Source organism: Leuresthes tenuis, unplaced genomic scaffold (genome assembly GCF_036924035.1).
Source record: "Leuresthes tenuis unplaced genomic scaffold, fLeuTen1.0.hap1 SCAF_7, whole genome shotgun sequence".
In the NCBI taxonomy this organism is placed as follows: domain Eukaryota; kingdom Metazoa; phylum Chordata; class Actinopteri; order Atheriniformes; family Atherinopsidae; genus Leuresthes; species Leuresthes tenuis.
Genome location: NW_027325361.1, coordinates 33,289,302 through 33,433,480, shown reverse-complemented (window position 1 = coordinate 33,433,480; position 144,179 = coordinate 33,289,302). Strand labels below are relative to the sequence as shown.

Sequence of the window (144,179 nt, the reverse complement as noted above, 5' to 3'; positions counted from 1 at the left end):
GTGTGGGACCGAGTCCATGTTGTACATGTTACATTGAGCTGGTGTGAGAGAGACTGACACAGCGCATTTATGTTCTGTCCAAAAAATGTGTGTCAGTGTTAGTTTGTCAAACCTCTCGCTTAACCAGCTTTCCTCGTAAGATTCGTCAGATTCTGGTGACAGATGGGAGGTACACTGCAGGTCCTCTTTGGCCATCAAGTCTGTTGAAATTGTGTTTTTTGCTGAAACAAACTCAGGAAAGGTTGTTAGTGGTTGCAGTTGCCATTGATATGCATATGTCATGTTTGGGGAGTGGTGGACAAAGGTGTGCGAAGCATTTGGTGTCAGGTCAGATAGCCTGACGACTCTGACACCTTCTGGGGTTGAGATTAGACAAAGACCTAATTTGCACATCAAGTCCCTGCCCATCAGGTTAATAGGACAGACTTCAGAGAGCAAGAATGCGTGTTGGAAACTTGAATGTGACTCATCTACACATTTAAGTGGGACGGTTATGTTCTCTCTAATTGTTTGACCTGATGAACCAATAGAATACACATTATTTCCACTTAGCTTTGGCTTTTTTGTGAATTCTGAAGTTTTTATCACTGAATGTGTGGCTCCTGAATCAACTAAGAATACAATGTTTTGTTCTGCGATGTTCAGTGTGTGTTCTGGAAATTTCTTAAAATGATCAGAGGTGTAATGAACATATGTTAGGACAATTGCATGTGTGCTGTGAGAGCTCTCAATAGATTGTGAATCAGTGTGGTCACCATGTGTCTGTGAGTGTGGTGTGATACCTTCCTCTCCATCCACATGTTGGTTGGGCTTCTCAGCAGGAATCCATCCCCTTCTGGCAACCCCCAACCACCTTCAGTCCGACTTGTTTGCTAGTGCCGATGAGGTGTTTTTGTGACAGTCACGTTTCCAGTGTCCACGTCCCCCACAGAGGTAACAGACATCCCTTGGAGTTTTCCATTGGCTGTTCTTGTTGCGGCCACGTCCTCTTTCTTTATCTTCATCGTTTTTCTGTTCGTATTCTCGAACTGTGTTATACATGGTTATTGCTGCCATGTGCATTTCTTTCTGTGTTTTTTCTTCTTTTTCCCTTTTACTTGAGAGTATTTGGTCATGAGCATGTATGGCATGTCTGCGAAGCTCAGACATGCGTGCATCATTCCAACCAATACAGGATTTTTTCACAGCTGAGGCAATGTTAGGTTTTAGTCCACTTAAAAAACAATTGCAGAGATGAATTTCCCACACATCTGGAGCATTGCTTAACTCACCAGGTGGTTGAAGGCCACTGTGGGTGTTGAATACCTCTGTCAGGCGGGTGAGATATTCATCAGGGTTTTCACCATCCTTTTGTTTGCAGGCGGTGATTTTCTCCATGTTAACTTTTACAGGGAAGGCTTGAATGAATGCACTGCAGAGATGGTGGACAGCGTCTCTATACTGGGCATTAGACTCATCTTCCCAGGTGATGTGTTTGCAGCGGATGTCAGCATTTGATGGGAATTTTCCAGCTATCTTTTGCCAGTCTGTGGGTTTCATCTTGGTGATCAGGAGTCTCTTTAGTTCATTCATGGTGGGTTTAAATTCTTGGCAGAATGTGAGGAATTGTTCAGCAAACATTTTACCTGATGTTGTGGGGTTGGGTAAATGCTGAGCAGCCGCTGTGATGTCATCCGAGGTCCAGGGACGAAAAACTAAAGTTGCTCCTTGCGGTCCGGATACTTCAACCATGGGCATGTTGACCGTTGTATCTTTATTGGGATGGCGTAGTCTATGTGCGATTGGAGAAGAGGGACTGTTTGCTGAGTCTTGTTGTGGAACAGACACTTCAGGATGAGCTGCATGTAGTTGTGGCATGATGGACTTTTCGCCATTTCTTCCACTGGCATATGGTGGTGGAGCTGAAGAATGAAGAGGTGGGCCGCCATCCAGGTCTGGATCCAGCTTCAGAGCCGCCAACTGTGGATACAAAGAAGAAATCTGCGGGTCTGGTGCCCTTTGTGTGGTTAAAGGTTCCTTCTCATTAGTTTCAATTGTTTTGCGTGAAAAAGGGAGTTGTTTTTGCATCAGTTTCTTATTTCGTCTTTCTGCTTCAGCTTTCCACATGTCTAGACATTCTTTTTGCCCTTCCATGATTTCTAATTTCTTAGTTGAAATTTTGTTTTTTCTTCTCAGTTCTTGTTCTCTTTTCTTAAGTTTTTCTTCTAGTTTTGCTATATTTTTTAAACAAAGGGACCCCCCTATTGGGAATCCGAGCTCATTCGTCCATACATTTAAATAATTTAAACTTTTATCCCCAAATTTCTTTTTCATGATTTCTACGATGGGCCCCTCCGGAGGCGTAACCACCTCAACGGAAAATCTACTCCCCATGCCGAATGGGGATGGGGAGGCCGTACGACAAATCCAGTCCAGACGTCTCTGTGCTGGGTGCTTTTTTCAAATGCCAAGTCACAAATGCTAACTGTTTCGTATTTTGGCCACAAACAGCAAAAAACCCCTTCCTTTTGTGTTTTCTTTTCTTCTTTTTCTTTGTCCAAAGGATACAAGCAACAAACGGAATTATTACGTGTTCGTTTTAAAAGAGAAAGAATAGAAATAAAGAGAAAATAAAAAGAAGCCCCGTTACTTGTTTATCCAAGCACCGTAACATTACTTCGTCTTATTTAAACTGCTACAAGTAACAAAAAGCATGGCCACTTCGTCTCAACGCTACAAGTGGCAAAAAGCTGGCCAACTGTGGAGACCATGAAAAAACTCAAATGTGCCTAATTAAAACCCAAATTTGAAAGACAATGTATTAAGTCAATATTTCAAAACTCACCAGACGAGCTTCGCTGAACTCTGTTCTTGGAACCCCGGTGGCAGCGACTCAGGACGTGTTACCGGTTAGCCCTCCCGTCTCACAAATTAATTGAGGTTTGGAGGCTGGAAATGATCTATTTCTCCAGGTTGGCCTGTCGCTTTCCGTGCCTCGTCCTGAACGGCTGCTCACGGGGTCCTGTCAACAACGCCAAACTGTTATGGAAGTTTTCAATCGCTTCCTTCCTAATACCTCTGATGAGCAATGAAATAGAGAAACTTACTTTTTCTGCCGGCCGGCTAAGTTTTTATTCTTCGTTGCAAGGAAAAAGATCAGTCCACACCATTCAGCGGCAATGGTATGAAAAGATACAGACAAAAGAAATACAGAGTATTTATACCTGAAGATGGGGGGCTTTGTTCTTGAAGATGTGTAATCACATCTCCGGGGGGGGGGGGGCAGGATGCAGTCTTGGTGATAATTAAGAAACAGGAGGTTAAAACAATTATCTTGTCTGAGTGTTAATTGAGAGGTAAATAGTTTAAAACAATTATCGTGTCTGGGTGATACAAATGGTTAATGTGGATTGGAGAGTCTGTCAGTCCTGAGACATAAATTTTACCATCACAGTGACCATAGTAGAGTTTGTGATGGTATGATAGTATGTGTGCGTGACAATAGGAGTGTCTGTGAGAGAGTATGATAGTATGTGTGCGTGACTATAGTAGTGTTTGTGAGAGAGTATGATAGTATGTGTGCGCGACAATAGTAGTGTTTGTGAGAGAGTATGATAGCATGTGTGCGTGACTATAGTAGTGTTTGTGAGAGAGTATGATTGTAGTTTGTGAGAGAGTATGATAGTAAGTGTGCGTGACTATTGTAGTGTCTGTGAGAGAGTATGATAGTAGTGTGTGAGAGAGTATGATAGTATGTGTGCTTGACTATAGTAGTGTTTGTGAGAGAGTATGATTGTAATTGTGCGTGACTATAGTAGTGTTTGTGAGAGAGTTTGATAGTATGTGTGCGTGACCATAGTAGTGTTTGTGAGAGAATATGATAGTATGTGTGAGAGAGTATGATAGTATGTGTGAGAGAGTATGATAGTAAGTGTGAGAGAGTATGATAGTAAGTGTAAGAGAGTATGATAGTAAATGTGAGTGACTATAGTATTGTCTGTGAGAGAGTATGATAGTATGTGTGAGAGAGTATGACAGTATGTGTGAGAGAGTATGATAGTATATTTGAGAGAGTATGATAGTATGTGTGAGAGAGTATGATAGTATGTGTGAGAGAGTATGATAGTATGTGTGCGTTACTATAGTTGTGTCTGTGAGAGAGTATGATAGTAATGTGTGAGAGAGTATGATAGTATGTGTGCGTGACTATAGTAGTGTTTGTGAGAGAGTATGATAGTAAATGTGCGTGACCATAGTAGTGTTTTTGAGAGAGTATGATAATAAGCGTGCGTGACCATAGTAGTTTCTGTGAGAGAATATGATAGTATGTGTGAGAGAGTATGATAGTAAGTGTGAGAGAGTATGATAGTATGTGTGAGAGAGTATGATAGTATGTGTGCGTGACTATAGTAGTGTCTGTGAGAGAGTATGATAGTATGTTTGAGAGAGTATGGTAGTAAGTGTGAGAGAGTATGATAGTAAGTGTGAGAGAGTATGATAGTATGTGTGAGATAGTACGACAGTATGTGTGAGAGAGTATGATAGTAAGTGTGAGAGAGTATGATAGTAAGTGTGAGAGAGTCTGATAGTATGTGTGCGTGACTATAGTAGTGTCTGTGAGAGAGTATGATAGTAATGTGTGAGAGAGTATGATAGTATGTGTGCGTGACTATAGTAGTGTTTGTGAGAGAGTATGATAGTAAATGTGCGTGACCATAGTAGTGTTTTTGAGAGAGTATGATAATAAGCGTGCGTGACCATAGTAGTTTTTGTGAGAGAATATGATAGTATGTGTGAGAGAGTATGATAGTATGTGTGAGAGAGTATTATAATAAGCGTGTGTGACCATAGTAGTGTTTGTGAGAGAATATGATAGTATGTGTGAGAGAATATGATAGTAAGTGTGCGTGACTATAGTAGTGTCTGTGAGAGAGTACGATAGTGTGTGTGAGAGAGTAGGACAGTAATTATCTGTGACTATAGTGGTGTTTGTGAGAGAGTATGATAGTAAGTGTGCGTGACCATAGTAGTGTTTGTGAGAGAATATGATAGTATGTGTGAGAGAGTATGAGAGTATGTGTGAGAGGGTATTATAGTATGTGTGCGTGACTATAGTAGTGTCTGTAAGAGAGTATGATAGTATGTGTGAGAGAGTATGATAGTAAGTGTGAGAGAGTATGATAGTAAATGTGAGTGACTATAGTAGTGTCTGTGAGAGAGTATGATAGTATGTGTGAGAGAGTATGACAGTATGTGTTAGAGAGTGTGATAGTATATGTGAGAGAGTATGATAGTATGTGTGCGTGACTATAGTAGTGTTTGTGAGAGAGTATTATTGTAAATGTGCGTGACTATAGTAGTAATTGTGAGAGAGTATGATAGTATGTGTGCGTGACCATAGTAGTGTTTGTGAGATATATGATAGTATGTGTGAGAGAGTATGATAGTAAGTGTGAGAGAGTATGATAGTAAGTGTGAGAGAGTATGATAGTAAGTGTGAGAGAGTATGATAGTAAATGTGCGTGACTATAGTAGTGTTTGTGAGAGAGTATGATAGTATGTGTGAGAGAGTATGATAGTAAGTGTGAGAGAGTATGATAGTAAGTGTTTAGAGAGTATGATATTAAATGTGCGTGACTATAGTATTGTCTGTGAGAGAGTATGATAGTATGTGTGAGAGAGTATGATAGTATGTGTGAGAGAGTATGATAGTAAATGTGCGTGACTTTATTATTGTCTGTGAGAGAGTATGATAGTATGTGTGAGAGAGTATGATAGTATGTGTGAGAGAGTATGATAGTAAATGTGCGTGACTATAGTATTGTCTGTGAGAGAGTATGATAGTATGTGTGAGAGAGTTTGATAGTATGTGTGAGAGAGTATGATAGTAAGTGTGCGTGACTATAGTAGTGTCTGTGAGAGGGTATGATAGTAAATGTGCGTGACTATAGTAGTGTCTCTGAGAGAGTATGATAGTAAATGTGCGTGACTATAGTAGTGTCTGTGAGAGAGTATGATAGTATGTGTGCATGAACATAGTAGTGTTTGTGAGAGAGTATGATAGTAAATGTGCGTGATTATAGTAGTGTCTCTGAAAGAGTATGATAGTAAATGTGCGTGACTATAGTTTTGTCTGTGAGAGAGTATGATAGTATGTGTGCGTGACCATAGGAACTACTTTAGTAATGATTGTAAGTGTGAGAGAGTTTGATTGTAAGTGTGCGTGACTATAGTAGGCAAGGCAAGTTTATTTGTAGAGCACAATTCGTACAGAAGGCAATTCAAAGTGCTTTACAGCTACATAAAATCCCAGTAAGGCAAACAAAATCATTCCAAAGACATAAAAAATAGTCATTAATTGAATTAAAAGCGAAGAGTGCAGATAAAATACTTCCAGTTGTCATATGCACAGCTAAATAGAACTGTTTTCAGCCTGGATTTAAACATTCCAGATTTTAGAAGCATAAAGCTGAAACGCAGCCTCATCTTGTTTAGTCATGACTCTGGGCACCAGCAGGAGACCCCTCCCTGAGGTTCACAGAGTCCCAGTTGGTTCATATGGCTCTAACGTGTCAGAGATGTACTTTGGCGCTAGACCATGAAGAGACATGTACACGAGCAGAACTGTTTTAAAGTCTATTCTCTGACCGACAGGAAGCCAGTGCAGAGACCTGAGCACTGGACTAATATGGTCATCCTGGTTCCTGGTTCTAGTCAGGACTCGAGCAGCAGTGTCCTGGATTTACTGCAGCTGTCTTAGAGTCCGTTTTGAGCTTAGTGAGCAGGCCGTTACAGTTGTCTAACCTGCTGGAGACAAATGCATGGATTAGTCTTTCTAAGTCTGGTTTAGACACTATTCCTTTGATTCCAGCAATGTTTTTTAGATGGTAAAAATCTGCTGATGTTATTGATTTAGTAGTATTTGTGAGAGAGTATGATAGTATCAAATCAAATCAAATTTAATTTATATGGCACCTTTCATACTTTAAAAGCAACACAAAGTGCCTCACAGAGGCAATGATAGAACATACCAACTCACCCACCCACCCCCGTAAATACTCAGAGAGACACAGAGACAAACAGACACACACACACACGCACACACACACAAACACACAAGCTCAGACCCACTGCACCTATCAGACATGGCCGGGCACCCAGACCTAAGGCAAGGAAAAAGCCACCTTGAGGGGCCAACCACACTGAGAGGGCTCCTCCTCAATAAAATCAAATAAAAGCCTGATTAAAAAGGTGAGTCTTGAGCCTCTTTTTAAAAACATCAACTGTCTCTGTGGCGCTGAGGTTCTCCGGCAGGCTGTTCCACAATCGGGGGCCATAATAACTAAAAGCCGCCTCCCCGTGTGTTTTCAATCGAACCCGTGGTATGGTTAAAAGGCCAGTGCCGGAAGACCTCAGGGTCCGTGATGGTTAATATGATAAAAGTAAGTCAGATAAATAAGAAGGCCCAAGACCATTAAGACCTCTAAAAACTAATAAAAGAACCTTGAAATTGATCCTGAATCGTACAGGGAGCCAATGGAGCGATTTTAAAACTGGTGTAATGTGCTCCCACCCTCTGGTCCTTGTTAGGTCCTTGTTGTAAGATTAAAAATACTCTTTTTTGGAAGACCAGAGAGCAGGGCATTACAGTAAACTAAACGACAAGAGATAAAAGCATGCATCAGTACCTTTGTGCTGGCCTGAGAGAGAAACGGGCGGACTCTGGCTGTATTCTTAAGATGGTAAAAACCTATCTTTGTTATGTTTTTGATATGTGGAATAAAACTAAGCTCAGAGTAAAAAATCACGCCCAGATTTTTTTACAGTTTTTGATGGTTTAAGATTTTGTAATTTTGTTAAAAGTTTCTCTCTTTGGCCTTCAGGACCAATGACTAAAACCTCAGTTTTGTCCTGGTTGAGCTGTAGGAAATTCATCCATGACTTGATGTCTAAAATGCAGTTAAAATTGGCATCAAGTGGCCCTGTGTCATCAGGAGACGTGGCAATGTACAGTTGCGTATCGTCAGCATAACTATGAAAGCTGATGCCGTGCCTCCTGATGACATCCCTGAGGGGAAGCATGTACAGATTAAAAAGAATTGGACCTAAAAATGACCCCTGGGGAACCCCACACTTCATCTCATAGGTTGGAGTGTGTATGTGTGCATGACTATGGTAGTGTTTGTAAGAGTATGATGTAACACGTGAGAGCAAATATGAATTATTTCCTAAACGGCCTCTCATATTCTTCTGGTCTGATCCTGTCGCTGCTGGATGCACTTCTTCAGACTGAACATCAAGTCAGCAGTCTGATTGAAGCTAGCTCGGAAGGAGAGATTAGGAGCACTTCACTTCCATGAAGGGGTCTTTACCACCCCCTTTTCCCTGAACTATTCTAATTTTAGGACAATTCAAGAGGGAATTCAGACACATTTCCTATAGTGGTTGAAGGCTTTAGATCGTTGAGAGTTTGGCAGGCCAACTTGGTGGAATGAGTTCTTCAAATCAGCTTTTCACTTAGCTGTGGTGGTGCGCTTAGCTTCACTGTCCATGCTTTTGGGCCCTCATTGTGCACATGTGGATGAAGATCATGTGATTGTTCCACCATCATCTTGGTATGATGGGCACACATCCAGAATTTCAGATGGGCACCTGGTCATTCCCCTGGCTTTGAGTCATGTTGTGGCTCTGCTGCTGATGCAGTTAATTTAATCTGTGGATGAATGATAGCACAAAAGAGAACCAAGCAACACAACAATGCAAGTCATCTTCACAACATGCTACTTTCAGGAATTGACTTTTAACAGGTCTAATCCCAGTGTTCATGGGTTGACCAATCAAGATTTCATGTGGACCCAAAAGCAAAAAAACTGGCCAGTCGATATGAACAATGTTTTAGGACAATACAAGAAAATACTCCCCAACCTGCTGCCAACAAGTGGTTACACACACTAGTGTTTGTTATGTGGCTGATATGTTTCATACACATGCGATGATAATGATGATGACTATTATCATTATTATCAGTAGTAGTGGTCAATAACACTGACTCAAGTGACTCAAGTGAACCGGATCACTTTAGTGAGTGATTCTAGTGAGTCTATAAAATGAACCGAGTTTACAATGACTAGTTCTTAGACATCTTCACTGAGGTCTAAGGCACAGAATAGATTTGAGAATTGGAATTCAATTCATTGTAATCATAATCCAATGAAATCCAATTAATTAATTTCAAAATAATCTAATTGTTTCATATAGAGCCAATTCAAAAAATAATATCCTAGCTAAGGAAACCAACAGATTGCACTGAAACTTGTCTTCAGTCCAGTCTCCCGTCCTGAGCGTGCCTGTGGCGACTGTGGAAAGGAACGACTCCCTTTTAACAGGAAGAATCTTAAATTCTATTCTGAATTTAACAGGGAGCCAATGAAGAGAAGCTAAAACTGAAGAAACATGATCTCTCCTGTTAGTTCTCATCAGAACTCTGGCCCATTATGGCACATTAATGAATTAAAGTATCTCCAAAATGCTTCTTGTATACTGGAACGGTATAAGAGGCAACATGGTTTTGAGGGAACTGCATTGGGGTCCACTTTATTTGCTTCCTCATGACAATGCATTTGTATTTCTCTTGAAAATGCTGTTTTATATTTTATCATTCTTTGAAGTAGAATCTTAGATTAAGGCCCTTTTTACATTTACATAGTGTCGCTTTAACATTATAAAAAAGAAAATCCTTGTTAACCCCCCCACTGTTCCTCTTTGGTAATTCTCACTTGCCAAACAGAGCGTCTCAGCTCTGCATCACAGTGTGCTTACACACATCGAGCCAGCAATGCGGAATCCGCTGAATGATGGCTGCACCATTAGCGGGAACGGCAAGTTCCATGACGCCGCCGTGCCCACACAGTCGCATTTGTGACTACCACTTTAACAGGTCAGAGGTGTATCATTGGCATTTCAAGGTTGACCCCCCCCCCCATGCTGACTCTGTATTTTCACATGTGACACCAATGTGCAACAAAGATGCACTACTTCCAGCTTGAAAGGCATGTGTAAAAAGACCTTAAAGGGGAAGTTATCAGTTTTTTTATCAGGGGAAGTTTTTTAAACCTGGACCTTATTTCTGGCATAAAATACGTTCATCTACTCACCGATAACAGTTTGTGAAAGTTGGCATACCTCGGACACTATTTAGATCACTTGAGATCCGCGTATATCCATATAACAGGAGTGAAAGGGGCATAGACAATACAGACTCTAAATAAGGCATTATCTGTCTTTATTTCACCAGTACTTTAAGACGAATGCATGAACGATTGCGTACTATTGCACTGTTAGCTCAGAGCTGCTGTGTTGTTGTTATTTGGGGCTATCGGGGGCTTTCTACACACGTGTCTAGTGGGATGACGTCATTGATGCACGCCGCTGCAACACAGCTAACAGTGCAATAGTGATTCATACATTCGTATTAAAGTATTGCTCAAACTTCATTTCTTGTTAAAAGGATTTCCAATGAAAACCTAGACTGACAGATTATCATGTCAGTTCTCCATCTGGCCCTCAGAAATAAACAGTAACAGTACAGGCATCGTGATGAAAGACTTTCATCTGTTTTGGGATTCAATCTGAGCCCTTATCAGGGGCCATGTCCTCTTCATTTAACTACATCAAAGATTCTTTTTGAATTTTTTCGGGGGTTTTATTTTATTTTCATGGTTTCCATCCTTGCATTAATCTTGGCATTAATATAAATGATTACTCTGATATTTCTCAGTCTATTCAATATACTTGAAAGTATAATTTATTTCTCTATGTTAGAAAAAAGCAAGGCCAAATGGAGAGGTTGTGTAACACACACAGTGACCTGCAGTGAACAGTGATATTCCAGTTCTATTTAAAACTCCTGCCGCAGTGAGAGACAGATAGCTCTTCATTAGTGTGAATATGAAATATTCAACAGGAGCCAGGCAGGGAGTCAGAAGGAGGTCGGCGGAGGGTGAAGAGAGGTGCTGAAACTGCTGAAGTATCATTAGTTGTTTCCATTCGGCTGTCAAACAATGTTGTAAAAGCTCAGTCATGGGTGCAAAGGTTCAAGTGAAATCTAAAAGGTCTATAAGTTACTGATAGCCTTAGTTTAGAGTTATTGCCTCACAAATATCAAACCCTATGTGACTAATGTCTGCAGATATTCATAAGATATGAAGAAGCTGCTTGAATTCTCTTTAGTCCATCCTTCTGGGTACAATACACGGGGGAGTTGAATGCCTTTTCTTGTATAGATAAGAACAGAAGCCCTTTACTACTATCACACGTCAGAATCTGTCCCAGGTTTCTAAAGGTACAACACAGAGGCATGACCTTTTCACCACCAGTGCCAAGTTTGTTTTTTTGTTGAAGCTCTTTAAACATTTAGAAATGTATTTCTAAAGCAAGGAAGTACACACACACACACACACACACACACACACACACACATATATATATATATATATAAAACAGTGGTGGGCCATCAGGGTCTGCAAGGCCTTCTCCGCTGGCCTAAAAAATATCTGAACTAGAAAAAAAGCTGTTCCTGCGAAACAGCTATGAGAATGCTTTTTAAGTTGAATGGATTAGTTGAACATGCTCAAAAAGCTGAATCTAGTGAAAATTTATCAGAAATCAAGTGAGTAATAGTTAAAATGGCTTCAGTGTAATATACAGCAGGGAGTGGAAGAGTGATGTCATCAGTGATAGGAATGTTTGTCAACAGCTGCAGCTTAACGAGCTCTCTCCCTGTATAACCTGCAGAAATTGCTTTTTTGGATACTATGACCTCCTGTGAGAAAACCGGAAGAGCGAGGAAAATAATTTGAAGACCGTAAGAAGCAAAAGGCTTGGAGGAACGCGACAATGTAGTTTTTATTTCAATGGAGTGAAAAAAATTTAAACGGCAGCGAGTTGAACACAGTTGAACCTGTCTCTGGTGTCAGACCAAATTTTAGTGAGAGAAATTGAAAGGTTTCTCTAGTTTCAAGGCTCATAGCTGAAATTCTGTAAATGTGAGCTCTTTAGTAGTTACATTAGCTGAAAGAGGACAAGTGTACCTACATTTTATGGTATAATCTGTTTGTCTGAGTTGAACAGTATGAAAGTTAGAGGAATTTGTTTGAATATCAGAAAAGGATAAAATGATCAGTCTGCCACTCTAATCTTCTCATTCATAAAAATCAAGAAGGAGCAAAAATGTTCATGTTTTTTAAACTGTCATATTTCATATGCTGATCTAGTTAGGTTGGAAAGAAGAGGAAGTTTTTGAAGAGTTGAAAGAAATTTCCATTCATTTGAATGACGGGAAAATTTGAATAAAAGTTAAATAGTTTAAAAAGTATAAAAGTTATAAACACCAAAATGTATAGCCGGAATCTCCTGAACGAGTTGAACGTTTTGATACCAAATTTGTTGAAATCGGTGAAAGATTGTAGAACTAGTTAAGTGTACAAAAACGTACGGAATAATAATAATAATAATAAAGAGAAACAGGAAAACAATAGTGAGAATGCCTTAAAGCATTCTCACAGACTGATGTTAATTATATTTTGTCCATGAATACTTATTAAATCATTCTAAATAGTCTGTCTGCTTCCTTTCATATATTTTCCCTTGATTGCGCTGATTCCAGATGTGTATTTTCATATTAAAGCATTTAACCAATCACATTTCAGCCATCATTTGTTGCCAAGGTCAAAGAAATCTGCCTGTAGGCCTTCACAATCCCTGTACTATAAAATAAATGTTGATGAAACTGTTGCTTCAGCCAAACAGATTTTGAGTGACACCAATGCCTATTCATACCCTTTGACTGGATAGTCAGAGAGTGAACCAGCCAGAGCTAGCAAACTGTATCTTTAGCGAGCTGCACAAGCAAAAATATAGTTATGTTGATTTTATAGCTGTTTTGTCAACACACAGTGGCTGAAAGAGGAGAAGAAATGGATTTAAAACTTTAAAACTTATGAAACTTATGCCATAAATACGACAGGGCAGGCTGGACTTTCACCATTAGCTTCAATGGCGATAGAAAAGGACTTGATGGAACTGAAACGCATGGATAATCTGTACGACAGAGTAACTAGGAAAGAAAGGAGGATGGAGTTTGTGTATAAATAATCAGGAATTTTGGTGAGTAAAATGTTGCTATTTTAATAAATAATATGAATTTGTTATTGATGCTTTTTATGTGTGTGGCAGCTGTAGCTGCAGCAGAAGAAGACTTGTGCACCCCGGGTTTGTTTTATCAATAAATACATTTATTCTGGCTACACGAGTTATCCATCTGCAATGTAACAGCTCTTTATATTGCATTTCTGCATAAACAGATGTTTTTTACAGCCATAAAATAGTTATTGAGGGTGGATTGATTCAGACGGAGCACTACTGAAGGCCTAGGTGTGAAATGCACTGCCCGCCAATGATATATAAGAATAATTATGTTGTAAGCAGTCAGTGAGTTTCTGCTTTACTGATATGTTTTCTTCTTTTTGAAGTGGTGTAAATCAAAAATGCCACTGTGACGTCAAACTGCTTTACAGCTTTAATGAAACACTTCCAATCCAAAGTTCTCTGTTTTTTTTAACCTTGTGCAGAAACAGTCCATGAGACATCGGAGTGGCTGAACCTCATGTAACCCACTTAGTGTTGGTGTCTTTTCATTTCTACCTATATTATATAGGATATACAGTTATAATAGATACTTGTAGTAAAAATTTGGAACTGATAACCTCAGATGACCTTGATTAAAAACTGTGCAGCTTGATGATGTTTATGTTGTCTCATGAAGACAAGAAATGTTTGAGACTCACTGAGGATTGACAAAGAAGCATTCATTTTGGGACTATATATGTAATGCTAGTGTTTTTTCCCAAATGTCTAAAACACGCTAAATTAAAAGCATAAAGAGCCTAAACTAATGGTTTAAAAAAAATGACTGTATTAAAGACAAAATTATTACAGTGTCTGTTGTCTTTTGGAAAAAATGTTGCTGATGTGACTCTCTTTTTCTGTTTTTTACTATTCTAGCATGTTTGGTAAATGATGAAATACATTTGTTATGATACACTAAGCTCCTATTAGCCTAGGAGCTGAAAGATTAAATCTCCATTATATGTGCTTTGTTAGCTTAGAATTTCAAAAGCCTTCAAAAGCAGGAATGGGAAAAATCTGTCTGACTGAATTCATTATTAGATGTTGCTAATTAACATTTCCTGATGTGTTTAACTGTCTGACAAAAGTGAAAGAAAATCACGAGTCCGGGAATTGGGCTACACACTCACAGAAAGGGTGGTCCCAAAAAAAACTCACTAACTGTCATGAACCGTTGACACATTTTGTTTTGATTCATGTCTTGTCTCATCATTTCCTGTTTTATTTTGAAGACACTAACGTCCCTCTCGTTTCAGGTACCTTGCCCTTCCTCCCGTGTCAAGCGTCTGATTGTCTTCCCTGATTCCAAAGTGTTTCCACCTGTTCCTGATGGCTCCTCGTGTGCTCAAATAGTCTGCGTCTCCCTTGTCTTGTGCCAGTGTGTTGTAACTTGCCACGTTCCTCACGCTAGTGCCGTGAACCACAGCAGTTCCTAGCCTGAATCCATGAGCCTGTAGTAGAGCGATCCTTCTACATACTTTTGTTTGTAACCTTTTTTCATAGCTTTAGTTCATTCGAGTAAGTTTCCATAGCCTGGTTTTGTTCCTCCTTTTTTTGGAGTGATTTTTATTTGTAACTGCTTTCATAGAAACCTCCGTTAGAGGAGCGTTGCGTCGTGTAATTGTTTTAGTTTCATAGTTTCTCCGCAAGTGGAGTGATTTTGTTTGATTTTCAGAGTTCTTATTGTGCCTCCGTTAAAGGAGTGCTTGGAGTAATTAAGTTTTATTACGCCTCCCTTCGTGGAGCGATTTATGTTCTCGAGTATTTTTGCCCCGTTGCTGGGAGAGCGCCCTTTGTTTTATTCTGCCTCATCAGGAGAGCGTGAACGTTTACTTGTAATCTTTTATAGCCCCTTCTGTTTTCCTCCTGGAGTGGAGAGAGCTTTTGCTTTGGTACGTTTCCTAGCTGCACCCTCCTCATCGATAGTTAGTGAGGAGAGTGCTCCAGGATTTTCACAGCCCCTTGATTTCGCTCTGTTCTGGGGAATCTCCAGTGGTTATGTCATAATAAACCACCTTGTTCTGAAAATTCCCTGCATCTGTGTCCTGTGTTTAACTGGGTCGTGACATTTACAAAAAGTTGCATGTTACCTCTTGTGGTTATTTGCTGTTCCCAGGTTCCTATTACTGGTTGCAAACTTAGAATATTTAGAGGTTTGTATCTTATATATTTACAGTATGTATCATTATGTATATATTTGCAACAATGTGTAAATGCTCATAGTTTGAGAGGCAGAAGTTCAACAGTTAAAAAAAATATACAATATATATAATATACAATCGGTGCTCTTTATAGTACAGACATGCATAACTGTTTACAGAAATATGTAGTCCAACTAGAATGGTTCATTTCTTTCTTCGTAGGCCTATCACATTTCATCATAGTCATTAAAGTGGTCCAATAGTATCGACCCTGTCTGAAATTAAATTATTCAAGGGTCTTTGGATAAGAGACACTTGGATGAATTCTAAACATGATTAAACAGTTAAAAAAAATATACAATATATATAATATACAATCGGTGCTCTTTATAGTACAGACATACATAACTGTTTACAGAAACATGTAGTCCAACTAGAATGGTTCATTTCTTTCTTCGTAGGCCTATCACATTTCATCATAGTCATTAAAGTGGTCCAATAGTGTCGACCCTGTCTGAAATTAAATTATTCAAGGGTCTTTGGATAAGAGACACTTGGATGAATTCTAAACATGATTAAACAATAAAAAAATAATACCCAAAAATTTTCCTTGAGAGTACGTAAAAGCCTTTGTGACACTTATGAACCTGAACTAAAAACTCTCACCTACAACTTCACTAAATGCTATGGTACAGAGATTGAGCACAATGTCACAATGGTTTGAATAATTATAACACGATAGAACTTTTTTACAGAACAACAGAATGCTTACAAAATGCTTGGTAATGTTTGAAAAAAAGTGTTGGTTAATTAGAGTAGTCCTAATGCACGGACCTTCAAGGTGGAAACGGTTAACAGAAGACAATTTGCTCCCATCAGACAGCCATCATACAAAACACTATTATTTCTCTCCTGCTTTGCAGTGCTGCTGTCCTCTGAGGTGAAGTCAGAGAAATAATAGGATACCTTCGATCAAACTAATTTTGACAGGTGACCTCTGACCTCTTAATGATCAATCAAATTAATATGACAGGTGACCTTTGTTTGACATCCGTTTGCTGACATCTGGGGATATGACTTTTGACCTCTTATCGATCGATCAAGCTTAACGCTCTACCCGATAGGATCCACCGTGGCCGTAACAACGGAGGAAGCTAAATCTAACGAAATGGAGGACTCTCAGCTTCCACCAGGCCAGGGGTCCCCTGCAGACACTCAGGATGGGGGAGGAGAGGGCGAGGACGAATTTGATGGATGGGTCCCCTCAGGTTTTATCAAAGTTGTGAAAACTGCAGTGATACACCTCTTGAATGAGACCATCAAAAAATGTATGATTGAATCATGCTACGGGTGTAGTGTCGATCACCCTAGTTTACGCCAACATCAGTGCAAGGATGTCCTCGAGGACGACTTTTTTCATGACCATTACTACACTCTGATGCGGAGACTTTATAATCAACGATTCATTGCTTCCATTCAACATCTTCTAACTGCGCGTAACATTTATGAAGATGATGCCATAGTCAGGGCTGTGGCAGAAGCTTACTTGTACGAACTAACTCTGGTGAAACAAATCAACACTTCTATACACGATATGTACGAGCAGTTGATTGGAGAAGATGTAAAGAAATTGCAGCAGCTTCAAACCATGACAAAGTTCTGGGAGGGTTAAAAGGAGGGTGTAGCATTCCTTCTTTCCATCAGCCGGATGTGTTTAGACTAATATTGTAATCATGTGATGTTGTTATAACATTTAACTTTTCTTAAATCCTATATTACTAGCATTCCTGCTTTTTGTGATCATTTGTATGTGTGTGTGTGTGTATTATCACACAGAGAAAAAATAAAAGGTTGAAATATACTTGCGTTTTGTGTTTTCTGTCATTACAAGCCAGAGTTTGTATAAGGTGAGATGGCTGAAACAAGGTTAATGAAAAAGGTTTTCTACGATCCTATCCACCCTGGTAGTTTTGGGGGAGTAGAGAGGTTGCGTAAAGCTGTACAGGACGAAACGGGTAAGAAAGTCGCGTGCGAAAAAGTGCAAGACTTCTTATCAGAGCAAGATGCATATACTCTACATAAACCTGCAAGAATACATTTTCCGAGAAACAGAGTTTTTGTCACCAGCCCCTTAAAACAATTCCAAGCAGATCTCTGCGACATGCAGGCCTTGGCTGAGTACAATGACGGGTATAATTATCTATTAACCGTCATTGACATGTTTTCAAAAAAGGCTTACGTTCGCACTATGAAGAGAAAAACCGCTGCAGAGGTGGTAAAGGCTTTTGAATCCGTTTTTAGAGAAAGCGAGACCCCTAAAAAACTTCAAACTGATGCGGGGAAAGAATTTTTTAACAAAAAATTTAAGGCATTATTAGAGAACCACAGAGTTGTGCATTTTGCTACTCCGAGCGAGGTAAAGGCATCTGTGATTGAGAGGTTTAACCGCACGTTAAAAACCAGGATGTGGAGATATTTTACTGCTAATAACACACGTCGATACCTCGACGTCCTGCAGGATCTCGTGGAAAGTTACAACCACAGTTACCACACGAGCATCAAAATGAAGCCTCTAGAGGTGACTCTAGAAAACACCTTTAAAGTTTTTCAGAACCTGTACGGCTCTGCACACGATCGACGCTGCAAGGACTCAAGGATAAAGTTTAAAAAAGGAGATCTTGTAAGAATATCTAAACTGCGAGGCGTGTTTGACAAGAAATATGAACAAAGTTTTACAGATGAAGTGTTTACAGTGACTGAGCAGCTTGCACGATCTCCCCCTGTGTACAAACTCAAAGATTTTGATGGAGAAGCTATTGAAGGTTCCTTTTACGTGGAGGAGCTTCAAAAAGTTAAACTGAATAAAGACAAGATGTATCAAGTGGAGAAGATATTAAAACGACGCAGCATCAGGAGTGTAAAACAGGTTTTTGTCCGTTGGAAAAACTGGCCTGAGAAATTCAACAGCTGGGTCAGAGCCAGTGACCTTCACAAGGTATAAAGGGGGCCATCGCTACTCCTAGCCCGCTACATTACACCATGAACCGAACGGTAGAGGATGAGGGGTTTTATATCACCCTACCCTCCAACGCTAGTCTCAGCGTCTTTAAGAATAATACCAGTTCCAGTTTCCGTGTGGATTTAGCCCAGCATATCGATTTGGAAGGTTCGTGGCAGGTTGCCTTGACGGAGATTTCTTATCCGTACACATGGCATAATGCCCCCAGGGACCAGGCTTTTTTTGAATGGAGGAAAGCGGGGCTAGAAAAGTTCTACCGCCAGAATATAGAATGTGGACATTTCAAGGATTTGAATCAGCTCAAAGCCGAGATTGAGGGTCACCTTAGAAAAATAGGTTCTGATATTTATGTAGTCGTGAACACGGTGGAAAATAGACTCACATATCAGGCAGGTGCCCAGTACCACCTGCGTTTTTATCCACCACTGAGCTACATGCTAGGTGTGGAGCCTGGCAAATGGATCGTATTTGATAAAAGGAGTGCCCCTTACCCGATGTATTTAAAAGCAGGTTTCTACCAGCTTTACTGTTACAGCGATGTGGTTGCTCCTCAGATAATCGGGGATGCTTATGCCCCGCTCTTGCGAACAGTTAGAGTGAGGGTTAGTTTGGTGATATAATTACGCATACTTTTAACCCGGTCAACTATCTACCTATAGCAAAGAGGCATATTGAAAACATCCTCATAGAGATTAAAACGGATCAAAACACGCCGGTAAATTTTACTTATGGGAAAACCGTTGTGAGACTACACTTCCGACCCGTGATATCACAACGCGTAATGAAATGATGGTCATTCACTCTGATATCACAGAGAGAGTAAGAGGGAATTGTGATTCTATCTCTCCCGATAAGCTCTGATCAGAAGTAAATATATATATATATATATATATAAAATGGGTCGATCACAGACTCATTAGTCACTATCAAGCAAACGTTCAGTCAGAGGTCACAACAAAACAAAGCAACATGGTTCAGATAAAACATGAGGGATGATCCTCACCGCTTCGTAAACTATTACCAGAACCAGGTCGGAGGTACCCTGTCTGGTTTTTATGGAGCACCTGTAATGTACGGTCGCGGAATAGGCTCTATATTTTCAAAATTATTTCGCTTCGTAGACCCCCTTGTTAAAAAAGGTTTTGCTATAGCTAAGCCTCATCTGAAAACAGCAGCTACAAACATTGCCTCAGATGTCATAGGCAAAATCCTGAGAAGGATCTCTGGTCCTGCAGAGACGAGAGGACAAGAAGGATCGGGTATTATGGTTCTGTCACGAAGACCAAGAAAGCGGCCGCCGGGTGAACGTGTGAGGAGGTCACAAATAGTGAGGCCGCTCAAAAGAAAGAAGTCAGTTGGAAGGATCAAGCCTAAAGGGAGGAAGTCTGCACGGAGCAGGGATATATTTCACTGAATCATAAATAGAGAGAGAAAGAGAGTAAAACATGGCTCTTTTGCATCACAAATCCCCTGAGTGCACCCTGGCAGAACTGGACTTATTTTCAGTCCCTATGACCCAGCTTTCTATCGAGGATAAGATCTACACGGAAATTATGCCTCTATCCGCTATTACTGAGACTGGTCCGATTGAGTTTTTTATACCGGGAGATGGTGAAAAGTATCTGGATCTCAACGATACCTTGTTACATCTACGCGTGAAGATCACCAATGCAGATGGCACAAACTTGGCGAACGACGCACCTGTGGGTCTCATCAATTATCCTCTCAATACACTATTCAGTCAATGTGATGTTACTCTGGGTGATAGATTAATTTCACAGTCTAGTGCCACCCACCCATATAGAGCTATGATCGAGACTGCTAAACTTTTCTGAAGACACGTTAAAGAGTCAGTTCAGCGCTGGTCTTTATTGTAAAGACACAGCCGGCGCCATAGACTCTATAGTAACCAATAATGGGCCAAACAGAGGGCTAAACCAGAGGGCTCTCTGTACAGCTAATTCCAGAGAAGTACACCTAATGGGCCCCCTCCATGGGGATATTTTTTTCTGCGAAAGGCTCCTGCTGAACTCTGTGGATATGAGAGTTAAACTAACCAGAGCCAGCGAGGCTTTCTATCTCATGGGAACCAGAGACTCGACTTACCGATTAATGATATTAGGAGCCTCTCTTTTTATCAAAAAAGTTTCCGTCTCCCCCGCTGTTCGTTTAGGCCACACGTCGGCCTTAATGAGAGGAAACGCTCTCTACCCACTGTCACGAGTGAATGTAAAAACATACTCCATCCCTGAAAATTCGAAGGATATGTAATCAGGAGAATCTCTTTTTGGGAGCGATGCCTAAATATATTGTTTTAGGTATGGTGCACCACGAGGCATTCACGGGAAGAAGGGACTTGTCACCCTTCAACTTTAAACATATGGATATAGAGTATCTAGCTCTTTGTCAGGATGGTAAACAAGTTCCCGCCAAGGCGTTCCAGCCTCAGTTCAACCAAGGCATTTCAGTCCGGGAATTTTACAATTTGTTTACAGCGACAGGTCGTCATTTAAAAGATCTCCCTCTGAGTATCACACGTGAAGAATTTAACAACGGTTACTCGCTGTTTATCTTTAATCTCAATCCTGGTGAGGATAGGGACGCCTTGTCACCTGTTTCTAATGGGAATTTAAGACTGGAGGCGAGGTTTAGAGTTCCGTTACCTCACACCACAACCCTCATTGTCTACGCATGTTACGATTCCATTTTGGAGATCAACTCGAGAAGACAGGTGCTATTATTAAAAGAGTAAGCATGAATAACCACCAACTGGAAAGCCTGTTGCACCATCTACTGGGAGACCTATTTTGTGGCGTGTGGGCTAGTGACCAACTCCCCTTGCTCACACAAACGTTTACAAAGCCGGCTTACTTTATTGTGAACACACATCCTTCTCACATGCCTGGGGAGCACTGGCTAGCTCTGACTCTGGAGGAGAACGGTCAAGCCACCTTTTTCGACTCTTACGGGCTACCGCCAGATTTTTCTCACTACCCCTCAGACATTGTGTCATTTCTGAAAGACCGATCCCTGAAGATAACGTACCATAATCGCCAACTTCAGAACACCTTGTCCACCGTGTGCGGTCAGCAGTGCGTTTATTACCTCTGCCACCGGGCGTGCAGAATGTCTCTGCAACAAGTATTATCCTCCTACAGTGATGATGTTCTTAAAAATGATGTGATGGTATCTAACTTTGTGAAAAAATATCAGAGATGCATCAGAAAGCACAGTGCTAGCTCATTTCATCACGGTGCCTGTTCTTTACAGATGTTCAAAGAGTGCTACAAATTGTGAATGCATGAAAGTGATGACTCTGTAGACTCTGAAAATTGGAATCAATAAAAATTTTTATTGAGAACAAATGACGGTATCATTTTATTAATTTCTTACAGAAATTTATGGTGAAAAGGTAACCCAGGGCGGAGGTTTTACCTTTTTATGCAGACTATGTTTATCTGCACCCTCGTCTCGCTCACCATGTCCAGATCTTAAAAAATGTGGGGAGAGGGTTATCTTCTTCTTCGGTTTTACAGATGGTATTTTCTCCATTCCGCTCGGCTCTGTTTTGAGACGACGATATTGTTCACGGGCTTGCGGATTATTCACAGAGGATAAAGGTATGTTCAGTTCATTCAGGATATTGAGAAAACTTGTCTAGCCTGCTGGTTGCATGGTTTGGGCTTTTCTTTTAAAAGGGAGCAGAAGGTTTTTAAGTAAATCAACCAAATGTGATCCTCTTACAACCTGCCCCTGATAAACAAATTCTCCTCTGGTGGTCCGGCCATTTCTCTCAGATAATTTCCTCAAGATGTATTCACCATTTCTGCGATCGCGCTTTGGAAGGATTTTTAATACCTCACTCGCCATTGCATCCAATTCTAGCTGATCGGGCTCGTGAACATGATCCGTCTCACGGGAATCTGATTCAGGTATTGGATCATTAAGACTGTTTTGCTGAAGAGTCACAGTCATCCGCGGCTCCTCCATCTGACCTTGCTTGATTAGGGTGAGGTATCTTTGCAGCAGGACGTCATATTTCTTAATTTTTTCACAAAAGGTCATTCCTGACTCTTCGAGTATCGCTCTCATTTTATTATCCAAATCATCCTCCACGTCTGTCTGATAGAAGTCTCTGACTGACTCAAGTGTTTGAACTGATGAGGTGAGATGAGAAACATCTTTTGTGCCGTCCTGAGCGACATCTTATCTTCTAACGATTCCGGCCACTAGATCCCCAATTACGGGTGCAAGAGCCATTAGGATAGGGAGAATAAACCCACCTCCTTGACTTTTGAGAGCCAGCTGCTTACGTTTTAAACCGGTTCTCTTATCAGTCTGATAACTTTCTTTTGCTTTTTCAAACTCCGATACTGGGGAGGGGATAGCTTAAAGTTATACTTTAAAATATTCAGAGCAATCTCACACAAAGCCTTAAGAAAGTCGGGTGAACAATGGCCGAGAATGTCCTTACGTTTCTGAGGTGTGGTGTGGTACAGAGCTCTGAGTAACGGAGCATTCCTTTATATACGGGCTGACATGATAAATTACTATGCTTTCGGAACATAGACAACTGGCCACTGACTAGGAAGTAAACCCGTTCTCAGTCTGTATTGTTCTGGGCATGAATGGGTCAGGTCGACGATTAAATACCCGTACGGCTCTCTGGTGGCGTCCTCAAAGCTCTCCAGGAAGATAGCTTTCTCTGAGGGGAAGATTTGACGGGCTAGTATATTCACCTGCAATCTGTCTCTGGAATTCTTAAACAGCACCGGGTAGTTACTGTTCAGGCTGATGGTGCGACTGTATTTCCCTTGATGAAATACATTTTGAGTCAACATCATGACACTCATATTTCTGTGATGTCTGTACTGTGTGAAAATTTTTACCACTTCAGGATGGTCTGAAGCCTGAAAAATGACATCGTCCAGAATAACCAAGTGCTTACGATCAGGAGGGAACAGATTTTCATCTTCAAAAGAATGAGGCAATCCTTCCACAAATTTGATGTTTTTATTCACCTGCTGCAGTTCAGCGTACAATGGTTGGAAAGAGGTATAAATCCAAACAAAACCATCACATGGTTACACTTTTTTAAAACACTTTTAACAAAAAATGATTTCCCACATCCGCTGGGCCCCACAATCAGAAATGAAAAAGGAGTCTTTAGTCTGGGGTCAAAATCAATCTCCTTCATATCAGAAAATTGCGACATTTCCCCCCCCCCCCCCTCTTAACCACCTTAATACCTTAATAACCGAAAGGTAGAGTTGTACCGTCAGGAAAAAGGCGTCTCTTGTCATACACCACCCGGAACTTTTTCGGGAATGTCACATTTTTTAACAGAAACCCCTTTTTATCTCTTCTGATGGTATGCTGAGGGGTCTCGATCACCGTTTCTCTGGAGCCACCCAAGTATCCCTCCACTAACTCTTTGACGTTGTCAAAGTTGACCTTCTCGCTGCATTCATGCGTCTGAGTGATGCCTTTAACGCGCATCGATACTTTTTTCTGATTTCTGGTCTGGTAAGCGTAACTCTTGGGTCCTGCTGCAACAAATTCCTGAATTGTGTCACCCCCCAGCTCATCGGTCAAATCCCCCAGATAGTTTCCCAGTTTCAGAGGAGTCTCACCTTTTTTCACCACATAGATCAGACTGTCTGTGTCTATGTAGAGAATTTTGTCCTGCATTACTTCCAGACAGCTGTACAGCTTTAAACGTGCATATGTGGTGGTAAATGCTGCAATGAATACATTGTTTACCTTGTTGGGAGGAGCGATGCACCGTTTGTTGTAAGTCCACTGCAACATGCACATGTCAGGGTTTAGAAAGTGGAAGTAGGCTATCTTGTATTTACCAGAGAACATGAAATTAAAAAATTAATTCGGGTCTGTGACGATGGTGGTCTGATGGAGGTCGTTCCTCTGTGCAAATTTCCCCCAGAAACTGTTCAGACACAGTTTAGCCACCTGTCTTTTAGCAGGGTTCACCTCTATTTTATTGGTATCCAGCTGAATACCTTGATGGAGTTTGTAATCTCTGACATACCTCAGCTTACTCTCCTCATCAAGTGCGTCTGCGGGATATCCTGAAGCCTCTTGTTTACCCTTAAGAAATGTGTGTATGTAGTCTACAAAGATTGAGCTACTGGTCCTGTGCCACACCTCAGTGATTTTAGCAAGACGATAACCAAGCTTTAACGCCTTGCTAAACTCCACACTCACCCACACACCTGTTAGTGCTCTCTCCTCATCGCAGTTTTCCGTGAGATGACTTGTAAGGTAAAACTGGGGAAAACAGCCCACGCGGAGGATAAACAACAGCTCTTATGAAACCAAAGTAGTTGTCAGGGTCAGGGTCTTTGCAAATAATTCTGGGATGGCCGAGAGGGTAAGGAAAGCTGCAATTTACATAGGGGTAAAGAGATGTAAAGTCAGCGTAGTGCACAGTTTCATCTACCCCCGCACTGTACCTCAACCTGAGTGCGCAGGTCCGACCACCGTACAGTGCTTGTCTGGGAGAGAGAGGTTCAGGGGCGTTAAAGCTCTTGAGAAATTCAATCACCTCCGGATGGGACTTTTTCATCTCAGTCCACTCGTGCTCCCACATAATATGCAGACGAAGACCATAAACTGACTGAAGCACTCTCTCTCTCTCATGGGTCTCTGCATAGAACTTTTCAAACGGCTCCTTCCTCAGCGGACATGTGTCCTGAGGCAGATAGCAGATGGGGCAGCCGTGAAAGAAACAGCCGTAAAACTCAAAAGCTACCCTCACACCGTCAATTTCCGCATACCCATCTACGTGATAAGGACCGATTCCCTTTTCCCCTGTGTTTAACGTGTGGCTAATCTCAATCCCTCTGCTAAACGCTAACCACTCCAGCCACTGGATGGATGCGTTTGAGAAGGTCTTACTCTGCTGACTGTAATCAACGGGTGAAGGTATGGCCAGGGTTTTAGGCTGCAGAAAGTTGGCGGTAAAAACCTTCATACAGGCCGACGCGATCGTTATGCATTTCAGGGGGTCCACGCGCGTCTCGTTAAAGAATTGCTCGCGGAATTTGACACACCCCTTGAAGAGTATGTCTACATAATTTTTGCAGTAAAGCATGCTCTGTTCACGAAAGTTAAAGGTGCCTTTACAAACTCCATCGTACCATCTGTAGAACTCTCCCTGCTCACTGGGGCAAATTCTGTTCTGAAGAGAATCTGTGGGGAAAGAAACCTTTGGTATGATCACTGAAACCTAATGCTTTCGGCATCATACTCAGTTTCATAGCCAGGAATGACAGACTATCGATGAATCTCAAACCATAATCACAGTCTGTAAAACAGAGAATTTTACTCCCCTGTTTGATGAGAGAGGGCTTCATACCTAGTTGCACCATGACATTAAGGATTAGATAGCTATCATAACCTCGTCCGTTGTGAGCAATAAACGTGTATCCACGGTAGCGTGGTCTCCTGAAATGGAGGAGGAATTTCCTGACACAATCCAATCCGTAGGCAGACCACTCGACACCTTTCAGCGTTTCAGCTGCTAGGCTGAATGTAGCACTGGTGTCCACTGAGAGTTGCTGTAGAACCGGGGGTCAGTTTCTCACCACAGATTGTACATTTTAAACCTTCACACACGTGGGGGTTTTTTACCTTAGTAATCGCAACGCGATAAAATCTCTTACACGTCGGACACCTTTTAATCAGATCACAATCATTCACTTGCATTCTGGCTCGGGGTCTCTCACGATGTTCTTTGTGTCTGTTGAAGCACGACGAGTTACGACAGCTTCTGTTGCAATCGCCACAAAATACAGGACTGAACTCTTGATTTGTACATGATGAGTCGCAACACACAGGACAGTAACCAGGACAGTAGTGTGAGTGTGGCTGATTGTAACTGGTGTAACAGTGCACGCAAATGTACCTCGACCCTAAAAATCCTTTGAGGTTTTTTATTCCATAGTAATGGTTTTGGAGTAATAACAGAAAGAGAGGGCTTGATCGATCTCTGAAATCAGTCTCAAATTTACACAGAGCTAGATCACCCTTGGTTCTATGAATCACCACAATTTTTCTGTTTAGGATTTTTTCGAATTTTCCAACATCACTGAAAGATACAGGCGTCTGATCAGTCAGCCCTGCCTGACGCTGCCACTCTCTCGCCTGGGCCGTAGCCTGACTATCGGTAAATTTAGAGCCGGAGACGTGCGCGAGACTGATGGCGAAACAGAGCTGATTGTCACAGTTATCTGTAATGTACAAGTGACGTTTTTTCTTATGGATTAATTCGCATTCTAAGGTTTTTGAAGCCTTCCGTTTGGCGCCCCCTGTAGGGTTTCTTACTACCTGGAGGACTAACTCCATGTTAGTATCAGAGGCAATCTCTGCGTTCGATTGAGTTAACTCGTCTAAAAAGTCCAGAAAGGCTTTCAGGATTACATCAGACTCATCTGTGACAGAAACGGTAATGTGTTGAGAAATACTCTCACCTACTAATTCTAGCTGGACGACATCATTACATCTGGCGTGTGATCGCGCTGTTTCTGCCACTTCAATAAGATTGCTCATAACAGCTGAAGTGAACTCAGCGATGTTGGGCATTCTATCAGGGCACGGACGCGGTATTGTGACGGGACGTCTTATTTCAAGACAATTGAAACGTTCACGCTCAATCGGTGGAGGTGTATCTCTCTGATTCTGTTCAGGGACGGCTATGTTCTCCTGATTCAACCCCCTACCATGCTGCCGAGTTTGTTCTGCTGCAGCTGGAGAAGGTAAAGAAATAAGATTTGGTGAGACAGTATCTGATGCTGAAGTTTGAGAAGCACTATTCGCTAAGGCTGTATCTAGTGATGTGACACAAGGAGCTGGATTTGGTGAGACAATATTCGGTGACTCATTTTGCAAACTCAGGGCGGGTGGTGGAGGCCCGTTTAAATTCAGGATTGATGATTCTAATTCAGGGACGGCTACGTTCTCCTGATTCAACCCCCTACCATGCTGCCGAGTTTGTTCTGCTGCAGCTGGAAAAGGTAAAGAAATAAGATTTGGTGAGACAGTATCTGATGCTGAAGTCTGAGAAGCACTATTCGCTAAGGCTGTATCTAGTGATGTGACACAAGGAGCTGGATTTGGTGAGACAATATTCGGTGACTCATTTTGCAAACTCAGGGCAGGTGGCGGAGGCCCGTTTAAATTCAGGATTGATGATTCTAATTCGTGTAACACATCAATTTCATCATTTTCATCTTCTTCAATATTCATAGGAGATGACTGATAATCGACATTAAGGAGCGCATACTCCAGTGGTGTAAAGTAATTCCACACATGAACCGGTATGGGAATGTTTTACAAATTTCCCACAGCCTCGGATATTACAGCCGGCACAGCTCTGCCTGCTTGATTATCCATCTTTACACAGAATTGAGAATGGCTAAGAGGGGTTGAGATATCTACTTATATATATATACACACATTTACTTTACTTCGAAATCACCTTCAAGTCACGGTTAATTTTCTGCATAAGAATCTCGCTACTTCTCATGAATGCCCGAGCTCTTGATTTTTCACGTCAGATGGTAGCGTTTCTTTTCCTCCACAGACGAGGGTCGGGCCGAATTTAGGACTTATCAGTTCTATCGACAGATCGGCCTCTGTGGATGAAGGAGAAATAACCATAAAAGTATTTTAAATATACCTGGTTCAGTGATTGGGAATGTTTTAAAAATAAATAAATAATAATTTAAATTTTTTTAAATAATAATAATAATTTAAATTATTAATTAATTAATAATAATGTTAATAATAATATTAATAATAATAATGATAAATTAGAAAAGAGAAAAAAAATGAAGAGGAAGAAGCTGTACCTTTCATTAACCCTCGGACAAGCGACAGTCTGTTGCGCACTCTATTGCACCGTCGATTCTTTACCACGGACCTCACAGGAACTATAACATCAGATTCTGTCAAATTGAAACACAGTTTAATAGCATAAAAATAGATAAATAAATAAAAAACCTTGCTTAAGTATACACTATGTGAAATTTGCATAGATGTTACCATGTAATGCTCCCGTTGAATGCAGCACGGATAAGTGGACAGAGCAGTAATAATATATCAACTGGTTTGTTTTACAGGCATTTCACATGAGTTCTACTGAAAAAGGCTGCGCTCTTTTAACCCCTCCCACCCTCACTCTCTCCCTATGCGTCACATCCGTGTTGATGACGTATGACGCTTACGCGCTCACGTGAGAAAACAAAAACAAAGAGTGATGAGTTTTTTTGTTTTTTTTTAAACTTACCCCGCAGATCAGGCTGTTTAGCGAGGGGTCCTTCCTCCCCGCGAACAATGCCCGGCGCCTCTAATAGCTGCGCCGATATGCAGCCTAGTAAACCGACAGCCTGTGCCCCCTCGCCCTCAACCGTATCGGTATTGAGGCCGCTCATAGGCGACTCGGGCCGCGGTATTATTCGAGGGGAGAAATGTATGCTCGGTGGTGTGTGAAACACCGATGTTTCCTGCTGCCCGTCCTCTGTAGTAACACTCGGACACTCCGTTGAAAACTGATTGTGCTGAACAGGGAGCAGTCTTCGTCGTAGCCGGGATTTATTCATGGAAAGTCCGTTCCCCCCGCTCGGTGCGATGAAAGTCAAATCTCCCTCAAACACGGCTGGGTTATTCTTCCCTTGCTCCACACTGTTTAATAAATCTGTAAACAGTTATATCTGATGTTATTTCATTGAAACATTTCACTTGTTAAAGGTTATTAAAGTTAAAGAAACATTACCATAATCGGCTTGCGTCAATATGAAGTCATCCAAATCCTCCGCGTCCAACTCTGGAAATTAGCACTCTGTCATGGTGTGGTAATATAATTATACACGTATTCATATGTTTATCATCAGATCTTTTTTACTCACCGTTGAAGGGTGGCAACACCCATTCCGAAATACCGCCATTCCGACATCCCGCTATTCCGACATCCCGCCATTCCGACATCCCACCATTCCGACATGCAAACGTCCCACCATTCCGACATCCCACCATTCCGACATCCCGCTATTCCGACATTCAAACGTCCCACCATTCCGACAAGGCTTTCAGTTTAAGGAAATGTGCGTTACTCAACAGGCGAGTCCCTTCTTTCTGTTCATGCAATTTATATGTTTAACACATGTTTACAGATAAGCGTTATTAAAGGCACAAAGTCTCGGCAACTGGAGGAGGAGAAGCAGACTGCGGTGGTTTTCAATCACACACTCCAATGCCACTTGTTTCAACTTCCGAAAATTTTATCCAGGAAAAAAAGGCTTACAAATATGGACCGAAACGGCTCCATAACACGCACAAGAATCCAAAAGAAACGAAAGTTAACTAAAAGAAAGCAAATACGCAGCATGAAGTGGTCAAAATTGGTTTTACGCATGCCTATGTGCGTCTGGCACATGCGTCTTCAGGCTCTCCCACGTTGGTTTGTGGATGAAAGCTATATGTTCAGCTGTAATGTCATGTAAAAACAATCTCTACATGACATTTACTCCCAGGTGTGACCAGTTAGGTCCTTAAGATATCAACAGGCTGTATAAAGCGTTGCGCAACGGCTGTGTGTTTGTGCCAAATGCGCAAAGCCCATCCGCGCTTCCCATAAGTACTCATAAATCACGTGAATTACACGAATAAACGTTTTTACTGCATTTTATTGTGTTTTATACGTTCTATGCTGTCATTTCTCTCCTCTCCTATTGGCAAGGCAAGGCAGAGTGCTCGCAACTGTGTCCTGTGCAGTAGCCGTGATCTGTAATTGCAATTATTACTTTTGCATATGATGACAGCGTGCAAAAGACGCATGGGCTCTGTGGAGAGCTCCTCTCCAGCTGGCTGCTGTGACAGCTCACTGACACTGTATTTCTGCTTAATCAGTTTCAGTCTCGCCAGAGTTACATTAATATCTGTATTTTTATATTTGACATTTCAGGGGATTTTGATAATAGATTATTAAAGTTTGCACCGGCATATCAGCCTTCATTAGTGTAAAATGTTTTGGGTAAAACATAGGCTATTAAAAGGAACTGTCGGAATGGCGGTATGTTAAAAAAAAAAAAACATACCGCCATTCCGACCATAGGAGGAAAAAAGTGTCGGAATGGCGGGACGTTTAATAAAAAATTAGGTGTCGCCATTCCGACAATTGGAGGCCAATGTCGGAATGGCGAGATGTCGGAATGGCAGCATGTAACCACCGTTGAATACTCCTAAGAGTGCCAAAGAACCGCCGGTTGGCTGTGTATGGATGTCAGCTCTTGTTTTCCGTCCTAAAAAAAAGTTGTTTGTTGTTTTGTTTTTTTTTTACTATTACAAGTACTGACCTAAGAGATCTAAAGTTTTAAGGAGACTTTTGCGTACCAGAGTCCATGATTCCTGTCCTGCCTCGGTTGAGCCCCCGACGTAAATGCCTGAACCATTTTATATAGTCTTACATCCCCCTCCATAGAAATAAGGGAGTGTTTTAAAAATTTCTTGAAGTGCTAATTTCAACCCATTTGCTCTTCACACCAGGTCTACATCCATCCTACGGTTAGTAACAGATGTATTGATTCTGTTTACATCCATCTACTGGATGGTGCTTTGTGAATCACGAGCTATTTGTTTGTGGATTAGTGTGAATTTGCGGAAAGATTGTCTCAAAAATATGAACGTGTGATTGGTGATCCACAAATACTGAGTCACGATTCACAAACAGAATTTTCAGTTTTACAAATGGCTTTTTGTTTTACAATTAGAAAATGATAAATTTACAAATACACATGTATTTATAAAAACCAACACACAAGTTAAAAAATAGGAAATTGGTATTTATGGATAGCAAAACATGTGTGCAACTCAAGGTATATTTGTAGATCACCCTCTGTGCATTTGCAGTTATTTTTTAGACAAATTTAAGCCCATATCGGAAGCCTCACAGATTCGTTCGTACAAGGTGTGTTTAAGTACTGGTGGAAAGCTGGGTCATCTGAATTTTCTTCAGAGTCGAGCGTTATTTCCCTGGATACTTAGTTCCCTCTAAACTTGTAACGAATTGTGAAAAATTGTGGATCTGTGTTAAAAAGAATATCTCAGCACCCCATGGTTATAATACATTTAATTTGTAATATTCTCAAATTCCTTATATGGACAGATATGCATTTATGAGCCTTACAAATGTAACTGTTGGTTAACTCTCGGTGGGCGGTCCTCTCACTAAGGTTAGAGCTTTAAAAAACTCACTACAACACACTGAAGGTATCGGAACTGCACGGAAAGAACTGTGTGTCTGCTAGTGCTATTTATCTGATAGATTCCAGTTTGTTCTTGTAAATGAAGAATCTTCCTCACACGTTGGAGTAAGTCATGGAGTTCCTCAGGGTTCTGTGCTTGGACCGATTCTTTTTACTTTATACATGCTTCCATTAGGTAACATTATCAGACAGCATGGCATAAATTTCCATTGTTATGCTGATGATACTCAGCTGTACTTATCTATGAAACCAGATGACACCTACAGGTTGGTCAGACTACAAGCCTGTCTTAAAGACATAAAGACCTGGATGACTCAGAACTGTCTGCTTTTAAATTCAGACAAAACTGAAGTTGTTCTCTTTGGACCTGAGCGCTTCAGGGAGAAATTGACTAGTTATATAGTTACTCTAGATGGTATTTCCTTGGCTTCTAGTTCTACAGTGAGGAACCTTGGAGTTATTTTTGACCAGAATTTATCATTTGACGCACATATAAAACTGGTTTCTAGGACTGCCTTCTTTCACCTTCGTAATATTGCTAAAATCAGGAACATCCTGTCTCAGGGTGATGCAGAGAAACTAGTCCATGCATTTGTTACTTCAAGATTGGACTACTGTAATTCCTTATTATTGGGCTGTCCCACATATTCTCTGAAAAGCCTCCAGCTGATCCAAAATGCTGCAGCCAGAGTTCTGATGAGAACTAACAGGAGAGATCATGTTTCTCCAGTTTTAGCTTCTCTTCATTGGCTCCCTGTTAAATTCAGAATAGAATTTAAGATTCTTCTCCTCACATATAAAGCTCTTAATGACCGAGCTCCATCCTATCTTAAAGATCTCATTGTAAGATATTTTCCTAACAGAGCACTTCGCTCCCAAACTGCAGGTTTACTTGTTGTTCCCAGAGTTTCTAAAAGAAGAATGGGAGGTAGAGCCTTCAGTTATCAGGCCCCTCTCTTGTGGAATAAGCTGCCAGTAAATGTCCGGGAAGCAGACACCCTTTCCACTTTTAAGATTAGGCTTAAAACTTTCCTTTTTGATAAAGCTTATAGTTAGGGATGGCTCAGGTAATCCTGAAACATCCCATAGTTAAGCTGCTATAGGCTTAGACTGCTGGGGGACCTCATCTGTCACACCTTTCCTCACTTTGCTCTCTTTTTCCCCCTGTTTAATTTCACAATTGATTTTATGTACATGTGACATTATTGTGATTATTAACCTATGTTTCCCTGTTCCAACAGATATCCTTTGAATGGCGTTATGGTGTTTTTCCCCCCTCTTTTCCCTCTTTTCTGTCTTCTCAACCCCCAGCTGGTCGAGGCGGATGGCCACCCTTCCTGAGTCTGGTTCTGCCAGAGGTTTCTTCCTGTTAAAAGGGAGTCGTTCCTTTCCACAGTCGCCACAGGCACGCTCAGGACGGGAGATTGGACTGAAGAAACGTTTCGGTGCACTCTGTTGGTTTCCTTAGCTAGGATATTATTTTTTGAATTGGCTCTATATGAATTAATTGGATTATGATTACAATGAATTGAATTCCAATTGGCTTGAATTGGACTATATTACTTAAGTGCCTTGAGATGACAATTGTTGTAATCTGGCGCTATATAAATAAAATTGAATTGAATTGAATAGTGTAAGTTTTTTCTAAGCTTCTTGCCAAATCCAATATCTGTTGTTGTTGAGAAAGTGATCAAAACCCATCCGTAGGTGAAACCTGTTGCCTAGTAACCATCGCAAAGCAATCAGAGTATTCAGGAGCTGTGAACGGGCGGTCACTCTCCTCTCTGAAAACACTTGTTGGTTAACTCTCGGTGGGCAGTCTCAGCCTAGTGCAATTAGCTAACACATGAACGGCTGTGCACAACATAAAGTAAGGGGTGACGCCTGGAGCGTTGTGAAGACATTCTTGGGTAAAGACTAGCGTTTCTACCTGCGCGTGTCCACCGAACAAGGCCACTGAACAAGGCAAACCTGTCCTACTTGCCTCATCCATGTCGCTCTGGCCTCACCACCTGCTTTAAAATGTGCCTCAATCTCATTCCTGTTGTCTCCGGCTCGCACAGAAGGTTTCACACAACCAAACGCCACCGCAACCTCCGCTCTCTAGAGCTCACTTCACTCTGTGACACACCCTTGCCTGTGGAGTTGTGGAATTGCCAATCAGTGGTAAACAAAGCAGATTTCATTATGGCTTATGTCAACCACCTGTCTCTTCACATCCTGGCTCTCACTGAAACCTGGATTAAGCCTGAAAACACAGCTACCCAGGCTGCACTTTCAACCAACCACTCATTCTCCCATACCTCTCGTACATCTGGGAGAGGTGGTCATTTCCAACAAACGGAAATACACCCAACTGCTACCTTATGCTAAATACAATACCTTTGAATACCTCGCCATCTTGGTAACTGCACCGGTCAAAACCTATATGATTGTCGTATATCGCCCACCAGGACAACTCGTGACTTTCTAAATGAACTAGACACCTTGCTCTCTTCTATCCCGGAGCATGACTGTCCCATAATTGTCCTTGGTGACATGAACATCCACGTAACTCTTCTGATTTTCTGACACTAATGCACTCGTTTGAGCTACAACTGCTCAGCAGGCCTCCGACCCATAAAGCTGGCAAAGTGCTAGATCTCGTTTTCTCAAGAAACTGTGCCACAGAGGCCCTATCTGTTACACCTCTGCATTTCTCTGACCACTATTTCATTCCCGCTACCTGCTACCAATCTAACAGCAGACACCTTTGCCTCATTTTTTACTGACAAAGTGGCAGCTATAAGCAAACAGTTTACCAAACCTGGTACCACAAAATCTGCATGCAGAAGTCCTACTGCATCATTTTCCTCATTTACCCCTCTCACTCAGAGCAGTGTGTCTAAACTTCTCACATGTAGCCGTCCTACTACATGCCCGCTGGACCCCGTTCCTACTAATCTTCTCCAATCCATTACTCCTACTGTAACTGCAGCAGTCACGCATGTGATTAATGCTTCACTGACATCAGGCACATTTCCTACCACATTCAAGCAAGCTCAGGTTACACCGCTGCTCAAGAAAACTTCCCTCCCTCCAACTCATGTGGAGAATTATCGGCCGGTCTCTCTCCTCCCGTTTCCGTCTAAAATCATTGAAAGGGCGTCTTTAAGCAGGTCACCGATTACCTCTCACATAACAACCTCCTTGACCCAAACCAATCTGGGTTTAAAAGTGGACACTCCACCGAAACGGCTCTGTTAGCTGTGACAGAAGCCTTAAAAGAAGCCAGAGCGACAGCTAAGTCCTCTGTACTTATCCTGCTCGACTTATCAGCTGCATTTGACACTGTCAACCACAGTATCCTTTTGTCCATACTCTCTAGCATGGGCATCACAGGGAGAGCACACTCCTGGTTTGAATCATACCTCACTGGTCGGTCATTCAAAGTATCCTGGCTTGGTCACACTTCTGCAGCGCACCACCTTGCCACAGGGGTCCCCCAAGGCTCAGTACTGGGACCTCTTCTCTTTGCCATATACACCAACTCACTGGGACAGATCATCCGATCACTTCTTCTCATACCAATGTTATGCTGACAATACCCAGCTCTATCTGTCATTCCCACCTGATGACCACACGGTCTCAGCACGAATCTCAGACTGTCTCTCTGACATATCAACATGGATAAAAGCGCATCACCTCCAACTTAACCTCCCAAAAACTGAACTGCTTGTCTTCCCAGCCAAACCAACCATTCAACACAGCATCTGCATCCAAACCGAATCCCTATCTCTTGCTCCATCAAAGGTTGCTAGAAACTTGGGTGTCATGATTGATGACCAGCTAACCTTCAAAGATCACGTTACCTCGGTTGCTCGTTCGTGCTGCTTTGCATTACTAAACATAAGAAAGATCAGACCATACCTAACCCAACATGCCACCCAGCTCCTGGTGCAGGCCATGGTCATCTCCCGCCTTGACTACTGCAATGCTCTCCTAACTGGTCTCCCAGCCTGTACTATGAAACCTCCACAGAACGCGGCGGCGCGTCTGGTCTTTGATCAGCCTAAAAGAGCACACGTCACCCTTCTGTTCATTGAACTCCACTGGCTACGCTTAGCCGTCCGCATCAAATTCAAGTCACTGATGTTAGCCTACAAAGTGCTTAATGGAATGGCTCCCATCTACGTGAATGCTCTTGCAAAGGCTTATGTCACAACTCGGTCCCTCCGTTCATCCCAGGATTGTCGTCTAGCAATGCCTACACCACGCCTAAGACAATCCAAACTCTATTCATGTGTTGTCCCACGATGGTGGAATGACCTACCAAGCGCTACCAGAACAGGGGCGTCCCTGTCTATCTTCAAGAAGCTCTTGAAAACCCAGCTCTTCAGAGAGCATCTCCTATCCTTGCACTTACCTTGTACTTACCTACCCCCTCTATCTTTGCACTTTATCTTTCTGCACTTCTTTCTATGCCTGCACCCTATCTCTACTATGTCTCCTCTGACAGAGTCAGACTAGTGGGTTCCTTCTATGTAGTTTATTGTTAGCTTTTTATATAGCTTGTTATATCTTCATTTGTAAGTCGCTTTGGATAAAAGCGTCTGCTAAATACATAAACATAAACATAAACTGGATGTTTTAAAGCAACGACTGCAAGGTCGCAGACTTGTTCCTTGGCTGGGAAAAATTGAGTCAAATCGGGAGGCAAGAAGACGGTAATGGCGGGCCATCACAGTGGTCTACCCTCTGAAGTAAGTACAAGTTAAATCTGCTCGCTTTGCTATCCGATTATAATGAGACGGCCGGTATTTCAGATAATTTCAGATAATGTTTTATGTGTCTAGTTCTGGTTGTTTGATGCGCCGCCCTCCACACATTTCTCTGTTAGCCCTATGTGAGCTAAGCTACTGAAGCAGTTGGTGGCTAAATCCTTGTGCATAGTGTCACACGTCAGTACAGTTTAAGACGACATTTCCTTGATCCAAGAAAGTTATCTCTGAATTTATCACCAGGCGAAGCTCCCCCTCTTTCTGTGTGGAGTCTGCATGTTCTCCCCGTGTATGCGTGGGTTCTCTCCAGGTACTCTGGCTTCCTCCCATCGTCCAAACATGTTAGGTTAATCTCTCTAAAATTGTCCTTTGGAGTGAGTGTGAGCGTGTGTGTGGCTGTTTGTCTCGTTTGTGTGGCCCTGTGATGGACTGGCGACCTGTCCAGGGTGTACCCCGCCTCTCATCTGATGACCGCTGGGACAGGCTCCAGCCCCCCCGCGGGTTGACGGATTAAGCGGTTCTAGAAAATGGATGGTGTATTCATTTTGATTAAACTGCATTATAATACCTGGATGGATTTTCTGTATCTAACTAGACTTGAACTTGAACTTTTTTACTTTCTGCCCTTTTTAAAAAAAAGTGTGATATATTTAAATAAACTGATTTTAATTTAACTGAATTGGAGACAAATTGCCCCAAAAAAAGAAAAAAAAGAAAAAAACAGAATGAGTAGCTAATTGATATAGACATGCCCACTTCATTCAATGGGAGATATCAAGTTTTTCTGAAAGGTGTGTCAACCTTATTTTGTTTGGCTGAGTGCTTCAGCCAAGCAGACACAACTCCTCATTTGAGCTCGAGCACACAGCCTCTGGTCTCCTAGGCAACAGACCAGGTTTCCCAGGGTAACAAATCACTGATGCCCATTGGTGGGAGGATGAGGAGCTCCCTGCAGCATTCCCATGGCAACCAGCTCTGTCGTTTCTGAGAAATAATGGCATGTTTTTTTAATAGCTCTGTAACACCAGGCTCACCCCATACCAACTCCTTACTCTGCATAGATTTTACGATTAGAAAGCACTCACTGCTTTTCTGTTACTTAAAAACAAGCAGTTCAGTTCTTTTCTCAGATGACAAAAGCAATAAACCTGCTCTCTCTAGTGACACTCAGCTCATCACCCAACTGACAAAAAGGACAGTGCTGTGAAGTGAAATGAGAACCCTCTGAGAGATAAATGTCTCTGGTGTTTTGACATAGGTGTAGACTGCCTGCAGAGATCATAAGAAGCAACAAAAGCCATCAGGTCTTTTGAATATTAGATTTTCTGGATTGCATCAGAACACCAGTGAGCCAGAAAGTAGCTTTACACTGGTAATATTATCTATTATCACAGTGGTGTGGTGGTCAGCACTGTCGCCTCACAGCAGAGGGTTCCAGGTTCAACTCCCAGCTGGTTCTTTCTGTGTGGAGTCTGCATGTTCTCCCCGTTTATGCGTGGGTTCTCTCCGGGTGCATGGTTGTGTCGTTTGTCTCTGTGTGGCCCTGTGATGGACTGGCGACCTGTCCAGGGTGACCCCGCCTCTCTTCCGATGACCACTGGGATTGACTCCAACCCCCCCGTGACCCGACCAACGGATTAAGCGGGTATAGAAAATGTCTGGATTTTCTACAACAGTCCCTTCTCTAAGCCAGTGTACAGCAAATTCTTACTTATTGCTGTATATTTTTCTGTTTGTCACTCATATATCTTATCAGCAATGATAGTACAGCTGGTACTTTTCATAGATGTAAACTTACAGAATCCCACCTCCATTATTTTAAAACTGAAACATATCTTTATATCTACATATCGATAGGATGGCATAGTGTTCAGATGCTTGCAAAGGAATGTATGTTGTTTTTTATGTTTGCACTGAAAACTGAAGGGCTCTTACCTGTAGACAAGAACATATGCAGGAAGAGAAAATTAAATAAGAGGTTGTGATGCTTTAACTTTTTTGAAAATAGCCTATTGTATGAGGCTTTTTTTTAGAATCAAGTTGACAAGCTCACATCTGCAAAGTGTGCTTAAAACCGCTGTGCACTGCAGATGCTCAGTTTTGACACTCTAATGGTACCATATACTGTTCTCCACCCACCCACAGGAAGACACAAGAACATGGTGTGTAGCTGAGATTTGAAGCTGAACAAACCCCTCAAAGAGAGGGGTGTATTGTTGCGTACGTGTATTCATCCTGAGCCATCCCTGAACAGTTTGGTGCATGCAGTCATACATTCTCAGGATTAAGACAGATCAGTTTAATGTGGAATAAGAATTCACAAGCACACGGTCCAGCAGTGTCCATGTCACAGGTCACACAGCGTTTTTGTTGACATTGAAACTTTTTCACCTCTGCCCACAACCCAGTCACCAGAGATGAATGTCATTTGAATTTTCTTCAAATGTCTCTGGCAAAACAATGCACAAGCCTTATGAACGGGTAAACAAACAGATTTAAGGTGGCTGGTGGGATGGAGTATGATGCAACATCTTCTATGTGGCCTGAGTTCGACTCCAGTGAGAAGACTGTCATGTTTAGTCTTGGATGCAGGGGCTCCAATCTTTTAGTGTAGTGCAAAAGTCTTACTTTATATTTTGAGTCCAAGGAGCCAGACTTTCTTGTATTCTTTGTTGTGTCTACCTAAAACAGACAGCTTAGAAAAGAACTCATTTTAAATAGTATCTTTAGACACTTTGCTTTAGCAGCCTTTTTTTTTAAGATCAGTCATTCATTTGATGCCTGCAGTTGGTTCAGAATACTTCCTCTCGAGGATGAATTTAAAATGTTTGTTTACTTTTAAATGCCTTTATGGATAGGCTCCGACTTGCTTACTTACTTGTCCTCTGTAATGCATATACCCCTGCTAGAGAGAGCTCTGTGGTCAGCCAACCAACTGCTCTGTGCTGAGAACCAGGCTAAAAACAAAAGGTGATTGAGCTTTTGCAGCAACTGCCCTTAAATAATGGCACAGCTTACCTCTCTATAATAGATCAGTGTTGAATATTCAATGCCAAAGACACATCTCTTTTTCTCAGTCTTTCACTCAAGTTAAGGATTTCCATCATCTCAGCATATTTAAAAATGATGTATTTTTATTCTGAGGCACTCTGGTCACCCTCGGTTGTTTTTAAATGTGCTTTATAAATAAAGGTGACTCGGCTTGACCTAACATAGTTTCCATGCCTTGAGCTGCATATAGGAAAAATGCCAAAGATAACACTCTATGACAGAAATATCTACTTCATTAGCTGTAAGCAAATCATACTACTAAGCTAGGATTAAGAAAGAATCATGTTTTGGTGTACTGCAACTTCAGCCTTTCAAAACCCTGCCAGTGGCTCACAAAGTATAACTGTGAAACAAAGTGGGAGAGACACCAGGGTCCTTTAGCTGAGCTTTAGCTTTTCCCTGGAAAGAAAAAAGTTATTTTCAGTTGCAAAAATGTTAGCTAACAACTGCTTGTTAGCCAGTGTACATTGGTTAGCTGTGCTTTAGCTCTGCCCTTCACATTTAATGTGCATGTCTTTAAATCAAAAGAGCTGGATTGAAATATTAAATATAAAAGCTATGTTCAACTACAGAGCTTAAAGTCTTAAGTGTGATGGTGAGTTTGACATGTTTGTCAGTGCTGTGTTACTTGAATTAGAATTGTGGCTCCAATATGTTACATTTCTTTCACTGTAAGAACATTTGAATGACACTTGTCAAAATGTATTATTGCGTTAGTCCAAGAAAAAACAGACTTTTACAATGTATGTTACATACACCAAAATTGTACAAAATGGAAATTCTCCAAGCTGAACTAACACACTCAGATCTTGCAGTCAGGTGTCAAATTTCTCCTGCATGTGTACTCTCAACTAGGTTTAGGAGCTCTGCGCATGTTCCACAGTTTCTGTCCAGTAAACGGAAGAAGAAGCCGAAAACAACAACAGTAACCAATAGGGATAGCATGCATTTTTTTGTTGTGCGAGTGTATTTTAATACAACTGAAGCTGTTCTCATTCACATATTTTTGATTGATTTATTAGACAGTTAAACACCTCAGAAATTGGTAGTGAAAAGCAGCCCAATGAGACTTTGAGTCAACTCACCTCAGTGGCCTGTGCAATGAATTCAGCTATACCTAATTGTACAATGATCTACGGAGAAAGTTAGAAGCAGACAGACGTATTTTAACATTTTCTCACACAGTCCACAATGACACGGCATAAATTGATTCCCTTTCTATGCATGTACGCTGGGACAAATGAGAGTGGTCCAGACATGTCAAGCTGTATAGTGCATCTAAACTTACTAATGTAGGCTACCAGTGACACTGTATTTTGTCCACTTTTGTATCATAAATGCATATAATATTCTAAATACTTGATAATATATTGAGCCAAACAAATTATTAAGAAAAACAGAACAGAACACAGAAAGGTACACATACACACCCTGGGTACTCAGGCTCTATTTAAGCATCCTGTTCTGACTCAGTGGTTGCTATGCCAACAGGCAAGAATTTGAGCTACAGTACTATGGTTTGATTTCTGATGCAACATTTACCATAAGCACATCACCACACTAACACATACACGCAGTCAGAGAGCAGTTGCTCTTAGTTTTTCTCCAACAGTTTGGCAGATTTAGTAAGTAGGTCACCTCTTTGTAGAAGGAGAATGGGAGGAGAGACGGTGCATCCCACTGTGATCGTTGCTGTTTATTGGTCAGAACACATACATACACACGCAGCCAGGGCTCTCAAGTCTCACACATTTTTGGTCTTTTGTCACAAATTGTATTTCTCATGCTGAAAAAAAAAAAAAATGTATCTGGCGCAGCGCTATCGCTATGGAAACGGCAGGAAACAAGCATGTCTCCCATGAGTCTGAGCAGAGCAGTTATTAATAACAACAACACTAATAGTAATGTTATCAATTAAAGACCCCCATTCCTGCGACCCGGGGTCTCGCTCTTGCCTGCATTCAAAACTTGACATTCAGACTTTCTTCATCTCTCTTCTGTCCCTCTTGACCTGCTGTTCATTTGCTAGTGGCCTCATCAGGGATTCTGGGAGGCCAGAGGTCTTGTCCTCTGTCCTCCACTGTCTTGTCTCTCTATCTTCATTCACTTCATTGCTCCCACCGCTCTATCTAGCATGACCTATATTCCCTTCTGATGCCTCAGTACCTCCCACCCTGTCATTTTGTCCCAGCTTCACACACGGTAAAAGAAAACCACACACATGCTAACCCAGCAAACACACAGTCCCATGGCAGGAGTGGGGTGAGGTGGAGTCACTAAGTCCATTTAGATCTGTTAAGGGTGGAGTTCTAAAATAGAATGCCAAGCTGAGTCCTGAGGGAACTCTACTCCAAAACACTGCATGGATGAAGGATGTGTGGATATAGCGCCTCCTATGGTTAAACAGCATTTAATGCATCCCACTCCTGTTTAGATGTATAACTCCACAGTGACCCCTGCTGAGCCTTGTTTCAGACTACAACCATGTTTCCCTGTCAACAGCATTTTAATTTTTAGCTCCACTTCCACAAAGTGGGGAATATCAGGGCAGTTCTCACCTAAATTACATTGTTGCAGGATATTTCTCCCATTAGAGTGGGAAGTCTGCTGTAAGTGGATGAAAACAAAATGTGTGTTCTGTGTGACCTTGTAATACAAAATGAGACAATGTTGTAGCTTATATGACTTATATGGTTTAATTGGAGTTTGAGAAATCTGAGAAAACGATCCCTGATGATGTTATCAGTCTCAGGCAATATTTATTTCATTATTTTTTTTCCTGTTTACAGAGGCAATTGAGGAAAATTTGCTTAAATTTTTTTCCAAAATTCCTCTGTGGTCTGAGGTCCTTCTACATCCTTTTAAAACCATTTTCTATTTTGTCATTGGTTGTCAAACAACTATTTGCAGCTTTTTTTTTTTTTGCAGTTGTTTTTTATCTTGAGGCTGCACGGTGGTGTGGTGGTCAGCACCGTCACCTCACAGCAGAGGGTTCCTGGTTCAACTCCCAGCTGGTTCTTTCTGTGTGGAGTTTGCATGTTCTCCCCGTGTATGCGTGGGTTCTCTCCGGGTACTCCGGCTTCCTCCCACCGTCCAAAAACATGCATGTTAGTGAGTTTGAGTGTGTGTGGTTGTTTGTCTCTGTGTGGCCCTGTGATGGACTGGTGACCTGTCCAGGGTGACCCCGCCTCTCACCCGATGACCGCTGGGACAGGCTCCAGCCCCCCCATGACCCGACTGACGGATTAGAAAATGGATGGATGGTTTTTGATCATTTGCCTTGATTTTTGTGTGTTCATTTTGTGCCTCTTTGTAGTTGTTTCCCAGAGGGCACCGTGGCTGCTTTGGCCCCAGGACCTGTCTCCAGTTGATCCATTCTGTAACCCAGCGACCACTTCTTCTGCAGTCTGTGTTAATGTTTAAGTTTTTGGATGTAAAGTATTGGGTTTTTGTATCGGAGTATCATTGTTAACTGAGAGTTACTGGAAGCGTAGACCCTGCTTAAATGCTGTTATGTAAAGCTAGGGAGATAAGGCTTTCTGTGATAAAGAACTTATTTTAATATTCAGAGTTGATTTCCTTCTAATGTGCCTGAACATAAAAGGGTTATTGCCAACCTCTGTCTTCACAGAATGGAATTGGTGTGTAGTCATGGTTGCTCAAATCTCGCCAGCAGGAAAGTAAGCAAAGTCTCCACTTCCTCCAATTCTCTCTCTGTTTGCTTATTGGATTCCACTCCATCCTGTCGACCTGCGTTTGTATGTGTAATGTTGGCCGTCCTCTCTGGGAGTCAGTCATTCAGTCAGTCACAGTTAGACAATGAGACATAAATAAAGCAACAACTGCATGTTGTGCTAGAGGAGCTTCAAAAAAGCCGGCATCCCTTGCACCTCAGGGTGAGACTTCAGATCTGTTACTCCATTCAATCCAAACCAAACTCTTATTATTCTTTTCATCTTTATACTGCAAATTACTTTATAGCGTTTTTCATGATAGCATAAATAGAGGGGCATGGGCTATAACTTATGTGTGCTGTAATGCTTCTTTTTATCTTCTCATTGTATTAGAGAGGTTAATCTGTGTGGTTGATTGGGATATATTTAAGTTAGTAATATGTGAATCTGAAAAATTGTATTATGACTTCACGTGATATATTCATTTTTATTACTATTTGTATTTATCACAAGTATATTGCAATATCCAAATTTGGATCTGATAGATCAAGTATCTCTTTTTTCCTAATTGCCCTTGTTTAGAAGAGGGATTTCAAATTCAACTTATTTTTCAGTAATGATGATTAATATGAATGGAACATGAATAAAGGTCTCCTTTTAGAGTCTACATTTTTTCTTAATGTCCTATAATTGTGTCAGTTTCATGGAAAAGGTAGAGAAATGATACCCATTTTATGTTGCTTTGCTGTCATTTAAAAAAATCTAGAGAAAAATACTGAGCCTTTAATTCAATACTATGTATCTGTCTACAATGGTAAAGATTTATATTTCAGTACAAATCTTAGTTATTTGTACTTTTTTCATGCAAATTTATAGTTTTTTTTGCAAAAGCATTTGGAGGAAACCACAGTTATAAAACTCCTTTAAGCGTTATATTTATCTGAAAACTACATTTACCAAACGCAGAATATAGAATTAATCAGATTGCATACATGACAATATTTTGGAGGAATTTCTCCTCTTTGTAATACGTCGCCACTACTCAGAAAAAATTGTTGCTGGCATCACGTTCTCCGTTTTTTCTCTATGTGCAATGAAGTTGGTTAGCAAATTCACTGATGATCACTTCTTACTGGTGTCTGTAATAGAAAAGGTTCAAATGCATTAACACATTATGGATTGAAGTTATTGTTAGATTTTAGAAAACCTCCTAACTTTTCAAGAATGGTTTGAAATGAAAAGCAGGTTTCACCCAGTAGTTACCTTACAATTCGTTACATTCTGTATGAATTGTTTCTAGTCGAGTTTGAAGAAAAAGAACATCATGTTTGAATTTTTAGTTATTATATTCTAGTTATTTAGTTCTCTTTCCCGCTCTCTCATCCCTTTTCTCACTCTCTCTTGTTCCCCTTCAGCGTGGGGCAGTGTGGTAACTATGACTGCAGATTTTTCTGTAGTGTGGAAGGCATGCCGAGGGCTGCCAGTGTTGCTCCATGCCTGAGAGAGTATCGTATGCTGGCTCATCTCTTAACTATGGTATGTAATCAAAATAGAAAATTAACATCAGAAGAATGAGTTTGACTTCTCTTACATTTGAGGGTAATGAGAAAATCCAAATCCATCATGTTGTCGGCGTTCTGGTGTAAAACTTCTCTGTCTCCGTGTTATTACGGAATAAAGCTGCAGTTTGCTTCAGTATCTTTCCAGTTTGATAATATCAGTACATGGAAAAAAACAACTCGATGATGATATTATAATACTCACAAGGGTCATTGATTAGTTGTCCTTGACTCCAAAATGTCCCAGTTGAGAGAGTTTAGGACTACTGACTGTGAGCCAGGATCAGTGCTGGCATCCAGGTTGTTCCCACAGTTAGTTGGACTCTTGTTTTCTGCTTGAAATAATTCTATTTGTCAGTCACTTGTATGAAAACAAATTCTGACGTCTGATAACTGGCCATAATTACATTTCAAAGCACTGATTTTGTGCAGTTCTACTGTACTATTCAGCTATGTCTTAGCTAACTGCTGAAAGTTGCAAACATAACGTGTAAAAACGTTAACCAGCTGAATGTTTTGACATCTTTGCATCTGTGGGAATCCATGTTTAAAGCTGCTTAAATCAGATGATAAAATTAACTTGAAGTAAATTGCTATGTTATACAACCAATTATCATTATTTAGACATCAAATACTACTGTTTTGTTAAAGCCCAAGATTAATTGGGTTATGTTTAAGGTGTCAGTTTGCATCTGCTCCTGCCACAGCGACTGCGGTCATTGCTGCTAGCAAGTTAATGAGGAACAAAGGTCCTCACTGATCGGCTGGTATTTATCGAGTCAACTCAACCAGGGTGTTTGACACTAAATAAAAACTAATTATTGTGTTAGTCAGAATAAAAACACTTTCAAAGGAAGTTTGATTGACCACAAATCATTTGAAATTGAAGGTCTCGAAACTAAACTAACTCACCCAGTTACCATTGTTGGGTGTAAATTACTCCTGCTTGTTTATGTTTCTTGTTAAATCTAGAACTTGCATGGAGGTATCTTTGTTGGTCTCAGTCAACAACAGAAGAGGTAATTCAGCACAGACGGAAAGCTAACAGCAATGCTGACTGGCTGAAATTTAGCTTGAGCCATGATGGGACAACAACAACTGATTTTCCCTATAACGTGAGCTGACGCACCACACCGTTAACTGCTCAGGTTAGTCTGAGGCTAACACCAGAAAATGTAGTACAGTAAATACAGTCATTGTCTAACAGCCAGTGTAGCTACATAGCTGCGCTAGCGATATTGTCAACAAATCCCCCACAAACCAAATCATTACTTTTCTTCAGAAAAACAGCAACCATGATGTCAGTTTGTTGGCTTGTCGTTCCAGGAGTTGTCACCATCTTGGAAAAGCTATTCTCTTGTTGATTCTGTTTTGACCCTTTTCTTTAGCCATATATTTTAGTTGAGGCTCTGATACAGCCTTCTTTTTCTTGCCTCCTGGAGCAGTGCTTGATGTGGAATGTTTGAGTTGCTGTACTTTCTCTGCCATTAAGGTGTTGTCTACAGGCTGCTCTAACCCTCTGTCCCCACAGGTGGATGTGTAACTGCGCCCAGCATGCAGGGGGGAGGTAACAGGAAGAAGAGCTGTGAGAGAAGCTGGCAGGCTGTCCAGTTGTTGCATTTGGTCAGAATGCAATCATTGACTGGCCTTTGTGCCAGAAAACATTTTTTAGGGGTGGCCAGGCTGAGACCATCAGTGGCATTGGGGTGTCACGGAAATTGGTGTCTCATTATTGCTTTGCCTGCAGAGCACATAACTGTGGGATTACATACGGTTTTACACAGGCATAACTGCCATGTTGAAATCACCCAGAACACAAAAATGAGACTATGAGCAGTTTCTACTGTTTACCCTCAACTGCTGATATAAGTCAATTGAAGTCTTAACATGATAACATGACTTTAAGACTAGAGAGGTCTTATGTTGTTGGTGGTACACCATGTAGGTAGGAAAAGAAGGATGTGTTTATGTTTATATTCTTAATAACTTGTAAAGTCATTATTTAATAGTGTTAGAAAATCCCAGAAAACTGACTTTTTCTTTCTCCTTTTTACAATCTGAAAATGCTTCTAAAATTTTGGATTTAATTAGTCTAGAGCTACTATAAACTACTGCTCCACTGATAATCTAATTATGTGTGTAAGAATGACTTCTGAGCACTCTGGATTATTATATTAATATTATATTAATATTACCTCTCTGTGAGGAGCCACCGAGTCTGGTTGTTATTGTTAACACCAACTGTCTCCACTTCTCTTCCATTAGTACTCACTGACATACTATATTATAGAATCAATACATGTGATACAATAAAATCCTAATTTTCCCAATAATGTGTATAAGCACACTTTCACAAACAACGTACAAGAAAGGAGCATCAATCCCAGCCTGAAAAGGCATACGTGAAAAAGCCTTGAGAATAAAAACGATCTTACACAAACAGTGGCATGTGCAATCAAATCTGGTGATCCCATTGAAGCTAAGCCCAGCTGGAGCCGAGTAAAACCTGTCTGTTGCAGAGTCATTCAACGTGGGTCTAAATGCTGATTAAACAATCAAGAGCCAGATGTTTGCAGGTGTTTGCAGTTTTTTTTTCTAGTGTGAAAAGGGCAAAATACTTCACAGCCTCACTTGGTTGGTAAGCATGTCCTTTACGAAATGTAGAATACAATGTGTTTGGGTACTGTAGTAATTGCAGGACCATCGCGTCTGGTTATGAAGAAGGAGAATGCCTGACAGACCTCATGAAATTAAATGTATGAATTAGTCAAATAAATACACACAGCACAATTATCAGACTTTTCGAACTGACATATTTTCATAAAAACTTTATGAAAAAAATATTGCACAACATGCGTCTTTAATAGGAAAAAGTAAAGGTTTAAAAACTGGGGCCAAGCCTATCCCGGCTGTCATTGGACGAGAGGCAGGATACACCCTCAAAGGGTCACACAGAGACAAAGAACCATGCACGCTCACACTCACTCCTAGGATCAAAGTCAGCAGTTAACCTAACATGCATGTTTTTGGATGGAACAGAGAGAACTCACACATACAGGGCGAGAACATGCAATCTCCACACAGAAAGGCCCCAGTGTGACAGTGCTAACCCCCTGGAATTAAACATGGCCAAATTATTTACATTTAACTTATTTTAAAGATGTATACTATGAAATTAAGTCCTTTAAAGGACTAATGTCAGTGAAAAGCTAAGCCTCTGAAAGGAGCTATGTGTGGGTGGCAAGAGGTGAAAGCAGAGCCAACTTTTAATTTACAATTCAGTTTACGGTTAGCTCGTTTCAATTCAAGTTGCGCTACAGCACTTTCATTTTAGACAAAGCCCAGCAGCCGCATCAGACTCTTACTGTGTGGTCAGAAGGAAACAACTGCACACTACACACACAGAACAAATGCCATCTAAATAACCTTCCAGAAACAGAAACATGACATCACTGCTGAGACACACCCTAACTGCTTGCTACGTCTGTCAGTTATGTTGAGTTTTTAACAAAAACACAAATGTCATCAAAGTCCCTAAAGCATTAATCATGATATTTTAGGGGTAAGAGCATACCTTTATGTTAGGTAAAGGATAGGCAAACAGGGTAAACTAAGTGTTTGTGTGTGGTTGTAAAGGCACGCTTTGTAAAGGCTGTATGTCTGTGAGCCCAGCCTTGTCACAGAGAGCAACTATGCCAACACCATGCCACCTGATGGTCCTGCCTTCCAAGCATGCAGTGTGGTTAACGTGTTAGAAAGATCTGAGTGGCTCTGCTCAAGATGAAGCTGCACGAGTATGTGAGTGAATGCGTGTGTTAGGGTGGTATGTGGCTGTGCAGGCGTCTAAGGATGCATTAGGGGGCAGCGTGCTGAATATGGAGGTATGTGAGAGCATGTGTATGCGGCAGACTGTTTGACAACATCACAGAACAATCATCTTGTGGTTTTAACAAACATGCTGAATATAACCTTGTCAACAGCTACAAGAAAAGTTAGAAATAGCTGTGCATGCAGTAAAATATCAGGACATGCAGAAACCATTGAGTTCCCTTGAAATAGAAGAGGTTCTTTATAATATCTATTCTATTTTTGTGCAGCCAGTAGTTACAGAAAGCTTTAATACTCATGTTGAAGTCGCAGATGAAATGTCATGTACCAATGATTATAGATCCACAGGGATACATCTGTCTTGCACAGCTTGTATTACTTTGTGTCCGATATCTAAGTTAGCTTACAATAATTTGCTAAATACTAAAAACACAATATCATTATTGAAATGTGTTTCTTCCCACCTGCTAAATAAATCAATAATTTGATCATTTATATTGTACATAAATAAATAACTTTTTGGCACAAGTAAAAAAAAAAAAGTTGAAGAGCATTTAAAGGCAGTGTATGTGTGTGGTCATAAATGAAATGTTATATACTTTTGTGATATGGAATGGCCTTTGCAATCTAGTTTCGCTTGTAACATCACATGTCAAACAACACTGCATTTCACTTGTATTCTGTATTAACTTGTACTGATGTTCAACACAGAGCGTGTGCCCTCTGGGATTGGTGGATGGGAGGACCGTCCACCTTCCAAAAATGACCCAAGGACCAATAATGACCTATAATCTGAGCCGTGCCGACCATGTCTCTGTCTAATAGGTGCAGTGGATCTGAGCTTGTGTTTGTGTGTGCGTGCATGCGTGTGTGTGTCTGTATGTCTCTGTGTCTCTCTGGGTATTTATGGGGGGGTATTTGTTTTGTCATTGTTGCCTCATTTAGCCTCTGTGACACATTTTGTGTTGTTTTTTAAGTATGAAAGGTGCCATATAAATAAAATTTGATTTGATTTGATCAAGTTGGAAGAATATGCAATCTCAAGTAATCATGAGAATAAGTACATATCAAGCCTGAAACCTGTGATGGTGGCGTAGTAGTAAAACATTTCATAGCCCTAATCATTATGTTCTTAAACCCGATCAAGTCATTTAGATTTTTAACTGACTAGAACTGGCTTTAACTAAATCTGGGAGTGACCAAAGCTGTACCTGGGTGTCAAACTCGTGTCCATTGGTAAGAGCTGGTTAAAAGCTCTGTGCCTGATTAAACCATCAACCTTACCCGTGTCCTCCTTTGGAGAACTTAATGGCTTGTTAAAGGAAACATGGGAGATTGTGGAAATGCTCATATAAATTGTATTTCCTTCCTGTCACCTGTAGGGTGGGGGTTGCTAGTCTAAAGATCACCCATATGGCTTGAAATTAGTGGTATGAATATATTATTATATCAATTAAATATATCTAGATTTATATAGTATATCAAATATGAATATAGTATTTTTCATTCATTCTTTAATCTAATTAATTTAATCAAACAAATGCTCACTTTGGTGATTTTGTAGGACTTGTTGGGATGCGTATAAATGCCATCAGACTTTATGACTGGTTCCTAACTTGTATGCCATAACTACTAAGTTTTCTATATGTTAAACCACACAGCAGTTGTCCTATTAATCCAGTGGAGAGAAGTCAGTTTAAAAAATGCTGGTTCTGTAGCCGACTTCTGTTTCGGGTGAAATATGTCTTCTTACTTCTTTTTAGCATCTGCCTTTTGGAGCTGAGAAAGCTACAGAATGTATTTGCTCAATTTATATAATTCTCCTCTTCACCTTCAACTACAGCCCAACCCTCCACAACCCAGCCGCCTCCCACATCACCATTAACAGACACAGATGAGGCTGACGTAAACTCAGTTAAACTCAGACACCTGATACTTCAGACAGACCAGCAGTCAATGCAGAGCGACAAGGCTCCGTTCACCCCGTCACGAAGAAATTGGGAGATGATGGATCATTATTGAATGATCTCACTTTTCTGTTAGGAAGAATCCACGGGCAGATTATCTTGTGAACTTATTGAAACTGTCAACACAAGTTTCTTCTGTGTTTACCAGGCAAACGGAGAACTGCAGAGCTTTTGTCTTTAACGGCAATCACTTTCACTAAGTGCATTAAAGGGCAGCGATGATTTTGGTAAAGCTAAGTATGGGTGGGGGTGTTTTTAAGCGCACGCTGCCATGTCAGGGGACAACTGGTTCAACAGTCTAACAGTTGATCTTTGTCCGACACCACTATCAGAATTAAGGTGAGTTTTGTTCCATCATCACTGCTCTCATTTGGCTTACAAAATGCAAGAGATATCTATAAAATCTACCTTTGTTTTCTATCCATATATGATTACATAGAGCCATAGTTGATTATTCTGTTTAGTTTCTATAAAGTGAAAGTAAAAGCAATTATAGAATTCACTTTTAAAGTTGTCTAACTTAAGACACATATACTGCTATCTAATAGTTCATTGTGTCCTTGGTTGTTGAATGTACTGACCTCACACTTGCATACAGACCAGCGCACATCCCAGAGAGCTGGAATCAGTGGCCCATTCTAAACATCAAGGTATGTCAGCAGTTAAAGAATATCGATCATAAGCAATGCAAAATCACTTATCTGGTCCTGAGTACAGCTGTCATTCTAAATTAAAACTTAGGCCAACAACTTAGCTTTTAAAAATTTATTAGGAATTATTTGCAATTTTCTATGGAGCATATCTATAAAGAAATATCCTGATTCTTTGATCCAAGCTATGGCCCCAAATGTTTGAATGGGGCCTCAGAAGAATACATTTTATAAATCCACAACAATTGCAGCCTGAAACATGTAGTAGTTGTTCAAGTGAATGCGATATTTAGCAATTTTATACCATGAAGCAAAGAATGTGTTGCCACACCTTATTGTATGCATGGTGGCTGCTTGATGCATCTTGTCAATCATCAGCTGCATCTGACTTGTTGGATAGCAAACTGCTGGGCATTACTTTTGCAAATCTGCAAAAATGATTTGATGATGGTTTTTGATGATTTTTACTGTGTGTTTTGGGATTGAACCAACAGAACGGCCCTAACTGCTTATCAGAGGTGGAACATGTTTCTGCAGCCATCTAGCATGTGCTGATGTCTAGCCATACAAAAATACAGCACTGCAAATTGTCTCACCAACTGTCTAAGTGACATGAATTCAGAAGAACACATAGTAGAGCGAGAATGGGGAATGGGTAAACAGAATTTATCCACACCACACAGTTTATAAAAAAGCTTTATAAAATTAATGAAGACCAGATTTCAAGAAGCTTAACATGTAGCTTAACATGTATTAGGGTCAGACATTACAATGTTGACTGTGAGGTGTTTCACATCATTTGTTTTGCATCAGTGTTCAAATGGGAACAAAATGGGGCCCATCAAAAATCAGCCTGGGAACTAGAACTACTGGTTGAGGAGAAGGTTTACATTTCAATTATAAAGTGTGAGTGCTTGCTACTTATGTTAACATTTCCCACCATCGACTGTCTTATCAGCAGTGTAGATTTCAGTCAGCTTGAATTATTGCTAAGCTGCAGCTAAGAGCTCTGCTGTGTCAAAAGGCTGCTCTGGAACAGTGTTCACATGAATCAGCCAACCAGCTTCTACATACAGGATATGTAAATATTGACTCAGGCACCCATCAGGTGGTCATGCATGGCCCTGTTACTTTTATGGATCAAACTTGTGGTTCTGTGTGTATGTATATGCAATGAAGCATGCTTTCAGTCAATATTTAGTGCTGTCATACTGACCGTGTCAGTAGCCTAGTAATCAAGATGTTTTGATCTATTTATTTCCATTTTTTTGTATGTACAACACCCCACTGACTTACTCTCCAGACTTATTTGGACAGTTGCAAGCTCTTTCTCTTCATCCTCTGTGATTTCAAACATTCAGTCTGAAATCAAATATACCACTACAAAATGGTAAAAATATTGCATTAGTCAAACAAAACAACATATCTGATATTTGATGGGAAATTCTTTGCACCCCAAGGCCTCTTAAAGTATTGGACCAACAGCAGATGTTTGGTATCCTCCATAGTGAAGCTCTGCCTGCTTGCAGTGCAGCCACATCCAAATCTTGCCTTTATGACCTCTTTGCCTTTGGTCTGAACGTAAGAGGGTAGAATGCAGCTCAGTTGAATTTGGATCAGCTGACTGACTGCTATTCATGATATTTCACCTCTTCACCCTACAAAACATTTGGCTGCGGTGGCCATATATTTAGGAACATTGTCCTGCTGACTGCCATGTCATACAGTGAGTGTTGATGCATTAGGCTGAATGTGAACATGCAGAACTCTTCTGCATACCACTGCCTCAGTGAGCAGTAAATTCATTATAAAAAGGCCAGAGTAACTCTTCCACTAACAGCTACATATGCCAAAACCACAGCAGAACTTCTTTATGTTTGACAAATGAGTTAAGGGGCCTTGGGTCATGATATAGCTTCATTTTTGTATTCTCAAATCACAAATCTTCAGTCCAGAACTCAATTAGCTAAAAAGAAAAAAAAGAATTGATGCATTCCTTTGTGGCTTACCAGAACTCTTCTGAGGCTTTTGTGATGTTTATCTTGGTCATTGACAGGAGACCACTCTGGATGTTTGCTCTTTTCTATTCTTTATGATCTTTTATTTGGCTAATTACTTAACTACTGCCCACACTGCCAGGAAAGCCAGTTTAAATCACAATGAAAGCTCTCGATGAACTCTGTACAACATGTGTTAAAAGAATTAAGTTTTAACCACAGTTCTTAAAACTAAACACATTCATAATAAAGCTGAGACTTGGCACTTGGATATCCATTGTGTGGCAAAAACAAGATGGACATAGTTCAAGTGAAAAAGTGAAGAGCAGTGTTTTCTACTAAGTTATTCAGAACTCTCTACAAAAGAAGAACATGTCACGTTAGAAGTTTTAGGGTACAGCTTGTCGAGAGATGCAACACTTTGAAACATTGTGTCAAATGTAAATAAAAACAGAATGCAATTATCTTTTATCAGCCAAGAACTCATTTACAATAGAACATGAAAAAATATTAAGTGTGATAAGTGAGACATTTGACATTTTCATGGAATAAAAAAAAAAACAGGTATGTCCATTTAAAAATTAACTAAGACAAAGTGGGAAATTCTTTTGTGTTCAGATAAATCTAAATTTGAAATAGTTTTTTAAAACTGCATCCACAGGACTAAAGAGGAGCGGGACCATCTGTCAGCACTCGCTTCAAAAGCCTGCCACTAGGATGGCACAGGGTTCCATTAACTAACATTTTTGATGACGTGATGAAATATCTCCGTTTGTTATGTTTCCTGTGTTCTATTTGGTATCTGAATAAAATGGCTAAATAAACTTGGTGTGTAAATAATACGTTTATGAGATTTGCAAATTAGTGCATTATGTTTATGCATCCCAACTTCTTGGAATTTGGGTTGTAAAACCAGACAATCTGTCAATACTGGAGGACACTCAGAAATAATATGATATTCAAGGTTAATGTAAAAAACTATTTCACAGGAATGAAATAAGACAAATTCTAGCCTGAACACAATACTTGGCACCCTTCACAAATATTCAGTTGCAGAACCTTTGTTAACAATAAACAGAAACATTTTCAAGACTAAATATTGAGGCAGACACTGTTGCTTCAATAATTTTTCATCATCATTCAGTCTTCTCCTGTCCTCGGTCCTGTCATTTGAAGTCTCAGGTTTTTTCCCTTCTCTGAGAGTCCCTTCGACCAAAATGCAGCACAGCACAAAGACCGTTGTCTTTCCATTTTCACAGTTCTGAGTGTGGAATGGTTTACTTGGCATTTAAGCAGCTTTTTTCTGTTTCAATCGACTTGGCTACCTAACAAACACACACGCATTATACACTGGGCCAGGAGAAGCAACACTTCCTAACTTCTTTATTAAGATCTGCAGCAGATCTCCATTTTTCAGTCGATGCGTAAAAGTCCAAAACGCCACGAAACCATCCAGAAACGTATCTGTTTTTATTTTTCTTTATTCTAAAATCTCTAATATTTGTAAACTAAAATCTGTAAAGTGTTTAAAGTGCCTTGATATGACATTTGGTACAACATAAATAAAACAAAATTGAATTCAATTGAACTCAGGATGGCATAAGTTATTTTAAAGATTATGTCAGTAAAATGTAGTCATTCTCTAAAAGAAGTTGAGTTTGAAAGCTAGAATATTTGAAAATTGAGGAAAAGAACTCAGCCTGGTTAACACTGGAAACTTCTTTCACCATGTCTAAGAAAATATTTGTTTTAACTATTTGTTTTAACTAGCTATATGAAATTGGTTACTTACAGCTTAGCATACTTGTGTTCAATGATTAATTCAATTACATATTCATGTAAAAGTAACACTTATGTTCACAATTATGTATTCAGGGGGGTAATCAACTGTTTTAACCAGGATGAGGAGGACATGCCCCCAACCTGAATACTTTTTGTTTTTTAATGACCATACAACAGTATAACTTCACAAGACAACACTGTAGTTAGCATTACGTTACTTTTTTCCTGGTTGCAGTTCGTTTCATTGATCTTCACGACATCAGCTTTAATGAGACAGTGGGGTTTCCATTTGTGCTGCTGCTCTTTAACTGTAAAGGAATCACAGCAGTGAGCTATGGACAGCATGTCATGCCACTTCATGAATGTGTCAAGTTTTTTCCATTAGTTCAAAAGATAACCATCTTTAGACCATCCAAGATATATGTCTTTGTAGGCATGTCGCTACAGTAGTCAACACACTCATCATTCATTAATCACACCAACACATACTTTGAGAGAAGACTCATGCACACACACACACACACACACACGGTGTCAGCACCACACTTATTTTAGGTTGCAAGTTTTTCCACATTAAAAAGACGTTGTGGACAGCATGGAAGGCTGGCACACTCAACATGATTCCCCAGAGGCAGAGTTAGCTAAAAATCAAGCTAGCGCACAAAAGGCTATCCTTGGATAAATTCACACCTCTTGATTTATGTCTAATGTCACCTGCGCATTTTACAGAATGAGAAAAATTTAAAACAGAGCTGCATGTAATTATAGGTTTTTCATAAAGCAACCATTATCAACTTTATTGTCAGGCAGTACGGTTGAAGAAAGTCGGAACAGGTTTTAATGCTTTGACATAAGCACAGAGGCAACACATTATAAAATCCAATTGAATCCAGTTCAATTCAGTTTTATTTATGTAGCGTCAAATTACAACAATTGTCATCTCAAGACACCTAAATAATATAGTCCATTTCAGGCCAATTGGAGTTCAATTCATTGTAATCATAATCCAATGTAATCCAATTAATTAAATTCAAAATAATCCAATTCATTCATATAGAGCCAATTCAAAAATAATATCCTAGCTAAGGAAACCAACAGATTGCACCGAAACTTGTCTTCAGTCCAATCACCCGTTCTGAGCGTGCCTGTGGCGACTGTGGAAAGGAACGACTCCCTTTTAACAGGAAGAAACCCAGGGTTGAAAGTAAGCCAGTACGGTCCTTTACCGCTTATCACTAAAAGATTCAGTGGCGGTACGCAGTACCAGGAAGATGGGAGAGCAGCCGTCTGCTAATAAACCCCTCATTCAGAAACAGTCACAGTTCCACGAGCAACATGTAGTCTTGAAAACTACTTTGTCTGTTTAAAAAATCCTTTTAAGTCATTCCGAACTGTAAAGACTTTGGCCTTGTCTTCCTCGAGGCTCTTGCCCTGCTTCTCTCCCCCTCCCCTCGGTCTCCTCTGCACCTAGCCTTTGAAACATGTACCACATGTTTAATGTCTTTACGTTTGTTGCACAACGTCCCAATTAAAATCAGTAGGAGAGTAAGCAGTTGTGTTTCCTGTTATTTTGTTCAATTTTAACGATACAGAACAGCTCAGAAAAGAAACTGCTTACTGGGAGCTAACACCAAAAGCGTCCTGGACGGTCGCAGCGGCCAGCTACCATTAATTTTCAATGTAGGCTGGCGTTGATGAGCGGCCGGAGTGGCCAGCGTTGTGAGCGGCGCGTTGTGAGCTGGTTCCACAAGAGAGGGGCCTGATGACTGAAGGCTCTGCCTCCCATTCTACTTTTAGAAACTCTGGGAACAACAAGTAAACCTGTAGTTTGGGAGCGAAGTGCTCCGTTAGGAAAATATCTTACAATGAGATCTTTAAGATATGATGGAGCTTGGTCATTAAGAGCGTTATATGTGAGGAGAAGAATCTTAAATTCTATTCTGAATTTAACAGGGAGCCAATGAAGAGAAGCTAAAACTGGAGAAACATGATCTCTCCTGTTAGTTCTCATCAGAACTCTGGCTGCAGCATTTTGGATCAGCTGGAGGCTTTTCAGAGAACATGTGGGACAGCCCAATAATAAAGAATTACAGTAGTCCAATCTTGAAGTAACAAATGCATGAACTAGTTTCTCTGCATCACCCTGAGACAGGATGTTCCTGATTTTAGCAATATTACGAAGGTGAAAGAAGGCAGTCCTAGGAATCAGTTTTATATGTGCGTCAAATGATAAATTCTGGTCAGAAATAACTCCAAGGTTCCTCACTGTACAACTAGAAGCCAAGGAAATACCATCTAGAGTATCTATATAACTAGACAATTTCTCCCTGAAGCGCTCAGGTCCAAAGAGAACAACTTCAGTTTTGTCTGAATTTAAAAGCAGACAGTTCTGAGTCATCCAGGTTTTTATGTCTTTAAGACAGGCTTGTAGTCTGACCAACCTGTAGGTTTCATCTGATTTCATAGATAAGTACAGCTGAGTATCATCAGCATAACAATGGAAATTTATGCCATGCTGTCTAATAATGTTACCCAATGGAAGCATGTATAAAGTGAAAAGAATCGATCCAAGCACAGAACCCTGAGTAACTCCATGACTTACTCTGGTGTGTGAGGAAGATTCTTCATTTACAAGAACAAACTGGAACATATCAGATAAATATGACTTAAACCAGCCTAATGCAGTTCCTTTAATCCCAATAACATGTTCAAGTCTCTGTAACAGAATGCTGTGATCGATCATATCAAATGCAGCACTGAGATCCAACAGGACAAGCACAGACAAAAGTCTGCTATCAGAGGCTAAGAGGAGATCATTGGTAACTTTTACCAGTGCTGTTCCTGTGCTATGATGCACTCTGAATCCTGACTGAAACTCTTCAAACAGATTATTTTGTAGTGGGTTGTGCAGGCGCCCCATGTATAGAGGCTACAGCTGCAGTTGGCTCAGGTTCGAGTACCGCATTGGACGGCATTTGCTGCATGTCATTCCCCCTGTTTCCTGTTTCTCTTCTACTGTCCTGTCCATTAAAGGCATACATTTTTTAAAAAAGGTTTAATTACAGCAACTCTGAAAGTCTGAGGTACATATCCTGTCAACAAAGACCGATTGATCAAATCTAATATGGGAAGTATTGATTAAGGGGAAAACCTCCTTGAACAGTCTGGTTGGGATTGGGTCCAACATACAAGTTGATGGTTTAGAAGAGACTATTGCTGTTGTTAGCTCAGAGAGATCAACTGAGCAGAAGCCGTCTAAATACAAATCAGGTTCTAAAGATACTTCTAAAGCTACTCTACTTGATGATACATCAGTGACAATAGTGGGAAGGATTACATTAATCTTCTCTCTGATAGAAACAATTTTATTGATAAAGAATCTTGTGAAATCATCACTGCATCACTGTTTTTACTGTTGCATGAACAAAGGCATCTGTTCATTTTTGTGTTCATTTTCTTGTACAATGAGAACATCCTTTCTGTGTGAGTCTGCCACTCAGAATTCACAGGAGAAATGCTAACTATAGAACCAGCATTCATGTAACATAATCTTGCATTTTGGAAGTGTTTTTTTTTATATATATATAAAGATATTATGTATTTCAAATACTATACCAGCAAGACTCAGAGGATGTTCTTGTGAGTTCTGATATCTCTCCAAGTCCAAAGTTCTGTAGACTATAAGATGTTAAGGACCCGCAGCCTGTAATGTAGCAGTAACATCAAAACTGCAGAGAGAACTGTCAAGTCAGGAGCAGTTGTAGGCTGCTGTATACACACTTGTGTGTGTGATATAATTTATACTAAACTCTATACCATCCCTCAAGCAAGACTGATTTTTGTTGCCTCCTCATGAACCTTTAATACAATTCAACCTAACATACAAGTAAAACTTTGCCATAGAACACATACACTGAGTCGCTGTAAATGGCTGAGCATTTGCAGGATTGTGTACTCTGAACTTTATCTTGTCATTTGTAAGTTACTCTTTTAGTAAATATAAAATCATTATCAAATTAGCTGAGTGTAGACAGTTGGTTCCAGTAATTGAGACATTTTAAATGGCCTTTTCAGACTGAAATGCAACCAAAACTAAAGAACTGCTTTTCTCACCCATTAATATAGCCAGTTTTCTAACAAACATTTTTTCAACACTGTCAAAGATTTGGTTAGAATACAGACATAATTCTGAAAAAAATAATCAGCTGTATCCGTACTGCCACCATAAACTTAACTCATTTGTCAAATAGACATGAAAAAGAGAAGCTCTAAAATTAATATATAAAAAGCTAAAGCACAGTTTGATATTAAGTATTTAAAAGTTGTAAATTCCCTCACACATTCCTCTCTGACGCTTTTTATTTAAAGCATTCAATCATTTAGTAAATACTGGAGTTAATTAAATCAGGTGAAAGGGACTCTTGATCAGTGAAGTTGTCTTTTTATCAAATTTACCATCTAAAAACGTTGCAGCTTTAAAGCTGCACGCCACAGCACAACACAGAATACACAACTGTGCAACCTTTCAGGGTGAAGACAGAACTCCTGCTGATGACTGATGAAAGAGACTTGTTAAGCTTAGGTTGTAAAAAAGAGTGAGGTATGGTGGGTCAGCTCAGTGTTGACATATGAACTTGCAGAATATCCTAAACATCAGCCGGGGCTGTGTTTTCCCCTCTTGATGTTACCTGCAGTCAGTTCATCAGCTGATATATTTGGTGCCAGTGTTAAGAGACGAGGTCTGAAATATATAAAACCCAGTCAGGAATTCAGCTGCTAAGAGTGAGTTTAGTTATTTATGGTAGAATCAGTATTTTATTTATTTATTTATTTTCGCCCTTGTCCTGTTCAGCATTATGGCAGCAGAATTGTAGTCTGAATACCTTTGATGCCAAACAGATTTGCTTTGCCAAGGGAAGTTTTATAAATGTAAAGCTCCCCTTGATGCCCATTTATTTATTTCTGTTGACAATATATGACATGTAATAGAACTGAACCGGATCGGGGGACAAGGAAAGAAGAAGAGGAAAGAAGAGGAAACAGAATAAAAATAGAAACAAAAACCAGACAACCAGCTGCTACACCTGTAAAAAACAAAACAGACAACAATCCATGGCCTCTGAGGGGAATACAGCCTTAGCGCCACCAGGAGCACCTGAAAGCAGACAAGCAGAGAAAAAACAAACACACAAACAAACAAAAACAAGCACAAGAAGCGGCAATCGCATACAACACAGCTGTGGATATAGATGACCTGAGACGACATGATAATACATCAACTGCTTAGCGAGCATGCTACTGGGCTAATAAATGTGTGTGTGTGTGAGAGAACATGCAACACCCATGGCACAGGATCTACATGATAACCGTGCTTAGTTATGAGTGTATAAGTGTACAGAGCCACAATCCACAGCCCCCCCCCCAGCAATCAGAAGCAGGCAGAGAGGGCCACAAGACCCAGGCCACCAGCAGCCCCCACGGAGCACAGAACCCAGGAAGCCCACCACAGGGACAACCACGCATCCACCCAGAAGACTGCAGAGGAAGCCCCCGGACAGAGCCCCCATAAGCATAGGGCAGAGGCCCTCCGAGAGCCAGGGGCAACAGCCCACCGACCCCGCCAGGCTCCAGCCGCCCAGACACGGGCCGTGCACTGGACCCGGGCCCCAGGAGCCCGTGCGCCCCCAAACCCCCCGGCAGAGGCCCCACCCAATACCCAGGAGGGCCAAGCGCCCCAGACAGCACAGGCAGGCAGGCCAGGCGACAGCAAGTCCCAGATCCAGGCCCAATCATTACCACACACACTTTCACGTCCCATACATCCACACGTCCTCCCTCCCTCGACTTCGCTGGGGTGTAGTGCAGCGGGCACACCAGTGGGCCAGCAGCCCCCCAGCCACCACAGACCCCGAACCAGCAGAACAATTAATTAATCCTCTTGGCCCCTCCCGCCCCGAGCAGCAACCAGGAAGCAGGGGTGTGGGATGAAGACCCCTCCCCTCACCCTTCTGGCTCTTCAATATTTTCTAATAGTGAGCGATTAAAATTGAGGGGCAGCCAAACTTGTAGAACTGGGAGCGCGGCCCCCTGGGCAGCCTACATACCCAAAGAGCCCCGCCCACCAGATGCCACTCAGTGTAACCACCCCCCAAGACCTAATGTGTGTGTGTGAGTGTGTTTGATAAGTAGTAATGTCTAAGGTGTAATTAAAACAGGGGCGGGGAACTGCAGAGTGCAACCAAAGGGGACCACCTACGTGGCCCCATCCACTACACCCCACCGAACACACACGCCCCCAAAACCCTTCATGTGTGAGTGTGTGCTGTGTACAGGAGCCAGAAGGGAGAGGGGTATGGGGATATACACCGGGGGAGCTACTCTCCCCCAGAGAGGGCAGCCAGGGACTGGCTGCAATAGGCATCCCCGCTAACTGGGAGCCAACCCAGGGCAGGAGGGCCTGATGTCCACCAGGCTCAGGGCCTGCAGCGACCATATTCCGGGAGCTACTGTACCCCCAGAAGGTACTCATCCCGCCCCACCCCACCCCGGAGGACCTCTACAAATAAAACAAACAAACAAACAAAAACAAACAAACAAACCACCCGATCACACCAGTCGCAGCAGCCCGGGCCTGAGACCCACCATCGCTTTCCAGTTCATGAGAATAGTTTTCTTTGCGATACATAACACTGTGAGAACCATGTGTGCTGAGTTAATTTCCATGTTGATGTTGTCTAAGTCACCCAGTATGCACAGTGTGGGGCATGCAGGGATGCTACACTTTAGCCATGTTGATAGGTCCTCACAGACTTCAAGCCAGAACTTCTGGACAGGCGCACAGAACCACAAAGCGTGTGCATAATCATCAGGTGTGTTATCTGTGCAATGTGAGCAGATGTTTGAGTGTGTTAGACCCATCCTGAACATCCTTTGTCCTGTATAGTGTGTTCTATGAAGGATTTTGTATTGTATGAGCTGTAAATTAGGATTTCGAGTCATTCTGAAGGTGTTCAAACATATTTGTGGCCAGAAGCTATGACTAGAACTGATGGATAAATCTGCCTCCCATTTTGAGGATGGAAGAGACATTGTGTCATCTATTTTAGACAATAATTTATATATTTTTGATAGTAGTTTTGGGGTGCAGATGCGTAGAAATTCTGCTACCCTAGTCGGGAGTTGTGAGTCTGGTTGGTGGAGGATATATTTCTTTGTTATTATAGACTTAAGTTGTTGATATTCTAGGAATTTATTGCTGCCTATCTCATGTTGTGATATGAGCTCATCAAATGAAATAAAATTTCCATTTTGGATTATATGTTCCAGATGTTTGATTCCTTTGATCTTCCACAGAGTAAAGTTTAGCATTTTTTTGTTTTGCAGTATGTCAGGATTGTTCCAGATGGGTGTAAGCTTACATGGGACAATTGAAGACTTTGTTATTTTAAGAAATTCCCACCAGGCTGTCAGAGAGGTGCTGATGTTAATGCTTTTGAAACATTTGTGATTTTTTTACGTTTTGACTAATAAGTGGCAGGTCAGAGATTTCCAGATGATCACACAATGCTTGTTCTATATTTATCCATGGTTCATCTATTGGGCTAGGTTTAAACCATTTTGATATATACTGTAACCTATTGGCTAAGGAATAGTGCTGAAAATTAGGTAAATCTAATCCACCACAGTCCTTGGTCTTCTGTAGGGTTTTTAAACTAAAACGTGGTGGTTTGTTTTTCCACAGAAATTTGGAGATGCATGAATCTAGTGACTTAAACCAAGTAGCAGATGGTTTTATGGGGATCATTGAGAACAAATAATTAACTTTTGGTAGTATCATCATTTTAATGGTTGTAACTCTCCCCATAAGTGATATAGGTAAGGACTTCCAACGAGAGAAATCGTCCTCTACGGTCTTTAATAATTGCACATAATTTAGCTTTGTTAGATCTGAGAGCCTGGAGGAAATGTTTATGCCTAAATATCTAATATTTCCTGACTGTAAAGTGATCGCAGGTATATTCTGGACTCTGCAGTTAATGGGCAGAACTGTGGTCTTAGACCAATTGATAGAGTAGTCAGAAAGTGCTGAGAATTTATTTATGAGTGTGATCGTGTGAGTGAGAGACGTTTGAGAGTTCTGAAGGAAAAGTAAAACATCATCAGCATAAAGACTTATTTTATGCTCAATATTTTGGGGTTGGATGCCTTTAATATTTCTATCTTGTCTGATAGCAGCTGCTAAAGGTTCGATGAAAATAGCAAAAAGTGAGGGAGAAGGTGGGCAACCCTGTCTTGTACCTCTCTGCAGACTGAAGCTTGGAGAGGTTTGATCATTTGTCCTGACACACGCATTTGGGGAGCTATATAATATCCTTATCCATTTGATGAAGTGTGACCCAAACCCAAATTTGTTTAATGCTGCGAATAAAAATGTCCAGTTCACTCGATCAAATGCTTTTTCTGCATCTAGAGAGACTATTGTGGTTTCCAGGTTGTTGATGGTAGAATAGTCTATGAGATTAATTAGCCTGCGAGTGTTAGTGGATGAGTGTCTGCCCTTTATAAAACCTGTCTGGTCAGGATGTATTAAAAGTGGAGTTATTTTTTCCATTCTTTTGGCAAGGGCTTTACAAATTATTTTGAGGTCTGCATTTATTAGAGATATTGGGCGGTAGCTGGATGGAAGTATGGGGTCTTTTCCTGGTTTCTGTAGCAAGATAATGTTAGCAGAGTTCATGTGTGGGGATAATCTGCCATTCTGCTTAACTTGTAATACCATTTTGTGAAATGCAGATGCCAAAACAGTTCAAAATTCTTTGTAGAACTCTGCTGGAAAACCATCTAGTCCCGGGGCTTTGTTACTAGGCATATGTTGAAGGGCTTCATGGAGTTCTCCTATTGAAAGAGGTGAATCCAGAGCCATTGCCTGTTCGGTTTGTCATTTTGGAAGTTTTGATATTACTAAGAAACTGATCTATGTTACTGTCTGATGGATCATTTTGTGATGAATATAAGGTTTTATAAAAGTCCCTAAAAGCATAGTTGATTACATCGGGGTCATGGGTGACATTTCCTTTTGAGTCTTTAACAGAAGTGATTGTTGTTTTCTCTTTGTTTCTCTTTAGTTGGTTAGCTAGGAACCTTCCAGATTTATTGCTGTGCTCAAAGTTCTCCAAGCAAAGTCTTTGTATCAGAAACTGTGTTTGTTTATCAATCATTTTGTTTAATTCAAGTTTAGCTTTTCTTAGTTCATTCAGTGTGTGTTCTTCTTTGGAGGTACTGTAGACAATTTCTAATGATTTAATCCTGAGTTCTAAATCTGATATCCTTGAACTTTCCCTCTTTTTCTTATTTGATGAAAAAGAGATTATTTTACCTCTCATAACTGCTTTTCCGGCTTCCCAGAGAGTACAAGCTGACATTCCTGGCAGGTCATTATTTTCTAAATATACAGACCATTCCCTTTTGAAATAATTAATAAAATCAGGGTCTTTTAGTAATGATGTATTAAATCTCCAATTCCGAGCTGGTGGTGTAACTCTGTTATTCTTCAGTGTGATAGAAACTGGAGCGTGATCACTGATAGTGATGGGGTGGATTTTGGTGTCTGAAATATCCTTCATCAAGGAACTGCTAACTAAGAAATAATCTATTCTTGAATATGAGTGGTGTACCGGTGAGAAGAACGTGTATTCTCTAAGAGTGGGGTGGTGGGAGCGCAGAGCATCACAAAGACCAAAATCTTTCATATACTGTTTAACAATATTCGTGGACTGCCAGTTCCGCTGACTTCCTGAAGTACTGAGTCTGTCTACTCCTGAGTCTAATACCATGTTAAAGTCCCCTCCTATGAGTGTGTTATCTGAGTGATCAGAGAGTGAAGTGAAAAAGGAGTGAAAAAATGAGGGGTCGTCCACATTTGGACCATATATATTTGCAATGCATAAATTCATATTTTGAATAGATAGATTTGAATAGTTAACTGTTAGAAATCTAACTTCTGGATCTATAACTGTGTTGTTTACGGTGAAATTGACTCTTCTATTTATCAGAATGGCTACACCTCTATGTCTGGAGTTGTAACAGGCTGAGTACACATGAGGAAACTGTGCTGTGGTGAGAACATCAGCTACAGTCTTTGATAAATGAATCTCCTGTAATAAAACAATGTCCGCCTGTAAATCCTTCAATTTATTGGAGATTTTTAATCTCTTCTCCCTGGACCCAGCTCCATGCACATTCCATGAGATAAACCTCAGCGTGGACATGCTCAGACTAACGCAGTGAGTGCTGGATGCTTGCTAAAAGCATCCTGTGCGTGTGTGTGCATATATGCTTCCATGAACATGCCATTGTTGGTGTTTCAGTTGTCAATATGAGCTTGCTACAATATGTACTTGCGCTGTCGATGCTGTGTGGAACTTGATTATGTGCTCTGCTCAAAACTATGTGTGCCGTGCTTGTTAACATTACTTATTAAGGTGGAAACGCAGCGGGTTGGGGAAGAAAGACAGAATAAAAAAACAGTGCAAAAGAGTGGAAGTGTGAGATAGAAAAAACAAAAACAAAAACAAAAAAACATACCAAAATAAACAAATATGAACTGCATATATCCTATGATGGTGAGACTGGCAGTGAGCTATATATTTTGCCTTGATAGATAACTATGAATTGGAGAGATTATTTAATCTTACTTATGTCATCTACAGTGAAATTATTCATACAAGTTAACGAATACAGATCACCTGGAGTTTAGAAGAGCCAAGGAGTGGTTTCCTGGTCGCGGTACAGCTGCCCGTTGATGAATAACTTATCCACCGCGATGACAGCTCGGGAGCCTCCTTCCATGAACTTTCTCCGGATGGGGAACAGAACTCTGAGTCTTTCCAGGATTTCTTTGGGAAATTGGTCGTTGACGCTGAAGTCCGTTCCTCTCAGCTCCCTGCCGCGGCCCCTCACCCGGACCTTCTGTTGGTAATGCTCGAACTTGGCCACAATCGGTCTCGGTCGGCGGGCATCAGGTCTCTTCCCTCCCAGGCGGTGGACTCGGTGAAAAGTAATGTTTTTCACTACATCTACTGGAAGTTTCAGTTGATTTTGGATGAAATTTTTCACTGTGAGTTCAGGATCCTCGTCTGCCTGCTCCGGGATTCCAGAAAACACCAGATTGTCCCTCATACTACGAGCCTGGAGATCAATAATTGATTCTTTTATCCTCTTGTTCTCATCAGAAATCCGGCTAATTTCTTCAGTGAGTGATTTCACCGATCCTCTGAGGGTTGCGTTTTCTGCAGCCAGCGTCTGCACCTGTTGCTGGCTGAACTCCAACGACTCCCGTAATGCCTGGAACTCTCTGTGTAGAATTTCTAACAGAGACATACGGGCGTCGAAGCTGGATAATTTGTTATCGATCAATGTTAAAATGTCCGTCGAATCATTACCAGCTGGAGACGTCGCTCCGGGTGACTCTTCCTTACGACTTCTTTTGGAGGTTGAAGCCTTGCTGCTAGCAGATGGGGCTTGGTTAGTTTTCCCCATGACGATCCTGTCAAAACACTCGTCGATGAAATCCGTGAGGCTCTCCAGGCTTTCTTCACTGTACTCCAGTGTTTTGTTTTTGTTTCACCCGATAATATATTTATTTAAACAGTAGTTATTGGCATAATTATAATCTTACTATATTGTTTGCTCTATTTGAGGCGCGCCTTGTTTGAATCTGCCGATAGTCTCACACAATCTCGCGACACTACAGCATCACACTACCCACTACAGCATCACACTACCCATACAGCATCACACTACCCACACTCAGTATTTTACAATATCAAAATGTTGTGGATATTGGAGCCTGCTATAAAATACCACATGGATTGTCAATATAATATTGTTACTGAGTGGAGAAGTAATCAACTTGACTCACGCGGCAGCATTATTTAGAGAAATTGATAAGCAGTGGGGGATGAATACAGTATGTTTCTATTCTATTTTATTCTATATCATTTTCAGTTACTTATTTTGACTCTGGAACTTATTGCAGGAAAAAGTAAGAAATACTTGAACTCAGATTGTCCTGATTTGAAAAGAACATTCACATGAACATTTGACCAATATTCTATCCAAGTCCTCAGCTTCTGTCATTGAATACTTCTGCTTTGGGGTTGCTTTCAGAGTAATTTCATTTTAAACTCTTATCATAGTCAAACATTTTTGAATATCTTGCAATCTTTGCAGTCATGTTTAGGAGAATAAATTCACACCAAATACTTATTCACACCCATGTTATTCGTGATTTTGGAATTCAATTCAATTCAATTTTATTGATAAAGTACCAAATTACAACAGATGTCATCTCAAGGCACTTCATAGGTGTTTTTTTTATATATCTTTTGTAGGTGGGGCTGTCTGCAACTGCACACTACCTCTGAGGCAATGTTTCTGTTGGCTGGAAGTAAAGCCACGGGTGGAAGAAGTGACCGCATGTAAGATTTAATCTTGTTTAGCTTGTGTTTGGATTTATGTCATTATCATGCCATTGGTGGGATAAAATGTTATTTGATTCTCATGATTTTTGTAGCTGTTGATAATTTAGGCTCCTGTTTTTTGTGGAGAATCTAAGATGCAGCTTCCATGTTGACCTTTTTCAGATCCATTTATCAGAGAATCCGAGACTATGAGGTCCTGGACCGAAGGAAGACAGTGACAGCTCTGAGAGCGGGAGAAAATAGAGCCATACTACTGGGTGTCAGCATGGTCATCCTGTCTGTAATGATGTATTTTATCCTGGGCATCACCAAACTACGCTCGTACTCTGACAAGTAATAACCACTCACACGCACTTGCACCATTTTAATGTAAAATGCAAAACTATATGTCTATAACAAAAAACTATCATAACATCAAGTGGAAATTGCTATCTTTCTCCACAGTGTGTGGACTCTTGAGGATACCTGCACGATTGTGAATGCCACCATAATCTGGGATGTAAACTGTTCGTACAGCTGTGGAGCAGAGTGTTGGAAGAAATCCCGTTACCCATGTCTCCAGGTCTATGCCAGCCTCAACTCATCAGGAAAGGTGGTGCGACTGCTGCACAATGAGGACACGCAGGAGAGCATCTATGAAGTACTTAACAACAGATGCTGCTGATGTTACTTCCTTTACTTTATTTTAACTTTGGTTTGATTGGAGAGATAAATATCTCTTTTTCTCGGGCTTAGCCTAAAGAAGCCAGGAAGCCCCCTCCACGTGGGCCCCCCACTTGCAGGGAGGAAATTTGAGGTCGGGTGCAAAGGGAGCGGGGCGGCAGGCGAGGCCGTCACTGCCAATCCGCGTTTTTTTTCAAATTGGCTCTAGGGACATGGAATGTCACCTCGCTGGTGGTGAAAGAGCCTGAGCTGAGGTGTGTTAGGTGGAGCGGTAGATATAGTTGGGCTTACCTCCACAGACAGCATTGGGTCTGGAACCAAACTCCTGGAAAAAGGCCGGACTCTCTCATACTCTGGAGTTTCCCAAGGAGAGAGGCGTCAGGCGAGTGTGGGGATACTTATAAGCCCCCGGCTGCCCGGCTGAGAGCCTGCGTGTTAGAGTTCTCCCCGGTGAGTGAAAGGGTCGCCTTACTGCGGCTGCAAGTCGCAGGAAAGAAGGTTCTGACTGTTGTTTGTGTCTATGCACCAATCAGCAGCACAGATAACCCGGCCTTCTTGGAGTCTCTGGGTGGCGTCCTGGAGTAGGTGTCACTTGGGGATTCCATTGTTCTTCTGGCAGACTTCAATACCCATGTTGGCTTCCTTGATCTGAATCCAAGTGGTGTTTTGTTTTTGGATCATAAGTGTATTTGTGTATTTGGTACCAGGCCACCTTAGGTCAAAGATTGATGATCAACTCTGTAGTCATGTCAGACTCGGGTGAAGATAGGGGCAGAGCTGTCAACAGATCACCATCTGGTGGTGAGTTGGATCCATTGGGAGGGGGGAGGACTGCTGGACAGACCCGGTAAGTCCAAACGAGTAGTGAGGGTGAACTGGGAACGTCTGGTGGAGGCCCCTGTCCACAAAGTCTTTAACTCGCACCTTTGGAAGAATTTCTCTTACATACAGAGGGAGGTTGGGCACATGGAATCTGAATGGATCATGTTCTGGACCTCCATTTCAGATGCTGTCTCCAAGAGTTGTGGCCAGAAGGTTGTCGGTGCCTGTCATGGTGGTAACCGGAGGACCGGTTGTCCCATTGGTCATTCAAAGCAGCTGACAGTTACCAAGCGGCTAAATAGGCTGCGGCATTGGTGGTTGCTGAGGCCAAAACTTGGGTGTGGGAGGAATTTGGGGAGACTATGAAGAAGGACTTTCAGTTGGCTTCAAGGGACTTCTGTCAAACCATTCATCAACTCAGAAAGGAAAAGTAAAAACCTTCCCAGGTTATGCATGACCTGGGTGGAGAACTGCTGACCAGAACTGAGGATATTGTTGAACGGTGAAAGGAGCACTTTGAGGATTTCCTCAATCTGACTGACATGAGTCTGAGAACTTGAGAGAAGACTCGTCCATCACCTTGGCGGAAGTCGTCGAGGTCATCAAAATGTTTCCTGGCAGCAAAGTGCTGGGGGTGGACAAGACTCGCCCTGAGATGCTTAAGGCTCTTGACATGGCCCCACCATGTCAAGGGTCTTGTCTTGGCTGACACGCCTTTTCAATGTCACATGCAGGTCTGGGTCAACATTGGAGTGGCAGACCAGGGTAGTGGTTCCCTTTTTTAAGAAGAGAATGTGTTGTGGGATCGCACTACTCAGTGGTGGTGGTGGTGGAACAGTGGACCAGATCTTTACCCTTACAGAGTTACTGAGAGGATGATGTAGAGGATGATCTACATGTGTTTTGTAGACTTGGATAAGGCTTACAAGGCACCCCCCCCCCAAGGGATTCTGTGGGGGGTACTGGGGGAGTATGGGGGGTACCGGAGGCACTTTTATGAGCTATCCAGTCCCTGTATAACCAAAGCAAGAGCTGTATCCGCATTCTTGCCACTAAGTTGAACTTTTTACAGTGCATGCTTTTTATTAATGTTAACTTATTACATTTTGATTATGTTTTTGGTTTTCTTCTTAATATTTCCTCAAATATTTACATGTTCATTTATGAATGTGTTCCTTTATATTATATAGTCAATGGCTATATAATTTCACTTTGAGAAAAAGTATTTAATTTCATTCATTATAGCACTCTCATCATTCTATAATATCAGGACTTTATAAAGTCATGTGCAGGTGTTGAGGAACTTTCATAACCACAAATGTAAAAATCCATTTAATCCAAGCAAGGCTGGACACGTAAAACTCAATAATGTCCATACTGTGCTCATTACAACACACACAAGGTCTCTATAAACTGAATATTCTTGGGGGAAAAAAACAAAACAAAAAAACTTTCACTTTTTCTCTTTTCTGTCCTCCTCTTTAGTGTTTCTACATCCCAAAGTGTCGAAAGGACTATGCTGCTACACACGCCATGGTTCAGAACGTTTCTGAGCGTCTCAGGTCTCAGCACACTGTTCAGTGTTTTATCGACCCTACAGATAGAACGCACAGTGCCATCCTAACCCAGGTTTATGGTCAAGTTGCTGTCTTCCACTCCCTGTTGTGGCCGACCTGCACTTTGATTGGCGGAACAATTATCATTGCCATGGTGAAGCTTACCCAGTACCTGTCCATCATGTGTGATAGACTAAGCCGTATCAGAAAGTGAAGGGTAGCAAGGCCATGTGTGTCTAATGGATCACCTGTTGCATTACATGGACAACTGAAAAGGTTTTGTGGGGCCAAGAAGCAGACAAAGAGGCCTGGCATCTGAGATGTGGTCTTTGAGACTCAAGGACATACTGAAAACATGAAAGCAACTACAAAAAGAAGCAACACTTTTGACACAGACAAATATTTTTGACTGAATTTGTTATCCATTCAATTACCAAAGGTTCCGCTGGTGGCTTAAGCTTACTAACAATCCTTAAAGTGATTAGCTTCGTAAGATTTGAACAATTACATACTTAGGTGAAGTATTTATTCCTGCTTTTCCAGGGATTTACGAAGCTGCTTGTTTTTTTAAAGAAACTAATTACACCATTATTTGCCATTCTTCAGGGAATTAGAAGCAGGGCTGTCAAATTTTAGCTTATTTTTTGGGGGTGGGGTGGGCATCATTACTTTGCATTTCCATTCTGCTTTGTGTACACTGTTTACATTTGTTTGTTTCTCTCCTTCTTTCTGTGTTCAGTGTGATGTTTATTGATATTGCCAAATTACCAGTAATGCTCATTCACATTGTTTAGTTTCTTTTGTAAGATCCTGAAAAAAGTCTGAACTTATTACTGAAAAAACCTCTTTTAGCAATATATGTATCATCTTGCATTCACTATCAGAGCATTTCAAAACTGCTGCTCTGTTCTGATAAAATCTAGATTTTTTTTCAGAGCAGATTGGACAAAAATCACCATCCAAATAACTTTGAATCCTCAAAACACCAACCAAAGTCTCAGAGAGGTGAGGTCAAACAGTCTGTAAGTGCAAAATAGACTATTTGGTGGAAGCAGTGCCAACCAATCCTGAACACTTATGGTGTGGGGCTGTATAGCTAATTTGCTGAAATGAGAAACTAGCAGGCTGAGGACAAGTCGGTAATGGCTACATAGAAAACACAGGAAAAGCAAGGTTGACAGAGAAATCATAGAGAAGCAAGCGAGAAGCTTACTTGCAATGTAGCGACAAATCTAGCAAATTTTTTGGGGTGTTATTAGACTTTTGGAGACACTGATGTGAAAGCATGCGTCATGTATGTTCTTACTTTTCTCAATGCGGAGTAGGTGCTGCCGTGGTCCCTCCCCCATCCCAAGGTACTCACGGGCAGCCCAGTCCTCGTGCAGCAGTATCTACCAGCTGCAGTCATCCTCACCCCTTCCTGTCCAGACTACAAATTAATCAAGCATGTGTGAAGCCGCAGCTGGCTGATCCCACCTTGACTATAAATGTAAAAGAAAATTTAAATGCACATGGCAAATTATGAAAATTAGGTGATGACATCATTTTGCAACTTTTAGGACTACCAGTAGCTACTTTCCTTATTGAGGAGTTGAACAAGCACAGCAAAAGCTAGGTCAAGCGAGAAGCCGCTGCACTTTAGGGGCTGTCCAGAAGCTTGCTTGCTCCGGCCGAGACCTGCTTTGCTGGTTCCCGGGCTAAAGTAGCACTCCCAGAGCTCCCACAAGTGTGCTTATGCCAGCTTACAGCCCATCAGAGTGCTGTGGCTTCTCACTTGGTAGTGTTTCTCCTGCAGCTGATTCCAGGCAGGAACTTCCTCTGGGAGTGCGTGGATAGCTACCAGCCCTGAGTTAGTCCATTTCCTGGAGCCTGCAGCACCTCAGTTTCTGAAAGCATAGAAAGTGAATACATTACCATAACGATAAGTTAAAGATAAAGATAGACTTTATTGATCCTACAATGGAGGGAATGGCTGCTTGGTTGAAAGATTTAAGGCGGAATTTATTTTCTGTATTTCTAACTGGTTGTATTGAACATACAAAAATAACACAATGGCTATATAAATGTATGGCTGAATTACCTGAGCATTAGAAATCATCACTGCTTAGCAGAGACAGGAAAAGCCAGTGTTGGCTGCAGCTGGAGATGTGGGCAGGGCCAGATTAACAAATTTATAGATCTCCCGTCACTGAATGAGGAAGAAGAGGTAGAGTCATATCCCAAAAAGGCATGAGAAAGGTATGAGTTTTTCCTGGCAAAATCTACAACATGTACAACACAAATGAGTTTTTAGAGTATTGATAACTACCAGGGTGAAAATTAAAGGTGACTTCAGCTGAAGTAGTAAGTACCACCCAGCAGAAAAACAATTGTGTCAATGCTACCCGAAAGTCAATTAATTAATAAAATAAAAGGAATAAAACTGTATTTTACCAGTTTTAGCAGACACATAATTTTTAGCAGACACCTCAGCTTAAAAATGTGTTCATTTACATGTCGTGGTGGATGGACCCTATAATAGTCTGCATATGTGGGATTGTTATGTGCTTTGATTTAAAAAAAAAAAAATTCTAACAAATGCAGTCAAATCCTATGCTTATTCTAGTATTCAGTAATTGTTATGATAAAGACAACAAAGATCATAAGTTGCTGTTTGAGTTCTATAAAGGCTTTTGTCAGCTTTTTTGTTTTTGTCTCTGTATGTCATTGTCCTTCGCAACTATGAAAAGTCACATACTGTACATGTGACTGATGTTGGTGCCTTTCATTGTGATTTTAAATCATATCTATGTTGATCAGATCTGCATTTCTAAATGTGCTTCCAGATTATATTATGCTATTGGTGGAAAATATGCACATTGTGTCTGTCTATTTGTTTCATTCAAATTTATATTTATATTCATTCAAAGTTAAATTGTTTGCCTCTGCTGATTCAGGGTGCCACGTTAAAGTAATGAAGGAGTAGAAGGTCACAAAGATTATTTCTTCCTCTCAAATAGTTGACCGTATCTTAATGTTGCCTCCTTCTGTATCTTGTTTTGGATTCTGTTCTGTCTGAAACCAAGGAAACCATTTCCTTTCCGGGAGCCCTGGGCAGTTTCTGGTTTGCTCCTGCTTTCACACCTGCTTCCTATTGGTCCTCATCAGGAAGTCCTTATAGGAGCTGCAAGAGGAACCAGTCTTCGCCAGACTGTCTCACTTCCCAAGTGGTAATTCGGTAAACTCGTACCTGTTTCCTTGTACTTATATCATCATCCTTGGTTTGATTCCGTTTGTCTGCCTGCTCCTCTTCCTGCCTGCTCACCCCACCACAGACTGAGGACCTTACACCACCCTCCGACCTGGAACCCCTCTGGATTACACGTAAGCACAAAACTACCACCGGATTAATCGCCCTAACCATCTCCCTCCTCCCACAGAGTTCCATGCCCTTCTGAATCTTCCACTTGCACTCCTGTCAATAAAATCTAATCTCACCTTTACCCCTTGTGTACAGTGTCTGTGTTCTTGACAGCTAGTCCTCTAGCCGTGACATCTTTATCATTTCTTTAGCTTTTCATCCCCTCACAGCTTGAATGGGCAGGTTATTAGGGTCATTCATAGCTTTGGCCTGGGATTGGTAAGCAATACCTTTCGCATTATATCTTCAGTGTCAATTGACTCAGAGTAGACAGGATGTATGTCTATTAAGTTTAACCCTTGATGTGCTAACCACCACACCACCGTGCAGCCCTGCAGCTGAACTTGAACGGGGTATTTGTAGCAAGTAATGTTGGAAGCAAAATAATGATAATTATAACTAATGATTTTTTGGAGAGCAAAGGCTAAAGAAAGGGTTTTTCATATTGGTATATCTGTGTTTTTTAATTAAATGTTTACTTGTGCTGATTCCCTTATTTAAACTTATTACAATTGTACTGATAATTATTTAGCTTTGAAACTAATATTTATGCCATATTTGTCAAAATAAACGCACATTAATACAAAAGAAAAGAAAAAGGTAAAGCATTATTCAGTAGGCAAACACACAGCCCAGAGTGTAACTCAGTGTCAGATGTACTGCTGCCTGCAACCAAACCTATCTTGGTAGACAACAGCTGCATTCATAGGGCTTCAGGATTCCAAAAACAGCTACATTAAACCTGTCCTTCATTATTAAATAGATCACTCTTGATAATGCTTAAGTTAATCTATGAACTTCCACTGACCTCAGAACTATCTCTGTGCTGATAGGATATTGTGACAAAATGTTACTGGAATTATTAGCACAAATTGAAGGTTTTTCAACAAACAGACGCCTATTCACACCCACCCATATTGCACAGTGCAAAAAATCATTTATCTGGTTCTTTCCATTTACTTTATATGTAAAGTGATTGACTGTATATGTACAGTTTATTTGGTAAGTATTTTATTACTGAGACTTCAACATGTTATTGTTATTGCATTAAAAGAAGTGCATTAGGCTGGTTTAAGTCATAATTATCTGATAGATTCCAGTTTGTTCTTCGAAATGAAGAATCTTCCTCACACACGTCATGGAGTTCCTCAGGGTTCTGTACTTGGACCGATTCTTTTTACTTTATACATGCTTCCATTAGGTAACATTATTAGACAGCATGGCATAAATTTACATTGCTATGTTGATGATACTCAGCTGTACTTATCTATGAAACCAGATGAAACCAATAGGTTGGTCAGACTACAAGCCTGTCTTAAAGACATAAAGACCTGGATGACTCAGAACTGTCTGCTTCTAAATTCAGACAAAACTGAAGTTGTTCTCTTTGGACCTGAGTGCTTCAGGGAGAAATTGTCTAGTTATATAGTTACTCTAGATGGTATTTCCTTGGCTTCTAGTTCTACAGTGAGGAACCTTGGAGTTATTTTTGACCAGAATTTATAATTTGATACACATGTAAAATTGATTTCTAGGACTGCCTTCTTTCACCTTCGTAATATTGCCAAAATCAGGAACATCCTGTCTCAGGGTGATGCAGAGAAACTAGTTCATGCATTTGTTACTTCAGGATTGGACTACTGTAATTCCTTATTATTGGGGTGTCCCACATATTCTCTGAAAAGCCTCCAGCTGATCCAAAATGCTGCAGCCAGAGTTCTGATGCAAACTAACAGGAGAGATCATGTTTCTCCAGTTTTAGCTTCTCTTCATTGGCTCCCTGTTAGATTCAGAATAGAATTTAAGATTCTTCTCCTCACATATAAAGCTCTTAATGACCGAGCTCCATCATATCTTAAAGATCTCATTGTAAGATATTTTCTTAACAGAGCACTTCGCTCCCAAACTGCAGGTTTACTTGTTGTTCCCAGAGTTTCTAAAAGTAGAATGGGAGGTAGAACCTTCAGTTATCAGGTCCCTCTCTTGTGGAATAAGCTGCCAGTAAATGTCCGGGAAGCAGACACCCTTTCCACTTTTAAGATTAGGCTTAAAACTTTCCTTTTTGATAAAGTTTATAGTTAGGGATGGCTCAGGTAATCCTGAAACATCCCATAGTTAAGCTGCTATAGGCTTAGACTGCTGGGGGACCTCATCTGTCACACCTTTCCTCACTTTGCACTCTTTTCCCCCTGTTTAATATCTCAAATGATATTATGTACATGTGACATTATTGTGGTTATTAACTTGTGTTTCCCTGTTCCAACAGGTATCCTTTGAATGGCGTTATGGTGTTTTTCCCCCCTCTTTTCCCTCTTTTCTGTCTTCTCAAACCCGAGCTGGTCGAGGCGGATGGCCATCCTTCCTGAGTCTGGTTCTGCCAGAGGTTTCTTCCTGTTAAAAGGGAGTCGTTCCTTTCCACATTCTAATCATATAGTGTGACTGCTTGAGAAATGTTGACTTCATCAACAGACATGAGAGATTCATAAACAACAAGAAAGATCTGATAAAAACAATACATTTTCTATACATCTTATTTATGCTGATTTTTAATACAAAAGACTGAGGGGAACACAGTTGCAAAGGGGACAAAAGATGTTCATAAAAGTAAGATGTGACAAGATCAAATGACAACTTGTCAAATGATGATGTAGAAAGCCCAAAGAATAATTCAACTTTCACAGAATAAAATAGCACAAACAACTTCAAGGGTTTATCTTCACTTAAGACTGACACTGATAACATCAAAACAATGAAATAGCATGAAGAAATTATGTGGTGAACATAGGAGAAATTTAAACTAAAAACACCTTCTTTTCACTCCATGAAAGCTTCGAACCCTAAAATCATATTTTACATTCTTTGAGACCATTTGAGTTTTTTTATTATTTCAACAGCACAGTGTTGTGGCGTCCTCCGTTGCTGGCACATGACTGGATAGTTAGCACCAGCAGGAGTTTATCACAATAAATCCTGTAGTGGATGGAAACTGAATGTAATTCACAAATTTCATTTTATGGTTTTGCAAATCTGGATATTATGCTACATTCAGATGAAAATCCAGCAACTGGAATCATGTAGCTCATACTCAGAACACCTAACAATGAACTGATCAGAACAGAAGACTTATTATTAACCACCATTCAACATTTGTAGCTTCTCGTGTCAAATCTTAGTGTCCTTTTCTAATTTTGTTTCATGTCAGAAAATAGTGAGGACCAATGATCTCAGATTTTTGGCTTTTTCTACACAGGAAAAGGCTACTTCATGCACCTCAATACAGCCACTGCTGAACCTGGTGAATGTGCCTCCCTGGAGAGCCGACCTGGAACTCAGTGTCTGCAGTTCTTCCCCCATAACACCGGGGCAGCTGATGATGTGCTCAGTACATGGGTTAAAGAGTATGATATGGCCAACCCCAGTGGTAAACTGAAGCTCTTCAAGGGCATTTCAGGAGACCAATGAAAGGCTTTGCACTATATATGAGTGATTATACAGAATCCCCATTCCTCCCCTTGGCCCTATCTAACTTCAAGTGATGAGGAACTCACTACTCCTTCATCCTCAAGTAAAAAGGTGCATATCATCCCAAACAAAAGGGGTAGGGCCAGAGGAGGAATTAGCATTGGGATGATGTGTAGGATTTGCAAGCTTGTGACATTGTTGATGCCTGGTGGTAACATTAGTTGATTTGTACGACATCGTTAAAGTCTTAATTATACCAATACCATCAGAACTGAATCATAGTCAAACCCAATTTTCACCAACTTTTGATGCTGTAAAGAGTTAGTGTTTAACATCTATTCACTGGTCTCTGTGGCACCATCACAGGAGGTGGACTGGGCTCCTGGGAGCTGCATAATGTCAACCTGAACATGACTCAGAAGGCCCGTGTGGTTTTTGAGGGGGTGAGGGGAACAAGTCCATCAAAGGCAGGTTTCTCTGTGGGTGAAATGAACCTGTCAGTCACTAAGTGTCCTCAACACATCTGGCACATCCGCAACATCACCGGTCTGCTGGCCACCACACCAGCAGGCGGGAAACTGTACAGCCCTTGTTTCTTGTCACCAATAGGTTATTCCTTCCAGGTAAAAAAACAAAAAAAAGAAGCAACATTTTTTGTCTTTTCTTCTCCTTCCATTTCTGATAGTCTTAAACAGTATGCAAAACTAAGTTAAACAACTTGCAACAGTGTTGTTTATTGATTCAACCACCAGATGTCATAAAATAATCACTTTAAAGGTGCTTATTGGGCTCAAACTAACTCGTGTTTTCATGTGGGTCTTAGAATAGAACAGAATAGAATTTTTTCTTATACTCTCTCCTTATTAGTGGTATAGTGAGACACAGAGTTTAGAGTTGAGACTGTCAATCATGCATATCAACTATAACAATGTATATCTAAACATTGTACAACTCATAGCTATTAGTATTTGAATGATGCTTTTGGATCAAACTGTTATGATTTTATCTTGGGGAACCCAAGAACTACATATTGTCAAGGGATTTTTTTCTGTTTGCAGTCATTCTGCAACTAACAAAAGTGATTAATGAAAATTACACTGCAGACAAATGATGGCAAACAGTCTTGAATCACAAAAATAGCCACTAAAGTTCATAAAATGAACATTCTGGCCTGTGTCCCCTGACATTGTTATGTCATAGGTGACCAAACATGTAAATCAAACGTGTCATGCCTCCAAACACCAAGGCCTAGCATCTGCTAAATTATGTGATTCTTTTCCAATAAAAAATTATATCTATATATCCCCAACAAAAGTAATCTGACAGCACTTTAGATCTAATTCAATCCAGATACAATCCTGTTGGATCAAATTAAGTAAATTCTAAATTGGTTGCCTCACTAAGGAAATTAAAGGATTGCATTTTGTCTTTGATTCAGTTCCTCGCTATAAAGATGCATGAACAGGGACCTCCAGCAGAACCAGATTCAGAAAGGGCGGCCTTGACTGACTGTGGGTTGAGAGGACAGGAAATGGGTCAATTAACCCCATAATGCCACATCGAAGCCAGGCCAGACCGGCTCTCCAGACCACTGCCAAATCTTAAAATGATTACATTTAGCTGGCTGTCAACCTTCAACCCTTGGTTGTCTAGGTGATGTCCAACAAAACGTGGGCTACATCTAAAACTGGCAAACTTTTGGGAGAAAACCTGGAGAAATGAGAGAGCTCATTGAACTCATAGCACATACAGAAACTTATTTGCGACTCTCTTTTTTACTTTGGAAAAGCTAAAATATCCCTCTTCATGCTCTCAGGTTTCACTTCATAATCTTGGAGGAGCTTAAGGTTTGACCCATCTTTGACTACAGTTGATGACTTGTGATTGGAGAGCTGGTGATATGGAAATGGCACATTAATTTACCACCAAAAACAAAGATTTAGAGGCAGTTCTGAACTGTCAGTAGTCAAGTGTCCAATCCTTACTTTCATAGTCTTTGTGTTCTTTAGGCAGGCAGTGTACCTAAATGGACAAAGTGACTGTCCAGGATATATGGCCACCTACTTCCACCTAACATCAGGCCCCAGTGACCACAAGCTCAAGTGGCCATGTCCATGGCAGCAGGTTACGACGGTCCTGATGGATCAGCAGTCGGACATCAGACAGCAAATGAACATGCACTGCATGGTGACCACTGACCCTGACAACAAGTCCTCTGATTCAGTTATCAGGCCCCTCTCTTGTGGAATAAGCTGCCAGTAAATGTCCGGGAAGCAGACACCCTTTCCACTTTTAAGATTAGGCTTAAAACTTTCCTTTTTGATAAAGCTTATAGTTAGGGATGGCTCAGGTAATCCTGAAACATCCCATAGTTAATAGGCTTAGACTGCTGGGGGACCTCATCTGTCACACCTTTCCTCACTTTGCTCTCTTTTCCCCCTGTTTAATTTCTCAAATGATATTATGTACATGTGACATTATTGTGGTTATTAACTTGTGTTTCCCTGTTCCAACAGGTATCCTTTGAATGGTGTTATGGTGTTTTTTCCCCCTCTTTTCCCTCTTTTCTGTCTTCTCAAACCCCAGCTGGTCGAGGCGGATGGCCACCCTTCCTGAGTCTGGTTCTGCCAGAGGTTTCTTCCTGTTAAAGAGAGTCGTTCCTTTCCACAGTCGCCTCAGACTCAGGACGGGAGATTGGACTGAAGACAAGTTTCGGTGCAATCTGTTGGTTTCCTTAGCTAGGATATTATTTTTTGAATTGGCTCTATATGAATTAATTGGATTATGATTACAATGAATTGAATTCCGATTGGCTTGAATTGGACTATATTACTTAAGTGCCTTGAGATGACAATTGTTGTAATCTGGCGCTATATAAATTGAATTGAATTGAATTGAATTTAATTGAATTGAATTGAATTGAATTGATTTGATGGTAGTGGATGTGGTTCCAGCTTTACACGCTTCACTGTTTTCATATTTCAAAGCTCCTGTTCTTGTGAAATAAATGGCTTTCCATGAGCTGCAGGAGTGTCCACCTGTTTTTACAGGCGCTGAGTAGAAATGGGATGATCCCACGAAGGTTGTCTCTAAAGTAACCATGTCTGATGGCAGCTGCTACTACCGATGCCCAAACTTTGGAACAAGCAGCTTCATCACTCACAGCAGATTGAAGAGCAGAAATTTCATCAAAGGAAACGATGCTTTCTTCCTCTTCAGCCTGGAAGGTGGGAGGTCTTTAGGACATTAGATGACTGAAGAGAACTAGGATATCACACATTCAGTACTTAACCAACCCTGGTGAGGCAAAACATTATGACAATTCAACTCAATCCAATCCAGTTTATTTATATAGCGCCAAATCGCAACAAATGTCATCTCAAGTGTAGCAAACGTCTGACATGGCAGTGCCAGAATAATGTAAACAGTTTACAAATGGTGTTCTTACTATTAAATTAAATAAACCTCGATAAAGGGCACCATCCTTAGAAGGAAAAATCTTAAAATCATTAACATTAAAATGAATGTTAATCAGTCTCACAGTGCTACTTCATGAGTTCTTGCTTGCTTTGACCGAGATTACATAAAGGAACATTCAAAAACGACTTGTTCAAGTCATTTCATATAAATGTCTGGGTCATTAATTTAGGTTTAACTATTTGATTTGATACTACAGACCACTAGGGGGCAATGTGGCTCCATAACAAAGTTTGTCATTTTCTTAAATAATGATTTCTTCCTTATCATACCAAGTACGATAGTGAAAAAGGTATCAAAATGCAGCTTGTGATGTCACTGAAAACCTTAAAGAACCTGTACAAAAGGTATAAACACATTTAACACAGATTTAAGAATCCAACTGAAAGTGAATCTGAAGAAAGTAGTTGATAGAGGTGTCCAGATAAGGAGGAAGAAACATTTGGTCTGGTTTCTACCTTAACTGTCATATAAGGGGTTCCTTTGTTTGTTCAGGGAAAGCTTTGCTAGTTGGAATTAGGAAGTTAATGTTTTCCGCATAAATTATGGAACAGGTCTGGTGGGAGAGAGTCCCCCTAAATCAATCCCACATCTGTGTCTTTGAACAAACATTAGCACAGGAATGTTGCTGGGATCTCCCAAAGATTAAGTTTCATATTAAATCCACACTTGAGTTCACCACACAAGGCACTTCAATCATGTTGTCCAATTCAAGCCAATTAGAGTCCAATTAATTGCAATCATAATCCAATAAAATTCAATTAATTGAACTCAAAATGAGTCCAATTCATGCATACAAAGCCAGATAAAAAAAATTCCTAGCTAAGGAAACAACAGATAGCACGGAAAAAAACCGCTTGTATTTTGTCTTATGTCAGCAGCAGACGCCGTGTGTTGACACTGATACAATGCTTCAACCCAGCTGAGGCCTCGGCCAAACTCGCTCTGTGCCAAAATGTCCCGAATCCAACTTGTTGATTTTAAAGAGCTGACCTAACACCCCATCTGTCACATAAATTTATATTTGCTGTTACAATGATGTGATCATTTGCTTACTCTGTGTGGTCATATGGTTATGGCTAATCTGTGTAAATCTTCAACCTTTCTGTCTGTGGAATGTCACAGTGGTTTTCTGTCCTTCCTCGGATACATCTTACCTCTTGGTTCTTCAGCGTCTGCCCTGCTCTGCAGTCGACGTTGACCCAGACTGATGAAGACAGCAGAGCAGTCAGCTCCACAGAGAGCTGATAATAACCCCACAGCAGTCACAGCAGCCATGTTAGTGGTTTTCATGCTGAATTGAAAGTTAGCAGTTCTTCGCTGTAACTTTTCTGAGCTAATGAGTGTCATGCTAAATGGAGACAAATGTATATTTAATGTTTTATTTTTTTTCAGTGACAGGAACATCCAACCAGACGTTTACCATCTTCTTTCTCTACTCCATGTAGACCAGTCAAAGGAGAAACGAATCACTGACCAAAACACAGTGAAGATTCAGACTCTATACGAGTGCTACAACTTTTCAAACAGATTGTCATCAAGTTCAGTCTAATTCTAAATGATAAAAGGAAAATCTGACAACTTTTGTCTCCAACATTCCAACTGCCTTATCAACAGACACTAGTTGCTGTAGAAATATTGGTATTTAGGCAGACGGCTTAGTAATACTTGTGAGACTAGAAACTCCTTAACTTTGGAAGACAGCGGCTCAGCATAAAGACAAGAGTTGAGCTGTGTGGGCTTAAACCTACCTTCAAAGGAAACCTTAACTGCGTGGCTGAGTGTACTTTCAACTACAGCAACTGACAGGCTACCCACTCAAGATTAGAAATCACAATTAATTCAGTATAAGGTGGCAGAAAAACAGTTTGAAGCCCAGAGTAATGTTATTCCACATTGTATGTCAATAATTTGTCAATCTGTAGCATCTTTCACTTTGGACACACTTTCAGTTAAACTTATTAGTTCAATAAATCACTAAACATTGTTGAATTTTGATTAACAAATAAAACAGAATTTGCATAATTTTAATCTGTTTTTGACACCAGTGACACTTCCCAGTACAGAAACCCTGAATCAGTCATCTACTGCTCCTCAAGACACCAGATAAACAACACTTCAAGTCAAGTAGAATTTTTATTGTAATTTACTCAAACACAGCAGCATGATTCAATCAACTGGAGGGCTGTAAAGCATGTGTATTGCATATAGTGACCTTCTCCCATTGTGCTTCTTTACATTTTGAAAAAAAAATAGCAAATTTCCCCCGTGACACATCTTACGAGCAGGATTATTCAGTAATAATAATAGTCAACCCCCCCCAAAAGAAAAAGAATCGTCGTATGATATTCTACAATTGCAAATCAGAAAAAGTTGGCATGTTATGGAAAATTTCATTTCGGTGCAGACTCTATATACCCAAGATATGTTTCTTGTTTTGTCCAATCAACTTCATACATCTCTTTCTACATTTCAGGCCTGCAACACCTTCCCAAAAGGTTGGGATTGGGCAATTGTGGGCCAATAGTAAGATTAAAAAAAAAAAGAAGATTCTAAACAGGTGATGTCAACAAGTCATTGTAATCATGATTTGATACTAAAAACAGCATGTATTGAAGTACCGGTAACTGAATAATTAAAAAACTATATTACTTAAAGAAAAATTGGGGGCAATAAACATATTTCTCCCTTTATAGTGCAGAAAATCGTTGAACGAATCTGGAGGAATTTGAGTCTGAAAAGGGAAAGGGTGCTAGCCTAAGTTGGACACCAGTGATCTTTCATCCCTCAGATGACATTACATCAAGAACTGTTCATTCCCAACAGTTAATATAACCACATTGGCAAGGGATTACTGTAGGAAATCTTTGTCAAGCACTACAATATGGACTTACATTCACCTGTGCCACCTCAAGCTTTAATGTGGAAAAAAGAAGCATATTGCGAACCATGTCCAAGTAAAAATGGAAGCCTTCTTCTCAGGATCAAAGATGAAAATGACCATTAAGACTGTCATCAGTAACATGTGTAAAGCCCAAGCTAAGCGCTATGGGGGTCCTGACTAGTCCCAACTTTTTTTATTTTTTAAAATCCGTTTCAGGCAAGAAATACAAACAATGATGTATAGTAAAAATCCAAATAAAGCTTTTACTTTTGCTCAATTTTCATACCATTCTGACTAGTACTGATCTGGGATGTAAATTATTTGTTAGAGGAGTGCCATTTTTAGGTTAGTTAGTCTTAAAATGATAACGACAATTTGGACTCTCTCCTTCCTTCCCAAGCATTTGGTTTTGAGTGGCGGATAGTTCTGTCGGGATTGGGCATTTCCTGGTCAGCAGAGCTTGTGCTACTTAAATGTATTCCCTGACCAAATTACGCAACAGTTGCAGGCCAGATGTGACTTTAAATCATAGTTGAGAAAAACTATTTCAGTTTGTTGTTCTGGGCTTGTTTTCATTCAGATAAGTTCATTTATATAGTGATGACATTCAAACCTGCAAAAATCAATATTTCTCAAGAGGTTTATGCTTTTATTAGCATTCAACCTTCCTGCATAAAAAATAACATCACATTAAAATGTGACCAAGTTTATTCACTATGGTGAACAGCCAATCAGAGTGACCTCCGTCACTGACAAATCCTCAGCTGCTTCAACAAGCTGAAAAGGGTGTCACAGCAAGGTGGAAGCAACTGTGTTTTACACTTCGAAAAAAAACAAGAGACTCGTGTGCGTTATCATTTCTAACAGGATAGACTCCTGTAACACTTTTAGAAGCTTTTAGTGTTGAATACAAGAGACAACTATTAATACAAATTCAAGCAGCAGGATTGTGAATTAAAGCCAAAAGGAGAGTCCATTACACCTTTTCTGTAGGCTTTACAGTGGTTACCCGTCTGTTTTTGTATTGAGTTTAACATTTTTTTATCTCTGAAATGGTTACAATTCTTGAGCCTGGAAGGCTACTCAGATCCTCCACTTCTTCTCCTGGAGCTGTTCCACAAAGCCCAACAAAAACATTAAGTGATGCTGCATCTTTAAACAGAAACTTAAAAGTTTCAACTTATAGAAATGTTGTTATGTAACTATTCTGAACTTCTGTGTGCATTCATTTCCTGCTTCTTTGTGAAAACACTTTGAAGAACAATAAAATGAGCTAATCAAATCAAGTTTGACTGACTGAATGGGAACACTGCATATGAACAAAAGGAATTTACAACAATTAATCTTAACTGTAAGCCTCTTGTAAAGACAACAGAAGGTATTTATTTAAACACCTGATGCAAACTTAAATAAATTCTGCATATCCAACACAGAGGGAGTTAAATCAGGATGTTACTATGCAACAATATATATATATATATATATGTGTGTGTGTGTGTGTGTGTGTGTGTGTGTGTGTGTGTGTGTGTGTGTGTGTGTGTGTGTGTGTGTGTGTGTGTGTGTGTGTGTGTGTATTTGGTGCCAACCCTTGATCTGTACTCATCACCTGTCACCAAGTGACATGTTAAACCAACAAGTGTGTAAACACGCACTAACACAGCTCCTCTCGGTATTCAAGTACCCAGTTGACCCAAGACAATACAATGTTAAGAGCGCCACATACACAGATTTGTCATGCATCACTGAACCTAAAAAAAAGTTCATTACATCTAAACTCTCTTTCTAAGCCACAGTTTTCATTAGATTTGGTTCAGGAGACGTCAGGTAAGTTTGTTCTAACAAGGGAATTGTTCAACAGTGATATGGCTACATTTTTTTTGGAAAACGTTTGCGAGAGAAAGTAGCGATGGAGCCACACAAACACCAAATTCAAACTGAAATATAAGCTTAAAATGCCGTTAAGCTTAAATACTCTGAAATGATCAAAAAGAAAAGAAAAACAAAATCTGCACCAGCTCTTTGACTTTGTTTGAGAAAAAATTAAAAACTAATTTCCGAGTGTTTCTTTGGCCATGTTTTTTTGGAAAGCACCTAAAGATAATTTTGCCTTCATACCATAGAACTAGAAATTGTTGTACTGTCAAGTGCTTGGAGCAGATTTCTAGACCAGCTTTTGTCTCAAGTGGAAACTGGAATTCACATTTCAGGTATATGGAAAAACAACTTGTAGAAAAATACATTCTTTTTAGAACTTTACATTGAATAGAGCTGCAATGTTTCCTTTGATGAACATTAGAAATGAATTTTTTATGGAAGGAAGCACATAATTCAGTAAAAATAGGTAGGTTTACTTTAACACAAGCTTAAAACATGTCTGTGTTCTAATATAAATGTTGTATTTACTCTCACAAAATTAAACAGGATCAAAGCTGAATAAAGATATTCTGCATCAAGTCAAAAATCACTTCCAAGTTTGACCATGCCCCACCTCTGACAAGGCTTTCTTACAATTATAGCTGTAACTTTTCCAGTAAATCAGCTGAAAGATCTTACCGGGCACATAACATATGCCACATAAAGTATGCCAGAGTAGGATATTTGTGCTTTACATCAGGAGAAAAGCAACTGCACATCTTCACACTCCAGACTTTAAAGCAGGACCAAGTCAAAAGTAACACATTCTTTCTTTCACCAATGAAAACTAGAAATCATAAGCAATAAAACCCACAGGTGTTTCTAACTAAAACAAGCAAACCTGAATAAATATGGTAACCAAGTCAACAGTTCAGCATTCCATCTAAACACTAACGAGTGGTTAACATTTAGATAGATTAGCATTGCTAATCAGTTCGGATGTTAGTACATCAGCATTTACTGCAGAAATACCAGCACTGATAATGTTACTTGTGGCTGCTTGGTAAAAAGCTAATTAGCATTGTTATAACAAGAATACAGTAAAAAATAACAATAATAACAATAAAAGCAGCTTGAGACTGCATAGCTCTGCCACAGCTAAACAAAGACATCCAGGATTCAGATTCAGATCACTTCTAAAACAGGCCATGCGTCACCTGTGGTAAAACTTCATCTGTCTGCAACTTTTTGACCAAACCTTCTAGCAGACAGACCAACAAACTAACTGTATTAAATACAATCAGATAACCTGGCAGATGTGATGCGTAATGTGCTGCTTTATGAAGAAAGTGAAACACAAATCTGCTACATATTACTATTTGTAGCACTTAGTTGTTGGTTTTTTTTTTTTGTTTTTTTTTTAAATCACTGAGCAGTAGAAGTCTGCTGGAAGGAAGCTATCTTTAAGGCTTCAGCAATGGCTCTGGATGTATAATAAACCAGAGCGCTTTGCCGTGGTCAATGCTGCAGTTTGCTCTTTCCATGTTCTAACTAACCGACATATTTTATGACATTTAAATTGGTAGTTCTTTGCGTAGTCTAACTAAGAAAAAGACAATTAACGAGTGGGGTTGTTGCATGATCTCGTTATTGCATCATTTTTGTTCGTTAGCCAGCCAATGAATGCCAAAGGGCACTTGTGTACAAAATAATGTGATGTTTCAGTGCAACAGTGAGATTGTTGTGTATTATATATCCACTGTTATCAGGAACATAATATGAACATTGAAACATTATTCCCTGTACTTACACTAGCAGCTTGTATCCAAACACAGGCACCTTGTTGAACGTATTACCACTGAACTCCAGTGCAGAAATGCTAGGCTTGCAGCAAAGCCATCAACAAATGATTTTCATGCACAAACTGACCAAAACACTGGAGGATTGTCAAACATTACACTTTTTTCTGCAGTTAGTACAACAGCCCCTACACAATCTCCCTTTGCCTTGCATTAGCAGCATGCAACTTTAAAGCTAATTAGTAGGATGTGAAAATAGCAGTGAGTACAACAGAGATTAGAGCAAGATTGTCAAACCTCCAAGCAAAAACAGAATGTGTGAGAAATGTATGAGCACAAATATGAAAGAGTCTAAAAATGTCCTACGCATCATGTCTTTACACCAGTTTTTTGATTGCAGAGTGATGGCTGATGGTGCACCACTGTAATTATGCATCTGGCTTTAAACTACATTTCCAATTACATCGCAACTATGAGGTAAACTGAAAGCGTACCTGGCTAGCATTACCACCTCTGTTGGAAGTCTTGGTTCATATTCTTTTTTACTAGTGGAAAAGGTATGTGGACGTTGCAAATCATTTGCCACTTTTTTAACTGACCTTGATCATTTTCAGGATGTGGTCTGAAATTTGTAATTGTTCATGTGTGTTACAGTGGAAATATGTATTTCAAATATTCTTTGAGCAGACTTGGAAGTAAAAAAAGGCCACAAAGCATAAGGCTACAAGACAGGGCACTGGGAGCCTTTGGCTTGCTCAGATAATGGAAGAGAGCTAGTGAGTGAAAACTACCAGCTGATAGTGGGATCAGTCCGAACCCCATCGCCCTGAAAAGAGCCAGCGGAGGCAGCTGAGAACATCAGGAAACCCACTGGTACCACAACCTTTCATTAAAATGCTCAACATAACCAAAATAAATAGGCAACAAAAACAAAAAGATAACTATTGGTACTTTAACAACAGTACGAGACACGTGTTTTCAGGGTGATTGTGTCATTAGGAGTCCAGGTTAGAGAAATAAAACTAACATGTCAGTGTTCACCTGCTACATGGTTCTAATCACATCCCTGACACAACTCATAAGTGTTTCACCAGTAATTAGCAATGCATTGTATAAAGGTGATATAGCTCAGATTCACAAAACGCAATAAAGGAGTCAGATGCACTGAGCTTGAATCACTGGATGAATGTGCATTTTTAAGAGTAGTGCACAGACTGAAGGCCGATACTCCTCACAGCCAGGTTCAGCCAACACAGATTAAGTGTAGAAACCCACATGGACAGCATGCATTTTTAAATACACTTGGTTGTATGTGAATAGCCACTAATGACTGAAGGCTTGCTGTTTTTACAGGGAAAAGACCTCTCCATTGTGATGCTATTTTGTAGTATTGTTTTTTAAATTAAATCAATGCAGAGGCGTAAAACTAAGTTTCAGTACTTCACTGTACAGTCTGGTACAGGTAACCTCTTTTATAGGCGCTGAGAGGGTAGAAGGTGGCCACGACAAACTTCCCATCAAAGGTGCGGCCTGTCAGGAGCCGCTGAGCCTCTTTGGAGTCGCTGGAGTTGGCATACTCCACAAACACCTGGTGGACACAAACGAACAAATGATGATGAATTAGGGGGTAAATGTTCTGCTGCATTCTTCATCACAGCTCTGATGCCCCTGGAAGATCATGTTTACTTCTGCTGACACATCTTCTAAATAAATTTACATCTATATTCTGCTGAGTACTCATCTGTAGTTCATTTAAACATGTGACTGGACTTCAAAAACACTTCTACCTGTCCTTTCCCTGGGTTCTCCTTCGGGATGAGCAGAGAAACCACTGAGCCATATTTTTGGCACTCCTCTTTCATGTCCTCCAGGATGTCTGAGGACAACAGTTAGACATTTTTTCTTCCAGGATATCTAAGTGTTACCAAACAAAAATGCAGAAGCTTACAAACATACATTTGTGTAGAAAAGAAAGTATTCCCTCTTTCAGTTCTAAGCTTTTATGTAGCAGGACATAAAATGAGGTAAATACAACTTCAGATGAACAACACATGACACAATGACACTGCACCAGTGGCAGCCTTTGCTTTTTTCCGTGAAAACACTGCTTTTTGAAAAACATTTTCCCATGCGGATTTAAATCCGGTGCTGCTGGAATCATTTCTCCTGATAACTGGCACTTTTAAAAGACCCCAAATCGGACCCCAGATGAGTTGAAGAGGAGACGACAAGTTTGAGCAGGAACCACATGGAGAAAAACGAGGAGGGACTTTAAATCACTTCTTCACTCGATCGTGAGAGATCATTGGTGGTTCAAATGGAGGCTGGAAGCCTTGGTGAGGATGCATTAGGAAATGTCAGGAAAGCAGAACAGTTCTTTTTTTCACCAATCCATGGTTGCACAAACATCTGTAACACCTCTGCAACTCAGCTTTAAGATTATACGGGCAGACAGAGAGAGAACAGTGAAGGATCTCTTGTTGACAACAGATGGTGGAATCCTGGACATGTCACTGAGAAGGAGCATCTCGCATCCACATGTTGAGCTGCTGGCTGTGAGTTCCGGTCCATGTTATCTACTGACAGTGACAGTTCACCTGTGTTACCTGCTGACGCTGCGTGTGTACTCATCAGCTAAGTTGTTGCCAAGCTACAAAAGCAACACCCCAAACTATTCATGGGGATCGCACCATCTCTGCAACACTTTTACTTTGTAGATGTTTCGTGTGCTTTATTTTAAAAGTTGTATTCATTTTTATATGCATTTCTATTATTAGCGTATCTTCATATTTTCCCTTTGGAAATTAAGAAAGTGATTGCAGTGAATTTGAAGTAAATTAATTGAATTTAATATTCTACCATGTCATTACTAATTTAACAAAAACTCAGTGACTGAAGTAGTTTGTGAAAAAAAATGATAGGAATGAAGAGGGTAATTAGAAGCCAGGTGCTAACGACATGTTGGACAAAAAGAGGTTCAATTCTTTAAAGCGTCACTCGAGCAGTCTTGGGAGTGAGTATACACAGTTTTCCTCCCTCAGCTCAATTTAAAGACTTTATCAAAAGGTGATCTTATCAGACAATGTTGCATTCGTAAAATCTTACTTTTTTCTGTGTCCTGATACATAAAACCTTATAAGTGAAATAAGTATTTTTCGTAATGTTGAGAGAGAGAGAGAGAGAGAGAGAGAGAGAGAGAGAGAGAGAGAGAGAGAGAGAGAGAGAGAGAGAGAGAGAGAGAGAGAGAGAGAGAGAGAGAGAGAGAGAGAGAGAGAGAGAGAGAGAGAGAGAGAGAGAGAGAGAGAGAGAGAGAGAGAGAAAGCCTGTTGTACCTTCATACTCTTCTTCATTGTGCAGGTGGTTGTCGTCGATCAGGTTGAGAAGACGCAGAACAGGAGAAGGCAGCAGGACTAAATCCTCAATATGAGGTGCTGGCGCACACACGCACACACGCATTTCAAAAACAGCACACTGAGTTGCAATAATGTTGGTGGATATCTTGGACACCTACCGAAGGGAATGCTGAAGAATGGGCTCAACAGGGCAGTTTCAGCTGTGCATCTTTGTTTTGGGTCGTTATGAAGCATGCTGCACACACACAGGAAAAAACAGCAACTAACTGGAGATAATATAACAAGATAATGTTACTGTACAATGTAGTAGATAAGAATTTACCTCTTAATAAGGTCTCTGAGATGATAAACCGGGATGGCAGGGCATACCAGACTGTTGCTGGCAAAGACATGCTCGACAATGGCAGCACTGTTATCCTGCAGGACCGAGACATGACCACACACTGTATGACTTCATATCTAATGAATCTAGCAAAAGCACAGTTTCGCTGCATTATCGCTTTTCTCCCTACTGAAAACTTTCATAATGTGTTCCAGAATTGCTCTGATACAGTAGGTTGAGGGCCCCTGGTTCCCCTAAATCGACACCGTTCCTTCCTACCCAGGGCCATTAGACTGTATAACAGTGCATTGGGAAGTGGTGGAGGGAGGGGGGCACTTCAGCACTACAGGTAGTGCTATGGACAATATGAAGGACTGTGAATGCCTCGCTTTTTTAACTCGTGTCACTTTATGTGTACTCAACATCACCTCACTTCACTTTATTTTTATTCCTGATAATAGTTTTTGCTTTTACTGATGCAAATGCAGCCAAGTCCACAAATTTCTTTTGGATCAAAAAAGCATCTCTCCATCTATCCATCTATAGAAGCTCTCTTGGGAAAGCTGTGTCATACCTTCCACTCCTGTGAGCGAACGGTGTCTTTGAGTTTGATTCCTGAGATCATCTCCAACAAGATGACACCCAAGCTCCACAGGTCAACGGCAGCCGAGCAGCCTGAGTCTCCATCCATCCCAGCCTGGGCCAGGCTGTTCTGAAGCTCAGCTTCTGGAGCACGATACCCATCTGTCTGGATGTACTTGACATCCTAGAAAATTAAGCACATAACTGAAAGAATAAAAATCCCCTCTTATTGTTTTAAGGGGACATATTATTAAAAAAAAGTAAAATTTCTAAGCACATATTTAAATGTTTGAAGTCACTATTTACTTAAAAATTCTTAAAAATCACAACTCGACACTTAGTTTGGGGCCATCTAGCACAAAATATCTATCATTCATTCATCATCGAATTAAAAAAAAACACTGAGCAAAGCCCAGACAATGAAGCTCAGAGTTTATGGTCAATATGTGGCAGAAGAATTATAGATAGATTTTAAGTGTGTTGTCCTGCGTGCCCACATGTACATTCCTTCAGCCTTCCTATCTGTGGTGCTGCATGTTAGTAACTTGGGCCAGTTCAACACATGACCAACGACATCTTGTGCCTAAATGAGCGACAACAATCAGCTATCCATGGCTGAACTGCACACATAGTGGAAATGCAAATATTTGAGAATAAAACTTCCAGTCAAGTATTATCTGTTTGGTGTGTGGAAGTGTGAGCTTGGTTCTACTGTTAGCTCTTAGGCTAGGCTCCGTACACTCTCTCATACTGCAGTAGCATGCTTCAAGCGCTGTTTGTATCCAATTTACATTAGTATGGTAGATCAAAGTTGCAGGACAGATCTCATTTAAGACACAACCCACATAAGGGAGTGGGGGGTGAAGTCAAGTTGCTCACTTCATGCCCTAAAATGAGTTGCAATGACAAAAGATGTAAAATCAAAGTTAAAAAGAAAAAGCTATGGTGTCTCTCTGTGGTGTTTTGACCAAAGCATGTCATAGGCATCTCATTAAGATCTCGCAAAATAGTGTCAACTTGTAAGAGAAAGGCATAAAAAGTCTTCTTTAACATGCAACTTCTAACACATGCCAACCTGGTTTCCCTGTTTGAAGCTGAGGCCAAAGTCGATGAGCTTGAAGCATTCGTCGTCAGCACTCCAGAGGATGTTGCGTGGTTTGAGGTCAGCATGGACGTAGCCTTCCTTGTGAAGAAAGGCGAGAGCCTCAAGGATGTCTCTGGCACAGTGCTGGACGAGCCACATGGAATGGCCCTGCTGGGGTCTGCCCAAAAATATAAAACTATGGAGTCATACAGAAACTTTCTTCTCATTCGATGTACTTTCTTTCCAAAGGTTTTGGGGCAGTTGCTATTCAAATCATCGCTTTGTTTTTGTTGTGCTGCAGTTTTGACACCTGCAGGAGAGAGAATGATACCACAACGACCGAAGAGAAGCAGCTCTTCACTCCATCTTTGTGGAAAAGGTGTGAATCCTTTTCCACAAAGATGGAGCAGAAAAATTAGCAGAAAAAGGAGAACAAGAAATAACTGACTGTCAAAGACTTTCCTGCATGGCCATCTGATCTCAAGGCAACTGAACATGAATAGACCAACTGAAGACAGAGAAACTTTGGAACATTGTAAGATTGTGGATTAGAGTCCATGTAGATCAAGCACTGTTGTCATTTAAAGCAAAATAACAAATTCTAGAATATTCTAAAATTCATTAACATAATTTTTAGGGCTGGGACTGGAACGCGTTAATTAAGATTAAAAAATTACTGTGTTAAAAAATTTAACGCATTTTAATCGCACTTATTTTACGCACCATGGAACATTTCTCACTAGATCAGTTTCAGGCATACCGATTATACTGGAGCGCCAACTAACGTTCATGACTTCAGACAACAAACCACAGTGAGCAGAAGTCAAACATGAACGAAGAAGCTGATGAGATGGGATGATCGGTAGCATAGTGGAGGGCTGTGCAAGCGCACCGTGTATGGAGGCGACAGTCCGCGCTGCAGTCGGCTCCGGTTCGAATCCCACATTGGACGGCCTTTTACTGCATCTGCATGTCGTCCCCCCCTCCCCCCTCCCCCTGCTTTCTGTCTCTTTGTATCTGTCCTGTCCATTAATTTTTTTTGTTTTTAAAACGGACGGATGGATGGATGGAAGAGCACGTTGTACCACCTTGAAAAAAAAATAAACAATGTTTTGTTGCTTAAGCTTATGTATTCAGTCATTATTCAATGGTATACTGAAATCCATGTGAAAAAAATTGCTTCTCACTGTTCTCAGGTCAAATATTTGTATGCGATTAAAAATGCGATTAATTAATCACAAAGCCTCTAATTAATTACATAAATTTTTTTAATCGAGTCCAGGCCCCAATTATTTTTATCCATAAATGGCAAGGTGGGCTGGTTCAGTATACCGGTACTTAATTCGTACCGGGGTACTGAGACATTTAAAAGGGTACTATACTGAGCTTGGATGATACCTTTTTTTTTTTTTTACGTCGCCGTGTGACGTCACCGCATTGTATTTTGAGCCGAGGCGAGCTTAAGGCTGGGCACCGAACTTCGGTTCTTTTAAGGCACCGACCGAAATGCTTCGGTAGTACCGAGTATCAAAACATGCCTCGTCTTTCGGTGCCAAGTTTCGGTACCCAGAGATTAATCACGTGATCAAGAACTGATCATGCTGCTCTCGATTGGCTGTATGAACGTTACACTTTGCCGCATGCAGGAACATGTGGTTACGCCCACAGACGGGTTCACGTGTATCTGTGTTGGGAACTGTAGCTGTGTGTGTCATCGAACAATGCCACCGAGGTCTACAGCATGGCTCCATTTCACCAAGATTGATGCCAATAGTGCGCGATGCAACATCTGCCAAAAAGTCATCACTGCGAAGGCCAGTAACACGACTAATTTAATGAATTATTTGACCGTGAACAAAATCAATTTAAGAGCAGAAAGTTGCTCCGTGTTTGACTGCAAGAAGGTTGGACCGCAACCATCCTCCTCTCAGCATTCAAGTCAGCCTGTGGACGCCACAAAGCATAATTCAAAATATCCACCACAGGACTCCGCTTCATCTAAGAGTACCGAGGACGGCGCAGTGTGCAGCATTTTAACAGGAAAATTAACGTTGAGCGACATCCGGCAATAATCTCAATGTCACTGCAACTTAATACATGCAGAAAGCAGACATGTTGACTTTTCTGAAGAAAAACTGCTGAGTGAAAAGTATCCTCAGTATGTAGGATAGTGTTAGACACCAACCTGCCACCTGTTTGAAACGGTTTTGCACTGGAAATTATTTGTTATTAATTTTTTCTGTAAGAAAACTGCTTGGATTGGAAAAATAGACGACTTTATTAATCCCTTTGGGAGGTTCCTTCCGGGAAATTGAAATACTGAGCTGAAAAATAAAACAGAAAATTTGTACTGTTATTTGTAATGTAATTTCCTTTTTGTCAGAATTGATATTATAAAATTGGTGTCGAAAAAAGTAGCGTTCAGGAACCGGTATCGAAGTGAAGTTATCGGTATCGAAAAATTTTGATTCATACCCACCCCTTGGCGAGCTAGCCGTAGCAAGCGAGTGAACGACTGAATGAGCAGTGTGGAGCGACAGAGAGAGATAAAGCAGAGAAAAAGAGAGAGAGAGAGACAGGAGCAGGGAGTGAATGGCAGCTGCTGCAACCTCCACGGTGAAGCCATTAACACCGAAGCACCACTGTGCAAACGGTGTTACAAAACATGTCTGGCCAAGGGTGGAAACACTTCCAACTTGGCAAAATACTTGAAGGACAAGCACCCAGACCTACATAAACCATAGTTTATGCTTCTCCGTCATTTAGCAACGTCGTCGACGTGACAGAGAAGCATAAATTAAGCTTAAGGTCCACGTCGACGACGTTGCTAAATGACGGTGTAGACGAGACGCCGTCATTGAACATTCGAAGTTCTGCGTCGAGGGAAGTGCAGAGCAACGCGGTCCCTCGACACAAAACTTTGAATGCTCAATGATGGCGACGTGATGGAGAAGCATAAACTAGGCTTAAGGAGTTCAGAGAACGACCAGCACCATAACCATAACCAGCACCCTTCACTCTCCACAAAAGTAGCTCTAGAAAAAAATTAAAGCTGCACTGCAATTAGCTGCCACTTTCTCTGGTTTAAATAGTCCATTTATATTATTTTATGTTGTATTTTATTTATTTTTAAATTGTGTAGTCTGTGCATTAGAAAAGCCTGTCTTTGGGGTATTTTATTTTATTTACTGATGCATAGTAAGATTTTCTATTAAAATAAAGTCAATAATGACATTTTTTGTGTTCTCTTTTTATTTGGAAAAGTATCGAAATACATGTTGGTACCAGTATCAATACCAAAATGTTGGTACCGTGACAACACTATGGCAAGGTGTACTTTTTTTAAATGAAGCTTCGACACAATATGGCACAAACTAAATATCTTTAGTCCTTTTTATAACAATTGGTTGAATATTTCAAAGAATGATGGTTGCATGAACTCACACATAAAAGAGAAACTACCTGCATGACAAATCCGTGTACAGTACATTTATTTTCAAGCACTGTTTAAAAAGGAAACAAATGTAGACTGTTTTAGTAGCAGTAACTGGAACAGAGAGTTAGGTAGGACTTTCTGCTTTTGTGTATACATATTACACACAAGAATCTGTGCCTTTTGCTGTGTGAGCAGCAGTGACATCACTTCCCTTACCTCCCACCTTGGGTACCGTTGCGTCTCACCAACAGCTCAGACACACTGACATCCAATAGCTCCAGCAGAAGACAGCGGGTGGCAACACCCATGCAGCTGTGGTTGGTGAACACTCCGTACAATGTCACTGAGAAGCAAGACAGCAAATCCATCATTACTAAGCCTACATTACTGTATTAACACCAAGAAGAAAACATCCTTTCAGTGCTTCATTAAGGGATTACATGATGCAGATTACTGGTGTAAACAGAATTGTGACGGAAAACTGAGACCTGGTCCTGTTTTCTCAAATGAGCATATGTCAAATGACACAGTAGCAACTATATATGAAGTCTTAGAGCAAATCTTCTGTATTTAACAGAAAAACACAATACATACTATAAGCAGTCTCACCACATTGCTCGGATTACGTGTAGCTAAAACATCTTAAACAATGTTCTTACCAATGTTTTTATGTCCCTGGATGTCCTCCAACACGGACCTCTCCTTGTGATACCCGTAATCTCCTCCCTGAGAGTCGACCTGAAACTCCTTGACTGCGGCAGTGGTGGCTCTGCCGGAGCTGACCCGGTACACCGAGGCCGAGACTCCTTGGCCAAGCCGCGACTGGACGGTCCATATCTCGCCAAAGATCTCAAACAGCACCGGCTTCATGCTCTGGTCTACGCTGAGCTGTGGCAGCAGGATGCTATCCGGGCGGGTCGTCCGTACCTTTGCGCTTGGCTCAGACGAGCCACAGTGAGCCATTGGGCGGACGAGAGAAAGAAGGAGAGAAGACAGCTAGTTGACAGGTAGAAGCAGCTGCCGGAGCATTGTAAAGCGAAATCTATCAGTGTCACATATAAACCACCTAAACGTCCAAACCCCAACTAGCAAACAAGTTGGCTACACCCACAAGTTTGTTCAAACTAATCACAGAGCAATATCTGAGCATATTAGACCACCGTTTGCTGACAGAGACTGACAAAATTAGCTCACATAAGTCAGCTGACAAAAAGTTAGCCAACTTAGCTCTTTCAAGTAGTTAAACTAGCCACTGAGTTTAAGCACAAAAGCAATCCACTTCCACAACGCGCGGGAAACCCCCCCCCCCCCCCCATAATGCGCAGACACTAATAAGACTAAGAAAGAGTGTATAAAAACTTTCTAAAAGTTATCGTTTGTAACTGCAGTGAAGTTTTGCTCAGTTTGTTGATACTACCCTTACTTCCGTTTCTCTTGCTTCGTTTTATTTTTTGTCGCACCTTTTCCTACAGTCCGCCTCCTGCCGGAAAGGAGTCTACTTACACTTTCTAAATATGTTTTTTCCCGCTGGACTCCGGTTGGGCCAGTTTCAGGAGCCATTTCGGTATTTACTTGGCAATATGAACACTTTATTGTTTAATTGTAAACCTTAACATATTCTTACATTATTTATATGACAGTCAGCCATTAAAGACGCAATTAATATACTGTCTGGCTAAAGTAAAGTTTAACAACATGGCATGTAATACTCGACAACTCTGAGAAATAATTTGATAAATCTTAGGAAGACAGTGGGGCAATTGGTATTTTAACCGGAAACAAATATAGCGTAATCCCGGAAAGGGAAACGTCATCAAAATTGGGTGGTGTTTTTGAACATTTTTGTTGAAATCAGCAGTCTTGCACACTGCTTTTGTACGGGGCAACTACGGGAAGGGGTCATTGTTGGAAGTGGCAGACAGTAAAACTTTGGCAGCTCGTCGGTGAGTTGGATTGGCTGAACGGGAGTGGTATGTTGGGGGTCGTATGTAATTTCACGTGTGAGCTGAACCAGTCATGCACGTACTCAAATGTCAAATGCTAAAGCGAGCGTTACTTCGTTTATTTTGTGACGGCGGAAGAGGGGGAGGTTGAAGTAGTTGATGACTTAATTTTGCCTGCCTTTTTTAGATGGTTAACCTTGCACGCTGAACAGTTTCGCAGGATAAAGCTGTCGAATGGAAGGTTTCCATTCAGGAAAAGCTAAAGCTAACTAGCTAGATTTTTTTAAAATTAGTTCTGCAGCAGCGGGTTTATTTCTCCCTTAATATGAAAAATAGAAGATAGTAGCCAGTAACTGAGCCCACTTAATGAATATAGTAATTAGAGTAGTTGTAATAGTATCCAAAGCGAATAGGCTAAGCGAACATGTTAAAGCAAGTAACATACTACTTGCTAACATGTGCTACACAGAAGAAGCGTTGGTTGCGTAAATTCGCAGACAGCTAGGCACATTTTGAGGTGTCTAAGCTGACAGTTGTGTTAACTTTAGTGTGTGTGTTCAGTGTGTGAAGTGTAGCAGTGCGCGTGACTTTCCAGGAAATCAGCTGACAGGCTGGATTTCGATAAAGACTTGGTAAACGTCCTTCTCTCATCTTAAAGTATTAATAAATTGAAATGTGCAAAAGAGGTGATCGTTCTGACTGAAGAATGGATTTCATTCAATCATTTGGTGTGTGTGGAAGTCATTGCAGACTATAGATATGTTTGAATGACACGTTCCTATGTGTTTGTCTTGAAGGTACAGCGCAAGTGAGGGAAGTTACTATTTTGGAGTTTAAAGCTAAACTGTGGACATGCTGATTTTTCTAGTCTTTTTAAAATCTTTCCCTCCTATTGAAAAAATGTTGAATAAAACTGGAATGCTCATTAGTACACTTTTACACATGTACAGTAGCTTCTGTGTGAACACAAAGAAGTGCCCTGAAGTTGTACAAAATATGTTGCTTTTGTTGTCATGAACTCTGTCATGGATTTATTTAGTAAAGCTACTCACACTTATCTTAGCCCAACATCAACACCAGATGGCCTCCTTTTCCTTTAGATTAGTGCTTTCTTTGAAGCTTTTATTTTCTTTCTTCCATTACGCTGCCACAGCTTTTGGAACTGTATGTATTTTAATATTAATCTTTTTTTCTTTCTTTTTGTGCTACTGCAGCTTTAAACATCCTCGTAAGCCAAGTATTCTCTACTTGTTCCTTTAAGCTGCCTTGGAGAGGCATGAATGACTTTGCAGTTCTCAACACGGGGCGCAAGATGCCCCTCCTTGGATTGGGAACATGGAAGAGTGAGCCAGGAAAGGTAGAGGCCGCAGGTTTACTATCTTATCTGTTAACAGTTTGAGAGATGATTTGAACATCTTTTTAGTTTTCGTCCTTTGTCCAAATACAGAAACAGATCAGGAACATTGTCAGTGAAAGCTTCACTAGCAATATGATCATCAACAGTAGATCAAATGACTTTGTGCATTCTGACGGTTGCCACTTTTGGCAACAAACTCCTAGTATTATGACTGGATTTTGTTGTTCACCCAGCCCTTTGATGCATACGGTTAACACTTTGCAAATGTGATCTTTACATTTAGCCTCATCACTTTTCACCTACATTAGGTATGTTTTGTTGTTAAGTCAACAGCTCTAAAATATTCTGTACTGTATCTACATAGTTCCAGTCAACCCAATTGGCTCCACACCAGTGAGCACAGCATGCAGCTATTTGCTGTATATGTTTATAGGCAACTAATTGCTGGAACCTGATAAAGTCAGCAGCATAGTGCTTCATTGCCTCCAAGCAGACAAAAAACTATTATGCTTCTAAACATAATTGATAAAGATCTGTCCACCTGTATGATATTATTTACTGTGTGTTTATGAATGAAAGGCAAATCTGTGATGTCATAGAAGTCATGTAATATGTATTTGCTACCAGCTTTTGAAAAATATGTTAAATATTTTTGAAGACCTCTGAATTACTTTTCTAGTCAGTGTCCAAATAGGTGTACCCTTCAAGTTAGTGTTTAGTAGTAACAGTTGTCCTCTATGACCGCTGGCCCGTCACAGGTGAAACAAGCAGTTAAATGGGCGTTGGGGGCTGGTTATCATCACATTGACTGTGCCGCCATCTATGGTAATGAGGCTGAGATTGGGGAAGCCCTGCAGGAGACGCTTGGACCCGACAAGGTAAAACTGCTTCACCACACTGTATGGAAATTCAAATAAGAATGTCTGGTGGCCACTAATGCAGAAATGTAGGGCAGAGGCAGCACTTTGCAATGTATACACACACATGCTGCCGTTAGCTACGGTGTTGGAGAGGACAAAATGTTTAAAAGTTTGAATATACTTCAGTGGGTTCAGTAATGCCCTTTGATGGACTGGCGACTTATCCAGGTTGTATCCAGGGTGCCCAATGACAGCTGGGATAGGCTCCAGCCCCCACAACCCTGAGTTGGATTGAGCAGGTATAGAAAATGGATGGATGGATGGATGGGGTCAGTAATGATTATGCAGGTTGACACAACTGCATTAAATGACATATTGTGTCACGCAGAGGCCCAGGAACAGCAACTAAAATGTTTAGAACAAACTTGATCAGACACTCAATGCTCTCTGCATGCATGTCAATGCATGTGCGATGTGAATAATGTGAAGAACCAAACTAAAGCAAAACGACTCAAACCAAAGCTGTTGACAGAAGTTCAGAGGCCAACTGCTTTTGCTATCTGTCATGTTCATTCTTATTTAAACATATAATGACCCAGGTCTGTTTGAGAAGAAGGAAGTAACATTAAAACCAGATGTTGGTCGAAGACATTTCTAACATTTTAAGAACGGCTGTGTGCAGAACCTAGAGCACTTTTTTTTTTCTTACAGGACATTCTGTAAGCCGATGCTGCTTTGGAGGCTTATTTTGAGATCATTTTGCTGTGAGCATTCGCGTATGCTGCCAGTTGTTCTGAAAGGAGGCACACTTTGCCCCCCCTTTTTTTTTTCTCTTCAAGTTTACGTGATGTCTTGAAGATGTCTTGATGTTGAACAGGCTGAGGTTGTTCAAACACTGCCCCACAGATAGGAACACTGAAGTAACCCAACAGGCAGCCAGGAGGTGCTAGACACCCTTTGCACACCGTCTGTGCATACATTTGTATTTAAAGTTTTCTCCCTAATGGCAGTTGTTACAATAATGTTCTTATTGATTCTGCATTCAATATCAATTGGAACTTCTGAATTCACAACTTCTGACTTGGAAAATTCAAAGAAAACACTGGCAAGAAGTAAAATTTCCTTGTGTCAGGAACTCGGGTAAAGTTTATCAACCCTTACATCTGGAGCTAAGTCATTCCTTAGAAAGTTAGCTTGCTAAGTGAACATAAAATAATGAATTAGTTATTTCTGATCAAAGAAATTAAATGGATGATGTAGGGTAGCTACCAGTCCAAATGGCAGGGTGTGAGGTGGATGTGCAGTCGTTGTTGGACAGAGTTGCAGCTGAGCAGGAATTATGCAAATATGTTTTATTATCATGTCCTCAAATCCAGGAAGAAAAGTTCTGACTATAAACAAGGGAGTTCAGGAGCAGTATCCTCTGTATAAGAGAATAATACCTTTTGGTGTGGACTTGATAGCATTTTATATACACAAAAAGCTATGGAACACACCAAAGAATGGGTGAAACTAAAAAATAATCTTAATAAATGTATTCATCCATATCAGTCTTACAATGTTGTCTGGTTCACTAGTCTCTGAGGCGAGAGGATGTGTTCATCACATCCAAGCTGTGGAACACCCGACATCACCCAGATGACGTGGAGCCGACCCTCCTGAAGACACTTAAGGACCTGAAGCTGGAGTACCTGGACCTGTACCTCATCCACTGGCCACACGCCTTCCAGTGAGCTCAGCCTCCTCCAAGGTCTAATAACGAGAGAGTTAACTTGTTTCCTGAGAAAACTGTCTTTGTTTTCTTGGGACAACAAGGTGATTGGCATGTAATCAGCTTTCTTGGGATTATCACCCAATTAATTTGCTTTTCTCATCATTTAACCACAATAGCGTGTTATTATTAAAATTATTTTAACAAAGACTTTAGCTTTCTGTCAAAATATTGACGTTATGACATTCATCATTCAGATTTTTTTCCCACATACAACTTTAACTGAAACATGAAAAGGAGCCAATATTTAAATGGTAAAAAAAATTTTGTTCACCAGACGAGGAGATTCTTCTTTCCCCAAAAAGGAGGATGGCACCTTGTTGTATGATGACACTGACTACAAGCTGACCTGGGCTGCAATGGAGAAGCTGGTGGAGAAGGGTCTCGTTCGATCCATCGGCCTGTCCAACTTCAACAGCAGGCAGATCGATGACGTCCTGTCTGTCGCCAGCATTAAACCAACTGTTCTTCAGGTGCAGGATTTCTGTGATGATGATGATTCTGATGAACAGGGATGTAAAATGGCTGAAGTGACCGTGGTATCTCTGTGTACGTGTCTGGCAGGTAGAGAGTCACCCCTACTTGGCTCAGGTAGAGCTGCTGGCCCACTGTCGGGATCGGGGTTTGGTGATGACGGCGTACAGTCCTCTGGGGTCTCCTGACCGGGCCTGGAAACATCCGGATGAACCCATCCTGCTCGAGGAGCCTGTTATCGCTTCGCTCGCAGAGAAATATAAAAAGTCCCCTGCTCAAATTGTCCTTAGGTGAGTTTACAAATAACTGTATGACTGCAGGGTTTTTTGTTTGGTTGTTTTTGCTGTCCAAAAAAAGGTTAAAATTGTGCCAACAACCTTTTGTAACCTGCGATAAATAAATAAATAACGTGGATCTGAATGAATCTAGATTGATATGTGACTAGATTTTAAAATGTTTTCTTCTGAGTTTAAACAAAAAAAAACTCCAGGAGTCTCACGTCTACACACATCTCTCATGTTTACAGGTGGCAAACACAACGAGGAGTGGTAACAATTCCTAAGAGTGTGACAGAGTTCCGCATCAAGGAGAACATTCAGGTGGAGTGAAATGTCTAATATATACACACACAGTCTGTACCTGCAAATTATGGTGGAGAAGATGTCTGCATTCTATCAAATATGTAGTCTAGTTTCCATTCATGAAGCAGCAGTGTGCCAGTGGTTGATTCAGCCTTTTTTGTTTTTAGGTCTTTGACTTTACCCTTGAAGCAGAAGAAATGAAAAGCATTGCTGCGCTGAATAGAGGCTGGCGCTACATTGTGCCTATGATTGAAGTAAGTACGCTTTTTCTTCTCGGGTTTGTGGTATAAACAGTGTCAGATTTTACTTTTCCAATTAACTAGAAAAACTACATGTTCCATATAGAGGAGATCAGAGAGTAAAATCATAAGTAGATATCAAAGCTATAAAGTTATAGCTGGAATATCAGCGTTAGTCCTGAAAGGTCCGATGAGCCCTTGACTTTGGTTCTATATGTTGCAGGTGGGAGGACAGCTTGTTCCAAGGGATGCAGGACATCCTCACTACCCTTTCAACGACCCCTACTGACACCTTACTCCACAGCCTGAATTTGTGCCTTCAAAAACCATCAACACAACTTTACCGTCCCACAGACTCCTGCCATTGCAGTTTGGAGTTTAAATATTGCACTTAGAATTCAAAGGAATCATGTTGAAAGTCCAAGAGACTTGCAAATCTGCGGTGCCGGTATGCATATCTGTCAGTTTTTAAATAAACACTTTGTTACTTCCCTTTTAAGTGTTTTTATTGACCTACCATACAGTGTGTAATGGATGTAAATACTCAGACTAAGTGTGGTAAAAGACTCCAACCATTTGATATCAGACCATTTTGACAAAACAAATTATTTAACAGACAGGGTGAAGCTTAATGATACTTACCAGCAAAATAGAGGCTGTCATCTCTTTTAAATCGTGTAATTAATTCAGTACATATAGAAATTACTTGCACTTAAACATGAAAATATTCTCCCAACTTTATAAAGAGCTGTGATGCAAAGCACACTTACAATAATGCTATAAGAACCTTATAACTGATGAATAGCATTATATAACTGCATTAAAGTGATTCTTCCAGGAGTAGAAAAATAGTTACTCTAATATGACGGATTCAGTCGAGTCTATTTATTGCAGGAGCAGCGTTCTCATGCACATTGGTAGTCCTTCATATCCTGCAGTGCCTCTTCCAGGGCTTTCTCCATTGAAAGTTTGGGAGGTCTACGTTTGTGGATTTTCTGTGAAAAGAAGGAAGAAATGTGTGAATATTGTACAGCTTTTACATTTTTCATGCATTCTCAAATTTGACTGAAATATCAAGTTATAGCTCTTATTAGTTTTATTTCATAAAACTAATAGTTAACTGATTTACTACATGAAGGGAAGTTAGGTGTGTGTCTTTATGCAGAGGGTTAAACAGTGAGAGAATTGAACCGTTCATTATTAAAGAGTTCCAGATTAGGATTATATGCAGCCACATACACTGTGTTCATGTGAGAGTATGCATTACCTGGATGGTATCCTCGAGTGTGGTGTATCTGTAGTTGGGTAGTTCCAAACTTCGCACCAGACAGGAGTGGAGGCGGTGGTTGCTGTCGATGAACCGCCTCGTCACGGCGAGCTGCTGTTTCAGCATTTCATTGAGAGCAAATACAGCCGGGTTGAACATGCTGATGGCTGATGGAGGAAAGAGTAAAGACAGGTCAATACTACAGCTGTAGCACTGAAATGAAGTACAAATAAAGTGAGTCATTTTCATTGTGAACAATGTAAAGTATAAACAGTACATTTCATATTGATTATTGCATATGATCCAGTACTGTTTAACAGGCAGTAACTACTGATCATTTTCAATTTTTTTCAAATGAATTCTTTAACCAAACAAATATTGATATCTTTACAGAAGCAAAGTTTTTGAGACGAGTGTACTGTGATGGATGTGTAATAATGTAAGAAACTGAGAGCAGAAACTGTTTTCATTAGTTTTGCTTTAATAAAATTAATGAAACAACCAGCCAACCATTTTCTACAACTGCTTGATCCAATTCAGGGTTGTGGGGGGGCTGGAGCCTATCCCAGCTGTCACTGGGCGAGAGGCGGGTTCACCCTGGACAGGTCGCCAGTCCATCACAGGGCCACACAGAGACAAACGAGACAAACAACCACACTCACTCCTCAATTTAATCACAGATTAAACTAACACGCATATTTTTGGGTGGTGTACCCAGAGAGAACCCGTGCATACTCAGGGAGAACATGCAAACTCCACACAGAAAGAACCAGCCAGGGTTCAAACCGGGAGTCCTCCTGCTGTGAGGCGACAGTGCTAACCACCACACCACTATACAGCCCCATGGCTGAAATAATTAGCAACACATATCGAAACAGCTGTAGACTCTTTTCCAACACCTGTAATGTGTAAGCATCACTCATCCTGCAGCTGGTACAGTGGGTTAATTTTAAATACTTTATCCCCAGAGATCAATAATGTATCATTTTTAGCCTGGATGATTATGCATCACAATTTGTTGGTTAATAACTTGTATTTTTACACTAGATCTACTAAGTACAAGTTTATCTTTTTTGTCAGGAAAGGAAAAGGAATAACCTATAAACAATTCTGCAGAAATAATATTTTACTCACAGATGGTGACGCCTCACCACTATAGGTGTAAACAGTTCAATCAACCATATAGGTAGAAATTTCTTGTTACCCTGCACCCTCTGTAAAATCACCAACAATCCCAGAGGATGACTGTCTGGATCCAGGTTGAATGTATATTTGTGAATGTAATTGAGCAGGTTAAGCTCAGGAAAGGATGATGAGTTTTCTGAGAGTATCTTACCTTCCAATCTCTCTGCACTGACAGCATGGGGAGCCGTATTCATGTAGGTCATGCCAATCGTAGGGTCCAAAGCAGCCATACCTAGAGGGTGATGAGCGCCACATGTCAGAAGCATGCAGTAAACCCTGAACTTAACCTGATCATTAACATAAAGGTATGGAAACATGGTGGTGATAAGAAAGTGGCCTCTGACAGATACAAATAACTAACCAGTTGACCATGATTCAGCGAGTGGATAAGGCTGGGTCTGTACTCCAGTGTCTTTTAAAGCCTTTCTAGCTGAAGCACACCTCCTCCTCCTCGACTGCTGAAATGAGCTCTGGCTCTCACTTGAGTATCTATTGTCTCTGCTTTTGCTGAATGACTTGGACCTCTGACTGCAATCTGAGGTCCATGAGGTGCTGAAGTGACTTTGGTCCGAAAATGCTCTGGAATAATCTGAATCACATGGAACCTCTCTGACCTCTGATAGCACCTGTTTTTCCTCTTCATCTCCTCCCAGGTGCTCTGAGACCTGGCTGGCAGTGGAATCACTCTCAAAGTCACTTTGGTAGTCCAGCACCTCTTTCTCCTGCTCTTGCCGGTATTGGTTAGGAGGTCCAGGAACAGTGTTGGTGGGTTTGATTTCATTCTGTTTAGAAAGAGGGAAAGAAGACGTGAAATTGGTCCTTCAGAGAATTTGATGATATCCATGACAAAAAGAGAAGTCCCTCTATTTTCACACAAAGCAGTAAGCGGTATCCCAACTATACTGTGAGATTTAAAAGAAAGGTTTTATTCTTCTGGTCGGATTCACTAGTATCTTAGCTATGATCTCTGCATGTAAGATGCAGACTACTGTAATTCTTTATGACTACTGTAATTCTTTATTATTGTCCTGTCCCACATATTCTCTGAAAAGCCTCCAGCTGATCCAAAATGCTGCAGCCAGAGTTCTGATGCAAACTAACAGGAGAGATCATGTTTCTCCAGTTTTAGCTTCTCTTCATTGGCTCCCTGTTAAATTCAGAATAGAATTTAAGATTCTTCTCCTCACATATAAAGCTCTTAATGACCGAGCTCCATCATATCTTAAAGATCTCATTTTAAGATATTTTCCTAACAGAGCACTTCGCTCCCAAACTGCAGGTTTACTTGTTGTTCCCAGAGTTTCTAAAAGTAGAATGGGAGGTAGAACCTTCAGTTATCAGGCCCCTCTCTTGTGGAATAAGCTGCCAGTAAATGTCCGGGAAGCAGACCCTTAGGCTTAAAACTTTCCTTTTTGATAGAGCTTATAGTTAGGGATGGCTCAGGTAATCCTGAAACATCCCATAGTTAAGCTGCTATAGGCGTAGACTGCTGGGGGACCTCATCTGTCACACCTTTCCTCACTTTGCTCTCTTTTTCCCCCTGTTTAATTTCTCAAATGATATTATGTACATGTGACATTATTGTGGTTATTAACTTGTGTTTCCCTGTTCCAACAGGTATCCTTTGAATGGTGTTATGGTGTTCCCCCCCCCCTCTTTTCCCTCTTTTCTGTCTTCTCAAACCCCAGCTGGTCGAGGCGGATGGCCACCCTTCCTGAGTCTGGTTCTGCCAGAGGTTTCTTCCTGTTAAAAGGGAGTCGTTCCTTTCCATAGTCGCCACAGGCACGCTCAGGACGGGAGATTGGACTGAAGACAAGTTTCGGTGCAATCTGTTGGTTTCCTTAGCTAGGATATTATTTTTGAATTGGCTCTATATGACACAATTGGATTATTTTGAAATCAATTCATTGGATTTCATTGGATTATGATTACAATGAATTGAATTCCAATTGGCTTGAATTGGACCATATTATTTAAGTGCCTTGAGATGACAATTGTTGTAATTTGGCGCTATATAAATAAACTGAACTGAATTGAATAAATCCATGCTTTTTTCAGTTACTATCATATCAAATCACAGTGCATGATGTCAGTCTGTGCAACTGATGGGCTGCTCCAACACATAACTGTGAGAGTACTTATTAAAATAGTCTAATTGCACTGGTGACATTACATTCAATTGTGGTTGTAGGCACGTTCCCCACATCTAACACTAAAATGTCATAGCTTTTTTCAGTGAGGATGTGTGAGGTTCCTATCCACAGTGCATTTACTGAAAGTACAATGTTCTGTGATATGATGATATGCATGTTTTATCACACTATCATTGAGAGTGCACTGTTCTGTGCTGTTGTCTGCTGGGGGAGTTGCACTACAGACAAAAACTGTGGGCGCCTGGACAAACGGCTGGTCCTGTTGTAGGCAGAAGACTCGACCCTCTCAGTGCTGTGGTGGAGCAATGGATGAGGAGGAAACTATATTCTGTTTTGGATAATAATGAACATCCTCTCCACAGCATCCTGGCAGGTCAGAGGAGCAGCTGCAGTGAGAGGCTCATCTCACTGTGCTGCAGGACTGAGAGGTTCAGGAGGTCCTTTGTCCCCACAGCCATAAGGCTTTTTAACAGTATATATTTCGTCATTGATTATTATTGTTGTTGTTGTTTAGTATGAAATCATTGTAAATATTTATCATTTTTTGAGCTACTCGACTAATTTGAATTCCCCCCACTGGGGGATGAATAAAGTATTTTTTCTATTTCTATTCTATTCTTCTATTTTCTATCCTCCAGTTTGAAGGAGCAGACAAAGGTATGAGTTATCACAATGTGAAATAGTTCAATGTGCACACAACTACTCTTAAAATGCAGGCAAAGCAACCCTCTCAAAGACAGAAGACAGAACAATTCTCTTTTTATTCTGCAGAAACAATGACTTCTTCTAAAAGTTAATTAATCAACCAGTGGTTCAATCGGGCCTCTTCCAAAACCAGAGATGTGGCAGCTGGTTCTGTGTTGGTAAATGTAGCAGTGAATTTGGGAGTTCATGCTGATACTTCTGTTCTTTAATATAGTCAGCAAGTAACACATTAAGGTCCTGTTAACAACGTTAGCAGTAGCACTATCTTGCTGGTGTCGCCAGGGAAGATCATAGGGGAGATCTGACATCAAACCAAGTAGATAGCGGTGAACAATCTGACGTAGCAAACCAAGAGCCCAGTCATGTCCACATGACAGTCCTGTAACCAGAGTCTGTAGTTATCTTTAACCTTTTAGGTTTGAAGATTTCTTTTCAGGGGCCAAAAAGTGCATTTGCACATGGATGATGGGCATAAAAACGGTTGGTGATATGTTAATATCAATATTTTGTTCAGAGCTGGTCTTGACCGATCTTACGTCATATCCTACCTGTTTTCCTTGTGTTTCTGAAGTAAATCCTACGGATGCAGGCACAGGCTCATCTAGAGACATCACGTTAATCTTGAAGTCTGGAGAATAAGAAAATCACCGAAGAAATCAGGAATCAAGCTTCAGGCTTCTTTAACACAAGAATGTTGATATTGGATGACGTATGAATGAAGACAATCTCTTTAATCTGATAAATGTGCAAAATATCTGCATGTTGGACCTCATAATACAAGCTTCCATTTTCCTGTTTCTCCAACAGCACACAAATAGTATCTCTAAAACAAGCTTGTTAGGTGCTTATTATACTAAACAAATCCATGATTTGTGTACCTCGTGAGCCATCTTGGATGCATGTAATAAGGCATAAAAACATAAACATAGTTAACATAGTTAACATAGTTAAGAAGTAATAACTACACCATTAGGACACCAGAACCGGAAACAATGCTACTAAGCCCATGTGATAACTAATCTTAGCAACTTCAGTGAAGCTCAAACTTTATTTTATGCCCTTGATGAGTACCTCTCACCTTCTGAGGAAACTGAAATCATCTCACTGCGGGATTCTTCAGAAGGAGGCCCAACAAAGAGCTCTTCCAAAGAAAGCACTTCACCTCTTCCTGACGAGGATGAGTGGGAATGAGGTGGACTTCCTGCCTTATAAGGAGAGAGCAGCCTCTCTGGAAGAGAAGGTGAGACACGGGGAGGAGAGGGTGATGGAGAGAGCCCAGAGGGGCTGAAGTGTGCCTGTGCCTGGCCAGTGAATCGAAAAGGAGAACTGCGGCGTGATGAAGAGGCAGGGGAGTGAAGTGGTGCAGAGCAGGAAGGTGATGGAGGATGCACAGCAGGGGGAGGGGCAGTGGAGGGGATCCTTGTAGTGAAACTTTTCAGCATCTGTATGAATGGAAAGTACAGCCGTGCTTTTAACTGATAAAACTACAGGTTTTCTTACAGATTTCACTTTGTCTATACATTGAAGAAGCAGGTTACAAAAAACTGTTCTGGTGGCTTTCATGAATATGTGTTTGGAATGATTAACAGCCACTGTGTTATTGTGGTTTGGCATCTGTCGCAGATAATAGTCCATCAATTATATACAAAAGAAGATTCATTCAATGTCCTGTAAGAAACTTTGATTATGAACACAAAACGGAAAGATTTTTTACAGTCACTGTGGATTAGTGATCTTAACACCTCTGACCACCACCTTGTTGCATGTATAACAAATGGCCTCCCTCAAGTTAGTGGGATCTCCTCCTTCACTTGGATTAATGTCAACATGTCCATAGTCAGGCTGTTGTGTCTAGTTTTACACCTAAATATATGCCACTAATATCAACAGCTGAAATGCAAAGGGTGAATGAGCCTCCAGAAATAGGTAGTGTCGATGAAGAGAGCAGTGATGGAAACTTGACATTGTTTTTGTTTCATTCAGCAGTTTTTAACATCTGAACAGAAACAGTTCAAACACACTCTGATTCAAAATCATCAACTCGGATAAATATTGTCATAACGTAAAACTGTGACAGGCCTTTGTTACAATTGGCGCCAGTAGCTTCATTTATTTCTAAACCATTGACCACACTCTTGAATAGTTAGTTTATGCCGTAGATAAATATCAGGAGTGAAAGTAAAAACCTTAAAGTGTACAAAGCTGAAGTATACCTTGTTTGGTCTTTTTGAGGAGGAAGGTCTCCCTGGTTCTAAGAAACTATGGTCTGATGAATCCATGGAATCTCCAAGCAGTTTTCTCATGTCTTCTTCGTCACTTTCCAGATTCACACCACCTATTACTTTCACTGACTTCATCTCCAAACGCTCTGAAGGTTCCAGTAGATTTCCAGCTTTGGAACTGGACCTCACTCTCACAGCTGCACTTTTTGGGGCCACAGCAGAAGCATTGCTTGTGCACTCAGCCACTAATGCTGCTTTCTTCTTGAGGAAACGCTTCTCACTCGGTCTCTGGTCACTGTTGGACAGTGCTGAGAGCTGTGCGGAGGCCTCCCTGGACTGGATGGCTGGTGATGGTGAGATTACAAAGTCTGAGCTCACACTGAGGGAAGCTTTGGTCTCCTGCTTTGCCTGCTCCAGGATCTGCTTACGGCTATGGACATGGCTCTCAATTTCAGCCAGTCTACTCAAGGCTCCAGTTCGAGAGCCATGCCGAGAGGACACATATCTGACCAAAGAGATTCAAAGACATGCATAAAAAAGCAAAGTTTAAGTAGCTCCCATAAAACTTAAAGGAAAAAGCCATAAAATGTAGGTACAGATCCACATCATTATCTGTAAAACTACAGGGCAGGGCACTGGGCTCTTAGAAGTGTGTCATCTCGGAAAGCCTATCTAAATATACCAGTTTTGTCTATATCAGCAGTAACATACCTCGGCTCTAGCACCTGGTGTTTTTGGTTCCTTCTGACAGGCGACTGGCTGCTGTTTGCTGGTGGTGTAGCTTTCTTCAAGAACCTGCTCCCACCTCCCAGTGAGCTCTGAGGCCTGATGAGATCCTAACCAAAGAAATCTAATCAAAGTCTGGTCTTGAACGGGATATCAAATGTCCCACTGTAGTAATGTGAATACTTCCATGAGGTACAACACCAATTACTGATAAAGTGTTTTTAATTGTTTACCTGATTTGAATCCATCTCTTTTCTGTATTTTTTTCCAGCATTACCATATCTGTCGGTATCTGCTCCTTTCTCAGAGGTGGCTCTGTCGGAGGACAGGTCACTCAGATCAGACAGTAAAGTGTGTGTATTTGGGGGAGAAGATCTGGTTTTGAAAGACCCATCCAAAGAACCCTACAAAGAATCAGTTTGAAAATATGAGTATATATCTATATATTTACTTAAATCCTGCACACTGTACTTTTATGAATTTTAACACTTTGAATAGGAAATAATAAAGTATTATTCAATTCACACAACTTGTGTATTTTGGTTTTGAGCTGCTTCACAATTCTTCGTCCATTATCCATTTGTCCTTGAAATACTAAATAATATTGTACTTTTCACTTAATCTATATAGTAACTATGGATGATTTGATGTAATTTCTGTTATTCAACTGTACATCAAAAAGAAAGGAGTTTACAGGGACTATTTTCTGTGGAGCAGAAGCATAGCTAACATAGATTTGGGTGTCTCAAGTCACTACCAACTCAAAAAGTCTGAAAAACACATCACATGCATTCATCTTTTAGGCAACTTATACCTGAAAATGTGTCATCCAGTGAGCCATTCAGATTTACAAAGTAGACTTACATACATTTACAAAGGGTTTCAGCATCCTTTTCTCATTTTGTCTGTTCATTGTCACATAAACATTTGTTGAACCTTGAAACTCAACACTTAAAACTACATAAAGAATGTGAAATTCAGCAGAAGCATTTACCTACACACAGACGTTTCGGTTCTGTTTTTTTGTAAAAACACAAAATGACATTCTCAGTGATGAGTGCCTGGCTGTACAGTTACTCACTCAGAGCTATGACAGCTAGCTCAGTCTGAGACAAGTGGCCGGGACTGATTACGCTGTTAGCTTGGACAACTGCGTTTATATCAATAAATCTGTCATCGTGGACCACTTTACAAGTACTTTGTGTAGTGGACATAAAGGAGTCTCAGTCTTGAATAAAATGTGCTGAGAAATTGAGATCCTGACAATGACAGATTTGAGATGTCTTGTACAGCTGGTGTAATTTCTGTCAAATCTTGCTGGTTGTAAGGTATAACTTGTCATGAATGTTATTACACATTGAGCCAAGCAAAACTGACACTGGAACCATGCTGTTGATTTTGTCAGATAAAAAGAGCAAAAACACAACCAAAGTTGAAAAATCCAATAATATTATTGAGAAATATTGTCAGTAAAAATTTTAAGTCTATAATACAACTCTGAACTATCAAATGGTGATTTATGATATGATTCAAGTGTATGTATGAACAATGAAAATGTACTACCCCTGATGCATGTTTGTATACAAGAACCCATCAATAGATGGAGAGGTAGTGGCCAAGTCAAATTTATCCCTGAAGCCCTGAATGGAAAAGGTACAATGTACTTTGTTTATACAGCCCTTTACAACAATCCATTTCGGTGTACCAAAGTGCTTTACAGCAGATAATAAATAAAGAAAAGAATAAGTAAAAACAAAAGAACAGTAAAGGCAATAAAATACAACAATATCAAATAAGATAAGATAAAAGTGTCACCATACTACTAGGTATTAAAAGTCATCTGAAATACGTAGGTTTTTAGCCTAGATTTAACGAGGCCCAGGTCAGAAATAAGGCACATCTCGGGGGGGAGCTTATTCCAGAGCCTGGGGGCAGCATATGTTGACCTCGGAGCTCTACCAGGATTACGGACAGTTAAAAGCTCAGAAATACGATGAGGCGAGGCCGTTAAGAGCTTTAAAAACAAACATTAAAAGTTTAAAATCAATTCTATAAAGGACAGGAAGCCAATGAAGGGAGTTAAGAACAGGAGTGATATGCATTCGTCTGTTAGTGTTGGTTAAAAGACGGGCAGCAGCATTTTGCACAAGTTGAAGGCGACTGAGAGAAGTCTGGGAGACGCCAACATAAAGTCCATCACAGTAGTCTAACCTTGAACTTATTAGGGCATGGATGGCTTCTCAAGATCGCGACGGCTTAAAAACATTTGAACTTGACCAGGAGACGCAACTGGAAAAAACTAGTCCTGACAACATTGTTAATTTGCTTGTCAAACCTCAGATGACCGTCAAAGGTCGCTCCCAGATTTCTGACGGTTGAACTGAGCTTTGAAGACAAGGTGCTAAAGTCAGTCGTCACAGTATCCCCAAACACAATACATTCAGTTTTATCATCATTCTTAAATGAAGAAAATTTTGAGCCAACCACTGCTTAATGTCAGCAATACAATCAAACAAAGAACATTGTGCACTGTTACCATTTGGCTTCACTGGCAGATAGATTTGTAAATCGTCTGCATAACAGTGAAAAGAAAAAAAACTGAAGGAGAAGAGAGGTGAAATCAAAACAGTTATCTATTCTTATATTTAATCTGTCAGTGTAAGAATACACACGATATTGCCAAAAGTATTGGCTCATCTGCCTTTACATGCATATGAACTTCAGTAACATCCCATTCTTAAACCAGAGGGTTTAATATGACGTCGGCCCACCCTTTGCAGCTATCAGCTTCAGCTCCTCTGGACAAGCTTTCCTCAAGGTTTAGGGGTTTGTTTATGGGAGTTTTTGACCATTCTTCCAGAAGCTCATTTGTGAGACACTGATGTTGGACAGAAGGTCTGGCTCTATCGGGTTGAGGTCAGGACTCTGTGCAGGCCAGTCAGGTTCTTCCACACCAAACTGGCTCATTCATGTCTTTATGGACCTTGCTTTGTGCACCGGTGCACAGTCATGTTGGAACAGGAAGGGGCCATCCGCAAACTCTTTCCACAAAGCTGGAAGCAAGAACTTGTCCAAAATCTCTTGGTATGCTGAAGCATTCAGGGTTCCTTTCACTGTAACTAAGGGGCCAAGCCCAGCTCCTGAAAAACAACCCCACACCATAATCCCCCCCTCCATCAAACACTTGGCACAATGCAGTCAGACAAGTATTGTTCTCCTGTAACCGCCAAACCCAGACTCCTCCATCAGATTGCAAGAATGGAGAAGCGTGATTGGTCACTCCAGAGAACGCGTCTCAACTGCTCTAGACTCCAGTGGCGGCGTGCTTTGCACCACTGCATCCGACGCTTTGCATTCCACTTGGTGATGGATGGCTTGGATGGCAGCTGCTCGGCCATGGAAACCCATTCCATGAAGCTCTATTGAAGTATCAATTGACTCTGCAGAAAGTTGGTGACCTCTGCTCACTATGCGCCTCAGCATCCGCTGACCCCGCTCTGTCATTTTACGTGGCCGACCACTTCATGGCTGAGTTGCTGTCGTTCCCAATCACTTCCACTTTGTTATAATACCACAGACAGCTGACTGTGGAATATTTAGCAGAGAGGAAATTTCACGACTGGACTTGTTGCACAGGTGGCATCCTATCACGGTACCATGAGCGACTCATTCCTTCACAAATGTTTGTAGAAGCAGTTTGCATGCCTCAGTGCTTGGATTTATGCACCTGTGGTCATGGAAGTGATTGGAACACCTGAACTTAATTATTTGGATGGGTGAGTGAATACTTTTGGCAATATAGTGTATATGAGCTCAAATTGACTGTTAGAAGAAAATTGTCTGCTTGTGAAAAAAGGGCATAACATGTGTCCTTTAAAACCCCCACCAACTGCATCATGCTACTAATTCAGAAAAGTTGTTATAAACAGAGATGGTTATACTAATGCGTTTAGGGGATGGTAACTGAAAATGATTGACTTCCTCACCACTTTGAACCAAAAACGTTAACTTTCAATCACTCTAAAACTGCGTTAATGCTACTGATTTTTGTGTCACTATTATATCTTTATGAACTATAGAATTGACACCATGCTTCTTTAAAAAGTCCCAGACAGATGAGAGTTTTACCTGTGTTTTGGCTGAAGCGTCCCGTGTGGAGCCTTGAGCGTCTCCTCTGCTGCTCTTCTTTGCCGACAGGAGCGCCTGAGCTCTGTCCAAAGCGGAGCTCCGAGCACCTCGTTTCCACATCTTTCTGATATCACCTCCTAGTCTAGCTGGCACTGTCAGTCGTTCGTATGTAATGTTGCCTGTTTACAATATTACAATATTTACAAATACAATATTTTACAATATATTGCCCCATTTATCAAGGTTTCGTCCTTCGTAAGAGACACTACAATCAGCTAGCTAATAGCTAACACCACATTAGCTCGATATCTCTGTATGATGCCACTTTTATATCCGTTTTTGGATATCCCTCATAGTTTTCTAAAAATCAGTATTCACTGTCAACATCAAATTGTAAACAGTCTCTCTCTCTCTATATATATATATATATATATATATAAACTGTTTCCAATGTAGGCATAGAGCACTTCAGCGTCCTGGTTTCCATGGAAGAATACTTTCTTGTCTTTTTCCTTTGTGGTACATGAAAGACTGCACCAGAGCGGTAGCGCCATCTACAGTTACAGTGCACTTGTTACAGTAGAAGTTGCAGTGACAGCTTTTTTTCTTTCTATTTTTCCATTACTTTGTTGAACAAAACGATAATACAGTGCCGTATGTTCATGAAGGTGAATACATAATATAGTTTTAATATTTTTATTTTGTGCTATCAATGCTAGGGAGAATAGCATATAACTACTTCAAAGTCAGCTTTACTGTCAATTCTGCAATACATCCACAGACATACTGAGAATTGAAATTTTGTGAACAAAGAATAAAGCAAAGTCTTAATATAAGAGAAAGTAAATGTACAAATATAAACAGTGAAAGACATTTTCAGCTTCTAAAGTGTATGAGTGCATAAACAGTCCTTAAAACAGTCCATAAACAGCCGCCAATAACAACAACACAGCAGCTATGAGCTAACAGAGCTATAGTACATGTTCATTCATTAATTCCTCTTAAGGTATTGGTGAAATAAAGACAGATAATGCCTTATTTAGAGGCTGCATCGTCTAAGCCCCGTTCACTCGTTATATGGATCTCGAGGAATCTAAATATCTTCCGAAGGACGCCGACTTTCATCAAACTGTTCTCGGTGAGTGGATGAACGTATTTCATGCCAGAAATAAGATCTAGGTTTAAAAATACCGGAGTTCCCCTTTAACAATGATCCAGCTGCAAGGGAAACATATCTTACAAAAAGAAAAGAAAGGTAATACAGCTGGGCACAACACATTTTACACTTATTATTATATTACAACTTTTACATTCTTAAATGGGAATTTGTCAGTTTATTAGTTCTTGTGTTTTATAGTTCTAGTTAGTTTTACTGTTATAGTTGTATAGGAGAAATGGATTCGCTTTGCACCATCGTGCTGACATAATTTTTTTCTATGCAGCTGAAGTGCTCAAAGTGATAGCAGAGCCAGAGCCTCTGAATTCACGGCACACGCGACTAATTCATTCGGACTGAGAATACTTTTAAAAACAAAACTGAAATTAGATATTGTCGACCAATGTTGATCCAACATTTGAAAATTTTTCAATTTTGTTAAATGACACTTCATTGTTGCCATTCAGAAAAATGTTGTAGTGTTGTATCGAATGTAATCTTATGTGAAGTATTTTTGATGGGTTAAGGTTAGGTTTAAGTCTCTGGTTAAGAAAACTGAAGTAGAGACTGATGACTATGTAACTATTTGAAATGAAAATGCATTTTTTTTCAGCATATTTCATGTGATAACTAATGTCAGTTGGTGCAACCAATTTAAACCAATAAATGATAGGTTAAAGTGACCAAACAGTTTCTAAATGTAATGTGTGCAGTTATTATACTAAATATGTCACGGTTTATTTTCCGTTCCATGTCTTGTCTCGTAATTTCCTGTTTTATTTTGAAAAAGCACTAATCTTGTCCTCTCGTTTCAGGTGACTTGCCCTTCCTCCCGTGTCAAGCGTCTGATTGTCTTCCCTGATTGTGTTTTCACCTGTTCCCCTTGGTCCCTCGTGTGTTCAAATAGTCTGCGTTTCCCTTGTCTTGTGCCAGTATGTTGTCTCAGCGTGAGCGTCATTACCAGCCACCTTGTCTTGTCTCCATGATCCCACGAGCCTGCAGTGAGCGACTCTCCTGCAGCGCACCTTGCCTTGTGTAATTTATTCTTCGTCCATAGCCTTAGCCTATTTATTGAACGGTAAGTTTCATAGCCTTTGTTTTTCCTCCATTTTCACGGAGTGACTTTTCGTTGTTTCTTGTCATAGTCGCCTCCGTTAAAGGAGAGCGTTTAAGTTAAAGTTTGATAGAGCCTCTGTTTTGAAAGAGTGCGCCTTTGTTTTATTCCGCCTCACTTTGAGAGCGTGACTTTGTTTTGTTAAGAATTCATAGCTTTTGGTTTTCCTCCCGTTGTAGAGAGATTTTACGTTTGTTAATTTTCATAGCCACGCTCCTCCTCCACCTTAGTTACAGAGGAGAGCGTTTAGGCGTTTCATAGCCCTTTCGTTTGCGCTGCGGGAGATCGCCCTGCAGTGCCGTCATCTGTCCTGTGTTTATTATAATAAACCCTCTTGAAACCACGACCCTGCATCTGCGTCCTAAATCCCTCTCTGGTACATGACAAAATATATGAATTTGTGCAATTATTTTCCTGTCTTTAAATGTAAAACTGGATGTTGATGATACTTAAAACCTGGCCTACAGAATGCAAAAATCTTGAATTATTATCTGTAATAATTATCATCTGTAAGTATTCTATACTTGCCTCAGATGGTAGTTCAAAGTATTCTGAAACAGTATCTTGATGATGAGTAAACGCTGTCTGCTGCCACAGGGAGAGAACCGGAGGGGCCTGCTGACGTGTGTCTTAATATTATGTATAGCTACTGGCAGTGTTCTACCATTTACATTCTTGAGTAGAATTTGGAGTTTGACATGAAGTGATGAGCATGGATAATGGCTAACTAGCACATTATTGCTATTCAACAGAGCATGGTTGGGCATCACCAGGAAGAGGGTCCATCAACGTCCACAGCATGTGGAATTAAATGTCGTCCATATGTTTCCCAGTTACCGGTAAAGGAGTTGTACAGGGTGCACCTGATGGAAAAACAGAAAGAAATGGTGTACCTGGATCAGCAGATTAAAAAAAACTACCTTGAAATTGTATGACTGGAACGCCAGTTGAGTTGGGTGACTGTTGCATTTGTACTTTTAGGGAATATAGAAGAATCAAATCACATTTAATTTGTCTGTATTTTATTCGGAATCAGAAGTAATTTCGGTTGATTATGTCCCTTACAGCCCTTCCATTCTGGACATCTGCAGGGTAGATGGGATGGTTATCCTCAGAGTCATTAATTTGTACAGCAGGGTGTTGCTCTCCTCTAATAATTGCAATATTATGGCGAACAACGCCTATGGCCACCTCAACCCGGACTCTAGTCCTGCAGTGGGCTGCATTAAAACGTTGTTGGGGCTCAGGGTCAGAGTAAGGGTCAACAGAGAGGGCTGGCATAGATAGCCTCGATCCCCCAGCAGGTAGCCATCAAACTCCTCTGTAACTATAGAGGACACATTTCAGTGCATTTAAAAAGGGAGACGAAGAGCATTTGTACAAAACTTTAACTTCCTTACCACGTGCAAATCTGTTGCTCACACTACACTCCCGGGAGATCCAGGAATCATGTGTCCCTATACTCAAGAGAGGCTCCACATCGACCCTACATTCATTCATGGTGTAAAAGCAAACTACAAATAGTCTATAGTATTACAGCAATTGTCTGACCTATAGTCTACCCTATCAACAATTTCACTTCATGTTTATCAGTTGAACTGATATGGGGAAAGAATTAAAATCTTATTTTTATTTGGCAAATTTAAAAACAATATTTTTGAGAAAATATTTCTGCAAATGTGGTGGTTCACTTTCAAAAGTTCACTTTCAAAATAGGCCTACCGCCTACGTTATGTAGCCTAAGTGTAAGGTTTACACAGGAATCAACAGTTTTCATGTTTTCACACTGTTGTGTCGTAATTTTTCTGAATGTTTCTCAAAATTACCCCCCCCCCCTATATATTTTATATATATATACACATATGTAGAATAGAATTTTCCAAAGTGTGGAGATTCTTGTGTAGAAATTACCTGTTTTAATCTCACTCTGTCCACCACAGATGCGTCAAACGAACCTATATATGAAAGAGCAAAAGTTGGCTTGGCACGTCCTCGTCGTGCCACACTTGACAGTAACCTATGCAGCACAGCAAGGTCCAAAGATACAGACCCCTATGCTCCGGATCATATAGATTTGTTTTGATTTGCAACAAATGCCCTTTAATGGATTCTTCCAACCGGAAGGCGTGAAGGTAAAACAAATAGCAGCAAAACAAATTATCTTATTTTAATCAAATCAATAATTAATAAAATAATTGTCACATGATTAGTAAACATGTATGCAGTGAATTAACATGTCGATAGACTCTTGAGTAAGGGAGGGAGGGGTGGTCAACAGCTACGGTCTATTGGCAGCAGCAGCTGGATCGGATAAGAGCGCCTTCTTTCATGCGCACCGAAACACATCTGGGTGTCCATGTGCGACACAATTCGTCTGACATGAGTTCGGACTGCGAGAGTTACTACAACAAAGAAAACGTGTTCGTGGATAGCTTCACGTGTCCGAAGACGGGCAGTGACACCACGGCACTTTTCTGCTGCGGTTTCAGCGACTTGAAGTATTGCTGCGATGACCCCAACAGCTTTTTCCCCTACGAATATAGATACATGTGGTGGTTAAGGTAAGACATTGCTGTTCATCTTTGCTCTCATTTGCTATAGCGTGGAGTCTATAGATGTCATTTTGTACCACAACAACAAAAGAATATACCAACAATAAGAAAGATAAGAAAATCATAATATTCAGTCTGTTTTTCTTGTTATTCAGAAACCAACTTGTTGGCATTTTGCAGTTTGACTTTTTGAGTCTAATTAGAACAACTGCCATGACTCTACTCTACATAACACTATTTGAGAAAAGTTTTGATACAGAAAACGCAAATTACATTTAAAAAGATTCCATAGCAGAGAGAAATTTTACATAATGCTCAACTGGCACAATGCTGCTGATAATGTGACACAATGGGGGTGCCGAACACATAATTAATGGTGGGACTCTCACCCAATGAATGAGACTAAAGACAAAATAGCCAACTTTTGCAATGACAGTGAAAATGTAAACCTATTAATTTAGTTTTTCAATTAGTCAGTGTTGACAATGAAATTGGGATTACTAAATATTTCAGAAGAAAATGCTATCATTTTCTCTTTGAGTAAAGAAATAGCAATAGATCAGACTAGAGGTCAGTAGAGGCTTGTTCAACTTTACACCATAATACAAAGTACACTGTTTTATTTACGGTTACCATTCATTTTAATTTAAGCTTTTCATGCATTTGAATGTAGTCTCACAATATTTACAGACAATTTTCTAGTTTTGTGATAATTGGAGAAACTGTAGCTCAGGAGTAATGTAATTTTTCAATCAGAAAGTGGCCCGTTTGATTCCCAGTTTTCCAGTCTACATATCCATAGACGAGATACTGAAGCCAATATAGACCCCAATGTGTTCCTCTCTTCAAAGTAGTTTTGGGTAATAGCATCTGCAAAATCACCAATATGTCACAATCGCTCAATCATGTTGCTAAGTCATCTCCTCTGGAGTTAAGTTCAGTGTAATTAGCCAGCTTTGGGGTTTATATAGCTTGACACTTTGCACCGTTGTATGTTATTATCTATAATGACTGCACTGATCACTGCAATGACTCACTGGGGTGCTTCACTACACTGATGAGGATTTATTCAAAATCTGAAGCACACTGGCAGCATTATGTGATACTGTAAATATAATAATTTTAATAATAGTCTTTTATAGTTCTTCGATCTGGAGGAATTGCATAGATTGTTGCAGTTAGTGATAAATAAAGTATTTTTGGTCATTTGATTTTAATTGAATTCAGTTTAATTCCATTTCATATTCAGGCTTCCCATGCTATGGTTCCACTATATCTGTGGTTAAAACAGATTTTTGAAACTTTGTGATTATCTTCTATTTCTTCTTCTTTATGTATTATTTTCTTCTTTGTTTCCTTTGCTATCTCTATTAATGTGATAATGGTAAGGTTTTGTGTTGTCTTGTGTCTACATGCATGTGCATGTATATATATTTGTATCCACATGTGTTCCATCATTACCATTATACTTATAATGATTTTCTCTGTCATAAACTAATAATACATAATGATACGCCTCCCAGGATGCAAGGTTGCTCTGACTACTTCTTACAAATGGAGGACTTGTGAACAGAAATTCACTGGTTGATTTTATTACCTTCTAATAGACCTCCTTATCTGGGTTTGGAGACAGTTACAAAAGGGAATATGTGATTGACTTGTCCTCTCATGTTGAGGTCTAAGGGTGGCACATTACAGCATAATATCTGTCTAAAGCTAAAATAGTCCAAATCAGGATTAACAATAAAACAGAGGACAAAGTTAACCAACAGAAGATGTGAATAAGGTGAACGTAAGCAGTAAAAATGGAAAGAAATTCCTCTTTAGTGAACAAATTTATATGCACATTTTTGAAAAAGGCTTGACACATATTTGAAATCATGGAAACAACTTTACAAACTGTTTCCGAACTGGCAAAGATTAAAATACCAAACAAAAAACTGATGTAACTGAAAAAATGGATTGATTCATACTTAAAGAGATCTAAGAAAATATTTAATTAGTAGTTATGCATGATATTTCGAGGACCAGACCCTTCTTCAGACTACTGGTTCCTATATACAGAGTGAGCTGTTAGGACTGTGGAGGACTGGATCCAGAAGCGAACAGGAGACTGAAAAGGTAGAGGTCAAAAAATGGATTGATTTAGGAAGGGGGAAGTGAGGATGTCAGGAAGCAAGGAAACGATCCAGGGGCAAAATCTTAATCACCACACTAGCAACTTGACTATAAACAAAAACTTATATAAATAGTAGTATGAAGAAAGATAATAGAAAATAATCACATTTATATTCCAGATGCCCACTAACAATTTGTACTCCACAAAATTAATCAGACAATAAAAGCCATAGTTACAAATTAGAAAATGAATGTTCTAGCTATTGCCTAAGGCAAATAAACAAATAAATACCACAGTATCCCCAAAGACTGGAACATCCATAGTTCAAGACAAACTCTTAACAAAAAACATCACTTATAGTTGGTGCTATTATTAATGCTGTACAAAAGAAGCCAGGATTTTAGAAAAACAATAAGTATATGAAAGGAAGAATAAAAGAAGTGTAAGAACTTGCAGTGGCACAATTAAGTCTGTGACATAATGTGAATGTGTGGTATGGTATTCATAGTTTAATATGGTATTAAAAAAACAAAAAACATGAAAACAGTACAGTTTTCTGCCTGAATGCCTCTTGCTGACCCATTCATTTGAGGCAGGTGAACTGAACCAGGGAAAAAGCTAAAACATGCAGGGAGTCAGTCCCAACAGATTGGGAAACACTGCAGCAGAAGATTCTGATGATGTCAATACCTGTATTCTTTATATTTCCCAACTTTGACTACAAATCCATGCCGAACAAAGAATTAAAGAAGACTGTCAAAAAATGTAAAAAAAAAATCAATAACAATTTTAAGAGGAAGAGAAGGAAGACACTCTGCTGCTAAGAGACTGAAAGGGAAATCAGACAAAAATTTGCATCTTGATTCCAAAATATGTAAATGGATTGCTTAAAAAATAAAGTCTACTTTAAACAGCTAAAGTGTTTGAAAATCCATCCATGAACAAACAAAAGTCTGCTTTCTTGCCATCATAAGAACCTTTACTGAACATCTCTCATCCATATTTTGTATCTGAGCTGTTAGAAGACGGCCAGTAAACTGAAATGCAATTTGTGTGGTAATGGAAACAAATTTTAAAGAACACACAGGCTAACAACTTAAGGAAGATGTGACTCAAAAGAAAACTCAGATCTCACTATTCCTCTCCCATTTCTCTCTTTCCTAAAAGCCCATGGTATCACAGATTCAATTCAATTCGTCCATCAATCCCGCTTAATTCAATTTAGGGTTGGGGGGGGTGCTGGAGCCTATCCCAGCTGTCATTGAGTGAGAGGCCGGGCACACCCTGGACAAGTCGCCAGACAGAGACAAGACACATAACCATCCACGCTCACACTCACTCCTAGGGACAGAGTCACCAATGACCCTCACATACATGTTTTTGGGTGGTAGGAGTACCGGAGAAAATCCACGCATACACAGGGAGAACATACAAGCTCCACACAGAAAGGCCCCAGCAGGGAGTTGAACCTGAAGAGTGGTGGAGAGAAAGGTGTGTTAGAAATTGTCTGAGGTCGCCAACAATGGGTTGGGGTATTTTTGTAGCTTGGCACCAAGTTAGCTGATTAGCTAACTTAGCTAAGATTAGCTAAGATTATTTTTAACCAAAACAATAAAAACTAAATGTGTATTTCAACATAATTTAACACCCAACCAATCAAGGCTAACAGCTTTAGTAGGTTTTAGATATGCTTTATACGTTACATTTACATTGGAACGGAAGAACGTTTGACATGATGGCCCACTGATTTTACAGTCAAGACATAGTCCTCAGCCATACCAATATTTAAAACTATTTGACACAATTTTAACATAAAACATCTGTCTATCTAGTCAAAACAAGGCAAAATCAATTACCAGTGATCAACAGTCCTCTTTACTTCACTAACTCAGAGACGTAGAAAGGTATTGTAGAATGGTAAAAAAAAAAAAAAAAAACTCTCATCTTTTCCTAGGCTCTTTTCCTTTATGTCATGGGGTTGAGGGGAGATGGCTGGACTTAGAAAAAGGCAACCACACTATGATGACACCACACTTACACTAAGCTGTGATGTAGGTCTCCAGAAAATAAACGACAGCTGTTCAGTAAATACGCTTTAGATGCTTCATCTAATACAATCTAATTGTTCTCATATTTGAGTCTAGAGTTCACTTCTGTCTGGCTCATCCACTTGCAGAGAGACAAGGAGCTGGCCCAATGCCCACAGTGAAAGCAACCACCTCCCATGGTTAACAACAATAGCAATGCAACTAAGCACATAAACAAGCCGCATAAATGACCTTCTCTTCTATAATGACCACCTACCATTTTTCTTTTTTTTTGGTGTTAGATTAACCTAGTTAGCCTCATGGCTGAAAACACCTGTAACCCCTCCATGGGCTGTGTGTTGTTTTCACAAAGAAATCCCCTCACTGTTAAGTACATTCATTGATTATTAAGTCATTAAGTATTACTATTGATTGTGTTTAAAAGTAAGTAACTTCAACTGAAAGAAATAAGAGAAAGAGTAACTTAGATTAAGTACCTCCAATGTGACCAATAATGCATTGGAGCTACTTTTACTAGAAGTAAGGATGGTTTATTTTACTGGGAAATTTCTGGTTTTCAGCAGTAAAAAAATATACTAAAGGCTGAAATAAAGTAATTATGCTGAGTAAATGTTCACAGTAAATTCAAAATCTACAATAACTCACTGTGAAAATGTCCAGATTTGCCCATAATTGGTTGCATTTACATAACTGTAAAGATGATCTAAGGTAGATTTACTAAGAAATGTGTTGTACGCAAGGGTAAAGACTGTAATAATGCCAAACAGTAAAATATTGTTTAATCACTGGTTCTGTATTTAAAAGAAATTATCACAAATTTTAGAAATGCAGGAATTTACAGTAGTTGACTCAAAATTTACCCATATTGCATTGGACTTACAGTAACAGTAATTTCAGGACTGCTTCAACTGCACAGACTGTAACATCTTCAGAGAAGCTGCTGCTTGTGGAAATTCAGTGGACCTGGAGGAGTACACAGCATCAGTAACTGGTTGCATTGGCAAATGGAGTGAGGATGTAACTGTCTCCAGAATCATCGCCACTAACACAAACCCCAAACTCTGCAGAGTTTGACCGTGGAAATGTGCGGTGCCTCACGCCAGCCATGAATTTGGCCTTTTGCAAAAACTGCCAAGACGGAGACAGGACAGGTCATGTTTATCAAATGTCTTTGTTCTACTAAGTTCTCAGTTATTCTCAGCATAAGGATGGTAGCTATGATAAGCACTCAGTTTCATTCAGTCACTGATCAGGATCGTTTAATTGGGTAAATAGTATGATTTATATAAATACCTCTTAAACATTCATCTATTGCTTCCTTAAAAATGTTTTGTAGTATAGGCTATTTATTTTAGTTTCCCTCTGGCAATCATCACCTCGCCTTGATAAGGGTGTCTCTGGAATTAAAAGAATATCAGTGAATTTATGCATTACATAATACCTACATGGAACTTAACATAAATTTTGATTCACTGAAACTTAAACTGCCTCTTTCATGAAGTAAAAAAAAATAAAATGAATGCGCAGATATATGTGTTTTTAAACCCTAATTTCGCAACCCTGACCCTAACCCAGAAGGACAATATAAAAAATACAATTTGTACTAAATAGCTGTACAAAGTTTGGCAATGTAGTTTGTGTCACAGACCGGCAGAACACCGGCAGTTTATTGAGAATAAACACTTGAGTTTCTCCAGACAGAGTAAAAACAAGAGGCTGTGAAACACCTGAGACACTCTCCTCCATAACTATGTTTGAGGATGGTGTAGCTATGAAAAATATCAAAATCAAAACTCTCTCCACTCCAGGAGGAAAACAGAAAAGGCTTTAAACGATTACAAATAAACTTACACGCTCTCCTAATGAGGCGGACTTAAACAGAAGACGCTCACCCGATAAACGGGGCACAATTGCTGCAGAACATAAATCTCTCCACGAAGGGAGGTACTATAAAACTTTAATGATAACTGAAACGCACCTCTCCTCTAACGGAGGTTCTATGAAATATTGACAAAAAACAAAATCACTCCTAAACGGAGGATCAAAACAGGCTATGAGTTTACCGTGAGATGAACTAGGACTAAGGAATAAATTATAAACAAAGATAGCTCTGTAGGAGGATCGCTCAACTAAAGGTTACGTGGCTATGGATTCTGTGATATAAGGCGCTAGAGTGAAGAACATGAAATGGTTGCGACAAACTGGCACAAGACAAGGGACACGCAGACTATTTGAACACATGAGGAGCCAAAGGGAACAGGTGGAAACACTTTGGAATCAGGGAAGACAATCAGACACTTGACACAAGAGGAAGAGCAAGGTACCTGAAACGAGAAAGTTTAGTATTTCAAAATAAAACAGGAAATGACGAGACAAGACATGGATCTAAACATAAAACGTGACAGTTTGAATGTGTTTCCTCTAATATGTGAAATTAATAAAAGGAAACATTCAGACTTATTATAGGTTTTGGGGTTGGGAAGCACATCTGTTTGGTCAGATTTGATCTTGCTCATAGTTAAAGGGGTGAAATCAAATTTTTTCTGGGTTTTGACCCTACTTTGTGGCGCTCCCTACAGGTGTCCCACAGATGATTATAGTATAGGTCAAGAGCTTTCCAAAACAGTTTACAACTAGTCTGTAGCCCATTTTGTTGCTGCTCTGTAAGTGTCTCAGGTTCAAAATTCAAAGGTCACCTCTGAGGAGCAGGAGCTGCCCACAATTTTCATACTGACATATGTTACTCCCTAGGTCAAGACCTTTCCAATGATGTCTTCACTTTTGTCCTACACCAAAGTTTAATTTTCATCTCGCTCCAAGGCAAGGCCATTTGAGGTGTACTTTCTCAGACCCTTATTAAGTCAAAGCTGCAACTTGTCTTGTCTCGTCATTTCCTCTTTTATTTTGAAAGATTAACCTTCCCTCTCGTTTCAGGTCACTTGTGTCACCTGTCTGATTGTCTTCCCTGATCCCAGAGTGTTTCCAGCTGTTGCCCATTTTCCCTCATGTGTATTTATAGTCTCTTTCCCGTGCCAGTGTGTTGTAACAATCCCTGTGAGAGTTCTTCATCCTAGCCTTACTTTGTATCCACAGCCTTGTATTCCATGACCAAGCGAGAAAGCGTTCCCTCCACCAGAGTGGTTTTTGTTTGTAAGCTTTTTGATCCATAGTTATAGTTTGGCCTCGTCAAGTTTCACAGCCTGTTTGGTTTCCTCCGTTAGGAGTGATCTTTTTTTGCTAAAGTTTCATAGCACCTCCGTTAAAGGAGCGATTGCGTTATAGTTCTAGTAAAGTTTCATAGTGCCTCCATTAGAGGAGAGAGTTTTGTTTCTTGTTAAGTTTTCATAGTGCCTCCGTTAAAGGAGAGATTATTGTGTCTTGTAGAGTTTCCATAGTGCCTCCGTCAGTGGAGTGATTTTGAGTTTTGTATTATTCCTCGTGCCTCTGTTTTCCGGGAGAGAGTCTTTGATTTTGTACTGCCTCATTAGAAGAGTGCGTTCAGTTATTTTGTAATATTTTATAGCTCTTTCAGTTTACCTCCTGGACTGGAGTGAGTTTTGTTTTGATAAACTTTTATAGTCACACTAGCCTCATTCTAGTTAGCGTGGTAGTATTTCACAGCCTCTTGATTTCTCTGTCCTGGAGACTCATAACTGGTTTATATTAATAAACTGACTTATTGTGAAAACCCTGCATCTGTGTCCTGCTGGTTTCTGACAATATGGTCAATTATACCGACTGTATCCCTTTCCCCAAGCTAACAGGATGGTCCTAGGTGACCAAGATTCAGTATATTGTAGTGCCAATATGTATCTGGATATACAGTTTTAACTTTTGCATACATAGCTTTACAAATGTTGTTTATTAGCGATGATGTGAAGATGATGAAGGGATTTCCGTACACTTATAGTGTTTCTTAACATCTCGATCTTGCAGTAAATTCAGCCAGCCTGGGTCTTATTTTATTCTCTCCACCCTGTCCAAACTGTGTTAGTTTAGCTCAGAACAGAACTGCTATGAGTGTGTGGTGTCTATAGCTGTTTTATTTGCTATTTAATGACCATTTTTATTCTCTTTTATCCCTGACTATTTTTGTCTGTTTTGATTTATTTATCCATGTTTCCTTATTTATTGTTGAAATTTACTGCACTGATCTCCAAACGGTGGATGTGTGAAACATAATTAAATTTTTATGTGACTCATAAGAATGACAAATAAAACCTATCTTTATTTTGTTTGTTTATGTATTAGCTGTCCGTGAATACATCCTCCTGTAAATATAATTATTCCGGCTCTCTCCATTCGCCTCGGCGCTCTGATTCGATGCAGAAGATGTCAGTGGGCAGTGATCTTTCAGGGTGTGATGTTGTTCATCCAAAACAAACTTATTTCTCTGTTGCCTGCATATTTTTCCTTTGTAGCGTGTTTCAGCAGCGAAGCCGGGAAAAAATTAAAACAAACAAACAAAAAAGTAGCCTATGATGATTAACGTGACGTTTGCGGAAGCTACATTGATAGTAGCGTCCTTAGTAACCACCATAGCAACATTCGAAACAAAAATAAATTTTACAGGTTAATAACTAACAAACTAAACTAACTTGCATACCTTCCCTGAAGGAATATTTTAAAAATAAAATGTAAAATTTTCACTCTCAACAATGTATTATAATGTCGAAACTATTTTAAAATGTTTATTTTCCTCTGTAAATCAAAGGCACGTCAGCCCTGACTTCAGGCTTTGCCCAGGTGCACTGGTCGCTCATGTTGACGGATATTTGTAGGATTATGCATGAAAATCTGTGCATAACTTTTCGTACGTTTTCATACGGACTGTGGGTGAGAGCAGCGTGACACACACGTTGTGACCAGACGTTAGGTTACATCAGAAGGCAGTAAGGCTGTTACCACTCACCAAAATTGCCACAGTTATTACACAACCAAGTACAATTACGTTATAACAAGGTCTGTGCTACCCCTGTTGTTGCTCTCCTCCCCCCTTGTGTGTTTTCTTCACCCATTCTTTCAGCCATCGCCAGATCTTTACAGTTCACCACGCGGTAACTTATCCGGCTCTCTTTTTGCTTCCTTCTATGTATTTTGAGACTCTCCATTGTTTTTTTGTGGTTTCCTTGTGCTCCTTGCTTCCTGGATTATTTTTGACCCTCTCCTCCTGTTCCTCAGACCTCCTGCCCTCTCCCGGATTCTCTCCTCATTGTCTTCTGCCCTCTTGAGTTTCCCCCCTTCAGCATCTTGGTCCCCCGTTCTTCTACACTACCTTCCTCTGTTCATTAAAATCCCCTTTGCATCTGGTCCTCAGCGTCTGTCCGCTATCCACCTGTCGTCACAGAAAAATCTGGACACGATGGACCTCCCAGACGCTGATGCTCTCCGGTACACCATCACCAACCAAGATTCCTTGCTATGTAAACACGATCAACTATTGGAAGGCCTCATGGGCAACTCAGCTATCTCTGATCAACTCTCCCGACTCACTCTTCCTCAGCCACCTGATTTACCCTCTGTCCCTGCTGCTTCTGCAGCAGAGCCCAGCAGCCCCTTCTCCGTTAGGGAACCCCACATGGTGGACCCAGACCCGTATGCTGGGGATCCACTTAAGTGTAAGCCTTATCTCCTCCAGTGCTTCCTAGAGTTAGGACAAAAACTCTTTACCTTTTCTTCTGAAGAGTCTAAAGTTCAGTACCTAGTGGATTTACTCTGTGGGCAGGCTTGATAGTGGGCTACAGCCTTATGGGAGGGTTCTTCTGTGTTTTTTAAATCTTACATTCTCTTTGTTGAGGAATTCAAAAAGGTTTTTGACCATTCTGTACAATCCTGTGAAGCTTCAAGTCAGCTTCTTTCCCTGTGGCAGAGCACGAAGCAAGGGTAGTGTGGCGGATTATTCTATTGAGTTTTGCATTTTAGCAGCGAGTTCTGGGTGGAATGATTCAGTGTAACGAGGTGCTTTTTTTAGGGGACTCTGAACAGCTTAAGGACGAACTAGCACTCGGGGATGAGACAGCCTCTCTGGATTCCCTCATTTTGGAATGTGGTCAAAAGGGGCATTTCATCGCTGCCTGTTCTCAATGCCCAAAAGCTTAGGCTCATCCACGGTTGAGGAGCGCTGGGCGAGCCTTATCCACTACTTCCCTCCCTTCACTAAGCATTTTTCAGGACAAGCATCTCTGAGCACTCCTTTGGGCCCTCTTCAGCTTACCGCCTTGGTAGACTCTGGGGCTGAGGATAACTTTATCGACGAGATGGCGGTCTGGCAAGCCGGTTGCTCCACCGAACCATTAGACCCACCCATCATTGTTAGAGCATTGGATGGCAAATTACTCACATGAGTAACTCACCAAACCACCCCTTTCCAGCTGCTGGTGTCAGGAAATCACAGTGAGTTTCTGTCTTTCAAAGTTTTATCCTCCCCTTCTGCCTCCATTTTGTTCTCAGTTACCTCTGGCTCATTCTCCATAATCCCCACATTGACTGGGCAGCTGGCAAAATTATTAATTGGAGTGAGCACTGTCATAAGGTTTGCCTGCAATCCGCTCTTCCTCCCACAGAGGGCAGAGTCTCCCCATGTTTACCATCACCTCTTGACTTTTCCCCCATTTCCTCATACTACCAGGATGTTGTCCATGTTTTCAGTAAAGGAAGCGCACTCTCTCTGCCACCTCATCACCCCTATGATTGTGCCATTGAGCTGGTTCGTGGATCCCCGTTACCCTCGGGCCGGGAGTACAATCTTTCTCGAACAGAGAGGGAGGCGATGGACAAGTACATTGCTGAGTCTTTAGCAGCTAGGATAATTCACCCCTCCACATCCCCTCTGGGGGCGGGTTTTTTTTGTGAGTAAAAAAGAAAAATCACTCCGCCCGTGTATTGATTTTCGTGGCCTCAATCAGATCACTGTGAAAAATAAATATCCTCTGCCTCTCATTTCCTCTGCGTTTGAACCCCTCCACGGTGCCACCATCTTCACCAAGTTAGATCTGAGGAACGCTTACCATCTGGTCCGTATCCGAGAAGGAGATGAGTGGAAGACAGTGCTTAACACCCCACTCGGCCACTTTGAATATTTGGTGATGCCTTTTGGCCTAACCGATGCGCCAGCCATCTTTCAGGCTCTCATAAATGATGTGTTGAGAGACTTGCTTAACCGTTTTGTCTTTGTCTATCTTGACGACATCCTGATTTTCTCCCGTACCATGGATGAGCACGTGAGAAGGGAGAATCGACTATATATTAAGGCTGAGAAGCGTGAGTTTCACACGGCCACAGTTACTTTCCTGGGGTACATCATCAAGAGTGGGCAAGTTATAGCAGTTCTTCTATTCTACCTTACTCTGTTCATTAAAATCCCCTTTGCATCTAGTCCTCAGCGTCTGCCTATTTGTCCGCTATCCACCTGTCGTCACAATGACAAAGATTTGCTGCCTGTAAATAGAAGAAGCAAACATCCCGACTAAAAGCACACTCAGTATTAACACTGTGTTTTACTGACTGAATCATGAATCATATTGAGCTTAATGTACCACGTTAAGTTATCTGTAACATTAGTTAATTACTCAGCAGTTAGGTACCTAACAGTCTGACAACGTTACAGTTTAAACTGTGGATATGAACACAAACATTACGTTAGGTTATTAACTTAAAAATAATAACAGGGGAATGTTTTCTTGCCTGATATTGCCAGGATAACAGTTATAACATGAAGTTTATGTTATGAGACCAGACAGATCCTGACTCTTCCTCTGTGTCCATATTCATGTTTTTGTTTTGTTGAGCTGTTCTCCGTTGAAATCCCACAACTTAAATTCACTCAAATAAGAATTTGGCGTGCAGATATTAAATAATCCAGGTAATGATCCTTGTATTTAATCACGAAGGCCAGTTTCGCCGGAAGACAGCTACACTGACCAATCATACGCAAAGCAACATGGTGAAACAGCCAATAGCAATTGACAAATCTAAAAAAGTATAAAAGTATAAAAAGTATAAAAAAGTTAAATATATCTTATATGTATATATATTGCAAAGCATTTAGCATCTGCATTTAGCCTGTGCAAGGTGTGCACAGCTATTTCTGTTTGTTGGGTCTCTGTTTTTTTCCTGGTTGGTTCAGGAGTGTTTACACTAAGACTGTAGGCCAAGGCTTTATGATGTGCCTTTTCTACGCTTTTCTCAAGTGTAAGTGTTGCACAACTGTCATTTGTGTTATTCTGAATCTTGCCTTTTGTGAACACTTAACAGTTCAAGTCCACACTAAATCACATAAAGAATGAAGTTTCTGCTGCACTGCTTTCTGGCTCCACAAAAGCTTTGATGTCTCTCTTTGTCTTGTTACTATGGCGATAAGCCGTTATATAACAAGAAAAACATAAAATAACAGGCAATTATCATAATTTTTTAATTTAAGAAAACAGAAAAACTACTGTATAATTATTATGGTAATTTTCCTGGAAGAAAATGGGAAATAACTGTAGTTTGTCATCATTCGCATAACACATAAAATAACAGGCAGGTTGTTAATTTACAGATAATATCTGTAATGTTACTGTTTTTTATACTATTCTGAAAAAATGGTAAAACTACTGTAAAAATTTAGAGTAATTGAATTTAAAATTACATTTTTTTTACAGTGTAGTTATGCTGCAATAGGCATGTTCTGCTGGGAGACCCCCTATGATGCATCTTTTTTCACTCTGCTCTCTTTACTCTCCATGTACATATGATATTATTTATGTCATTAACTTGTGTTTCTCTTTCTCAGCAGGTATCCCTGGTCAGGTGTGATGAAGCTTGTTGTTCTCTCTTTTCTGTCCTCTCAACCCCCAGCTGGTCGAGGCAGATAGTCACTCTTCCTGAGTCTGGTTCTGTCAGAGGTTTCTTCCTGTTAAAAAGGATTTTTTTTTCCTTCTATAGTCGCCCTGTGCACGCTCATTGTGGTGGATTGGATTGAAGAGAAGCTATACAGTATATTGTGAGAGCACAGCTGTGTTTTCTTCCTGTCTTATAGTTTTGGAGCTCTTGTGGGTCTCTCCGTGGCAGCTGTGGTTCTTCTTGCCTTTGTCATCACTCTGTGTGTCCTCTGCTATCTATTCATCACCACCAAACCTAGAGGTCTGGAGAATGGACTGCCCCTGCGAATACCAAGTACTGTGTGTAGCTCCGTCTTTGTGCAGGGGCATTCTGTTAAAACATTGAGATGCTTTGAACAGTTTAGATGTCTTCTGACATTATTAATGGCTATCTCGAAGATGTTTAAAACTGTCATTGTAAACTTTTATTTCTTTAACTTGTCAGAATTCAAGACTTCCATACATGGGAGGTACTTGAGAACAAGAGCTGGACTGCAATTTCTCCTTTCCCTATTTTCTTTCATTTGGTCTTTTTCTCAGACTATCTTTGCCCTACTTTTACTTAAGTATGTAAAATGTTTAAGTTGAGAAACAAATCGTGGTTCAGTGTTACAATTCAAAATAAAATAACCACTCTTTATTGTAGAAAAGTTTGTTAGTGATGTGACAGACTGATTTATAATTCAGTAGGTATTTGCAATTAGGCTGGTGGCTGCACCAGCATTGTTTGAATGTACATTTGTTGGTCAACTTTTGATTAAAGACCATATGCACATGTACTTAAAACTACATAGACTTAAATTGTGAACTTGTTGGTACTGGTCGGACATTCAACAAGATTCTTAACAAGATTGAATGCCTCTCCTGCATTCACTGTAAATATTTTAACCACAAAATAGAATTCAATCAAGTTGTATTCTTTTTGTTATGTTAAACTGATCAAAATTTGATAGGCTGGTAGATATAATAAATGGACTTGTACTTGTATAGCGCTTTTCTAGTCTAACTGACCACTCAAAGCGCTTCACTACATGCCGCATTCACCCCACTCACACACACTCATACAGCACGTCTTAAGATACTTAACTACGTGCTTTTTCTAATCATTCATACACACATTCTTACCCCAGTGATACACTGGGAGGCAACGTGGGGTTCAGTGTCTTGCCCATGGACGCTTCGACATGTAGCCCATGTAACCTTCCGATTGGTGGGCGACTGCTCTTCCTCCTGAGCTATGAAGCTCATCCTCAACCGTGGATGAGCCTAAGCTTTTGGGCGTTGAGAACAGGCAGCTACAGTTTTTTTTTTTTAACCTAAGCAAAAAAAGTTATCATTACTCTTTGGCAGCATTAGAGTCCATTACATCTTTTAATTCAAACATGCACACAAATTCATATGTAGCAAAACTACACATGAAGCACTTAAAATTGATATGTAACACATCAAATTAAAGACTGTGAGATTAATTACCACATGAGATGTAATAGCTTCATGAAAACATTACCTCTAGAAGTAATCTTGACTGTCAAGTTAAATAAAAACAATATTAGAAATAACAGCAGAAACAGCAGTTACCTCTGTCACAAATCTACAGAAGGCTTGTAGGTTTTCTTCATTTTAAAAAGCTACAAACAAGATATCTTTAAGTATTACAGCGGTGCATATTGAAAACCTATGTTAAGCATTCACATTACATCTTTAATTTAGTCTTAAGCTTAATTTTGGCAAAGCACATGTTGTGACTGCATTTTAGCACTCAGAAATGTTTGAAATTGCAACAGTTTCTACTGATTTCTTTGAACTGAACAATTTAGACAGGCTGGTTTGCCTGGAAATCACACGTGGGTCAATTATGATTGGGATTTATTTTACTCAATTATACTCTGCAGTTCATCCTGATGTTATCACACAGTTGTCTTGGCCAGTGACAAACACAACACAGAGTACTAACAGAAAGACATCTGTTCCAAAAGCAGCTCTTCACTCCAAGCTCCATATTGTTGACAGATGACAATCTTCAGCCAGTTTTCCTTTGTTTTTACTACAAAACAAACTAAGTACAGCGTATCAGACGACAAAATAAATTACACAGACATGACAGTACAAGAACGATACAACAAAAAGTGAGGGACAAAATGACAAAACACAAAAGGGAAAGCAAATAGTTCAGGAGAGAATAATGAATCAAGATTGGGCCAAAAAGGGTGGAGGAACAGTAATGATTTTATGTTGTGTTGATCTGGTGTGTGTGTTTGTGTGCGTTATTTTTTAAAGGGATGTAAATGTGAGAGATTGTGAGGAGTGTTTTTTTGTGTTTCAGAGTTTTGCTGTTGTTCATTATCTTTTTACATAAATGAAGCTAACACGTGGCTTTCTCATAACATCATAGCAATATTGATAATAGTAATGGTAAGTACACTAATGATCAGGAATAATATAATAACTGAAATGGGTTTAAGAGTGGTAATCCTACCACTATAGATGATTATATCAAAATAGATATGTCCATATTATGATATTTATATGATGATATTATATATTATATTGTGTAATATTTCAGCACTGATGTAATGATGTGTACTGATGTAATCTAATTCTTTATATTTTCATAATATTTGCAACAACAATCTAACTGATTCCAGTGATAGTAATTTAAAAAATAGTTTGTGTCGGATTGATCCTGATATTAATTTTAGGTGCTCTTTTGATGGGGTAGCATAAACTTTGTCTAAATAACTCAAAGGCACTCAAATGACTCAAAATCTTTCAAAATATATGTTCCTCAATTCTCAGCAGGACCTTCTTCCAGCTGAAATCTTAAAGAAACATTCCAGAAGGAGGGCAAGGCTCCAAACAGTTCCCTCTCATCTTCTCTGCACCATTTGGGCCACAGACTGTGCTTTTGCTGCCTGTTTGCTTAGCCCAAGTCCAAATTAGCACCAGAGTTATTGCCCTGGCTCAAGTCTGCTTCCTGTTTCTGGGCTCCAGTCTCCTGTTCAACCTATAGCGCTTCAGTCTAGAGACCAGCCACCTTCAGCGCTTCAGCCTCCGGTAAAGTAGCCCCCTGAGTTTCAGTCTCCAGCAAAGTGGTTTTCCCAAAGGGGGTTCCTGATGGGGTCGCGCAAAGGGCGATACTCCTCATGTTCCTTTTCCTGCTCCAGAGGGGTTCCTTGAGGGCTTACTTCTGTCTGTTTCGGTTCCTGTTCCCGAGGTGGCCTTGGAGGGCTTATCTCCTTCTGTTTCAGTTCCAGCTCGAGAGTGGGTCCTGGAAGGCTTACGTCCACCTGTTCTTACTTCAGAAGGGGCCCTGGAGGGCTTGACTCTGCTTGTTTCTTTCCCCAAACTATCCCAGGTGGGCTTGCTTCCGTATATTCCTGGTTCTGTGGGAACCCAGGTCGACTAGTCTCAGCCAGTTCCTTCTCCTGTTTCCAAGGGGGTTCCAGTACTGCGCCCGTGATTCTGGTTGCTTCTTCTGGTTGCTTCTTCTGGTTCTGTTGGAGTTAGTGTTGGGTAGTCTCTCGGTGGATTCTTAGCCATACACTTGCCTTGGTCAGCTGACAAGGGGTCCATGCAGGCTTTGTGTGTCACTAGGGAGAGGAGACAGAGAGGGACTGCTCTGATCCTGGAGGCTGTGAGGGCAAATTTAGCAAAGGTTAGCAAGCCTTTTTTTTCCCACCTCATGGAGAGAAGCATGGAGGATGGGAAGGGGCTGCAGGAAAAGGGGGTTTGTGACTTCTGTCCTCAGAGGTCTGGCAGGAAGAGAGAGGGTAAGCAGTCTCAGGGGGTTTAATGAAGTGGATCAGATCAGGGGGTGTAGCCACCTATAAAGGAAGCCATGGATTTTCAAAGTAAAGTCCAGTTTCTTCCACAAATGAATTATTTCAGCTAGTGGTGTCCCCGCCATGTGACATGCTGCAGGTTAAAGGCATCTTTTAACATAAATGTATGTATGTATTCTGTTACTCGTCTTCCTTGTGAATTCTTTTCACTCTGTTTAGTTTTAGTTTGTTGTTTTTATTCCTGGCTTGGCAGCGTTTTTCATTTATTTAATTGAAGGTTTAGTAATCTAAATCGACGGTCTTCACCGTCCTTCCTGGTGGTTCTGCATTTAGGGTCCTCAATCTCTGCTTTCTACCCGTGATTTCTGACATAAATATTCTTTACTCAGTCTTTTCATTATTCCTTTTATATCTATATTGCATGCTGTCTGTGAAAGTCAGTATGAGCTGGTGCGTCTGGATTTTGAATAATGTGAAATAATGTATTAATGCATATCACTTAAGCACCCCAGTCTCACAGGGTTGCACTTAACTTATTGTATAATATACATTGGCTTTCATTTGGTCCTGCTAGAATTGATTGAAAATAATGTGATGTATAACTCGATAATCTGATTGGTTAATCTGCTAAAACAAATACAATAAAAACATAAAATATTCATATACTACATATACACAATTAAGTTGAGTTTTATGTAAGATCATAGATAAAAATGGTATATTCTTTCAGTGGAGCTCAATAGATATTAAGCTCAGAAATGTGTTGGCAAAAAGATATCTGATTGAACTCGAGTGTGTCTCTAGACATAAGACTTTACTTACTTTAAGTGCACTATTTTTACTACTGAAATACAATGCTGCTGAAATTAAAACGGGTAAAGATAAGAATGCAGGCTTGTTTTATGAAAACAATGTTTTCCACACACAATAAGAACCCCTGCTGAACATTTTAGGCATAAAACCAATACAATGTCTGTGCAACAGTAACATGTTATGTGTTACTGTTAACTGCTCCGTCGGGTTCATTTCTCTTCCCTCACTTTTCCCTGACACTTTATCCAGCTCCCTCTCTATCCTCCTCTAACAACGTTCGAGTCCTCTTTCTATCATCACCAAAATCCAGAATCTCATGAACCATAGCCCCAATAAAACCATATCATCATGGTTTTATTTCAATTCATTGCTTAATTATGTGAAATCATGTGGGATTGAATGTGAGTTGTGCAATGAAAGTAAGTGAAAGTAATAAAAAAAATAAAATAATGTTTGTGTACACATCTAATATGTTGTAGTTTCATAATCCAGACTTTCGGCAGGCTGTTATTTTAGGATAACATCATATCACAGCATAACAACAACCTTGACTTAAAGGTACTAAATTGTCTATAACAATGTGTTAGGTTTTGTGGATTTTATGAGTTTGGGTTTATTTGGGAAACAACACCTTGGACATGCCAGTTTCTTGAAATGTTTTCTTTCTTCCAGGTTCTACTTACAGTCCACAAGGAACGAGGGCTGGACACAGCAGTGCCCCTGCTGGCCTTCAAGGCCTCAGGAAACACTTTGTGAGGGGCAAGTTGGACTGTGACAACCAGCAGCCAGACCCTGACCGCCTTTTCCAGCGTTGTTTCATGGCTACTGTCACATCCATAAAAGTGGAGGGTCCTGCTTAGATTGGCTGTTGATTTCTATATGCTGTTAAACACTTGAGTTTTTAGTTTCATCTCATTATTAGACATTGAGCTGAATTTTGATGTCCAAATAATTATATAAAATAACTGCTTGTTTCAATCGAACAAAAGTGCTAATGGCTTTTTTGAGTGCCTGGAAAAATGCAAAGGGTAGATAACATTAAATGGTTTAAGCTTACTGAAAAGAGATGACAGGCAGAGATTCATGTGTAATTTTGGTTTCCAAACATTTTGCCTTTATAGGCTTTAGATACAAGTGTCATAGATATTTCTTCAATGTGCTTGTGTAAAGTTTCTATTGCTAGCTAGCACAGGTTTTTGCTCTGAATAAAAATGATCATTATGGTGCTGCTTGCTTCACAGTACAGCCCAACAGCATTAAAGCAGCTTGAAGGAAAAGAAGTAACATGATCTAACAGCACAGTTTTAGGCTATTTCGTAATCAGATGAACAGTTGTATGGTAGTAAATCAGCAGAGCAGGGTATTTAGAAGTTGAACTTTACTGACATGTTCTGAAGACAGATTATTACTTGGATTACAATGGAAAAATTCAGTATAATTTGTAGGGAAATCAACATGTTGTCTTTGAATTATTTGTGTCTGTTTTGTTTTTCTCATTCATCCTCTTGTCTCAAATTTCTGCTTTTGAAAAAAAATTGTGGAAAAAAGTTAAGCTAAGAAAGGTGTTAAACTGTGGGTGAATGGACACTTTCTATTATATTGTAATGGATATTGTCAGTAGTAGACATAAAAAGGTGAACAGCATTGTTGATGTGCATTGTTATACTAAAATAAATCTTGATGATTTTGAAAATAATTTTTTATCATGGATCATCATGGATTTCTAACTGCTCCAACAAGAATTGAACTGAAGCTATTTCACAATTCAGATGCACCTTGTCTCCCTTTGTCCTCAGAGGTCTGGCAGGAAGAGAGAGGGCAAAAAATGCCATCTGTAATTTCTCAGAAGAGCATCATGACGCTTGATAGCCACACTCACACCATGATATTATGTTGCCAGTGTTAGTGTCAGTGTTATTGCCAGTAAAAACTGTGTCAACATTCCAAATAATCAACAATTATGTCAGTGGCATGAATTCTCATTTTAGTGGTTGCTTGACCTCGTCCGAAGCAATAATATGATGCAGACACTGGTGGTTTTCAACTTCCTTAACTGCAGGATTACTTGTTGTGACACATTCAGGTTTGAGCGTGACGTGGTGGAGAGAGGACCCAGATGCAGAATTCAAAGCAAAAACTTGATTTATTTACAAAATGAGAACAAAAAGCACGGCTGAGCCGGTTAACAAAAAATCTAAACTGAGGAATAAACAAAACAAGACTATGGCTGTAGAAAACAAGAGGCAAAAACCTGACCTGACAAAACCTGATGAATCATGAAACTCGTGGCAAGACGTGAGGAAAGGTGAGGAAAGGTAAGGTTAGGTGAGGTGTCAGTTAAGGTGAAGTGAGGAGAACCTGGAAACTAAATACTGTGGTGAGTTGATTGCAGATGGGGTGTAGCTGTGAAACAAAGACAGGTGACTATAGTGAACCTAATGATAATTAAATAAATTAAAAACACATGGCAAGAAATAAACCTAAAACCTGAAAACAAGACATGACAAAACAAACAAAAATATGACATGACACTATCTATTAGCAATTCCTAACTTTATCCTGTAGAGGAGAGAGGAAGCCAGATAAACCCTGGACATTTCACCGGTTCGTTATAACACATTGACAACATGCACACTCAAATTTACAGCCAGTTTATTACCAAATAACCTAAAGCTGGACTGCTCCTGGTGCTACATCACAGAACTAATTGGGTTAATTGAGAGTGAGTTAGGAACATGATTGGTAAAATTCTATAATGGAAATCAGTGCATCTGCCATCCAGATGGTACCTGGAAGGCAGAATGTCATCCTTGCAGAGAGATTGAGACATAGATCAGGTTACAGTAAGATTTAAATTAGTTTTATCCTGTTCATCATTTGTCTCATCTCCTAAACAGATGAGCCAATTACAGTGATACTATGTAAAGATAAGATAAGATAAGCTAGTCCTTTATTAGTTCTATGGTGGAGAAATTCACAATGTTACAGCAGCAAAGACTGTAAGATAGAAAAAATTGGCAAATACATAATTTTGTATATGTGAATATGCAGAGATTGTGTTGTATTGGTTATAGAAAAATAAGATAAATTTCTTCTCCGGGATAATATATCATAGCACAGATGGTGCAGAATGAACTGTTAAAGTTTGAGTATTTTTTGTTTTTTTGTCTTGGGTTTCTAGGTTCTTTGTTTGTTGTCTTTATTATTTTTTTTTTTGGGGCTTGTCTTTGTCCAGTTTTGTTTCTACTTCTACTCTTTTCACTGTAATAGTTTCCTCAGTTTCCATATTCAGAGCTTTAGTCCCACTCATTCACCTGTATTCATTATCATCTACAATCACTTACCTATCAGTTTTCCTCAGTATTTAACCTCAGTGTTTTCTCATGATCATTGTCAGATCCTTGTCGTTACTTCCATGATGTGCTTCTTGGTTACTTCCTGTTCAAGTTCATTGTGATAGTGAGATCAAGTTGGGTTTTTGTCCTGTCTCCATGTCTTGTCTTGTCATTTCCTGTTTTATTTTGAAAAATTAACTCTCCTCTAGTTTCATGTCACTTGCCTTTCCTTATGTGTCACTAGTCGAATTGTCTTCCCTGATTCCTGAATGTCTCCACTTGTTTCCCATTGCCCTCATGTGTCTTATAGTCTGCATCTCCCTTTGTCTTGTGCCTGAGTGTTTCGTTCTGTCAATCACCCAAGCCTGCCACCACAGTCATAGTTGTCCTTGTTTTGCTTGTTCAAAGTTCTTAAGTCAGAATTATTTTGCCTCCTTGTGAGTGAATTTTTTTTGTTGTTGTTTGTAATTTTCATAGATTAGTCTCAGGTTTCATAGCCATTTTGATAGCCTCCTTTTGGATTGATTTTTTTGTTGTTATTATAGATCACGTTTCATAGAGTTTGTACAGCCTCCAATTTTCGGGAGTGCATTTGATCTGTTTTGCTTCTAGTACTGAGTTGGTTTTCCTCCATAGGAAGTGATTTTGAGTTTATAGTTCATAGTAACAGGTTCTCATTTAGTCTTAGTAGAGTGAGTTTCTGTTTTTTTTTTTCCTCTTTTCGTTTAGGGTTATTTCCTCTTTTATTCAGGGAGATTTTTGTTTCTTAGATTATTTCCTTCTGATTATTTTTCTTCATTAAGTTTTATAGATTGCATAGATAGTATTTTCATAGCTTGTTATTTTATCACTCAGTGTTGGAGGTTGGAGATATCAATAAAGTCTGCTTAGCATTGATTCCTCTGCATCTGAGTCCTCTTTAAAGTCCAGATCTGACAAATAGTATTATTCAGGTTTTGTTCTGTCCTTTGATTTCTAATTTTCTCAAGTTTAGTTCATGGTTTTCTGGCTTGACCACGTTTTTTGTTATAGTTTTAAATAAAGTCTGTTAATCTACAACTTCCCGCCATCTGTGTCCGCATTTGGATCCTCTCAACATCTCCATCCACACTGACATGGTGTAGTGGATTTATTCATTTTTCAAGCCCCTATATAGCCTATTAATTTTTTATTACTATTGTAGTTATTATGATTGGGCAAACACAGAACAGAGAAAGACACAGCTCACACAGAATAAGTTACTGAAATCAATGAATGCAAGAACCTGCTCAAGTAGAAATGTAATACCTGTCTAAAGTCAAGAAAAGCTAACTCACCAAACAAAGTCTAAGGTTTATCCATTTTTTTAGCAGTACTAGAGAAAAGTGTGGAACTTCAAACAATGTTCTTCTGACAAACTGCCTTGAAACAGCAAGTACTTGAGATAGATATTGCACTTCATAACTTTCACAGCTTTTGTCTAGCTTCACAAAACCATATTCCAGGATATGGAGACACAAGATTCTATCTCTACTGTCACGATTGCTTGGCTCAGTTGGCAAAGTTGTGGATTTGTGTGTTTACAATCATGAGAAGATTATAATCGTTTAAAAAGCATTCTTGAGAAGTTATGTTGTTGGTAAAGCACATCTACCTGAGTAGGTATGCCTCACTGGCTACACTTTTGCATCTGAAACATTTGTAAGGTATGTTTCGTTATTTTTGCATCCAGTGCCTTAATATTTTGTGATCAAACTTCATGTGTGCTCCTGGTATGCCTCCTCCCAAATTAGGACAACTGGTGGAGCTGAATGACTACAGACCACTGATTTTGACATCTCATATCATGAAGACCTCAGAGAGACTCCTTGTTCGCCGCATGAGATTGCAGGTTGCTGAGGATCTTGACCCCCTCTGTTTTGCCTACCAGGAACACATGGGAGTGGAAGACACGATTCTGTACATGCTGCATCGGGCATATGCTTATCTGGATGTGCCTGGTTCATATGTGAGAATCATGTTCTTTGACTTCTCCAGTGCCTTCAACACTATACGGCCTCCCATACTGAAAGACAAGCTTCTAGGTATGGGTGTGGCCCCTCCCTGACATTGCGTATTACAGACTGTCTGACTGCCAGACCACAGTATGTCAGGATGGAGAGATGCGTTTCTGGAACACTGGAATGCAGTACTGGTGTTCCACATAGGGTGACCAGATGTCCCGCATTTTCATTATTTTTAACACATCCCGCAAATTGAGACATTGTCCCTCATTGTTATTGACAGTCAGACTTTAGTTTTGAAATGCATGTTTTATAATCTGGCATTTATCAAATGACTGTGGAGAAAGCAGTGAGGCTGTCATCAACAAAAAAACATAGCAAATCGGGTCAGAACAGCACCGTCATGCAGCACGAGATTTGGTTGGAAAGGGAGAAAAACACGACTCGTACAACTAAGGAAAGAAAATGCAGCTACGAAAAAGAATCTATCTACCCCTGGGTGAAACCAGTGCAAGACAAGTCTGGTAAAGTTTTGTGGGAAGTTTGCTTGAGTCATTTTTCTGTTTCACACGGAGGTGAATACGATGTGAAACTACACAGACAATGCAAGACTCACAAAAAGCACTATAAATGAAAAAACAATTGTAGTCCTGACTGTCTATTCTGTTCAATTGTACACAGTCAGCTGTGTTAACTTGAGAGGCACTGTGAAATAGTATGAAAGCTCCATGCTTACTATGTTTTCTTATGTGAGA

The 144,179-nt window shown here is 40.3% G+C and overlaps 6 protein-coding genes and 1 pseudogene across 8 annotated transcripts; 5 read left to right on the top strand and 2 right to left on the bottom strand.

The window, feature by feature from the left end:
- Positions 1-28,710: 28,710 nt before the first annotated feature.
- On the top strand, positions 28,711-44,593 carry LOC140312458 (uncharacterized; annotated as a pseudogene).
- Positions 44,594-67,281: 22,688 nt separating this feature from the next.
- LOC140311380 (calcium-activated potassium channel subunit beta-2-like) lies at positions 67,282-70,766 on the top strand. Its single transcript, XM_072388758.1, has 4 exons — positions 67,282-67,354; positions 67,520-67,690; positions 67,802-67,997; positions 70,328-70,766. The coding sequence occupies exons 1-4, from the start codon at positions 67,305-67,307 to the stop codon at positions 70,610-70,612; spliced, it is 702 nt and encodes a 233-aa protein (XP_072244859.1). The 5' UTR covers positions 67,282-67,304; the 3' UTR covers positions 70,613-70,766.
- Positions 70,767-71,683: 917 nt separating this feature from the next.
- LOC140312457 (meprin A subunit beta-like) lies at positions 71,684-81,948 on the top strand. The gene is made up of 6 exons (XM_072390292.1): positions 71,684-71,753; positions 77,049-77,250; positions 77,625-77,883; positions 79,274-79,483; positions 80,322-80,487; positions 81,863-81,948. Exons 1-6 carry the CDS (start codon positions 71,684-71,686, stop codon positions 81,946-81,948), a joined length of 993 nt encoding a protein of 330 aa, XP_072246393.1.
- A 906-nt stretch (positions 81,949-82,854) lies between these two features.
- Positions 82,855-97,549, bottom strand: uhmk1 (U2AF homology motif (UHM) kinase 1). Of its 2 annotated transcripts, none has more exons than XM_072390205.1 (9): positions 96,711-97,544; positions 96,268-96,394; positions 92,607-92,793; positions 91,524-91,715; positions 90,950-91,044; positions 90,786-90,862; positions 90,607-90,705; positions 89,062-89,150; positions 82,855-88,862 (listed from the first exon to the last, which is right to left on the bottom strand). In XM_072390205.1, exons 1-9 carry the CDS (start codon positions 97,012-97,014, stop codon positions 88,716-88,718), a joined length of 1,317 nt encoding a protein of 438 aa, XP_072246306.1. In that variant the 5' UTR covers positions 97,015-97,544; the 3' UTR covers positions 82,855-88,715. The 2 variants fall into 2 exon arrangements, 1 of the variants encoding a protein (XP_072246306.1); XR_011916954.1 differs by having other exon boundaries at positions 88,727-88,862; positions 89,062-89,188; positions 96,711-97,549.
- A 287-nt stretch (positions 97,550-97,836) lies between these two features.
- On the top strand, positions 97,837-103,768 carry akr1a1b (aldo-keto reductase family 1, member A1b (aldehyde reductase)). 2 transcript variants are annotated; one of them, XM_072390206.1, is made up of 9 exons: positions 97,837-97,994; positions 99,209-99,351; positions 100,110-100,229; positions 101,789-101,940; positions 102,260-102,455; positions 102,547-102,746; positions 102,983-103,055; positions 103,205-103,291; positions 103,500-103,768. In XM_072390206.1, exons 2-9 carry the CDS (start codon positions 99,271-99,273, stop codon positions 103,563-103,565), a joined length of 975 nt encoding a protein of 324 aa, XP_072246307.1. In that variant the 5' UTR covers positions 97,837-97,994; positions 99,209-99,270; the 3' UTR covers positions 103,566-103,768. The 2 variants fall into 2 exon arrangements, with proteins under 2 accessions (XP_072246307.1, XP_072246308.1); XM_072390207.1 differs by lacking the exon at positions 97,837-97,994 and adding an exon at positions 98,604-98,626.
- Positions 103,765-116,171, bottom strand: cunh19orf44 (chromosome unknown C19orf44 homolog). Its single transcript, XM_072390204.1, has 10 exons — positions 115,663-116,171; positions 111,768-111,938; positions 111,520-111,644; positions 110,800-111,313; positions 109,665-110,028; positions 109,135-109,214; positions 106,090-106,510; positions 105,880-105,960; positions 104,544-104,710; positions 103,765-104,271 (listed from the first exon to the last, which is right to left on the bottom strand). Exons 1-10 carry the CDS (start codon positions 115,780-115,782, stop codon positions 104,182-104,184), a joined length of 2,133 nt encoding a protein of 710 aa, XP_072246305.1. The 5' UTR covers positions 115,783-116,171; the 3' UTR covers positions 103,765-104,181.
- Positions 116,172-120,311: 4,140 nt separating this feature from the next.
- Positions 120,312-139,754, top strand: LOC140312381 (protein shisa-like-2A). The gene is made up of 3 exons (XM_072390203.1): positions 120,312-120,493; positions 133,671-133,807; positions 138,780-139,754. The coding sequence occupies exons 1-3, from the start codon at positions 120,312-120,314 to the stop codon at positions 138,965-138,967; spliced, it is 507 nt and encodes a 168-aa protein (XP_072246304.1). The 3' UTR covers positions 138,968-139,754.
- Positions 139,755-144,179: the final 4,425 nt, after the last annotated feature.

Coding starts and splice junctions, on each gene's coding strand:
- akr1a1b (XM_072390206.1), top strand. CDS start 99,271: ATGAATGACTTTGCAGTTCTCAACACGGGGCGCAAGATGCCCCTCCTT. Junction 100,230..101,788: donor AGACGCTTGGACCCGACAAG/GTAAAACTGCTT, acceptor CTGGTTCACTAG/TCTCTGAGGCGAGAGGATGT. Junction 103,292..103,499: donor ACATTGTGCCTATGATTGAA/GTAAGTACGCTT, acceptor TATATGTTGCAG/GTGGGAGGACAGCTTGTTCC.
- cunh19orf44 (XM_072390204.1), bottom strand. CDS start 115,782: ATGTGGAAACGAGGTGCTCGGAGCTCCGCTTTGGACAGAGCTCAGGCG. Junction 111,645..111,767: donor AAGAGATGGATTCAAATCAG/GTAAACAATTAA, acceptor TTCTTTGGTTAG/GATCTCATCAGGCCTCAGAG. Junction 105,961..106,089: donor CGCTGAATCATGGTCAACTG/GTTAGTTATTTG, acceptor ATCACCCTCTAG/GTATGGCTGCTTTGGACCCT.
- uhmk1 (XM_072390205.1), bottom strand. CDS start 97,014: ATGGCTCACTGTGGCTCGTCTGAGCCAAGCGCAAAGGTACGGACGACC. Junction 92,794..96,267: donor AACGGTACCCAAGGTGGGAG/GTAAGGGAAGTG, acceptor ATTTTTGGGCAG/ACCCCAGCAGGGCCATTCCA. Junction 91,716..92,606: donor GCTTCAAACAGGGAAACCAG/GTTGGCATGTGT, acceptor TTAATTTTCTAG/GATGTCAAGTACATCCAGAC.
- LOC140312381 (XM_072390203.1), top strand. CDS start 120,312: ATGAGTTCGGACTGCGAGAGTTACTACAACAAAGAAAACGTGTTCGTG. Junction 120,494..133,670: donor AGATACATGTGGTGGTTAAG/GTAAGACATTGC, acceptor CCTGTCTTATAG/TTTTGGAGCTCTTGTGGGTC. Junction 133,808..138,779: donor ACTGCCCCTGCGAATACCAA/GTACTGTGTGTA, acceptor TCTTTCTTCCAG/GTTCTACTTACAGTCCACAA.
- LOC140312457 (XM_072390292.1), top strand. CDS start 71,684: ATGCGTCATGTATGTTCTTACTTTTCTCAATGCGGAGTAGGTGCTGCC. Junction 71,754..77,048: donor GGTCCCTCCCCCATCCCAAG/GTACTCACGGGC, acceptor TTTTCTACACAG/GAAAAGGCTACTTCATGCAC. Junction 80,488..81,862: donor CTTCCTCTTCAGCCTGGAAG/GTGGGAGGTCTT, acceptor GGAATGTCACAG/TGGTTTTCTGTCCTTCCTCG.
- LOC140311380 (XM_072388758.1), top strand. CDS start 67,305: ATGTTTCTGTTGGCTGGAAGTAAAGCCACGGGTGGAAGAAGTGACCGC. Junction 67,355..67,519: donor GGTGGAAGAAGTGACCGCAT/GTAAGATTTAAT, acceptor GACCTTTTTCAG/ATCCATTTATCAGAGAATCC. Junction 67,691..67,801: donor CTACGCTCGTACTCTGACAA/GTAATAACCACT, acceptor CTTTCTCCACAG/TGTGTGGACTCTTGAGGATA.